This window comes from Bufo gargarizans, chromosome 1 (assembly GCF_014858855.1).
Source record: "Bufo gargarizans isolate SCDJY-AF-19 chromosome 1, ASM1485885v1, whole genome shotgun sequence".
In the NCBI taxonomy this organism is placed as follows: Eukaryota; Metazoa; Chordata; class Amphibia; order Anura; family Bufonidae; genus Bufo; species Bufo gargarizans.
The window spans coordinates 748,663,402-748,806,604 of record NC_058080.1 but is presented as its reverse complement, the minus strand read 5'-3'; the positions used below and the strand labels follow the sequence as shown (position 1 = coordinate 748,806,604).

The 143,203-nt window shown below is 46.0% G+C and overlaps 2 protein-coding genes and 3 long non-coding RNA genes across 7 annotated transcripts; 3 read left to right on the top strand and 2 right to left on the bottom strand.

The window, feature by feature from the left end:
* Positions 1–5,727: 5,727 nt before the first annotated feature.
* LOC122925075 lies at positions 5,728–7,226 on the bottom strand. The gene is made up of 3 exons (XR_006387509.1): positions 7,168–7,226; positions 6,782–6,906; positions 5,728–5,768 (listed from the first exon to the last, which is right to left on the bottom strand). It is a non-coding gene; the product is annotated as an uncharacterized LOC122925075 (long non-coding RNA).
* An 11,892-nt stretch (positions 7,227–19,118) lies between these two features.
* On the top strand, positions 19,119–20,810 carry LOC122925074. The gene is made up of 3 exons (XR_006387508.1): positions 19,119–19,176; positions 20,325–20,451; positions 20,759–20,810. It is a non-coding gene; the product is annotated as an uncharacterized LOC122925074 (long non-coding RNA).
* Positions 20,811–85,097: 64,287 nt separating this feature from the next.
* On the bottom strand, positions 85,098–92,414 carry LOC122925066 (zinc finger protein 34-like). The gene is made up of 3 exons (XM_044276598.1): positions 92,360–92,414; positions 86,192–86,380; positions 85,098–85,834 (listed from the first exon to the last, which is right to left on the bottom strand). The coding sequence occupies exons 1-3, from the start codon at positions 92,391–92,393 to the stop codon at positions 85,416–85,418; spliced, it is 642 nt and encodes a 213-aa protein (XP_044132533.1). The 5' UTR covers positions 92,394–92,414; the 3' UTR covers positions 85,098–85,415.
* Positions 92,415–93,889: 1,475 nt separating this feature from the next.
* On the top strand, positions 93,890–94,858 carry LOC122925069. The gene is made up of 3 exons (XR_006387504.1): positions 93,890–93,947; positions 94,378–94,502; positions 94,818–94,858. It is a non-coding gene; the product is annotated as an uncharacterized LOC122925069 (long non-coding RNA).
* A 290-nt stretch (positions 94,859–95,148) lies between these two features.
* On the top strand, positions 95,149–142,757 carry LOC122925059 (oocyte zinc finger protein XlCOF6.1-like). 3 transcript variants are annotated; one of them, XM_044276590.1, is made up of 4 exons: positions 95,149–95,204; positions 127,596–127,687; positions 127,823–127,943; positions 140,612–142,757. In XM_044276590.1, exons 1-4 carry the CDS (start codon positions 95,171–95,173, stop codon positions 141,724–141,726), a joined length of 1,362 nt encoding a protein of 453 aa, XP_044132525.1. In that variant the 5' UTR covers positions 95,149–95,170; the 3' UTR covers positions 141,727–142,757. The 3 variants fall into 3 exon arrangements, with proteins under 3 accessions (XP_044132525.1, XP_044132526.1, XP_044132527.1); XM_044276591.1 differs by lacking the exon at positions 95,149–95,204 and adding an exon at positions 96,499–96,553; XM_044276592.1 differs by lacking the exons at positions 95,149–95,204; positions 127,596–127,687 and adding an exon at positions 129,891–130,087 and having other exon boundaries at positions 127,710–127,943.
* The last annotated feature ends 446 nt before the right edge of the window (positions 142,758–143,203 follow it).

The following is a 143,203-nucleotide window of genomic DNA, read 5'->3' as shown; positions in this document are numbered from 1 at the left end:
GTTAACAAGACGATTACTGAAATGATCTCAGCAGGTCCTATAATGACAGCAATGAAATGCAGTGGAAAGTGTAGTGCAGGGCAAAGAAGGACTATGCAATTCATCTGATCACTCTTCATAACATTCTGGAGTAGATGCAAATTGCTATTATAAAAACGTAAGCAGCAACTTTTCCAATTTCCAATATTTATGTAATTCCAAAACTTTTGGCCACGACTGTAGGATATAGCTGGGTGCTACTTTGCCCAGGAGAGGCATGTTAGAGTAGGCCCCATCTGATTAGAAGCCACCTTGTCGTCTGGTAGATGGGCCCGACATATTTTTGATCAATTATATGCGCAAAGAGCTTTTAACTGCCCTTGCAGTAAGTATGGCCACCAAGCAGCTATTTTTTATTCAGTGTTTGCTTATATCTTTGTGCAATTGACTAGCAGTGTGCTGTTACTTGTAGTTCTACTAGTCAGATGTCCTCCGACATTTACAAAAACCATAAGAAAATCTCTTTTTTTGAGTGCAGCAGCAGTACAGTATGAAACCTGATGGACAAGGCAGGAGATATGCAGCTGTGTAGGGGTGGTAGTACTGGGAGTAGTAGCGGCAGCAGTAGTACAGTATGGAACCTGATGGACAAGGCAGGAGATGTGCAGCTGTGTAGGTGTAGCAGTACCGGCAGTAGTGGCGGCAGCAGCACAGTGTGGAATTGACAAACAAGGCAGGAGATGTGCAGCTGTGTAAGGGTAAAAGTACTGGCAGTAGTAGCGGCAGCAGCAGTACAGTATGGAACCTGATGGACAAGGCAGGAGATGTGCGGCTGTGTAACCCTGGGTTCACACCTGAGCGTTTTACAGCGCGTTCAAACGCGCTGTAAAACGCTTAAGACATGAAAACCAATGCTTCCCTATGGGAAGGGTTCATACCTGGGCGTTTTACAGCGCGTACGAACGCGCTGTAAAACGCCCGACGCTCAAACAAGTACTTGAGCTTCTTTGGGGCGTTTTGACGCGCGTTTGTGGCCATAGGACACTGCAGTCAATGACACAAACGCGCGTCAAACGCGCGTTTACTATTACAAAAAACGCGCATAAAAACGCGCGACAAAAACGCGCGTTTGAGGAACGCTCAGGTGTGAACCCAGGGTAAGGGTAGTAGTACTGGCAGTAACAGCGGCAGCAGCACAGTATGGAATTGATAGACAAGGCAGGAGAAGTGCGGCTGTGTAGGGGTAGCAGTACTGGCAGTAGTAGCGGCAGCAGCAGCACAGTGTGGAAGGTGATAGACCAGACAAGTGCTGCTATGGAACTAGTAGCTATAACGACAGCAGTACAGTATGGAACTTAATGGTCAAGGCAGGAAATGCATGGCTGTATAGGGGGAGTAGCACTGGAAACAATAGTTTAGCAGCGGCAGCAGAAGCACAATATGGAACATGATGGACAGGCAGACAGCAGGAGCGGAAACATTGGGCCGGTGATATATAGCCACTGTCAGCAACATCAGATTTATTTATTGGCATCAGTCAGCGGCATATGAAAGCCCTCAAGGATCAATGCCTGATTTGGAATTACCAGGCTGCTACCTCTTGGAGTAGTCTGGCTTCAAATGTCTGCTGAACCACTGGGGTCAAGAGACACCGGTGTGGTTCACCAAGGATCAGGCAAAACCATAGCCCAGGACAGGGCAAGCAGAGCCCCTGCGATCAAAAAACAGTCCAAGGGAAAGGCAGCAGCTTCAGGTCAGTATGGAGATCAGGCAGGGGTCAAGTCAGCCAGGCCAGCAAAGGTTTGAATGCAAAAGTCAGGTATAAGTTGGTAGATGGAAAAGGTAAACTAGCTAATGGCACATCAGTGCAGGAAGATAGAATACTAGAACCTAATGTTCAGGCACCTTCCTTAAGAGAATGTACCTTAAAGGGAACCTGTCACCGGGATTTTGTGTATAGAGCTGAGGACATGGGTTGCTAGATGGCCGCCAGCACATCCGCAATACCCAGTCCCCATAGCTCTGTGTGCTTTTATTGTGTAATAAAAACGATTTGATACATATGCAAATTAACCTGAGATGTGTCAGGTACGTGAGAGGAGTCAGGGACAGGACTCATCTCAGGTTAATTTGCATATGTATCAAATCGTTTTTTTCCCACAATAAAAGCACACAGAGCTATGGGGACTGGGTATTGCGGATGTGCTAGCGGGCATCTTGCAACCCATGTCCTCAGCTCTATGCACAAAATCCCGGTGACCGGTTCCCTTTAAGTACACAAAGGTTGACAGTTATTGGCTGGAGAAGATTAAAGGGGTTCTCTGGGAATTTAGAAAATGAAAATACTTAAAAGGGAACCTGTCACTGGGATTTTGTGCATAGAGCTGAGGACATGGGCTGCTAGATAGCCGCTAGCACATCCGCAATACCCAGTCCCCATAGCTCTGTGTGCTTTTATGGTGGAAAAAAAACGATTTGATACATATGCAAATTAACCCGAGATGAGTCCTGTCCCTGACTCATGTCATGTACAGGACTCATCTCGGGTTAATTTGCATATGTATCAAATCGTTTTTTTTCCACAATAAAAGCACACAGAGCTATGGGGACTGGGTATTGCGGATGTGCTAGCGGTGATCTAGCAGCCCATGTCCTCAGCTCTATACCCAAAATCCTGGTGACAGGTTCCCTTTAAATATCACTTTATTATAAACATATTCCCAAATACCCTTCATTAGTTATAATGGCTTGTTTTGTCTGGGGAGCAGTCATCAGTAGAAATAAAATGGCCGCTGTCCGATTAATACACACAGAACCTGTCCTAATCACAAAGCAGCGCAAGTTACTTCAGAACTCTGAGCTAAAGAGCTGCCTCATCCTTCTCTCTGCTCTGCCTGTCAGGGATTATGATCTTGAATACAGATGATAAGATCTTCAGCTGAATCTCTGTAGGAATGGGGTTCATGAGGAGACATGAAGTACAGAGAGCACGGACAGGACAAACTGTGATAAAAGAGACTGCATACAAGAGCTGCTGCTCATTACTACATCCCCACCTCCTCTCTGTACTTCATGTCCCCTCATGAACTCCATTCCGACAGGGATTCAGCTGAAGATCATATTAACCTGTATTTAGGATCATAATCCCTGACAAGCAGAGCAGATAGAAGCTTTAGCTCAGTGTTGTGAAGTAACTTGTCCTCCTGTGTGATTCGGACAGGTTCTGTGTGTACTAATAGGACATCGGCCATTTTATTTCTCCTAATCATTGCTCCCAAGACAAAATGAGCCATTATAAATAATGAAAGGTATTTGAGAATATATTTATAATAAAGTAAGAATTAAGTGTTTTCATTTTCTTAATTCCTGGAGAACCCTTTAAGGTGCACGTGCTGGCCCCAAGCCAGAGGGAGCATGCCCTATAGGATCAACAGAAACAGGCCTCAGATTGCGTGGACATGGAGAAAGCTTTGCTATTCTAGCAGCCGGGCCCACCGGGGAACCCAGAAGCAACAGAGCGGGTGAGCAGATTGGTGGCAGACAGAAGCGGTGACTGTTACACTGGAAAATATATGTCTGGTCAGGTTATGCACTTATTATTTTTTACTATGTTAATTGGGCTGTTAGCCGAGTACTGTAGCTTTAAATATTGATGTGTACTGCAACCAGATCCTAATGGATCAAAATGGCTACAGGCTCGTAACTCACAACAGTGCCCTACACTGACACTATCCTGTCCCTAACTAAAACCTCTCTCACTATGTTCCCTAACACTGACTGTTTGATGTTAAACTACCTGTACAGTGAGCTCAGAATTTGATTCAATATCATCAAGGCATTATGGGCAAGCCCTCTGCTCAGGGCCCATTCCGGATCATATGATCTTTCTTCCTCATCTTCTACGCTTCTGATCTGTAAAATGGTGGACACCAACTTGAACGACTTGACAGAATCAAATCTCAGAAGCTTTGGATTCTCTGGCACCCATTTAACATCCGTCACATGAATGAAGCCCTATCGATATGTTTCAGTTTATATAGCAAATGAAGGGCCCTAACGTGATGTTAAAAGAACCTTACTTGAGAAGCTCCTCCACTGCATGTCACTGCACACAGGTGTATACACTGCACATGACGGCTCTTACCTTGTGATATAAGAGGCTGTTCCTCCATTACATGTCACTGCACACACGTGTATACACTGCACATGACGGCTCTTACCTTGTGATATAAGAGGCTGGTCCTCCATTACATGTCACTGCACACACGTGTATACACTGCACATGACGGGTCTTACCTTGTGATATAAGAGGCTGGTGCTCCTCCATTACATGTCACTGCACACACGTGTATACACTGCACATGACGGCTCTTACCTTGTGATATAAGAGGCTGGTGCTCCTCCATTACATGTCACTGCACACACGTGTATACACTGCACATGACGGCTCTTACCTTGTGATATAAGAGGCTTGTGCTCCTCCATTACATTTCACTGCACACACGTGTATACACTGCACATGACGGCTCTTACCCTGTGATATAAGAGGCTGGTGCTCCTCCATTACATGTCACTGCACACACGTGTACACACTGCACATGACGGCTCTTACCTTGTGATATAAGAGGCTGGTGCTCCTCCATTACATGTCACCGCACACACGTGTATACACTGCACATGACGGCTCTTACCTTGTGATATAAGAGGCTGGTGCTCCTCCATTACATGTCACTGCACACACGTGTATACACTGCACATGACGGCTCTTACCTTGTGATATAAGAGGCTGGTGCTCCTCCATTACATGTCACTGCACACACGTGTATACACTGCACATGACGGCTCTTACCTTGTGATATAAGAGGCTGGTGCTCCTCCATTACATGTCACTGCACACACGTGTATACACTGCACATGACGGCTCTTACCCTGTGATATAAGAGGCTGGTGCTCGTCCACTACATGTCACTGCACACACGTGTACACACTGCACATGACGGCTCTTACCTTGTGATATAAGAGGCTGGTGCTCCTCCATTACATTTCACTGCACACACGTGTATACACTGCACATGACGGCTCTTACCTTGTGATATAAGAGGCTGCTGCTCCTCCATTACATGTCACTGCACACACGTGTATACACTGCACATGACGCCTCTTACCTTGTGATATAAGAGGCTGGTGCTCCTCCATTACATGTCACTGCACACACGTGTATACACTGCACATGACGGCTCTTACCTTGTGATATAAGAGGCTGGAGCTCCTCCATTACATGTCACTGCACACACGTGTATACACTGCACATGACGGCTCTTACCTTGTGATATAAGAGGCTGGTGCTCCTCCATTACATGTCACTGCACACACGTGTATACACTGCACATGACGGCTCTTACCTTGTGATATAAGAGGCTGGTGCTCCTCCATCATGGCCTCCTTGTACACATCCTTGTGTCCTTCTATATACTCCCACTCCTCCATGGAGAAATAGACAGTGACATCCTGACACCTTATAGGAACCTGACAACACAATGACACCGTCATCACCCAGACCCCTCCAGTGCTGTTACTGGAAAATTTCCCAGCATTCCCAGCAGTGTCACCTCTCCAGTCAGCAGCTCCATCATCTTGTGGGTGAGCTCTAGGATCTTCTGCTCATGTATCAGGAGGTGAGGGGGAGGCTCTGTGATGGGGTGAGGGGTCCTGCTCCGCCCTCCTGACTCCTGGAGATGGATGATGGGAGTCACACAGTCCCCCGATGTCTTCTTCACTATTGTGTACTCCTGTGGATGGAGAGAGACACTTAGGTGAAAAAAAATCCTTAAATGGTCCCAAACTTTTCACACAACTTAGTACAAATGACCATGAGAAACATTATAATATGTCTTATCAGAGAGAAATGTCTGGTTCTCATGCTATCAGCTATTTACCTCTGTCCCCACTTGCTAATTACTTTTTTTGTTTGAAATATGGTTTGACTTTGAATCCTTAGGATTAGCTCCACTGTAGGTTCCTATTACAAATGTTAATACAATTCTATAGAGAGGGGAGGAGTGAGCAGGAGCAGAGTGAGACAGCACTCCAGGATTGACACCAAAGAGACTGATGAAGTTAAATAAGAAGTTTATATCTCAGCACAAGTGCTTTATTCACAACCATATGGTTCAGCACCTCTGTACTCTCCTCCATTATCCTGGGTCTGCTTCTGAGAGATTAGAAGAAGGTTAGGAAGCATATTCTCTACTATCTGTGGGCTGTGGATGGCAGCTAGTCTTCACCCACCATCTCTGGGAGAATTGCAAACTAGACATTCAGTGTGCACAGCGGAAAACTGCAAAAAAATGCCAAATACAAGTCACACAATGGCCAGTCATGTACACACAATGTACTACTGATTAATGCAAAGTTTATTGAAAGGTTAGATACGCCTTAAGTGGACCCTGGTCTCTCCTCCTACAGTCATCTTCTCTGTGACTATACAGATGTCAGACCAGTGGAAGAAATCCTCCCTCCAGGCCGCACTCCGCCATCTGGTCATCTTGCTCCCAGCCCTTTCCTCCTGGGTACAACGTGCCTACTTACCTCCTCATGGCTCCTACAACATGAATACTGGTCACATGATACATCACTCACCATACTGGGGGCTGATCTTCAGGTTCTCCGTCACTTGGAAGGTCTGGAGGCCGTTCTCCAGGACCCTGGACTCTTCCTATCACTTCCTATGATGGAATCTCCTTCCCAATGTCTGACTTGTTACAGAATACAATAAAGAGGAGAGAAATCTAGAAAAGTTTACCTCTCCGCTCAGCAGGTAGATGATCTCCAAGGTGAGGTCTAATATTCTTCTGCTGATCTCCTTCCTGTCCATCCTTGGTGGCTCATTCAGGACAAGGCTCGTATTGCTGGTTTTCTTCATGATGCCTCCAAAAAGAAGGGAATAAAGGTTAATCAGTGAGTCCCAGTGCAGGGTGTATCTAAGCTCCTGGCAGTGAAAACCTCAATCACACAGAGCAGATTCTCTCATCCAGCACTGAATGATGATAACCCCCACTATTCCCACTACTACTCCCCCCATCATACTAAGCTAAGGAGCGGAGGAGTCCTTGTGTGTAATGGAGGAGAATCTCCAGAGGTGACATGTCTGAGCTCTCCACCACACTGTCTCCTCACAGCTCATCTTACCTGCAGGCTGGAGGAATGGCTGATACCAGAGAGAACAAGAGCCCTGACTACCGACCAGGACCTGCCCAGTATCTGCTGCACTGCCAGAGCTGAAGGACCTGGGATGACGTCACCGTCATGTGATCAGTGCAGGGGGCGGGGCTCAGCTGTGTAGGGTAAAAGAGGTGGTGAAGGACCTGTGATGATGTCAGTGTCATGTGATCAGTGAAGGGGGTGGAGCGCAGCACTGAAGAGGATAAATAAATGTACTTCTCTTGCATAATGTGTGGTGGAAAGTGAGGGACCTGCAGGGTATAACAGGGGTCACACAGTACACCTTGATATGGGCACCCTATGGCCACTGCAACTGTGCTGTCTGCAGGGTAGGGATTAGGGATGAAGGGGTCTTACTTCTTACTAGTGTCCATCCGCTTCTTGATAATACTGAGCAGCTTCAGACAGATTCTGGTTTGCCGACTTCTGATTTCTTTCTGCAGCTGCACCATGCCCTCGTCAGGGTCATCTTCCTCCTTTATCAGGCTATACTGGATCTAGTATTGAAGGACTATCCGGTACGCAGTAGGGAGCGGTGGGAAGCAGTGGTGGGGCCCTTAGAGGAGAACCAATGGCTGGAGATTAGTGGTGATCGAGCATGTTCGGGCGAATACCGCGTGTGCTCGAGTCTCCTCCCCGCATGTGCAGGTAAGTACTGCCACTCACTGTAATGCCGTAGCCATATTGGTTACTGGCATTACAGGGATTGGCCGGAACACTATAAAGCACCCGATGACACGTGTTCGGCTCAGTCTTAGTCAGGGAGAGCGGTGCTGAAGAAGGGACAGTGTGTAGGGAATTTAATTAGATTTTTTTGTTAGGCAGGGTTGGTGTTAGAGACCTAAAAGTCCTTTTAAGGACTATTGTTGTATCTGGCGGCAATATATATTATTAGCACACCCTGCGCTAAATAGCTTGCAATTGTTTGGCCGCTGCAGACAGCGACATTATCTGCGGTACATCTCCTGTGTAACGTGTGCGCAGCCTAAAAATATCTGTGACATCCAGTGTACTTTTTATGTTGACGCTGCGGACAGCGACATTATCTGCGGTACATCTCCTGTCTAAAGTGTTCGCATACTAAAAATATCTGTGACATCCAGTGTACTTTTTATGTTGACGCTGCGGACAGCGACATTATCTGCGGTACATCTCCTGTCTAAAGTGTTCGCATACTAAAAATATCTGTGACATCCAGTGTACTTTTTATGTTGACGCTGCGGACAGCGACATTATCTGCGGTACATCTCCTGTCTAAAGTGTTCGCATACTAAAAATATCTGTGACATCCAGTGGACTTTTTTCGTAGACGTTGTCCGCAGCGGACAGTTACATTACTTGCGCTACAGCTCCTGTATAACGTTTGCGCATCCTAAATATCAGTGACATTCAGTTTAATTTATTTGCGCATACACTTACAAAACCTGCACTACTGTACGTGTGACATACTTGCAAGCATATATACCATTTAATATGCAGAAGGCGAGCAGTTAGGGACGGGGAAGTAGCCGTGATGCTGATGGTGCAAGCAGAGGCCGTGGCCCTGGGCGCGGTGAAACTGTGCCTGCTGCCAGAATACAAGAAACACACTCATCCACGATACCTAGCTTTATGTCACAGTTTGCAGGGCGGCGCAGGACATCGCTCTCAAAGTCAGAGCAGTGCGACCAGGTGGTCGGTTGGATTGCAGCAGATAATGCTTCCAGTCGGTTAAGCACCACCCTGTCTTCCACAAAGTCCAGTCTCAGTAGCCAAGAGTCTGGTCAACAGAATCCTCACCCTGATCCTCCTTCCTCCCACCATGGAGAGTCTTGCCAAACAAGTGATCCCATACTTGGATATTCTGAAGAGCTGTTTTCATCGTCATTCCTTTTTTTGGGCCTCTTCCCAATCCCGCTTGACGAGGGACATGCGGAGATCGTGTGCACCGATGCCCAAACTCTTGAGCTTCCACAGTCACAAGAAGATGACAGTGGGAAGCGGCAATTAGTGTTTCATGAGGTGGATTATAATGATGAGACAAAGTTTCCAATAAGTCAATTAGTGTCTCAAGAGGTTCATGATGAGGATGAGACACAGTTGTCAATAAGTGAGGTTGTTGTTAGGTCAACAAGTCAGGAGGATGACCAGAATGAGGAAGTGGAAGAAGGGGTGGTGAACGATGAAATCACTGACCCAACCTGGGAAGGTGGCAAGCCAAGCGAGGACAGCAGTACAGAGGGGGAGGGATCCACAGCACCGCAACAGGCTGGAAGAAGCAGTGGGGTGGCAAAAGGGAGAAGGCGGGCCCACCACATGGCATCAAAGCACCCTAATAGGTGGGCCAAATGCCTGAGTCCACAATCAGTATCTGCGGGTCACACCACTGCCTCCTCTTCCCCTGTGTTACGTGCTGGCCAATCCCCTGTCCAAGACGCAGGCCCGGATGCCTCCCACCATGCATCTGGACCTTCGTAAGCACCATCAGCTAGCACATCCACTTTTGTGTCCCAGCGCAGCGTACAGATGTCCATTCCCCAGGCTTTAGAACGAAAGCGCAAAAACCCACCCTAAGGCCATAGCACTAAATGCGCACATTTCCAAATTGCTGGCTATGGAAATGTTGCCATTTAGGGTTGTGGACACTGAGGCTATCCGCAGCCTGATGGCGGTGGTGGTCCCTCGTTACTCAGTCCCCAGCCGCCACTATGTTTCCCGGTGTGCCGTCCCTGTCTTACATCAGCATGTGTCCCATAACATCACCCGTGCCCTGACCAACGCAGCTATTGGGAAGGTCCAGTTAACGACTGACACATGGACAAGTGCTTGTGGCCAGGGATGCTACATTTCCCTGACGGCACACTGAGTGAACGTTGTGGAGGCTGGGAGCGAGTCCTACCTACTCCAAGGATTGCAAGCCCTACTTCCATCAGGATTTCCTCCACAACCAACATTAGTGGCTGCAAACCCCCCTTCTCCTCCTCCACTTCCACCTCTGAATTCTCATCTTGCAGCACCAGTCAGCCATCAGTCAGTAGCTGGAAGCAGTGTAGCACTGCAGTGGGGAAACAGCAACAGGCCATGCTTAAACTGATCTGCTTAGGTGACAAACAGCACACCGCCGCAGAACTGTGGCAGGGTATAAGGGACCAGACTGAGCTGTGGCTGTAACTTCGTGGCGGCTTTGGAGCTCGGCAAGCTCACACACATACCATGACTAGCCCATGTGTTCAACTTAGTTGTTCAGCGGTTTCTCAAAACCTACCCCAATTTGCCAGAGTTACTGGTGAAGGTGTGCCCATTTCCGAAAGTCATCTATAGCTGCCGCTGGTCTGGCAACGCTGCAGCAGTGCTTGCAATTGCCAGCTCACCGACTGTTGTGCAACGTGAGGACGCGCTGGAACTCCACGTTCCACATGTTGGCCAGGCTTTGTGAGCAGCAGAGGGCAGTAATGAAATACCAGCTGCAACATGGTCGTCGTCTTTCCAGTCAGCTTCCGCTCTTCACAAGCGACGAGTGGGCATGGATGTCTGACCTCTGTGAGGTTTTACGCAAACTTTGAGGAATCAACACAGATGGTGAGCGGCGATGCTGCTATTATCAGCGTAACCATCCCACTTCTGTGTCTACTGAAACACTCACTGCTCACAATGAATGCGGACGCTTTGCATGTGGAAGAGGTGGAAATGGGGGAAGGCAGTACACAGGGTGATAGCCAGACCACCCTCAGTTAGTCTTCTCAGCGTGAATTAGATGATGAGGAGAAGGAGCAGGAGACGGTTGCCTCTGCTACAGAGGGTAGTACCCATAACAAGTTTATTCCATCTGTTCAGCATTGATGGGCTGAAGAGGAGGAAGAGGATGAGGAGATTGAGAGTCATCCTCCTGATGAGGACAGCGAACTCTTGTCTGTTGGCACTCTGGCACACATGGCTGACTTTATGTTAGGCTGCCTTTTCCGTGACCCTCGCGTTATATGCATTTTGGCCAACACCGATTACTGGTTGTTCACCCTTCTCGACCCCCGCTACAAAGAGAACTTTTCATCTCTCATTCCTGTGATGGAGAGGATGAGCAAAATGGTGCAATACCAGAAGGTCCTTGTGGAAAAATTGCTCCAAAAATTTCCAGCTGACAACACTGGCTGCAGAGTACGTAGTTCCTTGGGCAACCAAGGAGGAGAGACGAGGGGAACACACAGCAGTTCCAACAGAGGCAGGGCAACACTCTCCAAAGCCTGGGACAGTTTCATGACACCCCGCCAGCAACCTCACCCTGATGCGCGGCCTAGTGTCACAAGGAGGGAAATGTTTTGGAAGATGGTGAAGGACTACGTAGCAGACCATGTCAGCGTCCTCAGTGATCCCTCTGTGCCTTACAACTATTGGGTGTCCAAGCTGGACACGTGGAACAAACTGGCGCTCTACGCCTTGTAGGTGCTGGCCTGCCCTGCCGCCAGTGTTTTGTCAGAGTGGGTATTTAGTGCTGCTGGGGGCATAATATCTGATAAGCGCATCTGCCTGTCAACTGAAAACGCTGACCGGTTGACTCTTATCAAAATGAACAAGGCCTGGATTGCCCCTGAATTCTCTACTCCACCAGAGAAATACGGCTGAACATAAAGGCACTTTAAATGTGGCTTTTATGGTATATTGAATACTCTGTATTCCCATGCACCCCTTCCACCATCATATCAACATGCTTATTAGGCTGCCCTCGCTCCTAATGTTTTAAAGGGTCAGTTCAGCAGCAGGCCCTTAACCATAATTTTTTCGATGGTCAGCTCAGCAGAAGGCCCTCACCCCTAATGTTTTAGATGTCAGATTAGCAGCAGGCCCTCGCTCCTAATGTTTTTGAGGGTCACCTGTGTGATTGTGAAACAGCTATTTCGGCATAATGTCTGTATTTAAACTGTCATTTGGAATTCTGGGCACTAGAGGCCACAGTTTTTTTCAGCTACAGCCAGCACACTCTGAGATTTAAATATGTTAAACAGATGATGACTCATGCTGCTGCCTGTGAGTGAACCAGGAGGTTGTTGTTGATTTGGCATGGTGGTGGAAGGATTGTGTTGTGAGAGACTGAATCCGATTCCATCCTGGCTTGCAGATATCTTGCAGTTAATGGACACTCAGAAGAAGGAGAGTAGATGTTATACCCTGACTGAATCCAGCTCTTCTGAAAGAGAGGTTGTCCCAGGAAGACCAGTTCAGTGTGTGGACAGAAGGCCTCATCATCAAGCAAGGCCACACGGTTGCTAAGAGGTTGGTGGCCATCCCTGGTAGGCTGCATCCTCGGGCCCAGAACGGACGCAGGTCAGTACACCTGGTTCCTGATTGTTATATTGTGTGGCGCCTGAAGTAACAGAGACTAGCCTAGGCCTCGCATTAGTTAGTTAGTTAGGATGATATAGTTTTGCTAGGCTTTTCTGTACTGGACTGCAGCGCAGTTACTGACTTAAAGGCTCTGCTGCGTCTGCCATCGGCTAGGGGTCCAGGATATAGCGTTTTTCTATGTACGTATGTTTGCATTGTTTTGGTTATGTTTGTGATATTACTTTTTTGCATAAGTAAAGTTTATGTTCTTGCATATTAAGCTGGTGTCAGTGTTCGCTGTATTCTGGGGAGCCCGGTATACGGCTTACAACTTGGCGTAGTCGGCAGGATACAGCAACCGTTATGGACGAGAACGCGGCGGGAGATCGTCCCCCGGGGCCAGTGGTGCCGGATCAGGACCCAGCCCAGGGTGCACAGGCGACAGTCCAGCTTGCCCCCAACAATATGGCTACCCCAGTAGGATACATCCCTGTAGGGGCATTGCTGCGTCATCTGCCAAAGTATGACGGTAACACCATGACATTGCAGGACTGGACTGAAAGGGTGCAAAGTGCGGTTAAAATGTGTAATCTGACCCCCGAACTGCGGGCCGAGGTTGCATTGGGAGCCCTAGAGGGCGACGTCAGACGGACTGTGATGGTAAGGCCTGACTCTGAGAGAGATACCCTAGAGAAGATATTCTCCCTGCTAGAGAGAGCCCAAGGGGGAAGGGCCAAACTGGTACAGTTACGGAGTCACTTCTTTAACCTACCTCAGCGAGAGGACCCTGATGTAATATTCCAATGCTCTACAGGAGACGCTGAATGAGATACAACGACGAGACCCTGAGGCTATGGGCGCCTTCCGGGAGGTGGATCGGCTTCTACGAGATCAGTTTTTAGTGGGGCTCTCCAATAAATTCCTACAAGATAAATTACAAGAGATGACCCGAACAATGGCCGATATGACATTCTACAGTGTTTATTTAGCCGCCGTAGAGAAGGAGGAAGAGCCCATACCTGTGGCAGCGAGAGAGGTGAATAGCACACATGTTACAAGGGACCGGCCGGGATCGGAAGAATCGGAGTCCTTAAAGGACGTGGTCGGAATTGAAAGAGCTTCGGCTGGAAGTGTCCCAGATGAAGGTAGAACCGTCCTGACCTCCGGAAACTGTCCCCGCACCTTGTGTCACTCCACCCGGAACAACCCCAGCGAGGGGGCTGGGCAGCAGAGGGCCCCTCTGTTGGGTTTGTCGAAAATACGGCCATATGGCCAGAGAGTGCCCAGAACAGGTAGCGTCAGAGCCTGCAAAATAGTAACCTGTCCAGACGGGCCATTGGAGATGTGAGGGTGCTACGGAGGACTCCGTTGAAGATCCCACCTCGACAGGAGCAAATATTGATGCTGCCAGTGGGAGCTGGATGACGATTGAATGGACTGGAGGTCCTGATCGAGCCCGCTTATCAAGAAGAAACGCAGATTCGCCCACTGGTAGCCCGGGCCCTTGCCGTTGTGAAAGACGGATGTGTGCGTAAACGCTGCTGTAATATTGAGGACTGTGAGTTAACCGTCCCTGCAAACAACCTGCTGGCCAAAGTTTATGTGTCCGAAGGGGGTATCGCTTGACGAAGGAGCTTTACGCTGCAGCCGGATAGGAGATCAGCCTGGACCTATGCTGTGGAGGTCCATTCAAGGGAAACCCTGACAGCGGAGTGGAACGGTCGAGTGATCATGGCCCGTATGGGGGTGGACTGCAGAACCCAAGTTGCTGGAAGACACTCTCTGGGAATTTCAGGAGGCCTTCTCAAGACATGATGAGGACTTTGGGTGTGCTACTGCGATCGAACATGAAATCTCAACCGGCGATGCTGTGCCGATCAGGGAACGCTACTGGCAGATCCCACCTAAGATGTATCAGGATGTGAAAGATATGGTGGCCAGCATGTTGGAGAACCGGATGATCCAGGAAAGTCAATGTCCGTGGCCTGCTCTGGTAGTCTTGGTGCGGAAGAAAGACGGGAGTCTCCGGTTCTGCGTGGATTATCGGAAGCTGAATACTCAGACCGTCCGGGATGCCTACCCCCTTCCGCGGACTGAAGAGTCATTATCAGCCCTAAGCCAAGCTAAGTTCTTCTCAACTCTTGACTTGGCAAGTGGGTACTGGCAGGTGCCAGTGGCCAAGAAGGACAAAGCCAAGGCGGCCTTCATTCTACCTATGGGACTCTACGAGTTCAGCCGGATGCCCTTCGGCCTCTCCAATGCTCCGGGGACATTCCAGTGATTAATGGAACACTGTCTGGGGGACCTCAAATTCAAATCAGTATTGATATACCTGGATGACATAGTAGTGTTCGGGGCCTCCTTTAAAGATCACCTCCAGAAGCTGCGATAAGTCTTGGGACGGCTACGAGACCATGGGCTCAAGATCAAGCCAAAGAAATGCCAGCTGTTCCGACAACAGATAGAGTACTTAGGACATGTGGTCACCCAGGAGTGGGTAAAACCGGCCCTCAGCAAGGTGGAGGCCATTCAGAAGTGGCCCTGGCCAAGTACGCTACGGGAGTGTCACGGACGGTGTACAGGAAACAAGGCAAAGCAACATGTATAAACGACTTGCTGGATCCAAAAACTAAGGAACCAAGGGAGACCCCTGCAGAAGACCTGGCACTTTCCCTGGCTGCTCAGCCTATGCAAAGATCCGAATGGTGGAGGTTTGCATATCCACGAACCTTGACTATAAAGCCCTGAGCACCCTACAATAGTGAGGGGACACGACCAACGGCTCCCTACACAAGATACGGAGGGAGTCAGGGTCACCTGGGATCCAGCAAACAGATAATAACAGATAAAGGTACAACACTTAGCTTTGAAGCAAACAGGAGGACAGAGTCAGCGTGCACACACACTCCAGGAAGTAGTTTAAGCCGCCCAGAAAAGCCTTCTGGGGAAGAATTTAAAGGGAAGCAATTAGTCCAACACATGACAGCTGAGAGAGGCTAACGAGAGGAGGAGCTGAATACCACAACACAGAAACTCAAGGAGGAGGTTCTGAAAGGCCTCTGTCAGAGCTTCTCAGCTGTCTGGTTGTGACAGGGAGGTACGGGCGTTCATAGGACTGGCCGGCTACTACAGGAGGTTTATACCGAAATTCGCTCATCTGGTGGGCCCGTTAAACAAGTTGCTAAGAAACTTGGCTGGGGGCCCGAAGAAATGTCCCGTCAACTCGGGGCCCCGGCAACAAGAGGCCTTTGAAGCGGTGAAAGAGGCGCTGACCAATGCCCCGATCGAGGCTTACACACGGTTTGATACCCCATTCCTGCTGTATACTGATGGAAGCCTACATGGTCCGGGGGCCGTCTTGTCCCAAGTCCAGGATGGACGGGAGAGAGTCATCGCCTATGGGAGCCGGTCCCTAAGAGAGTCAGAACGCAACCCTGATAACTATGATAACTACTACTGGCACTGGTGTGGGCCATGACCAAAAGGTTTGCAGAATACCTGACTGGTGCAGAAGTGACCGTGATGATGGACAACAACCCGTTGGCACACCTGGAGAATGCCAAGCTCGGCGCACTCGAGCAAAGATGGTTGGCCAGCCTCTTTAAGTACCAATACCGCATCAAGGTCCGGTCCGGTAGGGAGAACGGCATCTCGAGTTGCAGTAGGACAGTCGACTCAGAGAGCCGATGAGGAGTTAGGATACTAAAACTCCTGACCTTGGTCGTTCCCGGATGTGGCACATTCAAGTGGGGTGGCGTCTGGAATGACGCTGGTGCTGGGGAAAACGTTGACTGATTGGGAAAAAGTCCAGGATAGCTGCTGGGATTTGTGGAAGGTGAAAGAATGGGTTCGGAGCAAGATCTGGCCTCGGCCAGAAGAACGAGCCCTCCTGACCCCAGAGGGTCAGAAGTTGTTAAGGCAGTGGGACAAGCTGACAATTACCCAGGGCCTCCTGTGCCGGATCATATACTTATAGTCAGAGCTGCAGTACCGGCAACAGATTGTCATTCCCATGTCGTTGGGACCGGAGGCTGCCAGAGAAGCTCATGAAAAGGGAGCTAATTTCGGGAGCGACAAAACGTTCAAGTGGCTCCAACGGCTGGTGTACTGTCCAGATCTGGCCGACATGGTGGCCGCGGCATGTCTTGAATGTCGATCCTGTGGGTTGAGTAAGAGTACTGAACAGCGGGCTTCTGTGCAGACCATTCATACCTCAGCGCCCCTAGAACTCCTGATGATCGATTATGTACAGATCGGATATTCTACCCCGGGACACTCGTACTGTCTAGTTATGACAGATCACTTTACCAAGTATGCGGTCGCTGTGCCCACCAGAGACCAAATCGCAGAGTCGGCCGCCGAAGCTGTCTGTAAACACTTTATACAGGTGTTCCACGGAGGATACATTCTGACCAGGGAGCATGCTTTCAGGGTACTCTAATGAATGAACTGTACCAACTGTATGGGATTGAACGCTCCTGAACCACTCCATATCACCCACAAGGAAACGGGGCATGTGAACACTTCAATCGCACCTTGCTTCAGATGCTGTGGACTCTGGAAGACAGTCAAAAAGCCCAGTGGCCCACATACCTTCCTGAGTTGATGTGGGCCTATAATAACAGAGTACACAGTACCACCGGATACTTTCCACATATGCTCATGTTTGTACGAGCCAGAGATTGAAGATCTCCACATGCCTAATCCGATGGAGCCCCCACCCGCCGGCTGAGAGCAGTCCACAAGGTTGTGGGGGAGCGCCTGGGACAGGTGGTATACCCTAACCCAAGACCAGTGCAGAAAGATGGGTATGTCCCTGGTGATCGGGTGATGGTCAAAGCCAAACGGCCGTCAGGGAAGTTTGATGGACGGTGGCAGGCAGTTCCATACACGGTGAAGAGAAGGGTAGACCCCGCTATTCCGGTCTGTGAGGTAGAGCCAGTAGGGACAGGGGGTCCCTCACGGAACTTACATCGTAATATGTTGAGACGTTGCAATTTTGATGAGCCGGAGTGCATAGAGGGGGTGCCTCCTCACGCTCAGGGTATGAAGGAAAGTCCCTCAGATGAGGAAGAGGAGGAATGGTGGGTCGTCCCTGCTCAAGTGTCCACAGAGGTTCCGGCTGTGGCAGGTTTGCCACCCAGATGCAATGCTGAGCAATCCACAGCTCCTCTCTTGTCAACTATGCCTGATGTCCCCAGTATTTCTGAAACCCACAATCTGAGAAGGTCAGCAAGGCCCAATGCTGGTGTGCCTCCACAGCGTTATGCCCAGGATGAGTTTGTATGGGGAGAGTTTCCGAGGGCGACAAATTCTAGTGGGGTGGCATGTGAGATTGTGAAACAGCTATTTCTGCATAATGTTTGTACTGAAACTGTCATTTGGCATTCCGGGCACTAGAGGCCACTGTTTTGCAGCTACAGCCAGCACACTCTGGGATTTGAATATGCAAAACAGATGATGACTCATGCTGATGACTCATGCTGTGTGTGCCAGACAGAGCAGGAAGTGGTGATCTGACATGGTGGAAGGATTGTGCTATGAGGGATTGAATCCGATTCCATCCTGGCTTGCAGATGGCCAGCAGTTAATGGACACTCAAAAGAAGGAGAGTAGTTGTTATACCCTGACTGAATCCAGCTCTATTGAAAGAGAGGTTGTCCAAGGAAGACCAGTTCAGTGTGTGGACAGAAGGCCTCATCATCAAGCAAGGCCGCACGGTTGCTGAGAGGTTGGTGGCCATCCCTGGTAGGCTGCATCCTCGGCCCAGAACGGACGCAGGACAGTGCACCTGGTTACAAATTGTAATATATTGTGTGGCGCCTGAAGTAACAGAGACTAGCCTAGGCCTCGCATTAGTTACTTAGTTAGGATTATATAGTTTTGCTAGGCTTTTCTGTACTGGAATGCAGCGCAGTTACTGACTTGCAGGCTCTGCTGCGTCTGCCATCGGCTAGGGGTCCGGGATATAGCGTTTTTCTATGTACGTATGTTTGCATTGTTTTGGTTATGTTTGTGATATTACTTTTTTGCATAAGTAAAATTTATGTTCTTGCATATTAAGCTGGTGTCAGTGTTGCTTTCCTTGTCTGTGACTTCGCTGTATCCTGTGGAGCACACCCCGGTACACAGCTTACAGATCCACAGGAGATAAATGTCTGATAGATGCAGGTCCCACCTCTGGGCTGTGCTCAGAACTCCTAGAGAAGAGACTGGAGAGAGCTGAGCTCATGCCAGGCCTCCGCTCCATTAATTCTCCTCCTGGATGCAAGGACCTCTCACCAGGACAGTCAGGGGCCACTGAATAATAAAAACCCCCACTATCCGCAATACTTTTCCCCCATCATTCTAAGCTGAGGAGCGGAGAAGGATTCCTTGTGTGTAATGGAGGAGAATCTACAGAGGTGACATGTCTTGGCTCTGAAGGACCTGGGGTGATGTCACCGTCATGTGATCAACTTCTTGAGCCCCACCCCCAATTGATCACATGATGGTGAGGTCACCCCAGGTCCTTCACACCTCCTTTCCTCCTACTGCAGAGCTCCGCCCCCGAACTGATCACAAGATGGTGACGTCACCCCAGGTCCTTCAGCTCTGGCAGTGCAGCAGATACTGGGCAGGTCCTGGTCGGTAGTCAGGGCTCTTGTTCTCTCTGGTATCAGCCATTCCTCCAGCCTGCAGGTAAGATGAGCTGTGAGGAGACAGTGTGGTGGAGAGCTCAGACATGTCACCTCTGGAGATTCTCCTCCATTACACACAAGGAATCCTTCTCTGCTTAGTATGATGGGGGGAGTAGTAGTGGATGAGAGAATCTGCTCTGTGTGAATGAGGTTTTCACTGCCAGGAGTAGGGATGAGCGAATCGACTTCGGATAAAACATTCTGAGTTCGGGAAAAGGTTTTTAACAGTAGAAATACATTTTTGAAGTTATTACCCAAAGTCTCGCGAGACTTTGAGAAGTCATAGCTTTGACTCATCTGAGCAAATACATTCTAATACTGTACAGAGCGCTTGCTCCGTACAGTATTCAAATTAAGTTTTATGAGAATCGAGTTTGGATGTTCCATCCAAAGTCGATTCACTCATCCCTAGCTAGGAGCTTAGATACACACAGAACTCAGAGTCTCCTGCCTCCACACCCTGCACTGCCAGGAGTTAGATACACCCGGAGCTCAGGGTTTTTCTGTCAGTGCAGCTGTCACCGCCAGATCTCTGAGAAGTTCTGACAGACGTTCTTCAGTACCTCCTGCATGATGTTCTTTTGTTTTGATTTCGCTTTGACATCTCTTCTCCCTTTTCCAGCTGTCATCTATTAGCAGTGATTGCCTCCCTTTATATCCCCTCCCATACTGCCTCACTTTGTGGTTTATACTACTTCCTGGATTGTGCCTCACTGCTAGAAGTTTTCTACTGCTGGTTTTCAGATAAGTCTATCACTTTATTTGTGTTTTCCTGTTGGCTTGATTCTAGGTGACCCTGACTCCCTCCGTATTAAGTGCAGGGAGTCGGTGGTCGTGTCCCCTCACTATTATAGGGTTATCAGGTGTCACTCAGTCTAGGTACGTGGACATGCAACTTTCTATCACAGAGATCTTTGCATGGGCTGAGCAGTCAGGGAGAGCTATAGGGCTTTAATAGGGCTCACCCTTTTGTTCCTTAGTTTGGGATCAAGTCAGTCGGATCTTTTTTTGTTACTTCTTGTTTTCTGCAACACCATCCGTGACAGCAGCTTTATGAGGGTCTGAGTTTTGTGAGATGAGTTGTACTTTTTCTCTGCCTCATTATCAGGGACATGGGACTCACTGATTAACCTTTATTCCTGTTTTTAGAGGCATCATGAAGAAAACCAGCAATACGAGCCTTCTCCTGAATGAGCCACCAAGAAAGGACAGGAAGGAGATCAGCAGAAGAATATTAGACCTCACCTTGGAGATCATCTCCCTGCTAAGCGGAGAGGTAAACTTTTCTAGATTTCTCTCCTCTTTATTGTATTCTGTAACAAGTCAGACATCGGGAAGGAGAATCCATCATAGGAAGTGATAGGAAGAGTCCAGGGTCCTGGAGAACTGCCTCCAGACCTTCCTAGTGGCAGAGAACCTGAAGATCAGCCCCCAGTATGGTGAGTGATGTATCATGTGACCAATAGTCATGTTGTAGGAGCCATGAGAAGGTAAGTAGGCACATTGTACCAGGAGGGAAGGGCCGGAGGAGAGCACATGGCCTCTGAAGGGTTTATTCCCTAAGTGTCTCTCTCCATCCACAGGAGTACACAATAGTGAAGAAGATATCGGGGGACTGTGTGACTCCCATCGTCCATCTCCAGGAGTCAGGAGGGCGGAGCAGGACCCCTCACCCCATCACAGAGCCTCCCCCTCACCCCCTGATACACGAGCAGAAGATCCTAGAACTCACCCGCAAGATGATGGAGCTGCTGACTGGAGAGGTGACACTGCTGGGAATGCTGGGAAATTCTCCAGTAACAGCACTGGAGGGGTCTGGGTGATGACGGTGTCATTGTGTTGTCAGGTTCCTATAAGGTGTCAGGATGTCACTGTCTATTTCTCCATGGAGGAGTGGGAGTATGTAGAAGGACACAAGGATCTGTACAAGGAGACCATGATGGAGGAGCACCAGCCTCTTATATCACAAGGTATGACCCGTCATGTGCAGTGTATACACGTGTGTGGAGTGACATGTAATGGAGGAGCACCAGCCTCTTGTATCACAAGGTAAGACCCGTCTTGTGCAGTGTATACACGTGGGTGCAGTGACATGTAATGGAGGAGCACCAGCCTCTTATATCACAAGGTAAGAGTCATTATGGATCCAGTTAAGATTCAGGTGATAAAGGACTAAGCTCCTCGAAAATATCTTGAAGCCTTGCAGACATTTTTGGGCTTTGCCAATTATTATAGAAAATTTAGAAGAAAAATTCTGTTTTTCCCAAACCTCTCACAGATTTAACCAAGAAAGGTGCAGATGTTGCTAATCAGAAGCTGGACGCTATGATTGCTTGTGAGACATGGAAAATGTTTTGTTGAAGCTCCCATTCTTACCCCACCAGATCAGAATAGACATTTCGTAGTGGAGGTCGATGCTTCTGAGGTTGGAGTCGGAGCGGTTCTGTCTCGGGGCACCTCTATCTTCACCTCTATGAAGCAATGTGGATATTTCTCCAGAAAAAGTTCTGCTCCTGCAGCTAACTATGACATTGGCAGTCATGAGCCTTTGGCTATCAGTCGGCTTTTGAGGAATAGGGGCTAGACACCAGGTAGTGGTCCTCACTGACCATAAAAATCTTATGTTACTGGAGTCTACCAAAAGACTAACCCTAGACAGGCATGCTGGGCTTTGTTTTTTACACGTTTTAACTTTGTGGTTACCTACAGGCCAGGTTCCAAAAACTTCAAGGCAGGTGACTTGTCCGGAAGCTTTTGTGCCTCTCATGCTCCAAAATCTGATCCTGTTCCGATTTTACCTCACGTGTGCTCGTTTAGGTCATCGGTTTCTGATAATCTGGAGATGGAAGTTGTATCTAACAAACTGTGCACAGTCTGGACCCAGGCTCATACGAGCCCGCGGCATTCCCAGGGTGTTCAACAAAGAACCGTTAACAGAAGAAGATTGAAAGGGGAAAATTTTTCACTGGGTGACAAAGTGGGGTTAAATACCAAAAAAGGTACCACCCAAAAAATTTGCACCATATTTCATTTGTCCATACCAAATTCTAGAGGTTGTTAATCCTGTACCTTTTCCTCTGAATTTGCTTGATTCTTTCAAAATGCACAATGTTTTTCTCAAGTCTCTGTTAAAGAAACCTCTTGGTCCGTTGGAGGTAGAAGGTGAAATAGAATTTGAGGTAGGAAGAATTCTGGATTCTAGAAGGGTTCGTAATAAGTTGCAGCATTTGATTCACTGGAAAGGTTATGGTCCTGAGGCGAGGTCATGGGTGTTGGCTGAGGAGGTCCATGCGGATCGGTTGATTAAGATAGTTCATGTGTTACATCCTGACAAAGCTACTCCTAAGCAGGGTCTGGTGGCCCCTCCTGAAGGGGGGGGGGGGTACTGTTACAGTTCCCTGTAATAGTTGCTGGGGAACCAGGGCTGTTGGGTGACCCCTTCTCACATTGGAGCCTCGGGCTAATGAGGTGGCACAGGGCGTGCAGGAACATCAGAGCGAGTGCTCCTCACTCACTATAAAAGGCTGGCACCTGCTGTTCCTTTGTGGTATTGAAGACTCTTTTAGCTTCATTATCTCTGGATTGGTATTGCGACTACTTTTTTGGCTTCTGGCAATATGGCATTGTATTGATTTCCTGGTTGGTTTTAGCTCTGGTGTTTTTGTACTTCATTGTCCCACTGGCATTTGACTCCTTACCATATGACTACTCTTTGTGTTTTTCTGTTTATTGTTTCCCTGTTTTTGCATTGCTCTCACAACACATATTCCAGCGAAGGGACTGCTGCCCAGTTGTGGGGTCACTGCCTTGGGTGACCGTGCAAGTAGCTAGGGATAGTGGCTGTTCAATTCTCAGAGATGAAGGTAATCTGAGCTCGGGCCTAGATCTTGGGAGGTTGCACATGTAGCTCTTCACTGAAACACTGGTAAGAACAGACAGACTCTTTCACTATTCAGCATTGACCTGCAGGGGGCAGTCCAGGGGCTTCTATAAGTAGCGGCCAGGTTCTGTCTACATGAGTATGGGGAAGCTTGGGTTATGCTCAGAACGTATTATCACTGAGCTGTAACTCCATGCTGGGATCAGTCCAGTGACATGGCACTAAGATTGAAGACCTGGGGTCTATTGTCAGGTGGTAAGATGTGAGGATTCATCGTCTCCATACTAGGAGGACATCCTATTATTGATTGCAGTTCATATAATTTTATGTTTATACTCATAGGCTTAGGTAATATCTGATTACTGATGAGAGTGATCACCATGTTTTTCCTGTATGATCACACCATGAATGAGAGCATCTCCATCCTGTCCAGGAAACGGAAACCTCTGGGATCTGAATTATGGGGTGGCAGGTCTTCTGTACATTTAAGTTTCTGGATCCTAGGAGGTTTTCTGCTGGAGTAATTATCCTTCTGAAGCTGCTGTAGTAGGGATTCCACAATTGGCCTTCTAGGCCTCCCACCATGGGGCTGTGGTGGGGTGTGAATGGGTTCCTCAATTTGCCCTCCAGAAGGTGCAATGATAAGTGTAATGGCAGAGATGACAGGCAGTGGGTTAAACCCATTCCAAGGAATGATGCAGTACCTGCAATGAAACAGGAACAGCAACTTTACCGTACAGCGGTACAGGATTGGCGGTTCAGGCACAGAGCTTAACGTTCCTCTGATTAAGAGGCTCTAGGAATGGAGGTTGTTCTAAATCTGGTGCAAGACACATGACAGCAGAAAGCTCAAGACACACAACGGTATCTGGTCTGTTTTAGTCATGTTACAGGGATGGTTCATCCCCTTACAGCGGGGGTCAGCCTCTGAGGTAGTGAGTACACTCCTTTATAGCTCTCCCTCTCCGACCTGTCTCAGACCTGCACTCATTTACTGGAGTCCTCCTGTGCTTCCTCTGCAGCAACACCGCCATCTCTCCTCAGGCCCTATCACCTGTCACATTCTCCCATCTTACGATGTTATTGCTCTCACAGGTGAGGAAACGTCTCAGCTCAGCACTGACACCTCACCAGGGTTATTGTATCATGTTTGTACACCAGAATATACCGAGAAGGGCGTACCTGTCCTAATGAATCTTCCTACAGAGGAGGATGGGGGTTTCAGCTGCAGTCTCTCTCGTGGAGCTGTCATGGGCTCAGAGAAAATATCCAGGAAATGTCATCAGATATTTTTCTCTTTCCCAATTCATTATAACAGCTCCTTAGGAGAAAGGAATTGTCTTCCCAGGGAATGCAGACTTGGAGGGGGATATAGATGAAGAGCTTTATGTCAATGTCTCTTAACGTGACAGGTGTCAGAAGATCTAAGAGCTGGCGGCACGTAATGTGATCTGACCGACTCTTTGATTTCACTTGTTTCATTGTTGTTGCTGGTGATGACCACACCTCTTGTCTCAGGTGTAGCTTAGTGGTCATTCCAACTCCCCTATTTAGTCTGGCTTCACCCATCATGCTATGCGGTTGATAGCATAATTTTTGTATTAGAAGAGCTGGTGTGTTGTCCTCTTCTGAGTTCCTGCTCGTCCATTTACTCCAGAAGTTAAGTGTTACTTCCCTTTTATATTTTGTTTCCCCTCTGTGTTTTGTTACTAGGCCTCAGGAAGACACTTGTTCGTTCATATCGTCTCAAGCCCTGACACTATTCCAGGGCAATTCAGGGTTTCCAGGGTCATAGGTTCCAGTGTAGGAACATTCCTACCCTCAAGGTCCGTTCATACGGATAGGAGTCATGGCTAGGATTAGGGTTTCCATAGGTGGTTTCCCTTTCCCTAGCTTTGAGGCCTAGTTCCTTTTCCCTTCCCTCTTGTTATCGATGTGATGTTCCCTCCCACATCACTTCATCACTTACAGTCATGTGAAAAAATTAGGACACCCTTTGAAAGCATGTGGTTTTTTGTAACATTTTTAATAAAAGGTTATTTCATCTCCGTTTCAACAATACAGAGAGATTAAAGTAATCCAACTAAACAAAGAAAACTGAAGAAAAGTCTTTTCAAGATCTTCTGTAAATGTCATTCTACAAAAATGCCTATTCTAACTGAGGAAAAAGATAGGACACCCTCACATGTATTCCCTCTTAAATTGGCTCAGATCTCACACAGGTATATCACACCAGGTGCACATAATTAGTAGATCGTTACTCTGCATGTTGAATGAGGCTTGCCCTATTTAAACCTCAGACATTTAGTTTGGTGTGCTCCTGACTGTTGAAGTGAGAGTAAGCACCATGGTGAGAGCAAAAGAGCTGTCAGAGGACTTCAGAAAAAAGATTGTAGCAGCCTATGAGTCTGGGAAGGGATTTAAAAAGATCTCAAAAGATTTTGAAATCAGCCATTCCACTGTCCGGAAGATAGTCTACAAGTGGAGGGCTTTCAAAACAACTGCCAACATGCCCAGGACTGGTCGCCCCAGCAAGTTCACCCCAAGAGCAGACCGCAAGATGCTAAAAGAGGTCTCCAAAAACCCTAAAGTGTCATCTCGAGAACTACAGCAGGCTCTGGCTACTGTTGATGTAGAAGTACATGCCTCTACAATCAGAAAGAGACTGTACAAGTTTAACTTGCATGGGAGGTGTGCAAGGAGGAAACCTTTGCTTTCCAAGAGAAACATCGAGGCCAGACTGACATTTGCCAGACATAAAGTTGACAAAGACCAGGACTTCTGGAATAATGTTCTTTGGACAGATGAGTCCAAAATTGAATTATTTGGACACAACAGCAGAGGACATGTTTGGCGTAAACCAAACACAGCATTCCAAGAAAAGAACCTCATACCAACTGTGAAGCATGGAGGTGGAAGTGTCATGGTTTGGGGCTGCTTTGCTGCAGCAGGACCTGGTCAGCTCACCATCATAGAATCCACGATGAATTCTACTGTGTATCAGAAGGTGCTTGAAGAACATGTGAGACCATCAGTTAGAAAATTAAAGCTGAAGCGGAACTGGACCATGCAACATGACAATGACCCAAAACATACTAGTAAATCAACCAAAGATTGGCTGAAAAAGAAGAAATGGAGAGTCCTGGAATGGCCAAGTCAAAGTCCAGATTTGAATCCCATTGAGATGCTGTGGGGTGACTTGAAAAGGGCTGTACGTGCAAGAAACCCCTCAAACATCTCACAGCTGAAAAAGTTCTGCATTGAGGAGTGGGGTAAAATTTCCTCAGACCGATGTCGAAGACTGGTAGATGGCTACAAGAACCGTCTCACTGCAGTTATTTCAGCCAAAGGAGGTAACACTCGCTATTAGGGGCAAGGGTGTCCTATCTTTTTCCTCAGTTAGAATAGGCATTTTTGTAGAATGACATTTACAGAAGATCTTGAAAATACTTTTCTTCAGTTTTCTTTGTTTAGTCGGATTACTTTAATCTCTCTGTATTGTTGAAACGGAGATGAAATAACCTTTTATTAAAAATGTTACAAAAAACCACATGCTTTCAAAGGGTGTCCTAATTTTTTCACATGACTGTATGTGACATTATCAACCTCCGAAAACCGCCATTTTGTTTGTGTCAGTGAGGCTATGGATTCTATTGTTGCACTGGCTAGACAATTGCAGGGTCTGTCTGTCACGGTAGGTAAGATAAGGGAAGGAAACAGGGAACTGCAAAGCAAGCAAAACAACTGACTAGGCTAAGAAACAAAGGGGTCACCTCCTAGCAATCCCTAAAAGACTTTCCCTACGCTGCTATGCCCATGTGCATATCTCGATGGTAGAGACCTTCGCGTGTGCACAGGTCTCCCAAGCTGCTACATAACTCTCAACACTTTTACGCAACCCAGGCCACCAGAATCTCCGGGAAATAAGATCTACAGTGGATCTACTTTCAGTATGTCCATCAAGGACAGTATCATGATGTTCCTTGAACACTTTGTATCGCAGTTCAGAAGGAACAAACATCTTCCCTGGAGGACAAGAATCAGGAGCCTCCTCTTGAGCCCCCAACACTTCCATCTCCAGCTCAGGGTAAAGAGCGGAAACCACCAACCCATCAGCCAAAATCAGAGCGGAATCCTCCGAATCTCCCCCTTCCCCCGGAAAAAGCTACGTGACAACGCTATTAAACCCAGGGTGATAGGTGACCACAAAATTGAACCTGGTAAAAAACAATGACCATCTAGCTTGCCTAGGATTTAAACGCTTTGCAGATTGCAGGTAGGCCAGATTCTTATGGTCAGTAAATACCGTAATTGGATAGGTAGCCCCTTCTAGCGAATGGTGCCACTCTTCAAAGGCCAATTTGATGGTCAAAAACTCTTTATTCCCAACATCATAATTTCTCTCGGCGGCCGAGAGTTTCTTGGAGAAAAAAACACACGGGCGCAATTTGCTAGGAGAGGGACTCTGCAACAAGACTGCTCCGACTCCCACTTCTGACGCGTCAACCTCCACAATGAAGGGTTGAGACACATCAGGTTGCATCAGAATGGGCGCAGAAGCAAAACATTTCTTAATAGCAGAAAAAGCCTGTAATGCCTCATCCGACCAGACAGAGAAGTCAACGCCCTTCCTAGTCATATCTGTCAAAGGTTTGACAATGGTGGACTAATTCAGGATGAACTTTCTGTAGTAATTAGTAAATCCTAAAAACCGCATCAGGGCTTTCTGATTCTCCGGCTGATCCCATTCCAGTACCGCACGGACCTTTTCAGGATCCATACGAAAACGGGAGGCAGAAAGCAAGTACCCCAAAGACGGCAGCTCCTGAACAGCAAACACACATTTTTCCAACTTGGCATACAATTTATTCTCCCGAAGGATCAATAACACTTGTCACCTGATGAGTCTTCATATCGGGAGAGTAAATGAGTATGTCATTGAGGTAAATAACCACAAATCTCCCCACCAGATGATGAAAAATGTCATTGATAAAGCGCTGAAATACTGCTGGAGCATTAGTTAAACCAAAGGGCATGACTATATATACAGCATATTGCACACTGAGTTACAGAGGTCATGTTGTCAGTTTCGCATATTGCATAGCACATTATATATAAACTGCTGAACATAAAAATGTTACATACGATGTATAATACATTATTGGCAACGGTGCTTCAAACCTGTTCTCTACTACTGCAATCAGCCGCTGCAGTGTCACCCGCCCCCTATAACTAACTGGGATATCGAAACCCAATATTATCCGGCCTCCCCTCTAAACCGGCTGAGCCATGTTCCCTCGAGTTGATGACAAATCCTGTCTAAGGCTACATGCACACGGCCGTATGTGTTTTGCGGTCCGCAAATTGCGGATCCGCAAAAAAAAGGATGACGTTCCGTATGGCATCCTTTTTTTTTTTTTACGGATCATTTTTTTTTTGTGGATCCATTGTAATAAGGCTCTATTCACACGTCCGTGGTGTTCTGCGGACCCGCAAATTGCAGATCCGCAACACACCCGCCCGGCACCCCTATAGAAATGCCTATTCTTGTCCGCAGCTGCGGACAAGAATAGGACATGTTCTATCTTTTGCGTGAGCTGCGGACCCGAAGATCGGGGCCGCGCTCCGCGAATGCGGACAGCACACTGTGTGCTGTCTGCATCCATTCCGTCCCCTTAGAGAATGAATGGGTCCGCACCAGTTCTGCAAAATTGCGGAATAGATGCGGACCCATTTGCGGACGTGTGAATGGAGCCTAGTGCCTATCCTTGTTCGCAAACTAGAAAAAAATAGGACATGCACTATTTATTTTGCGGAGCAACGGAACGGACATTCTGATGCGGACAGCACACGGTGTGCTGTCTGCGTTTTTTGCGGACCCATTGAAATGAATGGGTCCGCATCCTATCCGCAAAAAAAACGGATCATGTTTGCCGAGTCCTTAAGGACCCAGGGCGTATAGGTACACAACGCCGGGAGAGTCATGTGACCCCCCCGCATCGGCGATCGCCGCAAACCGCAGGTCAATTCAGACCTGCGGTTTGCGGTTTTACCTTATCTAGCAGGCGGCGGTGCTATTGGGTCCCCATGCGGGGGACCCGATGGCATGGAAGGCAGTGTGATGCCTTTCTGAGGCATCTGCGCTGCCTTCCGGTGACAAGCCTGTGAGATCCAGCCCCCTGGATCTCACAGGCCGGAAGCTGTATGAGTAATACACACTGTATTACTCATATAGCCAATGCATTCCAATACAGAAGTATTGGAATGCATTGTAAAGGGGATTAGACCCCCAAAAGTTCAAGTCCCAAAGTGGGACAAAAAATAAAGTGAAAAAAAGTTGAAAAAATAAAGTAAAAAAAAGTTGAAAAAATAAAGTAAAAAAAAGTTGAAAAAATAAAGTGAAAAAAAGTTGAAAAAATAAAGTGAAAAAAAAGTTGAAAAAATAAAGTAAAAAAAAAGTTGAAAAAATAAAGTGAAAAAAAAGTTGAAAAAATAAAGTGAAAAAAAAGTTGAAAAAATAAAGTGAAAAAAAAGTTGAAAAATAAAGTTTTCCCCCCCAAAAATTAAAAGTTTCAAGTAAAAATAAACAAAAACATAATTTACCCCAAATAAAGTAAAAAGAAATTGGTAAAAAATAGGGGGGGGGAGTATACATATTAAGTATCGCTGTGTCCGTATCGACCGCCTCTATAAACATATCACATGACCTAACCCCTCAGATGAACACCATAAAAAATAAAAATAAACCATTTTTTTGTCACCTTACATCACAAAAAGTACAACAGCAAGCGATCAAAAAGGCATTTGCCCACCAAAATAGTACCAATCTAACCATTACCTCATCCCGCAAAAAATGAGCCCCTACCTGAGACAATCGCCCAAAAAATAAAAAACTATGGCTCAGAATATGGAGACACTAAAACATAATTTTTTAAAAAAAAGCTGTTATTGTGTAAAACTTACATGAATAAAAAAAAGTATACATATTAGGTATTGCCGCGTCTGTAGCGACCAGCTCTAAAAAAAAATCACATGACCTAACTCCTGAGATAAACACTGTAAAAAATAAAAACTGCTAAATAAACAATTTTTTGTCACCTTACATCACAAAAATTGTAATAGTAAGCGATCAAAAAGTCATATGCACCCCAAAATAGTGCCAATCAAACCGTCATCTCATCCCGCAAAAATCATACCCTACCCAAGGTAATCGCCCAAAAACTTAAAAAATTATGGCTCTCAGACTATGGAAACACTAAAACATGATTTTTTTTTGCTTCAAAAATGAAATCATTGTGTAAAACTTACATAAATAAAAAAAATAGTATACATATTAGGTATCGCAGCGTCCGTGACAACCTGGTCTATAAAAATATCACATGATCTAACCTGTCAGACGAATGTTGTAAATAACAAAAAATAAAAATAAAAACGGTGCCAAAACAGCTATTTCTTGTTACCTTGCCTCACAAAAAGTGTAATATACAGCAACCAAAAATCATATGTACCCTAAACTAGTACCAACAATACTGCCACCCTATCCCGTAGTTTCTAAAATGGGGTCACTTTTTTGGAGTTTCTACTCTAGGGGTGCATCAGGAGGGCTTTAAATGGGACATGGTGTCAAAAAAACAGTCCAGCAAAATCTGCCTTCCAAAAACCGTATGGCATTCCTTTCCTTCTGCGCCCTGCCGTGTGACCGTACAGCGGTTTACGACCACATATGGGGTGTTTCTGTAAACTACAGAATCAGGGTATAAATATTGAGTTTGGTTTGGCTGTTAACCCTTGCTTTGCAACTGGGAAAAAATTATTAAAATAGAAAATCTGCCAAAAAAGTGAAATTTTATCTCTATTTTCCATTAATTCTTGTGGAACACCTAAAGGGTTAACAAAGTTTGTAAAATCAGTTTTGAATACCTTGAGGGGTGTAGTTTATAGAATGGGGTCATTTTTGGGTGGTTTCTATTATGTAAGCCTCGCAAAGTGACTTCAGACCTGAACTGGTCCCTAAAAATTGGGTTTTTGAAAATTTCTGAAAAATTTCAAGATTTGCTTCTAAACTTCTAAGCCTTGTAACATCCCCAAAGAATAAAATATTGTTCCCAAAATGATCCAAACATGAAGTAGACATATGGGGAATGTAAAGTAATAACTATTTTTGGAGGTATTACAATGTGTTATAGAAGTAGAGAAATTGAAACTTGGACATTTGCAATTTTTTACAAATTTGGTATTTTTTTATAAATAAAAATTATTATTTTTTTACTTCATTTTACCAGTGTGATGAAAAAACTGTCTCAGAACGGCCTGGATAAGTTAAAGCGTTTTAAAGTTATCAGCACTTAAAGTGACACTGGTCAGATTTGCAAAAAATGGCCAAGTCCTTAAAGTAAAATAGGGCTGAGTCCTTAAGGGGTTAAACACCAGCACTATATATGGTAGAGTTTGGTTTATTTGTAATTTCCATATGGCCAGATTCGGTGCATTGGGGCTGTACCATCTCAATGCGATACATTTCCGTGCCATAAATAGTGATTCTCTCTGAAAAATTGTCATGTAGTGATGCCAGTTATCTCCATCCACTATCCCCAGCAGGCAAACCTCAGGATTGTGGGCCACCCGCATCAGCAACATTTTAGAGATGAACTCGGGCACCTCTTTCCAGAATTTAGCAGCACCACTTTCTTAATTCCTGATAGGACCCTCGTTCCCCTTAGAACACCCTGAGTTCTTATTGTAATAGACCCAAAAAGGTGCTGGAAACCTTTATTCCAGATTCTGATTGATGACCTCACTCTGTCTATTCCACTGTATCCTAATGATGTCTATAAACCTGAGATCCGGTGACTGTGCGGCCATTAGACTATACAGACCACATTGTCATGTCCGTGGATTCAGTCTTGTACTTTACATCATGCACATCACCTTGTTAAATGTAGACTGTGCTCATAATTAGATTGTCCATACCAATAGGGTATCTCACTAGACTCCACAATACACACTGCTTGTAGTATTAAATAGATCTCTTGTACCTGATGAGGCCGGTGTACTTACTTTGAAACTCTATGTCAGAATGGCTGTGTAATAGTTTTTGAACAATAAGCATATTCTGACTCCAGCTAGAGAGTGAGAGTCCTCATGAGTCCTGTATTGACAAGCTAAATTCAGTCTCCGTACATCTATAGCTTAGTTGACAAGCTCCTTTCAGTGCCCCTCCTCTAGGGGTCAGCTTGACAATTAAGCTATATGTGGGCATTATGGCATGGATTTTTCTAATGAAACCACCATCTTCATCAGATTAAAAAGATCTATTTGATAATGAATGCAGTTTGTGTTGAGGAATGTAGATTTGTTGTATTAATATGATGCGTACTTGGCATTGAAGGTCAAAATGTGTTGATAGGAGGCAGGATGTCAATGGAAATAAATCACAAATTCAATTTTTTATCTTCACAGAGAATCCCATTAAGAATTCTGAGGATGTCATGTTATCACTAAATTATAATGTAGAAGATAAAGATATCACGCCACACCCTTCAGGAGGAAACCTCATTACTCTTAATTTGTATCCAGGACTTCACAGCAAAGATCTGTCATATAATCCCTCTAATCATGAGGAACCTTCTCCTGACCAATCAAAAATGATCACAAGTGCAGGCCAGAAAGGGAGTAAATGTTTTCAGCATGGTAAAGAGTTCACAAAAAGTTCAGGTCTTTCTACACACAAAACGACTCGCACAGGGAGGAAGCCATACTCCTGTTCAGAATGTGGTAAGTGCTTTACAGATGAATCCCATCTTGCTAGACATGAGAAAAGTCACACAGGGGAGAAACCATATTCATGTCCAGAATGTGGGAAATGTTTTGCAGATAAATACAGTCTTGTTAGACATGAAATAATTCACAAAGGAGAGAAGCCATATTGTTCAGAATGTGGTAAATGTTTTACACAGAAAACATATCTTGTTACACATCAGAGAAGTCACACAGGAGAGAAGCCGTATTCATGTTCAGAATGTGGGAAATGTTTTGCAGATAAATCACATCTTGTTACACATCAGAGAAGTCACACAGGAGTGAAACCGTATTCATGTTCAGAATGTAGGAAATGTTTTGCCCAGAAATCAACTTTAGTTATACATGAGAGAAGTCACACAGGGGAGAAACCATATTCATGTTCAGAATGTGGGAAATGTTTTGCAGATAAAAGACAGCTTGTTACACATGAGAGAATTCACACAGGACAGAAGCCGTATTCATGTTCAGAATGTGGAAAAGGTTTCACACGAAAATCAAATCTTGTTTTACATGAGAGAAGTCACACAGGAGAGAAGCCATATTCATGTTCAGAAAGTGGGAAAGGTTTTACACAGAAATCAAATGTTGTTACACATGAGTGAATTCACACAATAGAGAGAGAACCTGTAATGCTGAATTGCTATCCGGCAGCTGGTTTGCAAGCATTAGTATGGATCTGGCAGGCTGTTCTCCTGCCAGAACAGACTGTTGGACAAACCTAACACTAATGTTAAAGTAGCCTTACAAAGTTGGGTCTATATGGCAACATGATTCGCTCCACAGCAAGTCTCAGAATAGTCAAGCATCTTGTCTGCAACTTGCTGTCGCGCAGCTTTTTTTAGCTGTTTTTTTGGGGGGATGGAATTATCCTGGCTCTATCAAACAATGTAATGCTCAGAAGAATAGAGCCTTGTTTACTTCCAGAGCAGTGAATATGAACTGTCCCTATTAACCTTGCTTCTTATCACTGTATTCACACCTCCACCCACACTGCGGGAGAGTCCAGAGTGACATGGGGAGAAGTAACGATGCTCCATGTAATTGTTTTATAATGTATGTGGACATAGTAATATTTCATCTTCATACAGTATTTAAAGGTGTTCTCCAGCTTTTGGTTCAATTAGTAAACAGTGGTAATCTGTGAGGGGCAGCTCTTTTACATAGGACCTACCATCCCTTGCTCCCACGATACTGCAGCAACAGTGCAGATAGCAGCATTGGGGGAGGGAGGGAGGGTAAGTACTACGTAAAAGACCTTGCCTCCACAGGTTAGGACCATTCACTACTTAGACCAAATGATAAAATAAAATCTTCTATTTGCTCCACAACAGCGTCACCATTGTCACTGACAGACATTGTCTTTTTGGCTCATATATTTTTTCCTAGCGCTGTGACCTTTATTGCTCCTACAGACTAACCCTCCTGTGCGGAGACAGTCATATTGGTGGCATATCTGATAATTTATCTGATAATTAACCCCATATGTACATTCCTGCGGTTTAATGGTAAACCTATCTAGATACTGGAGCACATTAGGGCTCTGCTTGTCGAATAATGAATAACCTTCCTGCATTATTATTTGATTTGTAGCACGCATTTTTATATTTTTTTTTCCAGAATATTTTATTATATTTTCTCTATATAACATTGAACCTTGGGTGTGGGGAATAATAAAACTATAACAAAAATAATATACAGTTGCAAGAAAAATATGTGAACCCTTTGGAATTATATGGATTTCTGCACAAATTGGTAATAAAATGTGATCTGATCTTCATCTAAGTCACAACAATAGACAATCACAGTCTGCTTAACCTAATAACACACAAAGAATGAAATGTTACCATGTTATTATTGAACACACCATGTAAACATTCACAGTGCAGGTGGAAAAAGTATGTGAACCCTTGGATTTAATAACTGGTTGAACCTCCTTTGGCAGCAATAACTTCAACCAAACGTTTCCTGTAGTTGCAGATCAGACGTGCACAACGGTCAGGAGTAATTCTTGACCATTCCTCTTTACAGAACTGTTTCAGATCAGCAATATTCTTGGGATGTCTGGTGTGAATCGCTTTCTTAAGGTCACACCACAGCATCTCAATCGGGTTGAGGTCATGACTCTGACTGGGCCACTCCAGAAGGCATATTTTCTTCTGTTTAAGCCATTCTGTTGTTGATTTACTTCTATGCTTTGGGTCGTTGTCCTGTTGCAACACCCATCTTTTGTTGATCTTCAGCTGGTGGACAGATGGCCTTAAGTTCTCCTGCAAAATGTCTTGATAAACTTGGGAATTCATTTTTCCTTCGATGATAGCAATCCGTCCAGGCCCTGACGCAGCAAAGCAGCCCCAAACCATGATGCCCCCACCACCATACTTCACAGTTGGGATGAGGTTTTGATGTTGGTGTGCTGTGCCTCTTTTTCTCCACACAGTGTTGTGTGTTTCTTCCAAACAACTCAACTTTGGTTTCATCTGTCCACAGGATATTTTGCCAGTACTGCTGTGGAACATCCAGGTGCTCTTGTGCAAACTGTAAACATGCAGCAATATTTTTTTGGACAGCAGTGGCTTCCTCTGTGGTATCCTCCCATGAAATCCATTCTTGTTTAGTGTTTTATGTATCGTAGATTCGCTAACAGGGATGTTAACATATGCCAGAGACATTTGTTAGTCTTTAGCTGACACTGTAGGATTCTTCTTCACCTCATTGAGCAGTCTGCACTGTGCTCTTGCAGTCATCTTTACAGGACGGCCACTCCTAGGGAGAGTAGCAGCAGTGCTGAACTTTCTCCATTTGTAGACAATTTGTCTTACCGTGGACTGAGGAACAGCAAGGCTTTTGGAGATACTTTTTTAACCCTTTACAGCTTTTTGCAAGTCAACAATTCTTAATCGTAGGTATTCTGAGAGGTCTTTTGTGCGAGGCATCATTCACATCAGGCAATGCTTCTTGTGAAAAGCAAACCCAGAACTGGTGTTTGTTTTTTATAGTGCATGGCAGCTGTAACCAACACCTCCAATCTCATCTCATTGATTGGACTCCAGTTGGCTGACACCTCACTCCAATTAGCTCATGGAGATGTCATTAGTATTGGGGTTCACATACTTTTTCCACCTGCACTGTGAATGTTTACATGGTTTGTTCAATAAAAACATGGTAACATAAAAAATAATTCTGTGTTATTAGTTTAAGCAGACTGTGAATGTCTATTGTTGTGACTTAGATGAAGATCAGATCACATTTTATGACCAATTTGTGCAGAAATCCATATAATTCCAAAGGGTTCACATACTTTTTCCTGCAACTGTATAATTGCACAAGAACAACATAATATACAGCTTTATACAGTAAAGCCAAACAATACAGGTCCTTCTCAAAAAATTAGCATATTGTGATAAAGTTCATTATTTTCTGTAATGTACTGATAAACATTAGACTTTCAGATATTTTAGATTCATTACACACCAACTGAAGTAGTTCAAGCCTTTTATTGTTTTAATATTGATGATTTTGGCATACAGCTCATGAAAACCCAAAATTCCTATCTAAAAAAATTAGCATATCATGAAAAGGTTCTCTAAACGAGCGATTAACCTAATCATCTGAATCAACTAATTAACTCTAAACACCTGCAAAAGATTCCTCAGGCTTTTAAAAACTCCCAGCCTGGTTCATTACTCAAAACCGCAATCATGGGTAAGACTGCCGACCTGACTGCTGTCCAGAAGGCCATCATTGACACCCTCAAGCAAGAGGCTAAGACACAGAAAGAAATTTCTGAACGAATAGGCTGTTCCCAGAGTGCTGTATCAAGGCACCTCAGTGGGAAGTCTGTGGGAAGGAAAAAGTGTGGCAGAAAACGCTGCACAACGAGAAGAGGTGACCGGACCCTGAGGAAGATTGTGGAGAAGGACCGATTCCAGACCTTGGGGGACCTGCGGAAGCAGTGGACTGAGTCTGGAGTAGAAACATCCAGAGCCACCGTGTACAGGCGTGTGCAGGAAATGGGCTACAGGTGCCGCATTCCCCAGGTCAAGCCACTTTTGAACCAGAAACAGCGGCAGAAGCGCCTGACCTGGGCTACAGAGAAGCAGCACTGGACTGTTGCAAGTCATTCGGAAATCAAGGTGCCAAAGTCTGGAGGAAGACTGGGGAGAGGGAAATGCCAAAATGCCTGAAGTCCAGTGTCAAGTACCCACAGTCAGTGATGGTCTGGGGTGCCATGTCAGCTGCTGGTGTTGGTCCACTGTGTTTTATCAAGGGCAGGGTCAATGCAGCTAGCTATCAGGAGATTTTGGAGCACTTCATGCTTCCATCTGCTGAAAAGCTTTATGGAGATGAAGATTTCATTTTTCAGCACGACCTGGCACCTGCTCACAGTGCCAAAACCACTGGTAAATGGTTTACTGACCATGGTATTACTGTGCTCAATTGGCCTGCCAACTCTCCTGACCTGAACCCCATAGAGAATCTGTGGGATATTGGGAAGAGAAAGTTGAGAGACTCAAGACCCAACACTCTGGATGAGCTTAAGGCCGCTATCGAAGCATCCTGGGCCTCCATAACACCTCAGCAGTGCCACAGGCTGATTGCCTCCATGCCACGCCGCATTGAAGCCATCATTTCTGCAAAAGGATTCCCGACCAAGTATTGAGTGCATAACTGAACATAATTATTTGAAGGTTGACTTTTTTTGTATTAAAAACACTTTTCTTTTATTGGTCGGATGAAATATGCTAATTTTTTGAGATAGGAAATTTGGGTTTTCATGAGCTGTATGCCAAAATCATCAATATTAAAACAATAAAAGGCTTGAACTACTTCAGTTGGTGTGTAATGAATCTAAAATATATGAAAGTCTAATGTTTATCAGTACATTACAGAAAATAATGAACTTTATCACAATATGCTAATTTTTTTAGAAGGACCTGTATATCTCTGGGTGATTCACAGGTTTATTTCAGGTTGTATATTTGGATATAAAAGCTCTGTTGATGCCACATGACGACTTTTAGGAAACATCTGATAAATCCTAGGAAGATACATAGGGGGACATTTATCATTTGCGGCACCTTTTGTGTAATTTTTAAATCTGTCTCCGGAGAACAGTCTTCTGGGACTAATCAGTGATCTGATCCAGACCAAACATTTTAGGATGTTGTACCGGCTCCTAATGTTCTATGACAGAAAAACCGTCCTATTTAACTGTAAACCCCCTAAAATCCCTTCTGTCCAGCACTGGATGCAGGTCATTGATGCCGCTTTGCCGATGGACAGATTAACCTTCTTAGCGAGGGGCAAGCCGGAGAAATTTGAGAAAATCTGGGGACCTTGGTTGGGAAATGAATGCCCTAGATCTGGTGTGAGCCCGCGGCGCTGTGTTTGGATGTGTGTGTGAAGAAGTGGTGATGAAATACAGCGGGGACGTGGCTGAATGTCCACATTACTGACATGTACTGGGAGAGAGGTGTTTCTATTGCTGTACAAAATTGCCATGACTGTGTGTTATCAGTGAGAAGGAGCAGTTTTTGAGACTTGTACTGTAAGTCTGTTATATCTCTGAAAAACGAAAATAAAGACTTTAAAAAAAATATATACTTTAATCTTGCGCTGTTTTTTTGTCTTGATCCATGGACGACATGCTTCTGTGTCGGTATAATGTTACATGCTACGTGGGCTGGTTTCTGGCCCGATAAAATCCCGTTAACGGACCGGACGACTTATATCTAACGAGGAACTGGTGGCAGTCTACTGGGCGGGAGTCTGGTCACATGGGCCTGACATCATCAGAGGTCCTTTAGCTGGCTAGGAAATAGCATCTACCATCTACCCAGCAGATACTGGGCAGGTCCTTATCAGTAGTCAGGGCTCTTGTTCTCTCTGGTATCAGCCATTCCTCCAGCCTGCAGGTAAGATGAGCTGTGAGGAGACAGTGTGGTGGAGAGTTTAGACATGTCACCTCTGGAGATTCTCCTCCATTACACACAAGGAATCCTTCACCGCTCCTCAGCTTAGAATGGTGGGGGAAAAGTAGTGCAGATAAAGGGGGCTGTCATTATTCAGTGGCCCCTGACTGTCCTGGTGAGTGGCCCCTGCATCCAGGAGAATGAATGAATGGAGCGGAGGCCCAGCATGAGCTCAGCTGTCTCCAGTCTCTTCTCTAGGAGTTCTGGACACAGCTGAGCACAAACCCAGAGGTGAGACCCATTCAAGGATGTAACTTAGAAGAGATAACTGTATCCTTCCGCCCCATCCTGGACTATTTTCACACATATGACTTTGGTAAGACTATTAAGACAAACAGGGATCTATGATCAAAGCTATTATATCTTAAATGTGAAGAACTTGGAACAAGTCTTTCCTGTGGGAATCTATCACTTAGCTTGGCAAAGAATATTACTATCAATATACACTCGCCTAAAGAATTATTAGGAACACCATACTAATACGGTGTTGGACCCCCTTTTGCCTTCAGAACTGCCTTAATTCTACGTGGCATTGATTCAACAAGGTGCTGATAGCATTTTTTTTAGAAATGTTGGCCCATATTGATAGGATAGCATCTTGCAGTTGATGGAGATTTGAGGGATGCACATTCAGGGCACGAAGCTCCCGTTCCACCACATCCCAAAGATGCTCTATTGGGTTGAGATCTGGTGACTGTGGGGGTCATTTTAGTACAGTGAACTCATTGTCATGTTCAAGAAACCAATTTGAAATGATTCGAGCTTTGTGACATGGTGCATTATCCTGCTGGAAGTAGCCATCAGAGGATGGGTACATGGTGGTCATGAAGGGATGGACATGGTCAGAAACAATGCTCAGGTAGCCCGTGGCCCATGGCCAATTGACACTAAGGGGCCTAAAGTGTGCCCAGAAAACATCCCCCACACCATTACACCACCACCACCACCAGCCTGCACAGTGGTAACAAGGCATGATGGATACATGTTCTCATTCTGTTTACGCCAAATTCGGACTCTACCATTTGAATGTCTCAACAGAAATCGAGACTCATCAGACCAGGCAACATTTTTCCAGTCTTCAACAGTCCAATTTTGGTGAGCTTGTGCAAATTGTAGCCTCTTTTTCCTATTTGTAGTGGAGATGAGTGGTACCCGGTGGGGTCTTCTGCTGTTGTAGCCCATCCGCCTCAAGGTTGTGCGTGTTGTGGCTTCACAAATGCTTTGCTGCATATCACGGTTGTAAAGAGTGGTTATTTCAGTCAACGTTGCTCCTCTATCAGCTTGAATCAGTCGGCCCATTCTCCTCTGACCTCTAGCATCAACAAGGCATTTTTGCCCACAGGACTGCCGCATACTGGATGTTTTTCCCTTTTCACACCATTCTTTGTAAACCCTAGAAATGGTTGTGCGTGAAATCCCAGTAACTGAGCAGATTGTGAAATACTCAGACCAGCCCGTCTGGCACCAACAACCATGCCACGCTCAAAATTGCTTAAATCACCTTTCTTTCCCATTCTGACATTCAGTTTGGAGTTCAGGAGATTGTCTTAACCAGGACCACAACCCTAAATGCATTGAAGCAACTGCCATGTGATTGGTTGACTAGATAATCGCAATAATGAGAAATAGAACAGGTGTTCCTAATAATTCTTTAGGTGAGTGTATATAAGCAATCATTTAATGCTTTGATAGATATGAGTCTTGATTCTTCTGCAGGTAGAATGAAGCCTCACAATATCCTAAGACTACATCTCAATATGAAGATAATTTATTTATTTGCCAATCTAGATGGTATAATTTCACCCACATTATCCAATTAGTCTTAATAAAATGAAATATCATTCTTTGTGTCTCTTACCAAGTCCTAGTAGAAATCTCACTTCTGCTCCTAGGAAAGCTGGGTGGTCCATCATCACATATCTCACCATGACTTTTATCTTGATAGACCCCTCTAGAGAGCTCAACTTGTTCTTGTGTGTCTAAGCCTGTCTTCTAACCTCTGTAGATGTCTAGCTCCTTGGTTTTCTGATCTCCTGGTTGCTTGGTTCCCTCCTTATCCATGTATCTGGCTTATTACCAAAAACTCATCAGTTAGACACACCTTCCTAACTTGGAGTTTTCCAATCATTGTCAGTTAGGCGTGTACACAGGATAAGGATTATGATGTCATTGTATTAACCAGAATGCATTTCTGCTGTTGGGGTAATGACTGTGCTTATACGCCAGGTGACACTATTGTATAAGCTATTAGCATCGTTACCAGAAAGAGTTAAATGATTATGGAATGTAAGATGAAGTCAAGTATACATATGGAACCTTAAATCAGAACGATAAGGATTAACTTTGACACACATACTAATTAAAATGCAGACTTAGTGGTATCAGTCTAATACTAAAAGATTGTTACTATATTTTAGGGGTGGAAGCATTCTTAGTGAGAATTATATAAGATAATAGATGTATTATATATATTTTGTAACATTTAACAACATACATAACAATACCATATAGCCTATTGATTATCTTTATACTTAAAGAATTAAGGTTCATTACATGTGTGAATATATATACATATATATATAAAGTACAGACCAAAAGTTTGGACACACCTCATTCAAAGAGTTTTCTTTATTTTCATGACTATGAAAATTGTACAAACCGGATTCCAGAAAAAGTTGGGACACTAAACAAATTGTGAATAAAAACTGAATGCAATGATGTGGAGATGGGAAATGTCAATATTTTATTTGTAATAGAACGTAGATGACAGATCAAACATTTAATCCGAGTAAATGTATCATTTTAAAAGAAAAATACGTTGATTCAAATTTTCACGGTGTCAACAAATCCCCAGAAAGTTGGGACAAGTAGCAATAAGAGGCTGGAAAAAGTAAATTTGAGCATAACAAAGAGCTGGAAGACCAATTAACACTAATTAGGTCAATTGGCAACATGATTGGGTATAAAAAGAGCTTCTCAGAGTGGCAGTGTCTCTCAGAAGCCAAGATGGGTAGAAAGATAGTGGAGCAATATCAGAAAGGTGTTACCCAGCGAAAAATTGCAAAGACTTTGCATCTATCATCATCAACTGTGCATAACATCATCCGAAGATTCAGAGAATCTGGAACAATCTCTGTGCGTAAGGGTCAAGGCCGTAAAACCATACTGGATGCCTGTGATCTCCGGGCCCTTAAACGACACTGCACCACAAACAGGAATGCTACTGTAAAGGAAATCAAAGAATGGGCTCAGGAATACTTCCAGAAACCATTGTCAGTGAACACAATCCACCGTGCCATCCGCCGTTGCCAGCTGAAACTCTACAGTGCAAAGAAGAAGCCATTTCTAAGCAAGATCCACAAGCTCAGGCGTTTTCACTGTGCCAGGGATCATTTAAAATGGAGTGTGGCAAAATGGAAGACTGTTCTGTGGTCAGACGAGTCACGATTCGAAGTTCTTTTTGGAAATCTGGGACGCCATGTCATCCGGACCAAAGAGGACAAGGACAACCCAAGTTGTTATCAATGCTCAGTTCAGAAGCCTGCATCTCTGATTGTATGGGGTTGCATGAGTGCGTGTGGCATGGGCAGCTTGCATGTCTGGAAAGGCACCATCAATGCAGAAAAATATATTCAGGTTCTAGAACAACATATGCTCCCACCCAGACATCATCTCTTTCAGGGAAGACCCTGCATTTTTCATCAAGATAATGCCAGACCACATTCTGCATCAATCACAACATCATGGCTGCGTAGGAGAAGGATCCGGGTACTGAAATGGCCAGTCTGCAGTCCAGATCTTTCACCTATAGAGAACATTTGGCGCATTATAAAGAGGAAGGTGCAACAAAGAAGGCCCAAGACGATTGAACAGTTAGAGGCCTGTATTAGACAAGAATGGGAGAGCATTCCTATTTCTAAACTTGAGAAACTGGTCTCCTCGGTCCCCAGACGTCTGTTGAGTGTTGTAAGAAGAAGGGGAGATGCCACACAGTGGTGAAAATGGCCTTGTCCCAACTTTTTTGGGATTTGTTGACCCCATGAAATTCTGATTCAACATATTTTTCCCTTAAAATGGTACATTTACTCAGTTTAAACTTTTGTTCCGTGATTTATGTTCTATTCTGAATAAAATATTAGAAGTTAGCACCTCCACATTATTGCATTCAGTTTTTATTCACGATTTGTATAGTGTCCCAACTTTTTTGGAATCCGGTTTGTAGATTCACACTGAAGGCATCACAACTATGAATTATATACATAACAAAAAAGTGTGAAACAACTGAAAATATGTCATATTCTAGGTTCTTCAAAGTAGCCACCTTTTGCTTTGATTACTGCTTTGCACACTCTTGGCATTCTCTTGATGAGCTTCAAGAGGTAGTCACCTGAAATGGTCTTCACTTCACAGGTGTGCCCTGTCAGGTTTAATAAGTGGGATTTCTTGCCTTATAAATGGGGTTGAGACCATAAGTTGCGTTGTGGAGAAGTCAGGTGGATACACAGCTGATAGTCCTACTGAATAGACTGTTAGTATTTGAATTATGGCAAGAAAAAAGCAGCTAAGTAAAGAAAAACGAGTGGCCATTATTACTTTAAGAAATTAAGGTCAGTCAGTCCAAAAAATTGGGAAAACTTTGAAAGTGTCCCCAAGTGCAGTCACAAAAACCATCAAGTGCTACAAAGAAACTGGCTCACGTGTGGACCGCCCCAGGAAAGGAAGACCAAGAGTCACCTCTGCTGCGGAGGATAAGTTCATCCGAGTCACCAGCCTCAGAAATCGCAGGTTAACAGCAGCTCAGATTAGAGACCAGGTCAATGCCACACAGAGTTCTAGCAGCAGACACATCTCTAGAACAACTGTTAAGAGGAGACTGTGTGAATCAGGCCTTCATGGTAGAATATCTGCTAGGAAACCACTGCTAAGGACAGGCAACAAGCAGAAGAGACTTGTTTGGGCTAAAGAACACAAGGAATGGACATTAGACCAGTGGAAATCTGTGCTTTGGTCTGATGAGTCCAAATTTGAGACCTTTGGTTCCAACCACCGTGTCTTTGTGCGACGCAGAAAAGGTGAACGGATGGACTCTACATGCCTGGTTTCCACCGTGAAGCATGGAGGAGGAGGTGTGATGGTGTGGGGGTGCTTTGCTGGTGACACTGTTGGGGATTTATTCAAAATTTAAGGCATACTGAACCAGCATGGCTACCACAGCATCTTGCAGCGGCATGCTATTCCATCCGGTTTGCGTTTAGTTGGACCATCTTTTATTTTTCAACAGGACAATGACCCCAAACACACCTCCAGGCTGTGTAAGGGTTATTTGACCATGAAGGAGAGTGATGGGGTGCTGCGCCAGATGACCTGGCCTCCACAGTCAGCGGACCTGAACCCAATCGAGATGGTTTGGGGTGAGCTGGACCGCAGAGTGAAGGCAAAAGGGCCAACAAGTGCTAAGCATCTTTGGGAACTCCTTCAAGACTGTTGGAAGACTGTTTCAGGTGACTACCTCTTGAAGCTCATCAAGAGAATGCCAAGAGTGTGCAAAGCAGTAATCTTCAACTACTTAAATTTTCCCTTTAAGTGCAGGGATAAGGTGTGTTGAGCAACATCTACCTACTACTAATGTCCTTTTGGACTTATTATCACCTTTTTTTTCCTTGCATCTACCAATTTCCTAAGACTTAACTTTTAATGGTCATGAATAAAACTTTTGTATTTGTGCTCCGACACATATTTAGTGATTTAAAATTTTCAGTTTCACTGGCCTTGTTTGTCTCTTAGAGCTTATTGTCAGTAATCTTTGCTGACTTATTAAGCCTCCTACTTAAATTTGGCACTCTGTTGCCATGCTGAGCTGCGCGCTTGCCAATATTGTTAATGGCATTGTGTCTAATGTTTTCCTCTATACAGTGGTCACAGTGATGACTGTATTAAAATTCAAGCCTCACGCTGCCCCCCGACATGTTTCGCCGTATCACGGCGTCCTCAGGGGTAAGGGCAGTGTTTGAGCGTGCTTTGCCTCACTTCCGGCTTATAAGACCTTTGCTGATGATGCGTTAGTTGTGCGCCTTATTGGGGGCATAACAGACGTCTTCACTGGACTTCTGATTGGATGAGCAGTGGGGCTCGCTTTCATGACGAGCTAGCCTCGCCCCTTGACGTCAGATGTTTACTCTTTCTCTCGTTTCCATTGGTGCGGATCATCACCCAGCGCTGCGCTTGTTAGTGACGTCGCAGTAATCAAAGCAAAAGGTGGCTACTTTGAAGAACCTAGAATATGACATATTTTCAGTTGTTTCACACTTTTTTGTTATGTATATAATTCCACATGTGTTAATTCATAGTTTTGATGCCTTCAGTGTGAATCTACAATTTTCATAGTCATGAAAATAAAGAAAACTCTTTGAATGAGAAGGTGTGTCCAAACTTTTGGTCTGTACTGTATATTATTTATTTATTTTCACCACAGATTTGTTTCTTATCTCATTCCTCTATTTACTCCATTAACAGACAGCAAGCTGTAGGGGTGATTTGTACCAGATGTTTAGAGAACATACTATCTTCCTCATGTTTTTTCTTTAAATATAAATCTTTTAAAAGAAAAGGAGTACTCGCTCAAACTGGCACAAAAATAGGAGAATACACTTTAGGAACGTGTGGCCTTTCCATAAACTCACACAAAATGGTGGACATATCACAAGATGGCAGATGCCATACTATTAAACATAACAATTCATGTTTGATTCATTTTCGGGCCAATAATTATTACAACACTGTGCAGTGTATATATCCACAGAATAAGAGCGGATACTGAGGATTACACCCAGTATACAGGACAGGAGAAGTGGTACTGTGCAGTGTCCATATATACAGAATAAGAGCAGATACTGAGAATTACACCCGGTATACAGGACAGGAGAAGTGGTACTGTGCAGTGTATATATATATACAGAATAAGAGCGGATACTGAGGATTACACCCAGTATACAGGACAGGAGAAGTGGTGCTGTGCAGTGTATATATACAGAATAAGAGCAGATACTGAGGGTTACACCCAGTATACAGGACAGGAGAAGTGGTACTGTGCAGTGTCCATATATACAGAATAAGAGCAGATACTGAGGATTACACCCAGTATACAGGACAGGAGAAGTGGTACTGTGCAGTGTATATATACAGAATAAGAGCAGATACTGAGAATTACACCCGGTATACAGGACAGGAGAAGTGGTACTGTGCAGTGTCCATATATATACAGAATAAGAGCGGATACTGAGGATTACACCCAGTATACAGGACAGGAGAAGTGGTGCTGTGCAGTGTATATATACAGAATAAGAGCAGATACTGAGGGTTACACCCAGTATACAGGACAGGAGAAGTGGTACTGTGCAGTGTCCATATATACAGAATAAGAGCAGATACTGAGGATTACACCCAGTATACAGGACAGGAGAAGTGGTACTGTGCAGTGTATATATACAGAATAAGGGCAGATACTGAGGGTTACACCCAGTATACAGGACAGGAGAAGTGGTACTGTGCAGTGTCCATATATACAGAGTAAGAGCAGATACTGAGGATTACACCCAGTATACAGGACAGGAGAAGTGGTACTGTGCAGTGTATATATACAGAATAAGGGCAGATACTGAGGGTTACACCCAGTATACAGGACAGGAGAAGTGGTACTGTGCAGTGTCCATATATACAGAGTAAGAGCAGATACTGAGGATTACACCCAGTATACAGGACAGGAGAAGTGGTACTGTGCAGTGTATATATACACAGAATAAGGGCAGATACTGAGGGTTACACCCAGTATACAGGACAGGAGAAGTGGTACTGTGCAGTGTATATATACAGAATAAGGGCAGATACTGAGGGTTACACCCAGTATACAGGACAGGAGAAGTGGTACTGTGCAGTGTCCATATATACAGAGTAAGAGCAGATACTGAGGATTACACCCAGTATACAGGACAGGAGAAGTGGTACTGTGCAGTGTATATATACAGAATAAGAGCGGATACTGAGGGTTACACCCAGTATACAGGACAGGAGAAGTGGTACTGTGCAGTGTCCATATATACAGAATAAGAGCAGATACTGAGGGTTACACCCAGTATACAGGACAGGAGAAGTGGTACTGTGCAGTGTCCATATATACAGAATAAGAGCAGATACTGAGGATTACACCCAGTATACAGGACAGGAGAAGTGGTACTGTGCAGTGTATATATACAGAATAAGGGCAGATACTGAGGGTTACACCCAGTATACAGGACAGGAGAAGTGGTACTGTGCAGTGTCCATATATACAGAGTAAGAGCAGATACTGAGGATTACACCCAGTATACAGGACAGGAGAAGTGGTACTGTGCAGTGTATATATACAGAATAAGGGCAGATACTGAGGGTTACACCCAGTATACAGGACAGGAGAAGTGGTACTGTGCAGTGTCCATATATACAGAGTAAGAGCAGATACTGAGGATTACACCCAGTATACAGGACAGGAGAAGTGGTACTGTGCAGTGTCCATATATACAGAGTAAGAGCAGATACTGAGGATTACACCCAGTATACAGGACAGGAGAAGTGGTACTGTGCAGTGTATATATATACAGAATAAGAGCAGATACTGAGGATTACACCCAGTATACAGGACAGAGAAGTGGTACTGTGCAGTGTCCATACAGGATAAGAGCAGATACTGAGGATTGCACCCAGTATACAGGACAGGAGAAGTGGTACTGTGCAGTGTCCATATATACAGAGTAAGAGCAGATACTGAGGATTGCACCCAGTATACAGGACAGGAGAAGTGGTACTGTGCAGTGTCCATATATACAGAGTAAGAGCAGATACTGAGGATTACACCCAGTATACAGGACAGGAGAAGTGGTACTGTGCAGTGTCCATATATACAGAGTAAGAGCAGATACTGAGGATTACACCCAGTATACAGGACAGGAGAAGTGGTACTGTGCAGTGTGTATATATACAGAATAAGGGCAGATACTGAGGATTACACCCAGTATAAGGGACAGGAGAAGTGGTACTGTGCAGTGTCCATATATACAGAGTAAGAGCAGATACTGAGGATTACACCCAGTATACAGGACAGGAGAAGTGGTACTGTGCAGTGTATATATACAGAATAAGGGCAGATACTGAGGGTTACACCCAGTATACAGGACAGGAGAAGTGGTACTGTGCAGTGTATATATACAGAATAAGGGCAGATACTGAGGATTACACCCAGTATACAGGACAGGAGAAGTGGTACTGTGCAGTGTCCGTATATACAGAATAAGAGGAGATACTGAGGATTACACCCAGTATACAGGACAGGAGAAGTGGTACTGTGCAGTGTATATAAATACAGAAGGAGTACAGGACAAGTGTAGTGGTACCGTGTGGTGCCAAAATACATATATAGATATTATACCCAGTATACAAGACAGGAGAAGCACCACTATTCGCCCTGTATATTGGGTGTAATTCTGTGTCTCCTTATAACACAGACACACATTGATGGAGACATGCGGATAGAGATAGACACACACAGGCAGGGGCGTAGCTATAGGGGGTGCAGAGGTAGCAGTCGCTACCGGGCCCAGGAGCCTGAGGGGGCCCAAATACCCTTGTGCTGCATAAGAAGACACACAAAGCACTGAGGGAAGGGGGGCCCAAGTCTTACTCTTGCACCAGGGCCCATGAACCTTTAGCTACGCCCCTGCACAGGTAGACACTACCTTCCACTAATTTACTTATAGGCTGCTGCTGGTTCTTCATCTTCTTTTTCACTGAGTCTTTTGGAGGCTTAAATGGATTATCCAGTAGTAGAAATGCTCCCCCCCCCCACCCCACAATGCCCATAATACTTTCCTTGTCCCTGGCACCCGTGTCCCTCCAGATTGCTGCACAGCCTCTGCTGGCCACCTGCAATGCTGGTCACCGTCGCGGCCTGCTATTGGCTGCTCCTCCTATCACTGGATGTTTTGATGTGCTTGACAGGGAGATGCAGCGAAGATCCAGAGGGACGCGGGTGCCGTGGAATGGGCAAGTATCTTCTATAAGAGGCATTCAGGCATTGTTGGGGGGGGGGGGGGGGGTATTTCTACTATTGGATAACCCCTTTTAGGTCTTTTGAAATGAGCATGTGACATGCGCACATGATAATTTTCCCCAAAGTCCTTTTTGTTGCATTTTTCCTGAAAATTACAGCAAAAGCTGCAATAAAACTGTGATGAACAATAGTCCCTGAAGACATAGATGTGTACAAGGCTGGAGGCTCAATTTTTATCCCATGCAGTCCTAGCAGAATGTAGTCAGAGGTTCAGTACAATCACATATTGCTTGTGGTATCAAATAGATTTCTTGGACCTGATGAGGCCGGTGTACTTACTTTGGAGCTCCATGTCAGAATGGCTGTATAATCATTTTTAAAAATTTTATTGTCTCATATTAAAATGAGCATATGCCCCCATAGATGCCCCCCAATCATGTGCCAGTTGTAGTACCATATAAAAAAATAAACACTTAGGCCTTTTTCACACGGGCGTCATGGATTTGGGCCGGATAAGATGCGTCGTGCATTTTTCCGCCCGAGTGCAAAAGATTTTAATGCGTTTTGCACACGCGTGAGAAAAATCGGCATGTTTGGTAACCAAACCTGAACTTCTTCACAGAAGTTCGGGTGTGTGTTAGGTGTTGTGTAGATTTTTATTATTTTCCTTTATAACATGGTTATTCTTAATACAGAATGCTTAGTAAAATATGGAGGGGTTAAAATAAATAAATAATTTAACTCACCTTAATCCACTTGTTCACGTAGCCCGGCTTCTCTTCTTTCTTCTTCTTTGAGGAAAAGGACCTGTGGTGACGTCACTGCGCTCATCACATGATCCATCACCATGATGATGGATCATGTGATGAGCGCAGTGACGTCACCACAGGTCCTTTTCCTCGTGGACAGCAAAGAAGAAGACAGAAGAGAAGACAGGCTGCGCGAACAAGTGGATGAGGTGTGTTAAAGTTTTATTTTTATTTTTAACCCCTCCATCCCTATTTTACTAAGCATTATGTATTAAGAATGCTATTATTTTCCCTTCTAACCATGTTATAAGGGAAAATAATAATGATCGGGTCCCCATCCCGATCATCTTCTAGCAACCATGCGTGAAAATCGCACCGCATACGCACTTGCTTGCGGATGCTTGCGATTGCCACGCAGCCCCTTTCACTTCTATGGGGGATGAAAATAGAGCATGCTGCAATTTTCACGCAACGCACAAGTGATGCGTGAAAATCACTGCTCATGTGCACAGCCCCATAGAAGTGAATGGGTCCGGATTCAGTGCTGGTGCAATGCGTTCACCTCACGATGCGATGCAGGCCTCTTCCGGCCTGTGTCCCGCGCTGTACAGCTCAGGCGGCGCGATTACATCATCGCGCCACCTGCACCGGCCTATGATAGGCTGCAGGCCTAGTGCCTTGTGCAGCCTATTAGAGGAACAGGGAAAGGAGACGCCTCTCCATCCCTTCCTGCGGAAGCACTTTCATTTGTATCGCTGTAGTGAGGACGGCGATACAGATGACTATGGAGATAATGGACAATGGAAGCGCTCCTCTCCCTGTGCCCTTTATTTATCTTTATTTATATGGCATCTATGTCATAAAGTGCCAGTGAATTGGTACTATTTTTTTAGGCCGGATTCATGTGTCCCAATTCCAGAGTTCGAATTCCAATCTTTCCTGTCCCAACTGCTGGCTTCATGTCTTCAACTCACAGGACCATAGATTCCTATAATGCTGTGAGTTCATTTCCATAAACCCATGGTCGGGACAAACCTGTCTTGAGTATCGAACTCAGGGCATATGAATTTGGTCTTAAAGGTGTTTTCCAAGTGTTTTTTACCGATGATCTATCCTCTGCAGGGCCATCTTTAATGCAGGACAAAAGGAGAAGCTGCCCTGGGCCCAGTTGCACCTGGGGGGCCTAAGGCAACTGCCTCTGCCCCCCACGTCACTAGTGGCCAGCGGGACTCAAGAGGCAGTTGCCTTGGGCCCCCCAGGTGCAACTGGGCCCAGGGCAGCTTCTCCTTTTGCCCTGCATTAAAGATGGCCCTGCAGAGGATAGGTCATCGGTAAAAAACACTTGGAAAACACCTTTAAGACCAAATTCATATGCCCTGAGTTCGATACTCAAGACAGGTTTGTCCCGACCATGGGTTTATGGAAATGAACTCACAGCATTATAGGAATCTATGGTCCTGTGAGTTGAAGACATGAAGCCAGCAGTTGGGACAGGAAAGATTGGAATTCGAACTCTGGAATTGGGACACATGAATCCGGCCTAAAAAAATAGTACCAATTCACTGGCACTTTATGACATAGATGCCATATAAATAAAGTTTTACTTTTTGATTCAATTCAACTTTGTTATCATTATACCTTGTGGGGATTCGCTCTGGTAGGCAGGTTAGCGGACGCAGTATAGAGGCAAAGGACCAGGTTGTAAATCACTCTTCGGTTTTTATTCACACTTATAACATAACACGACATTCACTTTTCAGGCTTGGTGCTTGTTCACACACAGAAAAACAGAATAAAGTTCACCTTGTTTCCTGGGTGTCAGTTCACACCTGCCTGAATGCTCAGGCTCAGAAAGTCCACTTGCAGGCTTTAAGGCAGCCTGCTCGCCTTACACGCGGTCTTCAGACCTCAGCACAGAGATCTCCAGAGCTCCACTGTCAGAGGGAGGTAACCCACACCACCTGACAGTGCTGGCTGTTTTTTATAAGCCTGCCAAGACCCGGCCTGGAACGTAGGGAATAGTCACCCACCCAGCACTTTGACTACTCCCAGTAAGAGCCGTCCCAGATCAGCTATTTTCAGCCATACTAAATAGTCAAGTGACAATAAGCATTAGCTGCCGCTGACACATGAAAATACCTGCTCTTACTTCACCGAGGCCAGGAACCTCGGTGACACATACCTACCATCAATGACAACCCATTGTACCTTCCTACAACCTGTAAAGAATGAATGTACAGTATAACAAAACACCACCAGGCCACTTCTCCAGTGCAGTTATAGAAAAGATACAAAAGCTAAGAAAACAGCCCTAGCAGCTTTTTTTTCAGGTCTAAATGCCACAGAAACCTTCCCATGGCCGCCTGCTCTGTACCTCTGCACCATATATCCTGGATTGCAGACGCATTCAAGTGAATGGGCACGCATTCATCAAAACGGTGCGCACACGGATGGTGACCGTATATTGCGGACATGCTGTTTGAGGGCCTCGATACGGGCTCGGCTGGCACACATTCGTGTGTATGAACTCTCAGTCTGTGTTTTGTATTCATGTTTCAGTTTACATTGCTGGTGTGACCAGTTCGTGGAAAGTTACTATTCCTGAATCTGGTGGTTCTCGGATATTCTAATAACTCTTTCCAGATGGCAGAAGCTGAAACAAAAAGTGATTAGGTTGTGTACACTCAGAGGAAATATTATGAGCTTTCATCAAACATCTCATTGTAAACGTCTGGTATGGATGGTGGGGCAACTTCAATGATGTCCTGAGCTGAGCCCACCACAAGGGCATTTGTAGCTAGGGACACAGTGAATGCATTTGCTCTGTTCATTCACTTGTGGCCGTCCTCCGTTGTCAGAGACATATTGTGTGTTGCGGGTTACGCCTACTTTTTATTCAACAAAAAAGGCTCCATATGATTTTCCCGGGTGGTCCAGTCTGCTCTTCTTCCTCAATGTCCGCTTCTCCAGTTTTATGCCAGTTAAGGGCACATATGCAGTCTGTTCCTTGATGCAACTGCCCACAGTTGGAATTGTACTGTGTGTGCCTGGTCCCGCCGGTGATATGTGCGGAATTTCAGAAAGCTCAGCCAGTGACGTAGGAAGGACATTGGAATGTCTTACGGAAAGAAAGGGGAGGAACCGTCAACAGCTACCGCAGTGTCCAACTAGACGCTGTTAGTGACTGAGTGTTTAATCATGTTTTACACTGTTTTTTGCTGATGTGATATTGTTGTATTGTAACTTTAAATCCATGTTTGTCTGATTCACATGACTTGGCAATTCCTTCTGAGATGTAGATAGCAGGAGGGTTGTCTACAAGCTAGTCCAGCTCCTCCTCTTCCTCCTAGTGCTGGAGTTTACTACAGACTTCTCAGGAAGCAACACTTGCCTGCAAGTTCGTCCAGCCTTTCTGACCCCACAAAAGCTCCATTGGACTTCTATGGTGCAGGGGTCTGTCTTTGGGAGAAACATAAGTGGTACAGGCCCCATAGCACTTGGCCATGTATATAGTAATGGTCTCGGCCCTTGGTCACACACAAAATTGCTGGTTGCAGTACATTGTAAAGTTCTCACCTCGTGTTTATATCCTTGCTGCTTGAGAGAATGAGTCTGCTGTCGGAAAAGCAGATGGATTATTGGGCTTGTGACACACCCGTCAGCTGAAGTGGAACATATAGAACAGTTTATATGAAAGTATATCTGCAGCAAGCCCCCTGAGGAGCTGTTGTGGAGGATGGGAGTAGCAGTGGCTCTGGCTGCAGATAGTCTATCACAGTGACTTTCCTCATACCCTGGTTCTGGGGATCCTGCCTGATGGCAGCTTTGGTGCTCATCATGTTGAGTGATTGGAAGTTCTGCAAGGCAGGGCATGTAGAGTGCAATGTCCAGCATAAAGCGTAGGAGTCAGTAATCGGGTAGTAGAACAAACGTCTCTCAAGTGCAAAATTATAGCTGTAGTACATGCAATGATAGCAAAAACACAGTTCTAACGGTACACAGTCTAGTTCTTTCCAGATAACAATGTATGGATTCAGGCAAGGATAGGATTTATGCCCCTCTTCCCTCTCTCTGTTTGAAGTCTCTTCCTGCAGAATCTATGGCGGACAGTTGTTGTTGAGGGGAGTGTTGGATTTAAATATATATGTATATATGCCTTTACATATATGCATATATATATTGGCCCTTTTGCATGGGCCCGTCCAGGTAGTAGGTGTATACATAGAGATGTATGTATGCCCCTTTGTCAGCATACATCTCTGTGTATATAATATATGTATGGGTGGGCTTATTGCTGCCCATTGAGACCCCCTGTGTTATATATATATGTATGTATGTATATATATACTTATAGATGTGCCCCAAGCATCTATAAGTGGATATATACAGTTAACTGTCCCCAGAAGCTCCCATGGATACCCCCCCTCTGGAATGTGCCTGCTGGGTGGGGAGAGACCGACAACTGGACAATTATGTCCAGTTTCGGCCTCTTCAAAGGACAGATGATCAATAAAGATCCTCTGCCCTTTGTCCCTTATGCCTAACAGGGACATGGGAACAGAGTTCCCATGCCCCTGTGTGCCGCTCACCTCCGGCGCTGTAATTACAGCGCCAGAGATGTGCGATATCTCCACAGGCGGGAGGATCAAAGGATCCCCCTGCCTGGGAGCGCGGGCTGGCGCAGGGCGGTAAAACGGGCGCGAGTGCTGCAGGGTTTAAATACCCAGCAGCACTGCGCTCGGGCAGTTCGACCCCCCCCCCTGAAGGAGAGCGCATCCTGCGCTCAGGCAGATCGGCACACCCCCCTGAAGATGAGCGGATCCGGTGCTCAGATCGGGACCCCTCCATACAGGAGAGCGCAGGCAGCGATGTGCTGCGCTCTGAAGAAATCACGGCACCCCCCCAGAGAAGAGAGAGAGCGCAGGCAGCACTGAGCCCTGCAGCCGGAACAGGAGCTGAGAAGAGAGTTGGAGAGCCCTGAGTAGTTGAGCCCTGAGCAGCCCAGAGGAGGAGAGCAGAAGGACGGAGCAGGAGTTATACAGACTAAGTATCGCTTTCCCTGTCCTGCCTCCTCCTTAACCCTTGCTGCCCTGAACCCCTAATCCTTTCACCCTGGGATCTCACTGCCCCCTGCCATTAACCCCTTCCCCCAGTGGACCCTGTAATCTCAGCAGCATTGCTGCTGCCCTTAACCCCTGCCCTGCTGCCCCAGTCAGCCTGCTGCCCTGCATCTGCTCTGCAAGGCCCTGAAGAGCATTAACCCCTTCAATGCTCTGTTCACAGTCCCCTGCTCTGCAACTCTGCTCCCCAGCCCCCTGTTAACCCCTTCAGTGCCCTGTTCCCCTAATCTGCCCTGAGACCCCTGATCAACCCCTGGTTTACCCCTGAATCGCCCCTTTCCTGCATCCCTGGTTAACCCATGCTCTGCTGCTCTATTGAGCATGCAGCTGCTCTGCAACTGTATTCCTTGGCCTGCAGGTATTAACCCCTGCAGAGCCACCATTGTGTAATTAACCCTGTTGTAACCCCGTAGGGACAGTGATTAGTCAGGCGGGTGGGTACTGATATTTGTATGTATGAATGTATTATTGCAATGTATAGATAGTATGTGGGGTGGAATTTGGGATTGTACTGTGTAGTGTAGTTAGAACCGTGTTAGTATATTGTATTGTGTTTATTGTAGTGCCGTTTCTATACTGCGGTGTGTACTTCTATATGTATATATATTCATATCCATTAATCTATGAATATATATAGATATAGCGGGTTGTTAGACATGTATAATTGTATTGTGTATTAAATATTCCTTATTGTTCATAATACAGTGTATGGTGTTTTTACTAGTCGCCGCCCTTGTATAGTGATAGTAAGTCGCACATAGTGTCGTTTCAGTGTAGTGTATAGGTAACAGAGGTATCTATATTTGTATATTATGATGAAGGCATAAATAGGCGGAGTCATCACTAGACGATTCGCGCCTATTTATGAATATTAATTATCGATATTTGCATAAATATTGGTGGTTAATATTTCCCCTTTAACATTGGCGAGCCAGGCCCACTGCTAGGAATTTGTTTTCTGTGGTTGTTTTTGGTGACAAAAATCGCTTACGCTGTAGTGAGGCGGGAGGGACGCGTTCAGTGGATTCTGAGCGTCCATTGCCTGATAGTTCGTACAGGTAAAGCGGTTTGTTCAATCAGAACCAAACACAGAGCAATCTCTACAGCAGAGAATTTAAATCTTTCTGATTTGTGTATTAACGATTTTCTGATTGCCTTGCACGCCCACTGAACACTGGAGAGAAGTCGTCGCATACGTGACTGAAGAGAGGACCATCGCCGTTGGAGCTGAACAGAGAAGTCCGACTGAGCGGGAGAAGACGTTCCTGATACTACAGGACCTCCTCCACGCAGCACACAAGGGACAACAAAGGACAGCACCAAGGAAGATGACCTCTCATCAAAACGTGAGTATGGACTTCTCCACACTACACCAGCTAGCTAAACACAGCACATTTAACCCCATCCTCCCCACCACTTACAAGTCAGCAGAAATGCTGTGGTCCGATTTGTTAGCACAGGCTTGTAGTTACGACAAGCTATGTGTTAACAAACGGACGGTGTTGAACTAAGGCCACCAAACGGCTTCGGATGCTAGCCAAACTTGTGCAAACATTTGAGGTTAGCATCTGCAAGCCAAAGGAAGTTGCGCTGGTGTCTCGGTCAACGGAGACAATTCCTCCGAACATTCACTGCCAGTGCTGTGCCAGTAATTCGGACCAGGTTTCGGCATTGCGGGACACAGCTGGCAGAGAATGTGCAGTCTACTGTTGACCGAGATGCGCAGGTGGCTAGGATAGAGTCACAGTTAGGTAGAGCTGCAGAGGCAGAAGGAGGAAATTGAGGCTAAGTTGACTCAGTCTTATACTGAGGTCAAGGCCTTCAAGGAGCGAGCTGCCTCTACTGACGTGACGGTAGCCAAATTGAAGGCTGAGGTTGCTGTAAGGTCCCAGCTAATGTCTGGCATGCAACAGGTTATCACCAATTTGGTGCCGGCCCTTTCTTTTTCTGTAAAGTCAGGGTCGAAATCTCCCAAAAGTTTGCCCTGTGCAGGGCAAAAAGTGGGGAGAGTAGTCTGTGACCGGTCAAATCATCAGACCAAGCCAGTCCAGACTAACAGAGATTTTTCCCTGACGTTGGGAAAAAGAACTGTTGTGAAGAGTGCGTCCCTGAGAATGGAACAATTCGGGAGAAGGGAGCACGGCTGCAGTGTAGATGGACCTGGAACATGCAGAGCAAACATCAGATGTTTTGCATGTGGTGGCCTAGGTCACATAGCAAGACACTGCAAAACAGATAGGAACATAACACACAGGACAGGAAACCAAGTCACATGTTTCAGGTGTGGGGACAAAGGACACATTGCAAGGAATTGCCCTTGTGCAAGTAATTGCAATGTGTCCAACAGTAGTATTAGCCAGGTAACAAATTGTGCAGTGGGGTCTAGTCAGCTTGGCCATAAAGGGGTCACCAGCTGCTGAGGGGTCAGAATGGCCAAGCTAGACCAGGCAACATTTGACACCCCTGTACTATTTGTTACACCGTTTGTTCCCTGTGCATGTCCATGTTGTGTGTTTTTGTTATCTGTTTGTAAGTTTTTCTTGATGTTGATGATGGTGGTCCTTTTCTGCGAGTGTGTTCCACCATGCTGATTTTTGCTGTAAGTCCGGCCACTGCTGTTTTTGTTTCATTCTGTGTCCCCTTAGAGTGGAACAGTGTTATACTGTGGATCGAGAACGTATAGGTTCGCGAGCAGATAATATCACACGGGAAATCCTGCTGGTCGGGAGAAGGCATAAGGACCTTCTTCATGCAGCACACAAAGGATGATGTGATATTATTCTGGGCAACCAGGGTCTCAGATCGATACAGATAACACTGTTGTGCTCAAGGTTTTCGGTAGGGCTGTGTTGCGCTGGGGACTGGGGCGGACAGACAACATTTGTGTAATGTTGTGCTGCGCACTTAATTCTAGTCCGAGCAGGTAGCACAGCTCTGATAGGGATTGGACGCAGAGTGTTTGGCACCAGAGTGCGGACTGTGTTCTTGTGTTGTGGGGTCCTGGGGAGCCGGGGCATGACCTATGCCATTGGTTCTGCGGGCCTCCACAAGATGGGATCACAGGGGGAAATCAGCCTAGATACACATGAGTGGACGGGGATACGGTGCCATCAATAGCAAGATGGTGCTTTGTCCACAGAACTCCAGTTATCCTAACCTAGTAGGGTGGCCATCCTTATCTGTTGGTGCAGAGGGATGTGTAGCAGAGGACGCGATCCTCTGAAGGTAGGGTGTTCAGACACCAGTGTTAGGATAATCGAGGAGTCCTGTGAGATAAAGGGCAGCCCAATGCCTTTCTCTACCCATGGGTCAAAGGTATTGGTGCTGGGATTTTTGACATCTAATTGCACCGTGAGGGGAGAAATCTCCCAGGGAGCGCCTGGTATTTTCTTCTGCCATAGGTGTGTTCAATATGAAGCGGAAGAAAAACCCAGGAGATGCCACAGAAGAGACCAGCTATTCCCCCTGACACTCTTGGGAGGACTCCAGAGGATCCCACTGCCTAGAGGTGTTCTGGAGATGGAAAACTGTGCCACAATCCAGCGGGAGCGTTATTTAAGGCTCTGGAGGAAGATTTGGAGACGTTCGGGTGGAAGAGCATATCACTTGTTTCACCCAGTGAAACTTCTTCTGGTTCTGGTGATCGTCATCAGAGGGTCAAGGGACTTATTGACCAAAATACACCAGAACCAGACAGAACTGTACAGAACTATCCGGAGGAGGAGGCTCAGGACATAACCAAACATTGTTCCTGTAGCCAAATTTTATTGTATGGACACACTTTGTTTCCTATGAGGGTTCGGGACGTATAACTTGTACTACCCTGAAACCCCATAGCACATTATATATATATATATATATATATATATTGATTATGTTTGTTGGTTGATTGTGTACCCATAGACACTCTAGGTACAAATGTGTGACAGCCTAGGTCCAGGGAAACTCGCCCAACGCACTGCGGTGAGTTATAATTTGGCTGTACACATTTGCATCCTATAGTAGTTTCCCATTGACACGGGGGTCTGTGACCTACCTGTGTCTTTGGAGGTGTAGAGAGATAGGCAGGTTGCATGAGTCTCTATGGGTACACACATTTAATGGAATTTGGTGGTGTTGGGAGGGATGTGACCTGTTTTTGTGTGAATGGGGAAGAGTAGATTCCCTAGGGACAGGCCCCCTCCTTTACCAAGTTCATTTGCCAATTTAACCCCAAGAACGGTGACGTTTGTAAGGGTTGGACTGAATGTCAGTGAGTGCGGTGTTCTTTCCCGCAGTTAGAATTTAGGTACCATGACATCACTTCTTACCAGAAATTCTGACCTGCCTTGTAAAGACCTACGTATCCGTCCATGGGAGAACCTCCCCAACAACTGATTCTTCAATCAAGATGGAAGAAGCAGTGTCGGAAGAAAAGTCGTGCCGTTACTAACAGGAAGCCATTCCACGGTTGACCGTACTACCTGGAGATCGTGAGGGTGGAGCTATCCCAGAGTCTGACTAAAGAAAGACTAAGATGGGGACGGCGGCAGGTACCTAAAGATCGACACTGACAGCGGGAACGAAAGGAGGACAGTCCACTGTTGCTACGTGGATCGACCTATAGACTGTGAGGGTGAAGCCATTCCAGAGTCATTGGGAGAGGCTGATACCTGAAGATTGACACTGACAGACCACAGACCAAGAGAGTTCCAGAGAAGAAGACGGTGTATTCTGTGGATGGAGATGCCTGGTTACGTTGAAGGGCAGGTCGGAGGTGTTAGTGCGCGATGGGTGATGACTAGGTACCTAAGGGTCATATTACTTCAGTCCTTCCTGAACTGTTACCAAGAGGGGGGTTGAGGGGGCAAATATATCCCAACACTTCCCCAAAGTTTATTGTCGTATTTCGACAACAGGGGGATTGTTGAGGGGAGTGTTGGATTTAAATATATATGTATATATGCCCTTACATATATGCATATATATATTGGCCCTTTTGCATGGGCCCGTCCAGGTAGTAGGTGTATACATAGAGATGTATGTATGCCCCTTTGTCAGCATACATCTCTGTGTATATAATATATGTATGGGTGGGCTTATTGCTGCCCATTGAGACCCCCTGTGTTATATATATATGTATGTATGTATATATATATACTTATAGATGTGCCCCAAGCATCTATAAGTGGATATATATACAGTTAACTGTCCCCAGAAGCTCCCATGGATACCCCCCCTCTGGAATGTGCCTGCTGGGTGGGGAGAGACCGACAACTGGACAATTATGTCCAGTTTCGGCCTCTTCAAAGGACAGATGATCAATAAAGATCCTCTGCCCTTTGTCCCTTATGCCTAACAGGGACATGGGAACAGAGTTCCCATGCCCCTGTGTGCCGCTCACCTCCGGCGCTGTAATTACAGCGCCAGAGATGTGCGATATCTCCACAGGCGGGAGGATCAAAGGATCCCCCTGCCTGGGAGCGCGGGCTGGCGCAGGGCGGTAAAACGGGCGCGAGTGCTGCAGGGTTTAAATACCCAGCAGCACTGCGCTCGGGCAGTTCGACCCCCCCATCCCCCCCTGAAGGAGAGCGCATCCTGCGCTCAGGCAGATCGGCACCCCCCCCTGAAGATGAGCGGATCCGGTGCTCAGATCGGGACCCCTCCATACAGGAGAGCGCAGGCAGCGATGTGCTGCGCTCTGAAGAAATCACGGCACCCCCCCAGAGAAGAGAGAGAGCGCAGGCAGCACTGAGCCCTGCACCCGGAACAGGAGCTGAGAAGAGAGTTGGAGAGCCCTGAGTAGTTGAGCCCAGAGCAGCCCAGAGGAGGAGAGCAGAAGGACGGAGCAGGAGTTATACAGACTAAGTATCGCTTTCCCTGTCCTGCCTCCTCCTTAACCCTTGCTGCCCTGAACCCCTAATCCTTTCACCCTGGGATCTCACTGCCCCCTGCCATTAACCCCTTCCCCCAGTGGACCCTGTAATCTCAGCAGCATTGCTGCTGCCCTTAACCCCTGCCCTGCTGCCCCAGTCAGCCTGCTGCCCTGCATCTGCTCTGCAAGGTCCTGAAGAGCATTAACCCCTTCAATGCTCTGTTCACAGTCCCCTGCTCTGCAACTCTGCTCCCCAGCCCCCTGTTAACCCCTTCAGTGCCCTGTTCCCCTAATCTGCCCTGAGACCCCTGATCAACCCCTGGTTTACCCCTGAATCGCCCCCTTCCTGCATCCCTGGTTAACCCATGCTCTGCTGCTCTATTGAGCATGCAGCTGCTCTGCAACTGTATTCCTTGGCCTGCAGGTATTAACCCCTGCAGAGCCACCATTGTGTAATTAACCCTGTTGTAACCCCGTAGGGACAGTGATTAGTCAGGCGGGTGGGTACTGATATTTGTATGTATGAATGTATTATTGCAATGTATAGATAGTATGTGGGGTGGAATTTGGGATTGTACTGTGTAGTGTAGTTAGAACCGTGTTAGTATATTGTATTAGTGTGTGTATTTATATTGTAGTGCGCGGTTATAACGATATATATCTATCCCGTTGTTATGGATATATATAGTTATAAACATAATAATACCTTTATTGATGTAAAGTATAGCCGCAATAGAGGTAGTATATTATTGGCATTGTAATACTAGTGTATTATTAATAAATACTGTGTCATTTATACCTATTGTGTAACGTGTGATTACTAGTGGTAGTCAGTAAGGCGCATGCAGTAAGGGTAGTTGGTGATTAGACTAAGGTAATCAGCTGTAAATTGTTGTTCTTAAGGCATAAATAGGCGGAGTCATCACCAGACGATTACGCCTATTTATGAATATTAATTATTGAGATTTGCATAAATATCAATAATTAATACCCCCTTTAACAGTTGTACTGTTGTAATGGTGGTTGTAATGTCCACTGAAAGACACAATGTTTTAGAGACATGTCATGTCCAGGTGTGAAGGGTGTCTTAACAGTGTCCCTCACAGCAGTAAAGTCTTAACAGCTTTAGTAGCAGGTTAGCTTACTGATTCCGATACTCGGCCATACAGATTCTTAGTTCTCCAGTTGTCTCCATCTTTCTCTTTCTCTCCTTCTATAGATCATGCAGAGATTCATGAGTCTCTGTAGCTCGAGGCCTCACAGGAGAGAGCAGAATCCACAGCTTTCGTCCTCAACAAACTTCCCCTGTACATTGACTCACTGAGCTGCGGGTGGATCCATCCATACATGGCTATTCTAGGTGCAATACATAGCATGACATCACATTACATAAAGAAATAAATAATTTGCAGATACCTCCTGCTGTGGTCATGTAAAATATAATTCTGGTCAGAGTTGGGCCCCCCTATTATAATCCGCCACTGGGTCCGGCGGGTGACTCACCCCATCAGAATGGTGTCACCCAGTGCGGCCTGCACCTTCGCAACGCCACAGGGTGGGGGTCCAAGTCCTGGCATCCCTGCCGATCGGCTCCTGTCTCCTCACATTGGGCTCTTTCCCTCCTAAATTCTTATACTCAATTATGTTCATGTTGTTGCTTGTATTGTTTTTTATAATCTTAAGAATCCAATGTTCTAAACTCAAGGCCGAATGTCCGGTCTTCACTTCTGTGAGGAACTCTGTAATAATTCCACTCCTTTCTGGTCTAAAGCCATAATGATATGCTGTTGGTATATACAGTATACACGCACGTTGAAATTAAATTGAAGGTCATTTTATGGAGCACGTATCTCCCTATGTCTTTCTAAGGATTTATTTCCCGAGCCGCTCTACTTAACCCTTCATTTGGCCCCATCATCACATCAGTAAAGATGATTACCCTCACACTAACACTTAAAGGGGTTATCTGGGAATTAATATTGATGACCTATCACCCGGCACCAGGCCGATCAGCTATTAAAAGAGGACATGCACTCCATGACTGCCACAGCCTCTTCCTAGGCCATGTGATGTCACCGTACGTCGGCTACAGGGCCTAGGTGCAGCTCATCACTATTCAAGTTAGCGTGCAGTGCTGTGCTTGGTAAGCGCCTGGAAGGCTGCCTCGTTCACCAGAGCTCCGGTGAGCGCCACAGCTTCCAAAAACAGCTGATTGGAGGGGGTGAGGGACTCGGCCCCGCCAATGTGATAATGATGACCAATCCTGTGGATAGGTGATCAATATTATTTTCTGGATAACCCTTTTAACATTAATACAGTGGAGTAAATTTATGAAAAGTGTCTCAAACAAACACTGTCCATAGCAACCACTCACAGCGGGGATCACATTTCATACATAGACATTTTTTGTTTGAGATAGACTTTTCATAAATCTACCCTAGTGTTAAGCACTGTCCATTCACAGCAGCACTATATAGCACAGGCTTCAAGTGATGACATTATACAGTTTAAACATGTCTCGGCATGACCAGAAATTAAAGATGTCAGCCGTAAGCAGCACCCACTGCCCAGCATCTTGCTTTTAGGCGAGACAGGAACTCACAGAAGAAGGCACTGCGTGACTCATCTGATGATGTCAGCGGACTCTATTGTAAACAATACGCTTACTACACAGGAAATGCCTCATTATGACATCATCTCTGATGTCAGTAAAATGTTGTCTGTCACAGTTGAATGATATCTGATGGAGTTACACGGTCACATTGTCCACAGGTCACAAAATTCTGCAGTGTAAATATGACACTGGCCCATTATAAATTCTGGATGTGAAACCTTGAAGAATCAATGTCTGCAAAACATCAATGCCAGTGAGCTACCAGGAAGTATTCTCCTATGAGGGCATTTTGTCAAAATGTTTTCTTCATATACAGGTCCTTCTCAAAAAATTAGCATATTGTGATAAAGTTGATTATTTTCTGTAATGTACTGATAAACATTAGACTTTCATATATTTTAGATTCATTACACACCAACTGAAGTAGTTCAAGCCTTTTATTGTTTTAATATTGATGATTTTGGCATACAGCTCATGAAAACCCAAAATTCCTATCTCAAAAAATTAGCATATCATGAAAAGGTTCTCTAAACGAGCTATTAACCTAATCATCTGAATCAACTAATTAACTCTAAACACCTGCAAAAGATTCCTGAGGCTTTTAAAAACTCCCAGCCTGGTTCATTACTCAAAACCGCAATCATGGGTAAGACTGCCGACCGGACTGCTGTCCAGAAGGCCATCATTGACACCCTCAAGCAAGAGGGTAAGACACAGAAAGAAATTTCTGAACGAATAGGCTGTTCCCAGAGTGCTGTATCAAGGCACCTCAGTGGGAAGTCTGTGGGAAGGAAAAAGTGTGGCAGAAAACGCTGCACAACGAGAAGAGGTGACCGGACCCTGAGGAAGATTGTGGAGAAGGACAGATTCCAGACCTTGGGGGACCTGCGGAAGCAGTGGACTGAGTCTGGAGTAGAAACATCCAGAGCCACCGTGTACAGGCGTGTGCAGGAAATGGGCTACAGGTGCCGCATTCCCCAGGTCAAGCCACTTTTGAACCAGAAACAGCGGCAGAAGCGCCTGACCTGGACTACAGAGAAGCAGCACTGGACTGTTGCAAGTCATTCGGAAATCAAGGTGCCAGAGTCTGGAGGAAGACTGGGGAGAGGGAAATGCCAAAATGCCTGAAGTCCAGTGTCAAGTACCCACAGTCAGTGATGGTCTGGGGTGCCATGTCAGCTGCTGGTGTTGGTCCACTGTGTTTTATCAAGGGCAGGGTCAATGCAGCTAGCTATCAGGAGATTTTGGAGCACTTCATGCTTCCATCTGCTGAAAAGCTTTATGGAGATGAAGATTTCATTTTTCAGCACGACCTGGCACCTGCTCACAGCGCCAAAACCACTGGTAACTGGTTTACTGACCATGGTATTACTGGGCTCAATTGGCCTGCCAACTCTCCTGACCTGAACCCCATAGAGAATCTGTGGGATATTGGGAAGAGAAAGTTGAGAGACGCAAGACCCAACACTCTGGATGAGCTTAAGGCCGCTATCGAAGCATCCTGGGCCTCCATAACACCTCAGCAGTGCCGCAGGCTGATTGCCTCCATGCCACGCCGCATTGAAGCAGTCATTTCTGCAAAAGGATTCCCGACCAAGTATTGAGTGCAGAACTGAACATAATTATTTGAAGGTTGACTTTTTTTGTATTAAAAACACTTTTCTTTTATTGGTCGGATGAAATATGCTAATTTTTTGAGACAGGAAATTTGGGTTTTCATGAGCTGTATGCCAAAATCATCAATATTAAAACAATAAAAGGCTTGAACTACTTCAGTTGGTGTGTAATGAATCTAAAATATATGAAAGTCTAATGTTTATCAGTACATTACAGAAAATAATGAACTTTATCACAATATGCTAATTTTTTTAGAAGGACCTGTACACAAGCATAACTAGGGGTAAGAAGTTGATATTTACAAAAAAATGGCGCAAAAGGAAAGGCAAGTATGCTCTGATTTTTGCTGCTGGGTGGATAGCGGATAAATATCAGGAGTCTTGTAGGCTGAAGCTGAGTTTGGAAGGAGAAGTGGAAGATTTAAAAGTGGAAATTGTTAAATTGAGAACTCTTGTTAAGCAGGCAGCTGAAGCTAGCGCTAATTATGAATGTACTGTGAGGTGTAATACTGAGCTGCGCATGGAGAATGAATGGTTATCTGAAATCCTTAAGCATGCACAGGGTGCTGTAAGGGAATTGTCTGCTCTCTGCAGGAGGACAGAAGATGAACATTCTCAGTGCTTAGTGAAGCCAGAGGCATTGAAGCAACCGTTAGAGAGTAATGTGTCTGGGATTAGAGGCAATGTATGGGCTGTAGGTATGGAGAAGTCTGAGGACTGTGGGTCACATAGTGGATCTGACTCAGGGATGGAGATGGACAATTTGTCTGACCCTGGAGTTGGAAGTGTTAACACAATGCCAGAAGATTCCTCAGATGAGTCCGTGGTAAGTGGACTTCAATACAGATAGTAGTGTAGGATCTAGTCATGCTGGGATGATTAATATTGTGCAGCAAGTCAGATCACCATGTGCCCATGCCCAGAGAAGGTATTGTGCAGGGAGACAAGCTATTCGTTGTTTTGCATGCCGGAAAATTGGGCACATTGCACGATATTGTGACGTTGCTAATGGCAACAGACACAGGTATGTTAAGTACCCCAGAACCACACCTAGAAATAAAGTGTTTTTTTCAGCAAGGTGGGGTAATGGTCCCAGACATGGTTTTTTGCAAAGGCAGGGAACCCAGGGACAGCCAAGGTCATTGATCAATGAAGCAGATTTTAAATCCCAATATGAACTGTTAAAATGTGAAAATGTGAAGCTCAGAGAGGAAAGAATTCAGCAGAGTTTCTAATTTAGTGTGCCAGAGAAGGGTAAATTAAGGTCTTTGTAAACCATTTTACTGTTTCTATTTACAGAAAATGGAGGAACTTTAAGACCTAATTTAAATAGATTTTTCCCTTCCCCTAAAAAAAAACTAAAAACTGTTTTGGGACCTTGTAATGTTAAATCCTGCTTCTTTGGTAAAATGAATCTGAAGCTGGTTTGGGGCTGGGCAAATTTCAATGACTGGGTGGGTAGAAATTTCTCCTGCTATTTTTCACGGTTTGAGGTGAACCCTCCAAGACATTGATTTGTAAATTCAGTCCTATACAATTGTATGTGTTCCAAAGTTGTTTTTTTTTTTTTTTTGTATTTGAGGTTTGGTTTTAAGCTAACATTTGCTTTTTACTGAATCTCAGTGTATATAGCAAGACTTCCTGTAACTGAAGTTTTCTAAGTTTTCTTTTACTAACCCATTATTATTTTTAGTCTATTATTCTGTTTTTCATATTTTACGCGCTTTTTCTCTCTCTCGCTTTTTCTTTCTTTCTTTCTTTTCTGTAGATTTGGTTGGGAATACTGGGGGTCTCGTGATATTGTGTGATTAGTCACTGTTAGGGGTATACGATACTGTAGCCCCTTGCTGGCGAGGAGAGGAAGGAGTCCAATGGCAGTGACACTGCTAGAAACGAGGTGCAGGGATGGATGCAGTAAGTAACAGTGGATCCGGAGTGCTGGACTGGGAACAGGAGGGAGACCAGCAGGTCCCAAAGTGTGCTTTAAATAGGGAGTGCACGGCTGAGGCTAGTTGAGCTGATTGCACTGGGAACTAGGGTCTGAGGTAGAACACCAAGGTCTACATAAATGGAGCTGTCCAGAATGATGGGTAGCTCATTTAGCAGAGCTCCCACCTGAAATGCTGGAGGTTCCCGGTTCGAGTCCTGACAGTCACTGCTTAAAGGGCAGCGTGTGTTGTTCAGCTTGACTATATAGAATAATATAGGCAAAGGAAAGTGAGTTGATGAACTTTTTTTTAAGGAGACAAGGTGGTATATATCACGCGGGCATACCAATAGCTGTGTGGGTAACCCTTTTCCCCACAGTACTGTGTGTTTCCTGTGCGCCCCTCGTCCCCACAGAGGTACTGTGTGTTCTCTGTGATGACCCCCTTTTCCAACAGCTGGTACTGTGTGTTCTCTGTTGATCCTTCCTTCCCCCACGGGAGTACTGATTGTTTCCTGTGCGCACATTCCACTCCAGGTCAATTGGAAGCCCTATCCTGTGGTCAAGTCACTATTCAGAGCCAAAACCGAGGCTGGTATATCTCATTAGGAGACTCTGAGGGCCGCTGTGTGTCGGCAAGAGCCCTTTTCCTTACGCTGCTACTCCTTTTCCTGAGGTCTAACTAGGGTGAATGGAGTCCGTGTGTCGGTGCCAGAAACCCTAGGGCAACTCAGAGGCGAACAAAGGGGAGTAGCAGCCGTCCAGGCGTGTGTGGCGGGACACTGTATGTGGACGCACCAACTTTTAGAAGGCTCGAGCATCGGTGTAGGGAAATCTAGGGAACAGAAGGGTACCACTTCTGAGTATAGGACAGCCAAGCAGCACATAATATCCATCTATGGAGGAGGAGTTGTTAAGCCCCTCAAAGATTGGCACCAATGGACTGTAGGTTCATAGTGGACCATCCCCAAAGAAGGGACCTTTGAGGTCTGGATTTGGGAAAAAGTTTGTCCATGAATTCCCCACTAGACTCCAAAGCCATGGTTCCCTCCAGAAAGCAGAACTGTGGCTGCACGAATCCATCGATCTCCAGCAACAGGGCATTCAAAAGTCCCAGACAGTGCGAACTAACACTGTCATGTACTCCCGTCCAACTAAAACTACGGAGTCCAATAGAAGCCAGGGACAGACGATGCACCATGTTGAATCCAGTTTCTCTTCGTCCTGGTTTTAAGGACGAGGAGAAGGGGGGAAAGTGGTGCAGAAAACAACAATCTTCAAACTTTTTACTAACCATTCTAACCTCTCAACTGTCAATCAATTTTCTAACCTAGTAGGGAATTAGGTTGAGAACCATCATGACTGCCTTTTCTTTGACTGTACTTGGATCATATTTTTACAAAGAAGGTAAAAATCATGGCCGATCCATGGCCTGAATGTTCCGCTGTAACCCTTTATTCCATCAGGGATCCCCCAGACAGCCCCACTGGTTATCACCCGATGTCCACCACCGGATTCGGGAATCTCTCCCGGACCCAGACTCAATAACCATTGTTTATTCTAGTCAACCAGGTGATTGGGTCGTGCTAAAGAAACATCGGAGGACGGGACTAGAGCCGAGATATCTTGGGCCATTCCAGGTGCTGCTGATGACACCAACCTCCCTCAAGGTCGAGGAACGTGATGGGTTGATCCACGCCAGCCTTGCAAGAAGCTACTGGACCACAAAGCGCATTGATCAGGTACCTCGTATTCCTTTATTCTTTCTGTCTAATGATCTTTTGAAAATGTTATGAGAAGTCACATCCGAATTTGTTATTCAGAATGCATTTGCAGTTAGCAAAGACGGCAAATAGATCCAACTGCTGGGTGTGCTCCAAACCACCTCCAGGTCAGAGCCTCCCGGCCATGGCGGCAGTTCATGCCCTTTTTGACATCAGGGTGGGCATGAGAAAAATCAACCCTTTAGGTAAATCTGTGGAGCGTCACCTATCCATAGAGTTCAACCATACATTCTTAGATGGTAACGTCACTTATGGTTTTGATTTCAGCCCTGAGACTTGTAGTAAGCTTAGTAGACCCGTGTGGGTATCCGGTCAATTAGGGCGACCCCAGATTTGTTTTAATATCAGCTCTGGATTTGGAGCTGTCCATGGGTCGGACCGAATGCCCATCTGGGATCACTGTCCAGATCAACCATAGAATCCCTGACCGTAACAACCTAACCACCAGACACGACTATATCTGATGGGGGGGGGGGGGGAGGGTGTGACATTCAGGACGGTGCAGCAATCCCTTTAGCCATCCAGCTGTTGCTCAACTCCCTTAACCGGAACCCTAATGACCTTTGTTTCTCTCTAACTGAGCCCTATTACTTCTTGTGTGGCCAGGCTGCTTACAGAGTCATTCCCACGAATGCTAGAGGGTCAGGCTCCTTAGTCAGGTTAGTCCCCGCGTCCTACCTTGCTGATGGTCACGAGGATCTGATGGTGCAGAGGAGGGTGAGTATGGGAAGAAGGACGTTTCTGGCATGGACCAGATGGGGTACAGAACTTATGAAGCGGATGAACAAATTTTCTACCATGGTGGATGAGATGTTCAACGAGATAGTCAAAGCCATGAGAGAAGTCTCCTCCGAACAGCGACAGTTAAAAACTCTTCTCCTCGCGGAGAAGATGGCTCTCGACTATCTTTTAGCTGAAAAGGGGGGTTTCTGTGAATTCATCGGGGAGGATTGCTGCACCTGGGTGGAAGATACTGGTGACAAGGTTCAGGCCCATCTAGATAGAGTTAAGGCGTTACAGGTGTGATTGCAGATGAAGGTTGGAACCCCTTTAAAGGTCTGAGGGGCTTTGGTGATATGTTGTTTTCTATATGATCGTGGCTTAAAGAAAATAGGAGTGTGTTGTCCTGTAACTGCTGTGCTTTCTATTTATTTTCTATGTGGTAGTGAGAATGATCTGCTGCTTGATGAATCGAGTCACAAGGAGCCATTCAGAGGACCATCTTATGATCGCAGAGAACCATCGCCTGGAGCAACCGGATTCTTACTCCAGGAGGACCGACCTGAGAAGAACCACCGCATTTTAATGAACCATCATGGAGAATCACCCTTCCTTTTGAAGGTATTTCTTTATTAGAGACACTTTAGAGACTTTTCACTGTCACCACCCTTGCTGGACGTCGCGGTCAAGCAACCGAAGAGGCCCAAGAATGCTAGGCCATCTTCTTCTTGTTAGTTCATCTGTAGTGTAGCATGTTCCCCTTTACATGTTTATTTCCTTTAGAGGTCTGGTTTAAGTGATTGTAGTGTTAGGGAGCCGCTGAAATGACGACATATGGCGAAAAAGGAAAAGTTGTGGAAAAATTATTGTTCGCCGTATGGTCGCCATCTATCCTATGGAAATGCGCAGATTCGTTCGCGCAGAAACTTTCGCACAATGGTCTGGTCGTGATTGTAATACCGCCTTCCAGCCAATCATTTCATACCATAACCTGTCTCCCTATTGGTCATGATTGTAAGACCGCCTCCCATCTTCTGGTATAAATAAACCACGCCTAGCTGTTGGAAGCAGGCACATTATTGCATCCTACTTGAGAACGTCTCTGTGATGTTATTTTGAAGGAATTGCGCACACATTGACGAACACTGCACCAAGGATTTCCCGATTGTACTTCTGGCGGTTGTTTTCGGTTGTGAGAACGAGACAAAGGAGCAAATGGCGATATCAGTGCCCATTTCTGAAAGTCAGCTATAGCTGCCGCCGGTCTGGCAACACTGCAGCAGTGCTTGCAATTGCCAGCTCACTGACTGTTGTGCAACGCGAGCACGCGCTGGAACTTCACGTTCCACATGTTGGCCAGGCTTTGTGAGCAGCAGAGGGCAGTAATGGAATACCAGCTGCAACATGGTCGTCGCCTTTCCAGTCAGCTTCCGCTCTTCACAAGCGATGAGTGGGCATGGATGTCTGACCTCTGTGAGGTTTTTACGCAACTTTGAGGAATCAACACAGATGGTGAGTGGCGATGCCGCTATTATCAGCGTAACCATCCCACTTCTGTGTCTACCGAAATGCTCGCTGCTCACAATGAAGGCGGACGCTTTGCATGTGGAAGTGGTCACAATGGGGGAAGACAGTACATAGGGTGATAGCCAGACCACCCTCAGTTCGTCTTCTCAGCGCGAATTGGATGATGATGAGGAGGAGGAGCAGGAGATAGTTGCCTCGGCTACAGAGGGTAGTACCCATAGCAGGTTCATTCCATCTGTTCAGCGAGGATGGGCCGAAGAGGATGAGGAGATTGCTGTCCTCAGCAGGAGGATGACTCTCAAAGTCTTGTCTGTTGGGACTCTGGCACACATGGCTAACTTTATGTTATGCTGCCTTTCCCGTGACCCTCGCATTATACGCATTTTGGCCCACACCGATTATCACCCTTCTCGTCCCCCGCTACAAAGAGAACTTCTCATCTCTTATTACTGTGGTGGAGAGGACAAGCAAAATGGTGCAATACCAGAAGGTCCTTGTGGAAAAATTGCTCCAGCTGACAGAGTACGTAGTTCCTTGGGCAACTGAGGAGGGGAGACAAGGGAAACACACAGCAGTTCCAACAGAGGCAGGGCAACACTATCCAAAGCCTGGGACAGTTTCATGACACCCCGCCAGCAACCTCACCCTGATGCGCGGCCTAGTGTCACAAGGAGGGAAATGTTTTGGAAGATGGTGAAGGACTACGTAGCAGACCATGTCAGCGTCCTCAGTGATCCCTCTGTGCCTTACAACTATTGGGTGCCCAAGCTGTACACGTGGCTCGAACTGGTGCTCTACGCCTTGGCGGTGCTGGCCTGCCCTGCCGCCAGCGTTTTGTCAGAGCATGTATTTAGTGCTGCTGGGGCATAATAACTGATAAGCACATCCGCCTGTCAACTGAAAATGCTGACAGGTTGACTCTTATCAAAATGAACAAGGCCTGGATTGCCCCTGACTACTCCACCAGAGGAAAGCGACAGAACATAAAGGCACTTTAAATGTGGCTTTTATGGTGTATTGAATACACTGTATTCCCATGCACCCCTTCCACCACAAAAAAAGGTATATGGTTCAATCTTTCGTTACTCGTCCTCCTCCTCCATCATATCAACATGCTTATTAGGCTGCCCTCGCTTCTTATGTTTTAGAGGGTCAGCTCAGCAGCAGGCCCTCGCCCATAATTTTTTTCATTCTCAGATCAGCAGGCCCTCGCCCCTAATGTTTTAGAGAGTCATCTCACCAGCAGACCCTCACCCCTAATGTTTTTGATGTCAGATCAGCAGCAGGCCCTCGCCCCTAATGTTTTTGAGGGTCAACAGCAGGCTAGCAATCATAATTTTTCAAGGGTGTGTAGGATGCCCTCCTTTATGTTTAATAAAGGGTGTATTGGTGTCACGACGGGGAGCGGGGAAAACCCCCCACCGTGCAATGGCAGTGGCTGCAATGCCAGATAGCAGGGCACAGGGAGCTAGTCACCACTTAAAGTAACCCTGAGCTCTCCCTGGACTCCTAACGCATGAACCGCCTCAGATGGTAAGGGGGCTCATGCTCATGAACCTAGGACCCTACTATCCCTGTAATGCCCTAGACCTAATGACAGGGCCAGACTGGGGATAAAAACCAGCCCTGGGAAAAGTTACATACCAGCCCCACAGCATTGCGTCATTATTTACTTTATATATAGTTTATAAAAGGCGAAAGCATTCATTTTAAAACACGTGTGTAAACACGAATATAAATTTTGCCCCACGATAGCTCTTTTGTAGAACCCCCATTGTTTATATTATAACAGTAGACCAGCTTTTCCCAAACAGGATGCGATAACGATATGCAATGCGATATTTTAAGGGAATTGTGCTAGAGGTCTATTTGCAGTGTTATGGAGGGTATCTGTGGATGACACTGTTATGGAGGGTATCTGTGGATGACACTGTTATGGAGGGTATCTGTGGATGACACTGTTATGGAGGGTATCTGTGGATGACACTGTTATGGAGGGTATCTGTGGATGACACTGTTATGGAGGGTATCTGTGGATGACACTGTTATGGAGGGTATCTGTGGATGACACTGTTATGGAGGGTATCTGTGGATGACACTGTTATGGAGGGTATCTGTGGATGACACTGTTATGGAGGGTATCTGTGGATGACACTGTTATGGAGGGTATCTGTGGATGACACTGTTATGGAGGGTATCTGTGGATGACACTGTTATGGAGGGTATCTGTGGATGACACTGTTATGGAGGGTATCTGTGGATGACACTGTTATGGAGGGTATCTGTGGATGACACTGTTATGGAGGGTATCTGTGGATGACACTGTTATGGAGGGTATCTGTGGATGACACTGTTATGGAGGGTATCTGTGGATGACACTGTTATGGAGGGTATCTGTGGATGACACTGTTATGGAGGGTATCTGTGGATGACACTGTTATGGAGGGTATCTGTGGATGACACTGTTATGGAGGGTATCTGTGGATGACACTGTTATGGAGGGTATCTGTGGATGACACTGTTATGGAGGGTATCTGTGGATGACACTGTTATGGAGGGTATCTGTGGATGACACTGTTATGGAGGGTATCTGTGGATGACACTGTTATGGAGGGTATCTGTGGATGACACTGTTATGGAGGGTATCTGTGGATGACACTGTTATGGAGGGTATCTGTGGATGACACTGTTATGGAGGGTATCTGTGGATGACACTGTTATGGAGGGTATCTGTGGATGACACTGTTATGGAGGGTATCTGTGGATGACACTGTTATGGAGGGTATCTGTGGATGACACTGTTATGGAGGGTATCTGTGGATGACACTGTTATGGAGGGTATCTGTGGATGACACTGTTATGGAGGGTATCTGTGGATGACACTGTTATGGAGGGTATCTGTGGATGACACTGTTATGGAGGGTATCTGTGGATGGCACTGTTATGGAGGGTATCTGTGGATGGCACTGTTATGGAGGGTATCTGTGGATGGCACTGTTATGGAGGGTATCTGTGGATGGCACTGTTATGGAGGGTATCTGTGGATGGCACTGTTATGGAGGGTATCTGTGGATGGCACTGTTATGGAGGGTATCTGTGGATGGCACTGTTATGGAGGGTATCTGTGGATGGCACTGTTATGGGGGATCTGTGGATGGCATTGATTTGGGGGATCTGTGGATGGCACTGTTATGGAGGGGATCTGTGGATGACACTTATGGAGAGGATCTGTGGGTGACACTGTTATGGAGGGGATCTGTGGATGGCACTATTATGGAGCGGATCCGTGGATGGCACTGTTATTGGGGATCCGTGGATGGCACTGTTTTTGGGGATCCGTGGATGGCACTGTTTTTGGGGATCCGTGGATGGCACTGTTTTTGGGGATCCGTGGATGGCACTGTTTTTGGGGATCCGTGGATGGCACTGTTTTTGGGGATCCGTGGATGGCACTGTTTTTGGGGATCCGTGGATGGCACTGTTATGAAGGATCTGTGGATGGCACTATTATGGGGGATCTGTGGATGAGACTGTTATGGGGGATCTGTGGATGACACTGTTTTGGAGGAGATCTGTGGATGGCACTGTTATGGGGGATCTGTGGATGGCATTGATTTGGGGGATCTGTGGATGGCACTGTTATGGAGGGGATCTGTGGATGACACTTATGGAGAGGATCTGTGGGTGACACTGTTATGGAGCGGATCTGTGGATGGCACTGTTTTTGGGGATCCGTGGATGGCACTGTTTTTGGGGATCCGTGGATGGCACTGTTATGAAGGATCTGTGGATGGCACTGTTATTGGGGATCCGTGGATGGCACTGTTATGAAGGATCTGTGGATGGCACTATTATGGGGGATCTGTGGATGAGACTGTTATGGGGGATCTGTGGATGGCATTGATTTGGGGGATCTGTGGATGGCACTGTTATGGAGGGTATCTGTGGATGGCACTGTTATGGAGGGTATCTGTGGATGGCACTGTTATGGAGGGTATCTGTGGATGGCACTGTTATGGGGGATCTGTGGATGGCATTGATTTGGGGGATCTGTGGATGGCACTGTTATGGAGGGGATCTGTGGATGACACTTATGGAGAGGATCTGTGGGTGACACTGTTATGGAGGGTATCTGTGGATGACACTGTTATGGAGGGTATCTGTGGATGACACTGTTATGGAGGGTATCTGTGGATGGCACTGTTATGGGGGATCTGTGGATGGCATTGATTTGGGGGATCTGTGGATGGCACTGTTATGGAGGGGATCTGTGGATGACACTTATGGAGAGGATCTGTGGGTGACACTGTTATGGAGGGGATCTGTGGATGGCACTATTATGGAGCGGATCCGTGGATGGCACTGTTATTGGGGATCCGTGGATGGCACTGTTTTTGGGGATCCGTGGATGGCACTGTTTTTGGGGATCCGTGGATGGCACTGTTTTTGGGGATACGTGGATGGCACTGTTTTTGGGGATCCGTGGATGGCACTGTTATGAAGGATCTGTGGATGGCACTATTATGGGGGATCTGTGGATGAGACTGTTATGGGGGATCTGTGGATGACACTGTTTTGGAGGAGATCTGTGGATGGCACTGTTATGGGGGATCTGTGGATGGCATTGATTTGGGGGATCTGTGGATGGCACTGTTATGGAGGGGATCTGTGGATGACACTTATGGAGAGGATCTGTGGGTGACACTGTTATGGAGGGGATCTGTGGATGGCACTATTATGGAGCGGATCCGTGGATGGCACTGTTATTGGGGATCCGTGGATGGCACTGTTTTTGGGGATCCGTGGATGGCACTGTTTTTGGGGATCCGTGGATGGCACTGTTTTTGGGGATCCGTGGATGGCACTGTTATGAAGGATCTGTGGATGGCACTGTTATTGGGGATCCGTGGATGGCACTGTTATGAAGGATCTGTGGATGGCACTATTATGGGGGATCTGTGGATGAGACTGTTATGGGGGATCTGTGGATGACACTGTTTTGGAGGAGATCTGTGGATGGCACTGTTATGGGGGATCTGTGGATGGCATTGATTTGGGGGATCTGTGGATGGCACTGTTATGGAGGGGATCTGTGGATGACACTGTTATGGAGAGGATCTGTGGGTGACACTGTTATGGAGGGGATCTGTGGATGGCACTATTATGGAGCGGATCTGTGGATGGCACTGTTATTGGGGATCCGTGGATGGCACTGTTTTTGGGGATCCGTGGATGGCACTGTTTTTGGGGATCCGTGGATGGCACTGTTATGAAGGATCTGTGGATGGCACTGTTATTGGGGATCCGTGGATGGCACTGTTATGAAGGATCTGTGGATGGCACTATTATGGGGGATCTGTGGATGAGACTGTTATGGGGGATCTGTGGATGGCATTGATTTGGGGGATCTGTGGATGGCACTGTTATGGAGGGGATCTGTGGATGACACTTATGGAGAGGATCTGTGGGTGACACTGTTATGGAGGGTATCTGTGGATGACACTGTTATGGAGGGTATCTGTGGATGACACTGTTATGGAGGGTATCTGTGGATGGCACTGTTATGGGGGATCTGTGGATGGCATTGATTTGGGGGATCTGTGGATGGCACTGTTATGGAGGGGATCTGTGGATGACACTTATGGAGAGGATCTGTGGGTGACACTGTTATGGAGGGGATCTGTGGATGGCACTATTATGGAGCGGATCTGTGGATGGCACTGTTATTGGGGATCCGTGGATGGCACTGTTTTTGGGGATCCGTGGATGGCACTGTTTTTGGGGATCCGTGGATGGCACTGTTTTTGGGGATCCGTGGATGGCACTGTTATGAAGGATCTGTGGATGGCACTGTTATTGGGGATCCGTGGATGGCACTGTTATGAAGGATCTGTGGATGGCACTATTATGGGGGATCTGTGGATGAGACTGTTATGGGGGATCTGTGGATGACACTGTTTTGGAGGAGATCTGTGGATGGCACTGTTATGGGGATCTGTGGATGGCATTGATTTGGCGGATCTGTGGATGGCACTGTTATGGAGGGGATCTGTGGATGACACTTATGGAGAGGATCTGTGGGTGACACTGTTATGGAGGGGATCTGTGGATGGCACTATTATGGAGCGGATCTGTGGATGGCACTGTTATTGGGGATCCGTGGATGGCACTGTTTTTGGGGATCCGTGGATGGCACTGTTTTTGGGGATCCGTGGATGGCACTGTTTTTGGGGATCCGTGGATGGCACTGTTATGAAGGATCTGTGGATGGCACTGTTATTGGGGATCCGTGGATGGCACTGTTATGAAGGATCTGTGGATGGCACTATTATGGGGGATCTGTGGATGAGACTGTTATGGGGGATCTGTGGATGACACTGTTTTGGAGGAGATCTGTGGATGGCACTGTTATGGGGGATCTGTGGATGGCATTGATTTGGGGGATCTGTGGATGGCACTGTTATGGAGGGGATCTGTGGATGACACTTATGGAGAGGATCTGTGGGTGACACTGTTATGGAGGGGATCTGTGGATGGCACTATTATGGAGCGGATCTGTGGATGGCACTGTTATTGGGGATCCGTGGATGGCACTGTTTTTGGGGATCCGTGGATGGCACTGTTATGAAGGATCTGTGGATGGCACTGTTATTGGGGATCCGTGGATGGCACTGTTATGAAGGATCTGTGGATGGCACTGTTATGGGGGATCTGTGGATGAGACTGTTATGGGGGATCTGTGGATGACACTGTTTTGGAGGAGATCTGTGGATGACACTGTTATGGAGGGGATCTGTGGATGACACTGTTATGGGGGATCTGTGGATGACACTGTTATGGAGGGGATCTGTGGATGACACTGTTATGCGGGATCTATGGATGGCACTGTTATGGGGGATCTGTGGATGGCACTGTTATAAAGGATCTGTTGTTGGCACTGTTACGGGGGATCTGTGGTTGGCACTGTTATGGGGATCTGTGGTTGGCACTGTTATGAAGGATCTGTGGATGGCACTGTTATGGGGATCTGTGGATGGCACTGTTATGGGGGATGTGTGCTATGACACATAGGGCCATGAGAGGGGCCAGCATAAGATGCTATATGTGTGAATGACACACATATAGCATATTATGCTGGCCCCTCTCATGGCCCTATGTGTCACAGCATTACTTTATTAATGTCCCCTCATGTATCCTAAACCACGCACATAACTGTCTTTTTATGCAAAGTCTTTCTTTACTGCTGAAACAATCGCTCTCCTATTGAAACTCCTATTGATATTGAAAATCACCAGCCTCTCTGTACTCAGCCTCCTACCTGACACACAGCCCTGAACAGCCGGATGACAGCTCTGCATCCAGTGGCGCTGCTAGGGCTGGTGTCACCCGGTACGGTAGAAAATGGTGTCACCTCCCCCCCTCCTGAAGCATCTGTTAGCTCAGCAGACCCCCCCCCCCCCCTAGCAGTCAGAGACTGGTCTCGGGAGGGGCACTTCCAGATTATTTTCTGTCCGCCGCCACAAAACAATGGTGCTTATAGAACAGACTACACAGTGTAGCGGTATACTGTAATGTTATATGTGTATCAAACATATTTCATATGAAAACTTACAGTTATTTGGCTTGGCCCTTGGGGATCTCGGACGCCACTTCAACACTTGCTGGGGGGGATCGGCGGAGCTGATGTTGTGTTTTATCCTAATGAGAAAGATTTCATAAAAAGGATTTGGAGAAGGGGCAGAGGCTGTGCAGCTACTAGGGGGTTATACCATGGGGGAGTAATAAAGCCCACCATAATGCCCCCCCCCCCTAGTAGAAATAATTCTCCTTATAATGTGACAGTGCAAAAAATACCCCCTTGTAATGCCCCCAGTTGAGCTAATGTCCCCATAGTGCCCCCATAATGTGCCAGTATAAAATACCCCTATATAGTGCCCCCAGTAAATTCCCCCATAGTGCTCCTCTCCCCCCTTCCTGCTAGTGCCCCCCATAATGTACCAGTATAAAATGCCCCATATATAGTGCCCCAGTAGATGCCCTCAGTGTCCGACCTCTGATAGGCTGCCGGCCTAGTGTCCCCCATAATGCCCCCCAATAATGTGCCAGTAAATGTCCCCATAGATGCCCCCCATCATGTGCCAGTATCAAGTGCTTCTCCCCTCCCCCCCACATGTCCTAGTATCATAGTGCCATCTCCCCCCCCAATGTGCCAGTATCAAGTGCCTCTCTCCTTCCCATTCCCCACGTGCCAGTATCATAGTGCCAAACCCCCCCATGTGCCAGTATCAAGTGCCTCTCTCCCCCCATGTGCCAGTATCATAGTGCCATCTCCCCCCCAATGTGCCAGTATTAAGTGCCTCTCTCCCCCCCATGTGCCAGTATCAGGTGCCTCTCTCCTTCCCCCCCCCCCATGTGCCAGTATCATAGTGCCAACCCTCCCCCCCATGTGCCATGTATCAAGTGCCTCCCACTCCCCCCATGGCAGTAACGGTCGGGTTTAAAAAAAAAAAAAAAAAACACTCCATGTCAGCCTCTTCCTGTATGTCCATATATGGAGTCAGTGCTTGTGTAGCCTGCATTTCAGAAAAGTTTGTGCTGGGATTCGAACCCACAACCTTCTGTACCAGAGGCAAAGCATTTACCCACACAGCCATAAGAGCTGTCTAAGTGTACATCTATACACATGACAGCTGTCCCAGCACACTCAGCTCTATCTCTATATATGATGTACACTTAGCCAGCTATAACAGTATGGCTTATGGGTAAGTGCTTTGCCTTTGATACAGAAGGTCGTGGGTTTGAATCCCAGACACATCCTCTTGTAAATGAGAAGTGTGCAATTTGCTTTTCACTCTGTGTAATATACTGCACCAGCCAAGGAGCCTCCTCGCTGTTGGCACGGCTGGCCGTGTGGCAGTCAAGGCTACCGGCCTAGTGGGAATTTTCCCGATAGGCCAGTCTGGCCCTGGGCAGAGACCACACCCATTCATCCTACACCAAGTATGAAAAGGTGTCTCCAGAGGCCCAGTGGCAGACAGGAAGCAAGACCATGGGATAAACAGTACGGCAGGTAAGTTACAGCAACATAACTATGCTATCCTGCCGTAGCCGAGATGGAATACGGCTCCAGGCTGGGAAACCCACAGTCTTATCTTTGCTTAAACCCCTCCGGGACAGCATGCCCCTTTCGGAGCCAAGACACCAATACAACATACACCAGGTGGGGGAGGAAAACAGAGACACACCGGAGGGGGGCACACCTAAATTAACCCTGTGACAACCAAAACGGGGAAAACATCAACTAAAGGAAAGTGTACGTGCAAACAGCAAACTACTTGCACTTTATATACAAGTAAATATCCAGGAAAGAATGTTTCTTAACAATTTTTCCTCTAAAATCAATTTTATCTTCGGTTTTGTGCGTATTGTCAGTCTGTAATATTGGCGTACTACTCGGACAACATCGTTCCTAGCAGCGACCTGGGAGTCCAAGATGCATCCAGACATCCTCCCCATGCTATTCCCGAACCATTTCAGTGGTGTTTTCATCAATTTCTGACCTTTTCATGTGAACCAGACACCCTCCCCTCTTCAGAGCAGGGGGTGCCTGGTTTAATGCTCGGGTTCTCCCATTGACTTCCGTTGTGCTCGGTAGAGCACCCAAGCTTTCCGAGGTGTTCTACTCGAGCACCCGAGCACTTCGGTGCTCAATCAACACTACTGGAGATATTAGGGAGGATCCCACAGCTCTCACTCAGTGAAGCCCATAGGTTGTCACCTCTGTACCTGGTTCACCGGTCCTATAAAACCTCCCAGTTCCTATTTGATATCGGACTCTACGTGTCCCCAGTGTCGGGCGGAGGGGGCGGATATGCTGCACATGCTGTGGTCGTGCTTGGCTCTGGAGGGCTTTTGACACTGTTACACTGGATGTCACCTCCTTTGTACGTGTCCTCAGTTATGTGGAGGACCTGCCAATCACCGAGCCCGGTAAGGTGGTGGTGGCCATAATGCTATATGTGGCACGGAAATGAATTGCTCAGCATTAGCTTGACGAGTGCAATCCCAGTAGTATCGAATACATAGACAAGATCAACTGGCTACTTAACCTAGAGCAGGGGTTTTATCGGAAGAGGGGGGCCCTGGCTAAATTTGAGAAACTTTGGGCACCTTGGATCTATTTCTCTGGATTGGCATCCCGGGAGCTTCAGAGATATTGCCTGGGCCTGGTGTGATTGGTATTGCCGATGGCACTTTGTACTTCTACCAAGGACAAGCTTGTGTGTGGTGGTCCTCTAAGTGCCTCTGTGTCTACATTCCTTTTGCTCAGTGGAGGCGAGCTGAGCCCGGCACCTACTGAAACCATTGCTGTCTAATCCTATGGTTAGTTTCCTGTGTACCAGAGGGGGCGTGCGGGTGGGAAGTGCATATGCTCTCATTATCGCTGTGGTGGCAATCTTACAATACTGCGCTGTGGCGGATGAAGATCATCTTTTGGACATTGTGAGGGAGGAGATACTAGGGTTATGATAATTTTCATAAAAAGACTTAATTTAAGAAAAAAATTAGACAACCAGGGTCACAGGTCCCCCACCACATCTCGGTGTTGCTCCTGCCAGGTTCTCTCTTCAGCCGCTCCAGTCTGGACAGGTCAGCAGTGAGGATGCTGGGATGGAGGTGCTGAGGAAATGACCTGTCAGGAGTGGCTGGTAGAACCTCCACTCTGGTGGACTCTGTACAGAGGAGGCTGGATAAAGGACCCTGGAGTGATAAGACAATGGCCGCCCCCACTTGTTCTGCGTTTATAAATCAACGCTATTCTGTGAAGATTTCTTATAACTTTTTGGGATTCGTCTCAGATGTGGACAATGTACTGCCGGGATCACGTCACTGTCTTCATGTCCGTGGATCTCCGGTCACTGGAGCAGAACAATGAAATATTGGATACGCCGGATCCATTTTATGACCAATCCTCATTGACTACATTGTGATCAGTCAGGTTTCTGTCGTTGTGTCACCATTTTATTAGAGAAAATAACGCAGCCGCTTTACTATTTTTAACGGAATCTGTAATGGTAGCGTCTAATTGCCTCGGACACAGACTTAAACGCGGTTTAACAGGAGATTTTTTTCATTTATTTTATTGCACCATCAGAAGACGTAGATCGTAGCTAACCCTCACTGTCTCTGTGGCTGGTGGAGCTGACAATCTAAGTTCCATGTAGGACAATCAAGGTTATAAGTCACATGTTTTGGTGCAGGCCTATTTCTGCTAAATCCTACAGCTTTTTGTTCTTTTAATGCTTCTGAAAATTGAGTCATATGACGAGGACAGATTTTATATCCTTTACACCAAAACTTTTGAGGTAAATTTTAGCAGTTGATCACCTGCTAGCCAGCTGGGCCGAGATATACAAGATGGCGGGCCAAAACAAGAGTTAGTGGATGCTTTCCCAATTTTAACCCCTTACTGGCATGAGCCATACTTGTACAGCACAGTGGGCAAGGGGTCCCCACATTGCGGCACACTCATCAGGCAGGCACAGGAGCTGTGCTCGATCAATCAGGGCAGCCAAGCCCTTGCTGATAGTTCAAATTCCAGCCATATAACCCCATTCATGTGATGGTCAATGCTGACCGCTGCATCTATGCAGTTGTTACGGAGAGAGGGGCTCACTCACCCCATCTTCTCCTAGTGACGATGGTTGCTATCAGTCTAAAACTGCATTAAAATACAGTAGCAGCCCAAGAGAGGGTGAGCAGAGGATGGGAGTAGTAGTGGCTCTGGTAATTACGGTTGTCCACACAAACCACAGTGACAATCTTAGGCTGGCAACGAGGATCTTCTAAGCTTTTATGTAATTCCCATGCTGTGGGTGCTGAGGGGTACAGAGTTTTCATGGTTCTCTGAGCTCAGGAGAGCAGCCATTATGAACATCTGCAAGGTCCTGACAGCTCTAGATATGGTCCGAAACCATCCTTAGGGTGCATTCACACGACAATGTCTATACTTAGAACGGAGCCCTCAAAGTCCCGAAGGGCGCACTATGCATGTGCAGCCACCCTCTATTCATTCCTAGGGGACAGACAAAAATAGTTGAGCAGCACGCTTGTCTATTTTCAGAAGTCCCATTGAAATTAATGGGAAGTGCACTGCGCAAGCACAGCAACCGCTGCATTTACTTCTATGGGGCTCATGAAAATTCGGTGCTCTCATAGGAATAAATGGAGGGTGTCAGAGCATGTGAGCTCGGTTCCAAAGATAAGTGCGGGTCCCATAGGTGGGACCCGCACTTATCAGGCATTGGGGGCATATCGCTAGGATATGCCTCCAATGTCTGAGATGGGAATAACCCTTTAAAGAAGAGTCCAGTAAATCAATGACATCATACTCATTCTTGAGAACCCCTCCAAGCCAAAAACTATCACACTAATGAATGAAAGCAACAAAAATTGTCCAGCCTAAGAGGACATACGTGGTACAACACAAGGAAACACCAAAAAGCATTTGATGAATAAAAACCCTTTATTGTCAGGCATCTACGCTGGACGAGGGTCTAGTCTGCCTCAGTGCTGTTCCCTGAAGAAAGTCGATTCACGCTGGGCAGAAATGATGACCGCCAACAGTGTTTGAGACATCAAGGAGAGCGCTACGCATCAGCCACTGTTGTCACCAGACGAGCCTTTGGTGGTTTTACAGTGTAGGCAGGTATGTCTAGTCAATGCAGAACTGACCTACACTTTGTGAATGGTCCAGTGACAAGCCCATACTACTTGAAGAACATAATGAATCCAGTCATTGTGCCTCTGCATGAACAACACAGGTTGTTGGATCCCCACCCCATTCGAGTGCGACATTACCTCATATTTAATGAACAACACAGGCCTAATTTCATCTTTATGGAGGACAATGCGCCCTCATCGAGGTCGCATCATTAGGGAACGGCTGCTGGAGACTGGGGGACCTCAAATGGAGTGGCCTGTACTTTCTGCAGACCTGAATCCCATTGAAAACCTATGTGATCAGCTGAGTCGACGTGTAGAGGCTCGTAACTCTGTACCCCAGAACCTCAATGACCTTAGGACCGCCCTTAAATAAAAGTGGGATGCCATGCCTCAGCAGAAAATAAGTCAACTTGTGAAAAGCAGGAGACATCGTTGTCAAGCTGTAATTGATGCTCAAGGCCACATGACAAGTTATTGAGACACTGACATTTTGTGGGGTAAACCCAGCACTGGTGTTGGCTGTTGTTTCAATAAATTGTTTGAGATGAGGAAATCACTATTGCTGCTTTTACTTAAATGCCCGACTTTCATGATATAATATCACTGGCGACAGAACTTTTTACGTTTTCCATAAATTTCCCTTGAAAGCCAAATATCCCTAGTGTATATAACTTTATCAGATTTTTCCCAAAGGTCGTCATGAGGCATCAAGATAAACTCAATACACTTGTACCCTATCCCTCACCGAGGTCGCCTTGAATGTATGGTGGAACTTCAATATCCCAAAGATGGTACCATGGACTTCAGGAAAGATTTCAGAAGTTTTTTTTATTCTACAAAGCATGATGCGTTTCGGGGATAACAGCAAGTCCCCTTCTTCAGGATCATAAAAAAATCAATCAAATAACATACATGTCTGCATATAAATAGGGGTAGAGGATGTTGTACACCCAATGGAATTCATCCACATGCAAAGAGCCTGTGATTGCCGAACCGGAAGTAGTGGTGATGTCACTTCCGGTTCCAGGTGGTGAATAAAAAAAAGCAGACCCAGCTCCAACCACAAGATCTTTAGACTACTGGATGATGACATACGGCCCTGCACTATCCTACATACCCTCTCTCGATACCTCTTCTTGTACCTCTCTAACCATTTCCTATACCTAAATAACCCTATATCCCCGATCCTACCTTATCATCCCTCCATAGACTATCCCTCTGCAGCTGACGTCTCTCATACACTTGATTCCCCTCAGGAAGAAGGATAATTAGAGTGCCTGGTGGGATTGATGTGTGCATTGTACTTGGGTAGGTAAAAAAAAAATTCTGGGTAGAGATTGTTTTGGATGTTTTGTGGTTAAGAGTATCTTGTTAGGGCTCATGCACACAACAACTGTGACATTTTTTGCAGTCCGCAAATTGCAGATCTGCAAAAAACGGATGCCGCCCGTGTGCCTTCCACAATTTGCGGAACAGAACAGTAGGCCCATTATAAAAATGCCTATTCTTGTCCGCAAAACGGACAAGAATAGGACATACCTCATAATTTTTGCGGGGCCACGGAACGGAGCAACAGATGCAGACAGCACACAGAGTGCTGTCCGCATCTTTTGCGGACCAATTTAAATTAATGGTTCCGTGTGCTGCCCGTATACGGAACACAAAAAACGTTTGTGTAAACAAGCCCTTACTGTTTAGCCCCAACAATAATGTTAGTGAATAACTGGGGTTAAAACCTTCTTATTTACAGTTTTATATATTCTATATCATAACACAAATATAATTTCATTACAAAAAAAATTTCCACATATAAAACATAAAAATAGCTTTTCTTATGTGTGACTTCTCTGATGCTCCTTCAGTTTGTCTTTACTAGTAAACTATTTCCCACTTTGTGCACGAAAATGGCTTCTCTCCTGTGTGAATTCTCCTATGTCTAAAAAGATGTGATTTATCTATAAAACATTTCCCACATTCTGAACATAAATATGGCTTCTCTCCTGTGTGAACTCTCCCATGTTTAATGAGATTTGATTTTTGTTTAAAACATTTCCCACATCCTGAACATGAATATGGCCTCTCTCCTGTGTGACTCCTCTCATGTCTAACAAGATTTGATTTATCTGTAAAACATTTCCCACATTCTGAACATGAATATGGTTTCTTTCCTGTGTGAATTCTCTCATGTGTAATAAGATGCGATTTATTTATAAAGTATTTCCCACATTCTGAACATGTATACGGCTTCTCTCCTGTGTGACTTCTTTCATGTGCAACAAGAGTTGAGTTATCTGTAAAACATTTCCCACATTCTAAGCATGAATACGGCTTCTCTCCTGTGTGACTTCTCTCATGTCTAACAAGACTTGATTTCTTTGTGAAACACTTAAAACATTCTGAACAGGAGTATGGCTTCTCCCCTGTGTGAAATCTATGATGTGTAACAAGATGTGATTTATTTGTAAAACGTTTCCCACATTCTGAACATAAATATGGTTTCTCCCCTGTGTGAATTCTCTCATGTTTAACAAGATTTGATTTATCTGTAAAACTTTTCCCACATTCTGAACATGAATATGGCTTCTCTCCTGTGCAAATTCTTCTGTGTGTAAAAAACTTTGATTTACCATCAGTTTTTGCCCCTTTACCTGTACTTGTGGTAACAATGTCAGGAGAAGGTTCCTCATTAATAGGGGGGTTATATGACACATTTGTACTGTGAATTCTTGCATGGCCATCAAGTTCGTCTCCTAAAGAACCTTGAATGACATATTTATCTTCTATTTTATAATTTTGTGATAACATGACATTTTCCTCAGAATTCTTACTGGGATTTTCTGTAAAGATAAAAAAAAAAAAAAATGTATAAAAAAAATTTGTTTTCCCCCCCCCTCAAACAATGGAGCACACAAACTTGAAGTTGATTAAGCAAGAACTAGTGGTATAAGCCATTCATTTTGAATACACTCTTGGCTTTGGTTACAAAAAAACTGCACTTGTGATTCCAGCCTTATAAAGCTTTCTATATGACACTGACAAAGTTCAGGATTCAGATCCGTCACCACATTCATTATTGAATAGACCTCACGAAGCTGGTAGATTCACTAGTAAAGCCAATGTCATAATGTCTTCCTAAAGTTTAAATAAAAAGTACTTTTCAGTGGACCTCCTCCCCTGATGCTGCATTCATTATTGAATAGACCTCTTAGACCTGATGAAGCTGGTGGATTCACTAGTAAAGCCAATGTAATAATGCCCTCCTAGAGTTTAAATGCACTTTTCAGTAGACCTCCACCCATGATGCTGCTAAAAATCAGACTTGCTGTGTCCTTGGCTCTGTAGTGGAAGATCCCCCTTCTTCCAGTAGCAGCTTCAGTGTGGAATTACAGCTTCTTATTTCATCTACTGCTTTATTTAACTATAGCTTGTAAGACAGCAGCAGCAGGCAGGTTCTGGCAGCCCCTTTAATTTATATGATCTGCTTCCTTGCGTGAGCCCTATAATTGGAATGACTTAGTCACCACTGCCACGTCAATATGACATCAGTTTACCCCTTCCTCTACAGTCCACTGGCCAGCACCAGGAAATTCTGTGTGGACAGAGCTAACATTGCAGACTGTTTGCTAGTTAGCTCCACCCGTCTTTTCTTACCTGTACCTGCCACTCCAATACCAATGCTTCATTTTGTGGTGGATGATTGGTGACATGGACTTGCCACCAGATATGACCTCTAGGCTCTGACCACCGCTAAACATGACTAGCAGGACCAAGTCTGGCCTAGGCAGCTAGGTCTGTGAGCTCTGATGACTTTTAAGGCCTGGACAAGACTCCAGCCTAACGGCAGCAGCTTTTAATTAATTGTAGATAGAGACTTTGAAAGGGAGGTTGACCATGTACAACGGCTGACCATCAGTACCTTGGTGGGGGGACAGTGCATGGCTACCTGGGATGTGCAGATATGAACACTGCAGTTAGGTTTTGCTCTTAGGTACCGTTTAAATGTTATATATACTGTTGCCCTGGGGCGGTATACCAGACTCGTTTACTAGAGATCTCTGGAACTAGTATGTGAGGTAACGCTTATGCATCAGCTCTGGCTGTTATACTTTAGACTGTCATAAGCTGCTAATTATATGATACTGTCACAAACTCACCTGTCTGGGCTCCAAAGGCATGATTTCCGGCTTCAGCGCGGATGCGCTGGGAGAGACACACTGCTAAGCCACGCCCCCTGGTGATGTAATCCTTTGCAATAGGATGCAATGCGCTTTCTCCCTGCAGCGGGTGTGTGCTGGGGGAGATCAGCAGTGGGCTGATTGCTCAGCTGCTCTATTCCTGTGTGCTAGTGTTTCTGACTAATAAAGCGCCAAGTCATGACCAATCAGGTTCTTATCCAGGGATTTGGCGCTCTATTTAAACCCTTTGCTGGCCATACACCAGTGCCAGTGATCATCTCTGACTCACTAGCTATGTTCCTGCACTTATTGGAATTCTCTTTCATCTGACCCAGGCCCCATTTCCTCCTGCACCATCCTAATCCTCCTCCAGTCGCAGCTCCTCATCCTCCCCTACTTCCTCCTCCATGTGGGTCCTCAAGAGCCACAGGGTGGTGAGCAATAGGTGGAAGATGTTCTCCTTTCACCAACACTGCAGTGTTGATTCTGCTGTTGTACCTACTCACAATACCGGTGGCCTCTTTGAGGAGCCTGAGAATGCGACATGAGTCCCTGATGAGATGCAACTGCCTTAGCTCAAAATAACACATGCCTCCTGCTGTGGTGGACTAGTGCCTGATGTAAGCATTGATCGCTATACATTGCTTCTGTAGACGGTCCAGCTTATGCAAGGTGGAATTCCAGAAAGTTAGAATGTCGCAGATCAAATGGTACAAAGGCAGACCCAGAGAAGATGATTGTGGTTCTGGAATGGCCTTGTCCCTCAGGCCTGAGAGCCATCCAATGGTTTTTGGGTTTGCTAATTACTACAGGCAACGTATTCCTCATTTCTCCACTCTTACAGCCCTTATCTAGGCACAAATCCACAAAGGGGTGATTCCAGACCCTCAAGCTGGGCTTAACCACAGCCTTTGTGTTGCATTGCCCAAACATCTCAAAGCAGTTCTTCGTAGATGTGGATGCGCCATATGTGGGAACTGGAGTTGTCATCACCTAAAGGGTTGTAACTAACCAGTTGGTGTGTACCCACTGTGCCACTGATTAGCAATACTCTGGAGGGGCGTAACTAAGCAACACCAGGTCTTGACTAGCGCCTCTGGTAGCGAGGATAGACTTGAGCCACGGTAGTCGCCAGGGGCGACTCCAGAGCGTAAACTGAGTCAGTGGCAGCTGGTCCAGCAGACCCATAAGATACCAACAACGGTACAAGCAGAGTCAGACAGCGATACAGATACTACAGACAGGCAAGGCATAGCAAAGACAGAAGCAGTTACCTGCACCGCAAGTGATAGAAGCTAAGCGGCCCCAGGCAGAGCTGCACACGGATGGCGATTCCCCCTCCGGGGAAGCCAGGGACCCTCTTCCGAAGGCAGACATGAACATAACGGACAGGAGACAGGCATAACCGAACAGAGACAGAAACAGATACCTGCTCCACAAGCAATAGCAGCTAGACGGCCCCAGTAAGAGCTGCATAAACAAAACAGGCAAGGACAGACATGAGACAGGATACATCGGAAGCAGTGAAGCACGGCCAGGCTCTCAGACACAGTTACGCACTGCTAGGCGAACAGGGAACAGACCATAATACAGGACAGGTTCAGACAGAACAGGACATGGCATAAACAAGATACATAATACAACAATGTAAACCTAGGCGGAACCAAACAAACAGGCAGAAGGTAAGACCCCTTGGGTCAGCAGCAAGGAGCTAAACCTAGAACGGAACAGGACAAACTGACCCCAAGCCCCACAGCTCACAGAAACTTAAAGCCTGCACAGGATTTCTGTATTATGTATCTGCAGCCAGTACGCAAGGGCGCATGCAGCCAGCCTGCACTGCAACTCAGGTACAGAGAAGCGCACTGTGAGAATGGGTTTCAGTCATTCTCAGGATTGCCGTGCATGCGCACACAAGTCCTCTCCATCATGTTAGAACAGCACAGCAGTCTGCACTGTGTATTTCAGTGCAGCTTTGAGTGCTGACAGCGGGGTAACAGAGGCAGTAGGAAAATAATAAATAGTGATCTGGACTCATCTTCATTACTACTGCTGTATTGTAAATAGTATTCCAAAATCGGGGTGACAGATTCCTTTTAAAGACAATCTGCCGGATACACTGTAGTCGTGGATGCTATAGCCACACGGGAGGCAGCGACGTAAGCAGGATTTCTAGGTCCCTCCAAACAAGTTACACGGCGTGACCTCCCTTCAGAAAAGACAATGGCCTCTGCCCTTCATGGGCACATAACCCTTAGTTGGTCACGCCCGTCCTTCCACCTGGGAGGATCCCCTCACTTGGGCTTGGCAGCTAGAAATCCAAAAACCCATTATGGATCATGGCTCCTCACTGGAAGGTCATAGGGAGATGGTTCCGCCTGGATCGCTGGTGCATTTGGAGACCAAACACTGCGCTGCTATTTGGTCTCTACAAGGTGTTCTCTGTATCTCCCCTTCCCTGCGTCCCACAAGCAAGCAAAGACCGGGAGAATGTCTATCTCGGTCCCAGGGTTTTAAAGGTCTCATATTTATGGGTTGGTTGTACGGTCAGTTCCTAATTTCTTATGAACTCCCAGTACCGTCTTATCTGAGGAGGTCTTTTTGTCCTAGGAAGAGCACCTTAGCCCCCCCAGCAGGTGGTCATCCTGCCAGTGGAGCTTGTTTCCAGGATGGCAGATTGGAGTGTGAAATGTAAACACGTGGTCTGCTTTGAATCATAACTTCACAGATTTCTCACATCAGGTTTAATACACTTTGCAACAGGTTTTTAGAGAAAACAATGTACAACTGAACAGAGTTCAGTGCAATTATAATGCATAAAAATATGTCAGCCAGTGCATTTATGAAACTTTATGATAATTAGACTGGCTCTTACACATTAAAAAAAATGAGTACTGTAGATGTAAATATTGATGTGCAGTGCAACCAGAGCCTCAGTGGTTGTAAAATGCTGCAGCCCAGTGAAACATACACTACACTTCCCTAAAACGGTTCTTTTCTGAATATATATGGCTTCCCTCCTATGACACATGTTAATATCATCCCTTCTGATTGGCTGAGGCTGACTGCCTGGCACTATGGGCAAGCCTGCCGGCCAGATCCCCGGCCTGGGTCATGGTATCCTTCTTCATCTTAACTGCCCTGATCTGTCGTCTTATCTGTAAAAATTCAGTTCTCACCGATTCACCAGAATCGAATCACAAAAGCTTTGGCTTCACACGGAGGCTTAAATTTTGGGATGTTCCAAAACAAATTCATTTGTATAATACTGGGACCAACTGATGCCAATATGACACCCACTTCCTGTCTGTCAGGTGAATGGAGCCCTATGGATATGTTTGAGTTATATGGAAAATGCAGAGCCTTAACTTGATGTTAAAAGAGCCTGTAGATTTTCATAGTTCCTCCATTACATGTCACTGCACACACGTGTATACACTGCACATGACGGGTATTACTTTGTGATATAAGAGGCTGGGGCTCCTCCATTACATGTCACTGCACACACGTGTATACACTGCACATGACGGCTCTTACCTTGTGATATAAGAGGCTGGTGCTCCTCCATTACATGTCACTGCACACACGTGTATACACTGCACATGACGGCTCTTACCCTGTGATATAAGAGGCTGGTGCTCCTCCATTACATGTCACTGCACACACGTGTATACACTGCACATGACGGCTCTTACCCTGTGATATAAGAGGCTGGTGCTCCTCCATTACATGTCACTGCACACACGTGTATACACTGCACATGACGGCTCTTACCCTGTGATATAAGAGGCTGGTGCTCCTCCATTACATGTCACTGCACACACGTGTATACACTGCACATGACGGCTCTTACCTTGTGATATAAGAGGCTGGTGCTCCTCCATTACATGTCACTGCACACACGTGTATACACTGCACATGACGGCTCTTACCCTGTGATATAAGAGGCTGCTGCTCCTCCATTACATGTCACTGCACACACGTGTACACACTGCACATGACGGCTCTTACCCTGTGATATAAGAGGCTGGTGCTCCTCCATTACATGTCACTGCACACACGTGTATACACTGCACATGACGGGTCTTACCTTGTGATATAAGAGGCTGGTGCTCCTCCATTACATGTCACTGCACACCCGTGTATACACTGCACATGACGGCTCTTACCTTGTGATATAAGAGGCTGGTGTCCTCCATTACATGTCACTGCACACACGTGTATACACTGCACATGACGGCTCTTACCTTGTGATATAAGAGGCTGGTGTCCCTCCATTACATGTCACTGCACACACGTGTATACACTGCACATGACGGCTCTTACCCTGTGATATAAGAGGCTGGTGCTCCTCCATTACATGTCACTGCACACACGTGTATACACTGCACATGACGGCTCTTACCTTGTGATATAAGAGGCTGGTGCTCCTCCATTACATGTCACTGCACACACGTGTACACACTGCACATGACGGCTCTTACCTTGTGATATAAGAGGCTGGTGGTCCTCCATTACATGTCACTGCACACACGTGTATACACTGCACATGACGGCTCTTACCTTGTGATATAAGAGGCTGGTGTCCTCCATTACATGTCACTGCACACACGTGTATACACTGCACATGACGGCTCTTACCTTGTGATATAAGAGGCTGGTGCTCCTCCATCATGGCCTCCTTGTACAGGTCCTTGTGGCCTTCTATATACTCCCACTCCTCCATGGAGAAATAGACAGTGACATCCTGACACCTTATAGGAACCTGACAACACAATGACACCGTCATCACCCAGACCCCTCCAGTGCTGTTACTGGAGAATTTCCCAGCATTCCCAGCAGTGTCACCTCTCCAGTCAGCAGCTCCATCATCTTGTGGGTGAGTTCTAGGATCTTCTGCTCATGTATCAGGGGGTGAGGGGGAGGCTCTGTGATGGGGTGAGGGGTCCTGCTCCGCCCTCCTGACTCCTGGAGATGGATGATGGGAGTCACACAGTCCCCCGATGTCTTCTTCACTATTGTGTACTCCTGTGGATGGAGAGAGACACTTAGGGAATAAACCCTTCAGGGGCCATGTGCTCTCCTCTGGTCCTTTCCTCCTGGGTATAACGTGCCTACTTACCTTCTCATGGCTCCTACAACATGACTATTGGTCACTGGTCACATGATACATCACTCACTATACTGGGGGCTGATCTTCAGGTTCTCCGTCACTTGGAAGGTCTGGAGGCCGTTCTACAGGACCCTGGACTCTTCCTATCACTTCCTATGATGGATTCTCCTTCCCGATGTCTGACTTGTTACAGAATACAATAAAGAGGAGAGAAATCTAGAAAAGTTTACCTCTCCGCTCAGCAGGGAGATGATCTCCAAGGTGAGGTCTAATATTCTTCTGCTGATCTCCTTCCTGTCCATCCTTGGTGGTCATTCAGGAGAAGAGGAGAGAACTGGAGGAGCTGGAGGCTTCTAGTACTGCAGGCGCCTTTATGAGAAGAGGAGAGGAAATCATTCAGGGGACAAGATCAGATGTCACCTCCAGAAGCGCACTTCCTGAGCCTGGAGGGGCCCCGCTTCTCAGAGCCCCCACCATATGGATTTCAGGGGCCCCAACATGGAGTTTTCTGTTGGCTCCACAGGAGATAAATGTCTGATAGATGCAGGTCCCACCTCTGGGCTGTGCTCAGCTGTGTCCACAACTCCTAGAGAAGAGACTGGAGAGAGCTGAGCTCAGGCGGGGCCCCCGATCCATTCATTCTCCTCCTGGATGCAGGGGCCCCTCACCAGGACCGTCAGAGGCCACTGAATGATGACAACCCCCACTATCCCCACTACTACTCCCCCCATCATACTAAGCTGAGGAGCAGAGAAGGATTCCTTGTGTGTAATGGAGGAGAATCTCCAGAGGTGACATGTCTGAGCTCTCCACCACACTGTCTCCTCACAGCTCATCTTACCTGCAGGCTGGAGGAATGGCTGATACCAGAGAGAACAAGAGCCCTGACTACCGACCAGGACCTGCCCAGTATCTGCTGCACTGCCAGAGCTGAAGGACCTGAGGTGATGTCACTGTCATGTGATCAGTAGGGGGTGGGGCTCAATCAGTTGATCACATGACGGTGACGTCACCGCAGGTCCTTCAGCTCTGGCAGTGCAGCAGATACTGGGCAGGTCCTGGTCGGTAGTCAGGGCTCTTGTTCTCTCTGGTATCAGCCATTCCTCCAGCCTGCAGGTAAGATGAGCTGTGAGGAGACAGTGTGGTGGAGAGCTCAGACATGTCACCTCTGGAGATTCTCCTCCATCACACACAAGGAATCCTCTTCTCCTCAGCTTAGTATGATGGGGGGAGTAGTAGTGGGGATAGTGGGGGTTGTCATCATTCACTGCTGGAAGAGAGAATCTGCTCTGTGTGATTGAGGTTTTCACTGCCAGGAGCTTAGATACACACAGAGCTCAGAGTCTCCTCCCTCCACACACTGCACTGCCAGGAGCTTAGATACACACTGCACTGCCAGGAGCTTAGATACACCCGGAGCTCAGGGTTTTCTCGTCAGTGCAGCTTTATGAGGGTCTAAATTTTGAGGGATGAGTTGTACATTTTCTCGCCCCCGTTATCGGGGACATGGGACTCACTGATTAACCTTTATTCCTTTTATTTGGAGACATCATGAAGAAAACCAGCAATACGAGACTTCTCCTGAATGAGCCACCAAGGATGGACAGGAAGGAGATCAGCAGAAGAATATTAGACCTCACCTTGGAGATCATCTCCCTGCTGAGCGGAGAGGTAAACTTTTCTAGATTTCTCTCCTCTTTATTGTATTCTGTAACAAGTCAGACATCGGGAAGGAGAATCCATCATAGGAAGTGATAGGAAGAGTCCAGGGTCCTGGAGAACGGCCTCCAGACCTTCCAAGTGATGGAGACCCTGAAGATCAGCCCTCAGTATGGTGAGTGATGTATCATGTGACCAGTGACCAATAGTCATGTTGTAGGAGCCATGAGACGGTAAGTAGGCACGTTGTACCCAGGAGGAAAGGGCCGGAGGAGAGCACATGGCCCCTGAAGGGTTTATTCCCTAAGTGTCTCTCTCCATCCACAGGAGTACACAATAGTGAAGAAGACATCGGGGGACTGTGTGACTCCCATCATCCATCTCCAGGAGTCAGGAGAGCGGAGAAGGACCCCTCACCCCATCACAGAGCCTCCCCCTCACCCCCTGATACATGAGCAGAAGATCCTAGAACTCACCCACAAGATGATGGAGCTGCTGACTGGAGAGGTGACACTGCTGGGAATGCTGGGAAATTCTCCAGTAACAGCACTGGAGGGGTCTGGGTGATGACGGTGTCATTGTGTTGTCAGGTTCCTATAAGGTGTCAGGATGTCACTGTCTATTTCTCCATGGAGGAGTGGGAGTATATAGAAGGCCACAAGGATCTGTACAAGGAGGCCATGATGGAGGAGCACCAGCCTCTTATATCACAAGGTAAGAGCCGTCATGTGCAGTGTATACACGTGTGTGCAGTGACATGTAATGGAGGAGCACCAGCCTCTTATATCACAGGGTAAGAGCCGTCATGTGCAGTGTGTGCAGTGACATGTAATGGAGGAGCACCAGCCTCTTATATCACAAGGTAAGAGCCGTCATGTGCAGTGTGTACACGTGTGTGCAGTGACATGTAATAGAGGAGCACCAGCCTCTTATATCACAAGGTAAGAGCCGTCATGTGCAGTGACATGTAATGGAGGAGCACCAGCCTCTTATATCACAAGGTAAGAGCCGTCATGTGCAGTGTATACACGTGTGTGCAGTGACATGTAATAGAGGAGCACCAGCCTCTTATATCACAAGGTAAGAGCCGTCATGTGCAGTGACATGTAATGGAGGAGCACCAGCCTCTTATATCACAAGGTAAGAGCCGTCATGTGCAGTGTATACACGTGTGTGCAGTGACATGTAATAGAGGAGCACCAGCCTCTTATATCACAAGGTAAGAGCCGTCATGTGCAGTGTATACACGTGTGTGCAGTGACATGTAATGGAGGAGCACCAGCCTCTTATATCACAGGGTAAGAGCCGTCATGTGCAGTGTATACACGTGTGTGCAGTGACATGTAATGGAGGGGCACCGGCCTCTTATATCACAAGGTAAGAGCCGCCATGTGCAGTGTATACACGTGTGTGCAGTGACATGTAATGGAGGAGCACCAGCCTCTTATATCACAAGGTAAGAGCCGTCATGTGCAGTGTATACACGTGTGTGCAGTGACATGTAATGGAGGAGCACCAGCCTCTTATATCACAAGGTAAGAGCCGTCATGTGCAGTGTATACACGTGTGTGCAGTGACATGTAATGGAGGATCACCGGCCTCTTATATCACAAGGTAAGAGCCGTCATGTGCAGTGTATACACGTGTGTGCAGTGTCATGTAATGGAGGAGCACCAGCCTCTTATATCACAAGGTAAGACCCGTCATGTGCAGTGTATACACGTGTGTGCAGTGACATGTAATGGAGGAGCACCAGCCTCTTATATCACAAGGTAAGAGCCGTCATGTGCAGTGTATACACGTGTGTGCAGTGACATGTAATGGAGGAGCACCAGCCTCTTATATAACAAGGTAAGAGCCGTCATGTGCAGTGTATACACGTGTGTGCAGTGATATGTAATGGAGGAGCACCAGCCTCTTATATCACAAGGTAAGAGCTGTCATGTGCAGTGTATACACGTGTGTGCAGTGACATGTAATGGAGGAGTGGGAGTATATAGAAGGACACAAGGATCTGTACAAGGAGGCCATGATGGAGGAGCACCAGCCTCTTATATCACAAGGTAAGAGCCGTCATGTGCAGTGTATACACGTGTGTGCAGTGACATGTAATGGAGGAGCACCAGCCTCTTATATCACAAGGTAAGAGCCGTCATGTGCAGTGTATACACGTGTGTGCAGTGACATGTAATGGACGAGCACCAGCCTCTTATATCACAAGGTAAGAGCCATTATGGATCCAGTTAAGATTCAGGCGATAAAGGACTGGGCTCTTTGAAATATCTTGAAGCCTTGCAGACATTTTGGGCTTTGCCAATTATTATAGAAAATTTTAAAAAATTCTGTTTACAAGCAGCGGCGGGATTTGCAGCACAATACCCCAATGTCAGGATGATATGTATGGGGGATTATAACATGGTGATGAATGATCGGTTAGACAGATTCCATTACCCAAATGGTAGTGTAGAAGCAGCACCGTGCGGTCTCAGGATAATGCGTCTGTATCAATGCAGCAGCCTAGCCGTAGGCCCTTGATCCATCAGGCCTGGAATCTGCATGTAGAAAAGAAGATGGCTTCGGCAGCATAACGCAATATCAAAAAGATTCTTTATTCGTACCTCCAGACACAAATGGCAACGTTTCGACTTTACACCAGTCTTTGTCAAGCCTAATGACAACAATGCTGGCAGGCATATATATACCCCCCACATAAAATACACACCCCAAGTTACATCATCAGTGCAAATCAATACATAATAGAATACATCTGTTCGTGTTTCAACTTACAGCTACTGACATGTCCGCCACGTTCGTATTGTGCGCCTCGGCGTACCATTATCTGTAATGCGCAGCTGCGTCTCAATGCATTTGCATACCGGAAGTATCATCCGTCCTCATGGTGTCCGGCGGCGCACGTGTCTCTAGCCAATGAGCTGCTGGAGGCAACCACTGACGTCACAGCCTGCGCGACCACCCCATGACACTCACCAAAATGCGCACATTCGTGCGTCAATACCATGGGTCACATGGGGAACGCAGCCAATGACAACACAGCGCAAACACCGGTGTCATGACAACGATGACGCCACGGTCAGCGCTACTTACTATAAAGAAAATGTGTACATTCCGTGTCGTAGGCGAACAGATCTATACTGTATAGGGCCACTGGCCACAGTGATGATCACCTAATTGTCAAAAGACATCCATCCGGAATGTACACATTCACACATATATAGAAATGGAGACAATACATGTCATAATAAGTGTGGTACATGGTAACCCCACAAAGCCACCATCTGAACAATGTATCCCACATATATATCGCATGTAGATCCTCATCAAAGCACTTTGACATATAAATTGGAAACTATTTCCCCGGGGATGCGCTACACATATGTTAAAAACATAATGTCCCTATACTTAAGAGGACAACACAGTGACATATATCATTCGATGGATGAGACATTAAACTCTAGATTTAAACCAAAAGGTTGAAGGGACCTAAGGGTATGGATCCATTTAAGTTCCTTTTTCCTCAGAATTCCCTTCCTGTCCCCACCCCTTCTCAGATACCCTACGCTATCGATAACTCGAAATCTTAATTGATTGGTGGAATGTTTGCAGTCGATGAAGTGTTTTGCAACCGGTTTGTCGAGTGCACCTGTTCTTATTGTGCTTTTGTGTTTGTTAATTCTTTCCCTCAGTTCCATCGTGGTCTCTCCCACATAGATCAAGCTACAAGGGCACTGTATCATGTACACCACGTCTGTGGATTTACATGTATAGTGACCTTTGATCTTGAACCGTTTGCCACTGTATGGATGAGTAAAGCCGTCACCTTTCATGATGCCACCGCAGTTGCAACAGGAAAGGCAAGGGAAATTACCATTCCTAAGTGGTGCTAATCTTTTCTGTTTGTCAATATCCTTACCCCCTATATCCGCTTTCACCAATCTATCACATAGGTTGGGGCTCCGTTTGTATGCCATCATTGGGGGAACACAAAATTCAGTGACTGCAGGCAATCCTTTCTGTAGGATCTGCCAATCCTGTCGTAGGATGGTGGCTATATTGCCGCTATCACTCCCAAAGATGGATACAAATGGAATTCGGGGGATCTCCTGTTTTTGTGGTTTCCTTACTAAAGTGGAGCTGCGTTCCATGGATACAATCCTATGTTTGGTACGGTTGATCAATTTGGTGGGATAACCTCTCTTAATGAATTTTTTACACATCTCGTCCACCCTAAAACCAAAGAGAGTGTCATCGGATACGATACGACGTACCCTGAGTAATTGACTCCACGGGAGGGAGCTTACCATAGTCTGAGGGTGACTACTGTCATACATTAGCAGGGTATTCCTGTCTGTAGGTTTTTGGAAGAGATCAGTGCAGATCCTTCCATTGTGCACCTGAATTCGGACGTCAAGGAACTGCAGCTCACGGGCAGAATGCATCACGGTGAACTGCAGGTCCCGGACCCCAGAATTCAGGTGCACATGAAACTCATCTAACTCAGGTATAGTACCTGTCCATATCAGGAAAATGTCGTTGATGTAGCACCACCAACACAGAACTCTCTCAGAAAATATGGAGCGATACACAAGCCGATCCTCGACCTCCGCCATAAAGATGTTTGCGTAGGTGGGGGCCACATTGGACCCCATCGCCACACCCCGCTTTTGTTGGTAGAAGGTGTCCCCGAAGAGAAAATAATTTCTCCTCAGGACCACCTCCAGGAGGGCGAGGATCAGCCGGCGCGCCCCGAGAGAGAGCTCCGTGCTGGTAAGGGCCACATCGACGACATTTAAACCATAAGAGTGGTCAATGGATGTATACAGTGATACAACATCAAAACTCACAAGTAGAAACTCCGCCGGCAAGTCAAGTGAATTCAGCTTAGTCAAGAAATGGCCAGTATCTCTGACATAGGAAGGGGCCGTGGTCGCGTGGATCCGCAACACTTTGTCCAAAAAGATGGACACAGGATTGAAGATGGAACCCCTGCCCGACACTATAGGTCGGCCAGGGGGATCCACAAGACTCTTGTGGATCTTAGGCAATATATATATTACAGGGGTAATCGGATGGCTCACACGCAAAAAGCTATAAAGTTCATCATCGATGATTCCTTGGCTAAGGGCCTCATCCAATAATACCCCTATGATATCTGCTATGTCAGCATGCGCACCTGAATTCTGGGGTCCGGGACCTGCAGTTCACCGTGATGCATTCTGCCCGTGAGCTGCAGTTCCTTGACGTCCGAATTCAGGTGCACAATGGAAGGATCTGCACTGATCTCTTCCAAAAACCTACAGACAGGAATACCCTGCTAATGTATGACAGTAGTCACCCTCAGACTATGGTAAGCTCCCTCCCGTGGAGTCAATTACTCAGGGTACGTCGTATCGTATCCGATGACACTCTCTTTGGTTTTAGGGTGGACGAGATGTGTAAAAAAATTCATTAAGAGAGGTTATCCCACCAAATTGATCAACCGTACCAAACATAGGATTGTATCCATGGAACGCAGCTCCACTTTGGTAAGGAAACCACAAAAACAGGAGATCCCCCGAATTCCATTTGTATCCATCTTTGGGAGTGATAGCGGCAATATAGCCACCATCCTACGACAGGATTGGCAGACCCTACAGAAAGGATTACCGGCAGTCACGGAATTTTCTGTTCCCCCAATGATGGCATACAAACGGAGCCCCAATCTACGTGATAGATTGGTGAAGGCGGATATAGGGGGTAAGGATATTGAAAGACAGAAAAGATTAGCACCACTTAGGAATGGTAATTTCCCTTGCCTTTCCTGTTGCAACTGCGGTGGCATCATGAAAGGTGACGGCTTTACTCATCCATACAGTGGCAAACGGTTCAAGATCAAAGGTCACTATACATGTAAATCCACAGACGTGGTGTACATGATACAGTGCCCTTGTAGCTTGATCTATGTGGGAGAGACCACGATGGAACTGAGGGAAAGAATTAACAAACACAAAAGCACAATAAGAACAGGTGCACTCGACAAACCGGTTGCAAAACATTTCATTGACTGCAAACATTCCATCAATCAATTAAGATTTCGAGTTATCGATAGCGTAGGGTATCTGAGAAGGGGTGGGGACAGGAAGGGAATTCTGAGGAAAAAGGAACTTAAATGGATCCATACCCTTAGGTCCCTTCAACCTTTTGGTTTAAATCTAGAGTTTAATGTCTCATCCATCGAATGATATATGTCACTGTGTTGTCCTCTTAAGTATAGGGACATTATGTTTTTAACATATGTGTAGCGCATCCCCGGGGAAATAGTTTCCAATTTATATGTCAAAGTGCTTTGATGAGGATCTACATGCGATATATATGTGGGATACATTGTTCAGATGGTGGCTTTGTGGGGTTACCATGTACCACACTTATTATGACATGTATTGTCTCCATTTCTATATATGTGTGAATGTGTACATTCCGGATGGATGTCTTTTGACAATTAGGTGATCATCACTGTGGCCAGTGGCCCTATACAGTATAGATCTGTTCGCCTACGACACGGAATGTACACATTTTCTTTATAGTAAGTAGCGCTGACCGTGGCGTCATCGTTGTCATGACACCGGTGTTTGCGCTGTGTTGTCATCGGCTGCGTTCCCCATGTGACCCATGGTATTGACGCACGGATGTGCGCATTTTGGTGAGTGTCACGGGGTGGTCGCGCAGGCTGTGACGTCAGTGGTTGCCTCCAGCAGCTCATTGGCTAGAGACACGTGCGCCGCGGGACACCATGAGGACGGATGATACTTCCGGTATGCAAATGCATTGAGACGCGGCTGCGCATTACAGATAATGGAACGCCGAGGCGCACAATACGAACGTGGCGGACATGTCAGTAGCTGTAAGTTGAAACACGAACAGATGTATTCTATTATGTATTGATTTGCACTGATGATGTAACTTGGGGTGTGTATTTTATGTGGGGGGGTATATATATGCCTGCCAGCATTGTTGTCATTAGGCTTGACAAAGACTGGTGTAAAGTCGAAACGTTGCCATTTGTGTCTGGAGGTACGAATAAAGAATCTTTTTGATATTGCGTTATGCTGCCGAAGCCATCTTCTTTTCTACATGCAGATTCCAGGACCCGTCTTGTCGGTCCAGTCAGCGGTCGTCCAGCACCTTTTTAGCAAGATTTGCTGCTGAAATGGGGTGGAAGATAGACATGTGGAGGGAGAAAAACCTTGAACGAGAAGAGTACTCCTGTTTTACTCTGTCAAGGGGTGCGCTATCCAGGGTAGACTACATATTTGGCACTGAGAACACATATTCAGATTTGTTGGATATTCAGTATGAGCTGCAAGGACTGTCGGACCATGCACCGGTGACAATGAAACTGATGTTACCTGATTCAGTGACATGTAGTAGTAGGACTTGTATACATCCCTTTTTGTGGACTTTAATGACAAACAACGATCATATTCCAGACCAACTTAATGTGTTTCTGGAAATACATACGGACGAGACGAACGACTAAGGCTACTTTCACACCTGCGTTTAGGTGTCCGCTCGTGAGCTCCGTTTGAAGGGGCTCACAAGCGGCCCTGAACGCAGCCGTCTGGCCCTAATGCATTCTCAGTGGAGGCGAATACACGCAAGCAGCGTTCGGGTGTCCGCCTGGCCGCGTGGAGGCGAGCGGATCCGTCCAGACTTATAATGGAAGTCAATGGGGACGGATCCGCTTGAAGATGCTACTTTCACACTCAGAAAATTTTCTAAGTTATAATGCAGACGGATCCGTTCTGAACGGAGCCACCGTCTGCATTAATATGAGCGGATCCGTTCAGAACGCTATTGTGAAAGTAGCCTTACTAATATGGGAGACTTTGAAAGCTTACTTGCGTCTATATCATATATCAAAAAATCTACCCGGCGTAAAGAGGAGGGATTAAGTGACCAATGCAAAGAAGCGGAGAGCCGCTTTACCTCTGATCCGATCCCACGGATGATAATAGGGAGGCAATACTTGATATACCTTAAGGAAAAATGCGAACGTAAAATGTTCTTTCTCAAACAGAAAACAGTTGAGCTAGGCAATAAAGCCGGGAAAGTACTGGCACATGTAGTACAGAGAAATATGGCGCCGCCGTCGGTGTTTTGCGCCTACACACTATTGACGGAGTGCTAGTGGACGATGCTAATGGTATACTTAATAGATTCAAATAATTTTCTCAAGACTTGTATACATCTACGATTCAGTACACTCACTATGAATTAGATAGCTATCCTCAGGAGATAATGTACCCACAGTTCAGGATAGGGAACTCCTAGATGAAGAGATAAGGCTAGAGGAGGTTAAGGTGGCCATTAAAGGACTAAACCTGGGGGAATTTCCTGGCCCAGACGGTATTTCGCTGGAAGTGTACTCCAAGTATGTAGACATTTTGGGACCGCAACTACATAAAATGTACAAAACATCACTACAACAGGGTTGTCTCCCTGAATCATTGTACGATGCGTCAATAGTAGTACTACTAAACCCCGATAAGAACCCCCTGGAATGTGGATCTTATAGGCTCATCTCGCTGTTAACACCTTCAGGAACTTGGACGAGTATACTCGTCCTGGAGCAAGGGTACTTAGCGCTCCAGGACGAGTATACTCGTCCTGTCATTAAACTGTCACCATGTCTGCAGACATGGTGACAGCGCTGAGTGCCGGCTGTTACACACAGCCAGGCACTCAGGCTCAATGCTGAGGGGGGTCCTGTGACCCCCCCCATATCGGCGATCGCTGCAAACCGCAGGTCAATTCAGACCTGCGGTTTGCAGTGCTTTATGTAGTTTCTGATCCCTGCGGTCCCTGACCGCAGGGATCAGAAACCTAAAAATGGCCAAAATCTACATTTTTTAACCACCCCCCCCTGCACCCCTGAATTCATTTATGTGGCAGGGTGCAGGGGGGCGGTTTGTGGGCGGTGCGGTAGTTGCGGGAGGCGGGCGGTGCGGCAGGCGGGATCGCGATCCCCCGCCCGCCTCCCGCTGAATTTTCATTGGTGGGTCAGTGGTATACCAGAGTGTCAGCACATTGCTGACACTCTGGTATAAACGGCTGACATCGCTGCAATGTCAGCCGTTTAGCCGTTTCACCCTTTCCATACCGCGGTATGGAAAGGGTTAAGTCAGGGAGCTCCCCCCCTCTGCCATCGGGGGGCTGCTGTGCCTTTGCAGCCCCCAGATGGATGGGGGGACAGAGGGAGGGAGCTCCCCTCCTTCCCCTTCCCCGTCTGCTCAGTTGTGGCAGACGGGGAAGGTTCCCATGGCAATAGGACGCCTTCTCAGGCGTCCTGCTGTCCATGGTGCTAAACAGATCTATGCTAAAAGCATAGATCTGTTCAGTGTAAGTAAAATACAGTACAGTACAATATATATTGTACTGTACTGTATTATACAGACATCAGACCCACTGGATCTTCAAGAACCAAGTGGGTCTGGGTCCAAAAAATGTAAAAAAAAAAAAAAAAAAAAGTAAAGATAATAAAATCACATTTATCACTGAATAAAAATTAAAAAAATAAAATACACTACACATATTAGGTATCGCCGCGTCCGTAACAACCTGATCTATAAAACGGTCATGTTACTTTCCCCGCACGGTGAACGCCATAAAAATAAAAAAATTAAAACTATCAGGAAATTGAAATTTTGCCCATCTTACTTCCCAAAAAAGGTAATAAAAGTGATCAAAAGAGTCGCATGTACGCCAAAATAGTACCAATCAAACCGTCACCTTATCCTGCAAAAAATGAGCCCCTACATGAGACAATGGCCCAAAAAATAAAAAAACTATGGGGACACTATAACATGATTTTTTTTTTGTTTCAAAAATGATATTATTGTGTAAAACTTACATAAATAAAAAAAAAGTATACATATTAGGTATCGCCGCGTCCGTATCGACCAGCTCTATAATAATATCACCTGAGCTAACCCCTCAGATGAACACCGTAAAAAATAAAAAATAAAAACTGTGCTAAATAAACCATTTTCTGTCACCTTACATCACAAAAAGTGTAATAGCAAAGCGATCAAAAAGTCATATGCACCACAAAATAGCGACAATCAAACCGTCATCTCATCCCACAAAAATCATACCCTACCCAAGATAATCGCCCAAAAACTGAAAAAACTATGGCTCTTAGACTATGGAAACACTAAAACATGATTCTTTTTGTTTCAAAAATGAAATCATTGTGTAAAACTTACATAAATAAAAAAAGTATACATATTAGGTATCGCCACGTCCGTATCGACCAGCTCTATAAAAATATCACATGACCTAACCCCTCAGGTGAACACCGTAAATTTTTTAAAAGAAAAACGGTGTAAAAAAAGCCATTTTATTGTCATCTTATGTCACAAAAAGTGTAATAGCAAGTGATAAAAAAGTAATATGCACCCCAAAATAGTGCCAATAAAACCGTCATATCATCCCACCAAAAATGAGACCCTACTTTAGATATTCGCCCAAAAACTGAAAAAACTATGGCTCTCAGACTATGGAGACACTAAAACATATTTTTTTTGTTTCAAAAATGAAATCATTGTGTAAAACTTACATAAATAAATAAATTGTATACATATTAGGTATCGCCGCGTCCGTGACAACCTGCTCTATAAAAATACCACATGATCTAACCTGTCAGATGAATGTTGGAAATAACAAAAAAAAACGGTGCCAAAAAAGCTATTTCTTGTTACCTTGCCTCACAAAAAGTGTAATATAGAGCAACCAAAAATCATATGTACCCTAAACTAGTACCAACAAAACTTCCACCCTATCCCGTAGTTTCTAAAATGGGGTCACTTTTGCCCAGACAGTACAAACACCCCATTTCGGAAAGTAGACACCCTAAGGTATTCGCTGATGGGCATAGTGTTAGCGGAAAATGATTTATTTAAAAAAAAAAAATTCTTCCCATTTTTTTATACAAAGTTGGCATTTGACCAAGATATTTATCTCACCAAGCATGGGTATATGTAAAATGACACCCCAAAACACATTGCCCAACTTCTCCTGAGTACGGCGATACCAGATGTGTGACACTTTTTTGCAGCCTAGGTGGGCAAAGGGGCCCACATTCCAAAGAGCACCTTTAGGATTTCACCGGCCATTTTTTACAGATTTTGATTTCAAACTACTTTGCACACATTAGGGCCCCTAAAATGCCAGGGCAGTATAACTACCCCACAAGTGACCCCATTTTGGAAAGAAGACACCCCAAGGTATTCCGTGAGGGGCATGGCGAGTTCCTAGAATTTTTTATTTTTTGTCACAAGTTAGTGGAATATGAGACTTTGGTAGAAAAAAAAAAAAATAATCATTTTCCGCTAACTTGTGACAAAAAATAAAACATTCTAGGAACTCGCCATGCCCCTCACAGAATACCTTGGGGTGTCTTCTTTCCAAAATGGGGTCACTTGTGGGATAGTTATACTGCCCTGGCATTCTAGGGGCCCTAATGTGTGGTAAGTAGTTTGAAATCAAAATGTGTAAAAAATGACCTGTGAAATCCTAAAGGTGCTCTTTGGAATGTGTGCCCCTTTGCCCACCTAGGCGGCAAAAAAGTGTCACACATGTGGTATCGCCGTACTCAGGATAAGTTGGGGAATGTGTTTTGGGGTGTCATTTTACATATACCCATGCTGGGTGAGAGAAATCTCTTGGCAAAGACAACTTTTCCCATTTTTTTTATACAAAGTTGGCATTTGAACAAGATATTTATCTCACCCAGCATGGGTATATGTAAAATGACACCCCAAAACACATTCCCCAACTTCTCCTGAGTACGGCGATACCACATGTGTGACACTTTTTTGCAGCTTAGATGCGCAAAGCGGCCCAAATTCCTTCTAGGAGGGCATTTTTAGACATTTGGATCCCAGACTTCCTCTCACGCTTTCGGGCCCCTAAAATGCCAGGGCAGTATAAATACCCCACATGTGACCCCATTTTGGAAAGAAGACACCCCAAGGTATTCAATGAGGGGCATGGCGAGTTCATCAACTTTTTTTTTTTGGGCACAAATTTGCGGAAATTGATTTTTTTTTTGTATTTTCTCACAAAGTCTCCCTTTCTGCTAACTTGGGACAAAAATTACAATCTTTCATGGACTCAATATGCCCCTCACGGAATACCTTGGGGTGTCTTCTTTCCGAAATGGGGTCACATGTGGGGTATTTATACTGCCCTGGCATTTTAGGGACCCTAAAGCGTGAGAAGAAGTCTGGAATATAAATAAATGTCTAAAAAATTTTACGCATTTGGATTCTGTGAGGGGTATGGTGAGTTCATGTGATATTTTATTTTTTGACACAAGTTAGTAGAATATGAGACTTTGTAAGGAAAAAAACAAACAAAAAAAAAAAGCAATTTCCGCTAACTTGGGCCAAAAAAATGTCTGAATGGAGCCTTACAGGGGGGTGATCAATGACAGGGGGGTGATCACCCATATAGACTCCCTGATCACCCCCCTGTCATTGATCACCCCCCTGTAAGGCTCCATTCAGACGTCCGTATGATTTTTTACGGATACATGGATCGGATCCGCAAAACAGATATGGATGTCTGAATGGAGCCTTACAGGGGGTGATCAATGACAGGGGGGTGATCAATGACAGGGGGTGATCAGGGAGTGTATATGAGGTAATCACCCCCCTGTCATTGATCACCCCCCTGTAAGGCTCCATTCAGACGTCCGTATGTGTTTTGCGGATCCGATCCATGTATCCGTGGATCCGTAAAAATCATAAGGACGTCTGAATGGAGCCTTACAGGGGGGTGATCAATGACAGGGGGGTGATCAGGGAGTCTATATGGGGTGATCAGGGGTTCATAAGGGGTTAATAAGTGACGGGGGGGGGGTGTAGATAAATATCTTGTTCAAATGCCAACTTTGTATAAAAAAAATTGGAAAAGTTGTCTTTGCCAAGAGATTTCTCTCACCCAGCATGGGTATATGTAAAATGACACCCCAAAACACATTCCCCAACTTATCCTGAGTACGGCGATACCACATGTGTGACACTTTTGGTGTTTGGTGCTACTTTACACAGCTACCTGTGTCCTCTGGTGGTCGATCCAAACAAAAGGGACCACCAGAGGACCAGGTAGCAGGTATATTAGACGCTGTTATCAAAACAGCGTCTAACATACCTGTTAAGGGTTAAAAAAAATCGTATCTCCAGCCTGCCAGCGAACGATCGCCGCTGGCAGGCTGGAGATCCACTCGCTTACCTTCCGATCCTGTAAACGCGTGCGCCTGTGTGCGCGCGTTCACAGGAAATCTCGCGTCTCGCGAGATGACGCGTATATGCGTGATTGTGCGCAGCGCTGCCGCCTCCGGAACGCAATCCTGCGTTAGGCGGTCCAGAGTCGGTTAAAGGTGCTTGGGAGGCATCAACCTCCTCCTTTAGGCCCAGTATAGCCTCCACTTGCACGGCCCGGTCTCTTATTGTATGGTTAGGTGAACTAGAGTCCCAGTTAAAGAATAGGTGCCCCCGGGAAGATATCTTAGCCTCCCTCCCTACGATCAGGAAGGCAGCAGACTTAATGGCAGACGCCTCGGCTGACTCTGTTAGCTTGGCAGCCAGATCAGCAGCTTTATCCAACTCAGCGCGAAGAACACTTTGGCTAAAAAATTGGACTGGGGACATTGCTTTTAAATCAAAGCTTTGTGGAGTTCCATGTGAGGGGGAATACCTCTTTGGTCCAAGCCTAGACGACTTGCTGGATAAAACGGCAGACAAAAAGAAAAGGTTTCCTGGAACCAGGGATCTTTTTCTCATAAAAAATAGGTTCAGTCGTCCCTTTCGTCCCTTTAGGGGTAGCCAGGAACAGGATAAGAAGGCCAGGGAAGACCGGTTCAGAGGTCAGAGGAAAAACAGAAATTTTTCCTTTAACCAGTCCTCCTCGGATAAGAGAAAGCCAGACCAACAACGACGCCAGAACTCCGGTAGGGGGCAGACTGAAGGACTTCTTAGCAGAGTGGAGAAAAATTTCCCTAAGTCCATGGGTTTTAGATACCATCGGCAAGGGGTTAAGATTAGAATTTCTTCAGTCCCCTCCTGCCAGATTCTTACCAACCGTAGATCCTTCTTCAGCCTTAGGGAAGTCAGTCATACAGGGAGAGGTGTTAAAATTAATAGAAAAATCTGTTTTAACCCCGGTAATAAAAGAAGAAGAAGGCAAAGGGTTCTACTCACCACTTTTTTGGGTCAGAAAACCAGACGGTTCTTTCAGAACCATCATAAATCTGAAAAAATTAAACCGTTTTCTTCAACCCAAAAGATTCAAGATGGAAACTTTACGTTCAGCAATCAATCTTCTATATCCTCTGTGCTTCATGGCCGTTCTCGACCTAAAAGACGCGTACTACCACGTCCCCATTGCAATAGAGCACCAGAGGTTCCTAAGGGTGGCCATCCATTTGAAAGGTCAACTGGAACATTTCCAGTTCCGGGCTCTCCCTTTTGGCCTTTCCATGGCCCCAAGGGTGTTTACGAAGTTGGTGGCGGAAATGGCAGCCCACATAAGGGAAAAGTATATTCTCTTTATCCCTTACCTAGATAGACGACTTCTTAGTAGTGGGTCAGACAGAAGAAGCCTGCAATTCGGCAGTTTCAGAAATCCGGTCCATCTTAAACAGGTTAGGGTGGATAGTAAACGAAGAGAAGTCAAGACCCCGTCCATCAAGAAGGCAGACCTTCCTGAGCTTAATACTGGACTCGTCTCTCCAGAGAACTTTTTTACCTACAGACAAGGTAGATGTCGTTCAAAACTAAATCAGGAATCTGACCCGGAAACCAGTTACTTCAATAAGAGCAGCAATGTGGGTCTTCGGCTCCCTCACATCCTGTATTCCGGGAGTGAGGTGGGCTCAGCTACACTCCAGAGCCTTACAGTGGGAGATCCTGTCCGCTTTGAAGAAAAACTGGTCCTTAGACGCAACATTGAAGATCTCAGTCCAAATTCTACAGCTATCATGGTGGCTGAATACGGAGAATCTTATTCAGGGTACCCTGTGGAAGATGGACGGTTTAGTTTGCCTGACTATGGATTCAAGTCCTTGGGGGTGGGGTGCCCATATTCAGGGAACTTCCTTCCAGGGTCGTTGGGACCCCCTACAAAAAGCAGAGTCTTCCAATCTAAAAGAATTGATGGCGGTCGGCCTTGCAATGGGGGCCTCCCTCCCGGAGATAGAAGGAAAGGACCTAAGGATTCTTTCAGACAACAGGACTGTAGTCTCCTATTTGAACAGGAAGGGAGGGACAAGATGCAGAGCCCTCATGGAAGAAGCTTATTTCACTCTGAGAGAATGTGCACCTCAATATCGGCAGTTCACATCAGAGGGGTGGAAAACAAACAGGCGGATTTCCTGAGCCGCCATGCCCTGTCTCAGGGACCCTATTGTTTTTCAGAAAATAGTAGATCTTTGGGGTATCCCCGAAATCGACTTATTTTCTACCCATTCAAACAAGAAAGGCCAAAATTATATTCCCTGAGCAGAGCAGGATCCCCCTGTGGGATAGACGCCCTGATGCAGGAGTGGAAATTCCGCCTGGCTTATGCCTTTCCCCCCTCTTCCCCTGATACCCCGGGTTTTACGGAAAGTCAGGGAAGAGCAGGCCACAGTAATCCTAATTGCCCCCTTCTGTCCCAGGAGGTCCTGGTTCACGCGGCTCCGGACCATGTCGGTCTCCGATCCCTGGGGGCTTCCGACGGTCCGGGGCCTTCTGAGCCAGGGACCAGTGATACATCCAGCTGTAGACAGCCTACACTTAACGGCCTCGATTTTGAGAGGTGGCTATTAAAAAAGGAAGGGTTCTCAAATGCTTTAAAGGGTTTCTACCACTTTGATTTCACATAATTAGCTTTCAGACACTAGCGATCCGCTAGTGTCTGCTCTGCCAAACAATCCTGCTATAATAGGTTTTGGGGCAGCCGTTTACCTAAAAAAAGAACTTATATTGATATACTAATGACCCTCTAGGTGCTATGGGGGCGTCATTAGCACCTAGAGGATCGGTCTACCTTCACAAGATGCCGCCGCCCAGCGCGTCCCTCCAGCCCACCCATCTCCTCCGGAATGCGATCAAACGGACGACTTCACGCGCATGCGCCGTGCGCGGCTGTATTCGGCGCATGCGCAGTGAATGTCCGACCGCTTCCCTGCTCAGACATCTCTATTGCGCCTGTGCCGATGACGTCATAGTGCTCCATCGGCGCAGGCGCATTGGAGATGTCTGAGCAGGGAAGCGGTCGGACATTCACTGCGCATGCGCCGAATACAGCCGCGCACGGCGCATGCGCGTGAAGTCGTCCGTTTGATTGCATTCCGGAGGAGATGGGCAGGCTAGAGGGACGCGCTGGGCGGCGGCATCTTGTGAAGGTAGACCGATCCTCTAGGTGCTAATGATGCCCCCATAGCACCTAGAGGGTCATTAGCATATCAATATAAGTTCTTTTTTTAGGTAAACGGCTGCCCCAAAACCTATTATAGCAGGATTGTTTGGCAGAGCAGACACTAGCGGATCGCTAGTGTCTGAAAGCTAATTATGTGAAATCAAAGTGGTAGAAACCCTTTAATTTCTACCCTGCTGAAAAGCAAAAAAGAGATTACAGTAAGGATTTATAGCAGAATTTGGCACAAATTCTTACATTTTGCCCAGATCCAGTTGAGGAACATTCCTTCGGTTGCTCCTTTACATTCTATTCTCAAGTTCCTTCAGAAGGGTCTAGAAATAGGTTTATCAGTCAGTACCCTGAAAGTTCAGGTCTCTGCCCTGTCTGTTCTATTTAACCAGAACATAGCCGGGAGCCCTTGGGTTTCCAGGTTTTTTTAGGGCCATGGAGAGGTCTTCCTTAGTGGTGGCTCCGAGAGCTCCCCCTTGGGGTCTAGAAGTGGTGTTAAAAGCCTTATCTGGGCCCCCCTTTGAACCTATTAATTCTGTTTCAATTAAGCATCTAACCCTAAAGCTAGCCATTTTGATAGCTTTAACTTCTGCTCGCAGGACTGGTGAGATCCAAGCCATCTCCATCAACCCTCCGTACACTTTAATCTTAGAGGGCAAAGTCATTATCCGTCCTGACCCGGCTTTTCTTCCAAAAGTCGCCACCAAATTTCACTGCTCTCAGGAGATTATTCTTCCTACTCTCTTTCAAAATCCTTCCTCGGAGGAAGAAGTATCTCTCCATTGTCTGGATGTCAAGAGAGCCCTTTTGGCCTATTTGTCCTCTACCTCTTCTTGGCGGAAGTCTTCTTCACTCTTCCTGCAGTTTCAGGGAAGGAACAAGGGTTCTGCTGCCTCAAAAAGTTCTATATCACGGTGGGTCGTTTCGGCCATTTTCTTATCCTACCTTTCCTCTGGGTTATCTCCCCCGGTTGGTCTGAGGACCCACTCGACCAGGGCGGTAGCTGCTTCCTGGGCTGAGAGGTCCTCGGTTCCAATCGAGAAATCTTGTGGGGCAGCAACCTGGTCTTCTCCTTCCACCTTTTTTAAGCACTACAGGTTGGACTTGAACTTTTCTGGTGATTCTTCCTTGTGTAAAGGTGTTCTTCTCTCTACTTCCCACCCTTAGGGATTACTCTAGTAAATCTCCAGTGGTGCTGTCATGGGTGATAGGAAAAAATGGTATTACTTACCGGTAATTTGATTTTACAGAGCCAATGACCGCACCCTGGGTTTCCCTCCCTGGTGGTCTTTCTATACTGCACGGGTGTCGTAAAAAAATAAAAATATATCTTATATATAAATTGCATGTCTAACATATGTGGGCGGCCTTCCTCCGATACTTGGAAAACTCACTGAAGGGGAGGAGAATGTCCGCCCATTTTATCCTGCAGGTTTCCTGTCTCTGTGGGGCGGATCCTCCTCCCTCCGATGGTGCTGTCATGGACTCTGTAAAATCAAATTACTGGTAAGTAACACCATTTTTTCCGGCCTTCGCATAAATTGGTCAAAGTCTGCCCTTATGGCGCTGTGGTCACCTGGATGGCTCTCAATATACAACAACCTATTGGTGGTGGAGCCATTTAAGTATTTGGGTATAGTGATCACCAGGGATCCACTTTTGTCCTACACTAAAAACATTGCTCCTATAGAATCCTTCTTTGTTGATAAATTTAAAGTCTGGAGAAGTCTCCCTCTATCGGTTATGGGGAGACTAAACCTAATCAAAATATTATTACCAAAGGGTCTATACCTCTTAGAACATGCATGTTCACCTATCCCTCGTAATTTCTTTGACCGATTGCATGCTCTGATGGCGGCCTTTGTATGGGGAAAGGAGAGATGGGAACTAGCATTGTGTACGTTGCAGAGAACATGGCAACAGGAGAGTGCAGCTTTGCCTGACTTTTACTTATACTTTCTAGCTGGACAGAGATTTTTGAAAACCTGGGTGACACAGGCTATGCTACCAAATGCTGAATATTACCTACAACATTACTTAAATCTTACCACCATGTGGCCGATATTGTAGGATATAAGATTGTTCCCAAAACAGGCCCTACAAATACATGGACTTGCACACCAGGTATGGAATGCTACGGAATTCCAACAGTATAAGGACTTGGCAGATGTCATACCACTGTGGGACAATCCGCTGTTTCCGCACCTGCAAACACTGGAGGGGACATCAATTTGGAAAGAATATGGGATACTTACCTTAAAGTATATATACAATAATGGGACATTATGCTCATTTACTCAGCTGCAGGAAAAATATGGGATCATACGTACTCATATCTTTAGGCCTCTTTCACACAGGCGTCATGGTTTTTGCCCGGATAAGATGCGGGTGTATTATTTTCCCTTATAACATGGTTATAAGGGGAAATAATAGCATTCTTAATACAGAATGCATAGTACAATAAGCCCGGCTTCTCTTCTGTCTTCTTCTTTGCTGTGCACAGGAATAGGACCTTTGATGACGTCACTATGCTCATCACATGGTCCAATCACATGGTTCATCACCATGGTGAGGGACCATGTGATTGGATCATGTAATGTGACGTCACCACAGGTCCTTAGCCGGCAGCTCATCATTACAGAAGAAGACAGAGATTCGCAAATACGCGATCAAGTGGACTCGGTGAGTAAATTTATTTTTATTTTTAACCCCTCCATCACTATTTTACTTTGCATTCTGTATTCAGAATGCTATTATTTTCCCTTATTACCATGTTATAAGGGAAAATAATACAGATCGGGTCCCCAGCCCGATCGTCACCTAGCAACCACGCGTGAAAATCGCACCGCAGCCGCCCTTGCTTGCGGATGCTTGCGATTTTCACGCGGCCCCATTCACTTCTATGGGGCCTGCGTTACGTAAAAAACGCAGAATATAGAGCATGCTGCGATTTTCACGCAACGCACAAGTGATGCGTGAAAATCACCGCTCGTGTGCACAGCCCCATAGAAATGAATTAGTCAGGATTCAGTGCGGGTGCAATGTGTTCAACTCGCGCATTGCACCCGCGCGGAATACTCGTCCGTGTGAAAGGGGCCTTAGATATTTGCAGGTACGACATGCTCTCCAAGCACAATTTCAGAGCACCAAGCGAGCTATTTTCACATACCCACTGTAGGAAGGAGCAACGGTCCGTCATTGACGGAAGGTATGTGTCATCGAGATTCCTGGCCTCGGTGAGGTAAGAGACGGTATTTTTAAGTGTCAGTGGCAGTTAGTGCTGACTGACACTGTTATCTAGTATGGCAGTATGGTATGGAAGCGGCCGAAGTGCAGGGTGGGTGGCTCCTCCCCACGTTCCAGGCCGGGTTTTGGCTGGGATATAAAAACCCAGCCAGCAGTCTCAGCTGTGTGGATTATCCTCCATTTCACAGTGAAGCTGTGGAGACGCTGTCGTTTTGGGATCTGCATGAGGTGTGCCGTGCTAAAGGGCTGAGAGCTGCATTGCTGGAAAACAGGCCCCCTAAAGCCTGCTGTGGATGACTGATAAAAACCGCAAACCAGGTGAACGTTTGTGTTCTGTGGACTTTCCATGGTGTGAACATACACCAATACTGCGAACTGTTATTTTGTTTTGCCATTTGTGTGAATAAACACTGAACTATTTAAAGGGGTTGTCCGGGTTCACATATGACATATACTTATTTTCACCCAGACAGCCCCCCTGAGGCTAGCATCGGAGCATCTCATGCTCCGATGCGCTCCCGTGCCCTGCGGTAAATCGCGCAGGGCACGGGCTTTTTTGTTTTCAATAACACACTGCCGGGCGGTAACTTCCGCCTGGCAGTGTGTTCGGTGACGTCACCGGCTCTGAGGGGCGGGCTTTAGCTCTGGAGTCTCACCATCGCTTAACAATAGATTAAAAAAAATATTTATACTATATAAGAGCTAGCTGACCCCTACCAGACTATGCAAAATGGGCAGACTGCCTCATAATAGATGCCATAGATGTGCACAAGCAAACACAGATTTTTGGCACATGATATGGGACTGCAGCTACATTAAATACTATTGGCAAGAAATTATAAATGTTTTGTCCACCATGGTCTCAAATCCATTGTCGGAATGCCCCAAAATATGCATAATAGGGATATTGGAGGACGAGATATGGACGCACTATACTAGTATTTTTCTGAGGGAAGCCTTATTCCTTGCTAGGAAACCTATAGCGCTCAGATGGATGGCAGATAGAACACCTACTGTGAGTCAGTGGAAATCTTTGGTAAACCAGGTCATTCCTTTAGGGAATATAATATTCCAAAATAGGAAATATCCTGGAAAATTCTGGAAAGTATGGGGAAGTTGGTGCTCATCACCACTGACACTATCCAACTTTAACATGTATACAAATAGACCAGACACATAAGACATTTGACGATATGGAGAGGAGAATACTTTATTGAGTAAAAATGTTAACTTTATTGAGTGGAAGTTATGGGGCAAAGTCACACTTATATTTATGCATAATATTTCATATGGAATGTATATTGGATTTTACTTTATGTACATGTTATACTACTAGGTTCGATGATGATCAGTATGTACCTGTGCCATGCCGTACTTGCTTCAATAAAACGAGTAAAAAAAAAAGAAGAAAGACGGGACTATTAGGCCATGTCTGGACTTCCGTAAGCTCAATCGGATTACGGTATGTGATCCATACCCCCTTCCTTTTGATTCCTGACTTGTTTAATCAGATTGTCAGTGCCAAGGTGTTCTCCAAGTTGGACTTAAAGGGGGTATGTAATCTGGTCAGGATCAATGAAGGGGATGAATGGAAGACGGCGTTTAATACCCCAGAGGGTCATTTTGAGAATCTGGTCATGCCGTTTGGGTTAACTAATGTTCCTGTGGTTTTCCAGCATTTTGTTAATGATATTGTTCATCATCTGGTTGGGAGGTTTGTTGTCTATCTGGATGATATACTAATTTATTCTCCAGACATGGAGACTCATCAGGATTATACGAGACAGGTGTTACAGTTCTTAAAAGAGAATAAGTTGTATGCTAAGATGGAGAAGTGTGTATTTGCAGTTCAGGAAGTACAATTCCTGGGTTACCTACTCTCATCTTCAGGTTTTTGTATGGATCCAGAGAAGGTCCGTGCTGTATTGGACTGGGATCGACCTAAAAATCTAAAAGCGCTTATGCGGTTTTTGGGGTTCACCAACTACTACTTTAAAGAGGACCTTTCATGGTTTTGTATTCCTTGAGATAAATACCTTTACTTGCGGGGTACCTCCGCTGATGCTGCCACCCTGCCTGATTTTTTTAAATATCGCTCCTAAGCCCTGCTGTGCCCCCTGTAGTTTTCACGCTCAGTATGCTAATCCTGAGCATTGCTACAGGAAGGAGGAGATGCCAGAGTTTCTCAATGAGCGTCTCCTTCTCCCTGGCTGTGCCACGATCCAATCACAGCGGAGAGCGTCACAGGCAGAAAAAAAAACTCACCTTCTCCCTTGTTGTGACGCTCTCCAATGTGATTGGATCGCGGCACAGCCAGGGAGAAGGAGATGCCCATTGAGAAACCCTGGCATCTCCTCCTTTCTGTACCGATGCTCAGGATTAGCATACTGAGTGCGAAAACTACGGGGGGGGCACAGCGGGGCGCAGGAGCAATATTTAAAAAAATCAGGCATGGTGGCAGCATCAGCGGGGGTTACCCCCCAAGTAAAGATATTTATTGCAACTAATACCAAACCATGAAAGGTCCTTTTTTTTTTTTTTTTAAACTCGTTTTATTGAAAAAGAGTAACAAGGCACATACATGGTATATACATATGCATACCATAAAATCACATGCAGCAGACAATATCAAGTATAATGAGACCATTCCTGAGTGTTATACAATACAGTACAATAAAGTAAGAGTACACCATTATACAGATGACATCAATTACTTCATAAGCGCAGTCTGGACAGTTAACGCAACAAAGCAAATGTAAGAAAACCTAGAGGCACTATACCCCTCTCAAGGGTTACCTGACCTCACAGAGCTGGGCGAGGTAGTCAGAGTAGAGTCACACCACAAACCCCAAACCTTCTGAAATTTGTCAGGGCACTTCCTATTTACGTATAGTACTTTTTTGTACGGGATGATCTGATTCACTAACCTCTTCCAAATTCCCACTGTAGGAAGTTCCTCCGCCATCCATTTGAGAGCTATTACTTTACGGGCCATGAACAGGGATTCACTAAGAAGTATTTTATTGTAATGCGACCACCCGTCATTGTCCAATACACCTAACAGACACACCTTGGGACATAGTGGAACCGGGCCCATACCCAATGATGACAAAACTCTAAGGATATCCTGCCAGTATGATCTGATATGGGAACATTCCCACATCATGTGCCAGAAGTCCGCATTAGTGTGCAAGCATCTAAGGCAAGTAGGTTGAGGCATCCTCCCCATCTTATGCAGCCTGGTAGGAGTCAAGTAACTACGGTGCAGCATGTATAATTGTATAAGTCTATTGTTAACCGAGGGTGACACAGAAGTGACAGCCTCCAACGCATCCGTCCATTCCTCTGCAGTAAGATGGGGAATATTACCTTTCCACTTGGCTTCGGCTAGAATGGGTTGTGAGGACATCCGCAATCCCAATAGGTAAGTGTAAAGGGCCGATATCAAGCCTCTAGGTCCTTGTGATTTTACTACACCAATTAAGGGATAGGAAGAGACGGCCCTACTCCGGTCTTTAAACTGTACCTGCAAAGCGTGTCTAATCTGTAAGTATCTAAAAAATTGGGTACGCTCTAGGCCAACTTTCTCCTGAATTTGAGAAAAGGAACATAGAACACCATTCTGATACAAGTCACGCAACGCATGTATCCCTAAAGATGCCCAGACTTGAGTTCCCTCTATGGTCTGTAAATGGGGAAGCAATGGATTATCCCACAGGGGTATATCATCTGCCCAGTCCTGATAGTGCCTCAATTTGGAGTCTCTCCAGACTTGATGTGCCAGCTTGTGAATCTGCAATAGTTTCCCCGACAACGATCCAGTCCCTTCTAACACTGGCCATAAACTGGACAACCCCAAATACTGTTGCAGATAATATTCCATATTCATAAGAGGCTGCCCATTAACCCAGCCAGCTAGAAATCTCAATTGACCCGCCAGGAAATACAAATGAAAATCCGGCAGAGCCGCACCACCCATCAACCTGGACCGCTGCAACGTATGTAAGGCTAATTTATGTCTGGCCTTGCCCCAGATAAACTGCACCATTAAGGAGTGAAGCCGATCAAAAAAACTCCTAGGTACTGGAGTGCAGGCATGTTCCAACAAATATAACCCCTTGGGTAGTAGGACCATTTTTATCAAGTTAATCCGTCCCATAATAGATATAGGCAGCGTTTTCCAGACTGCAAACTTGCCAGAAAAAACTGATTCCAAAGGGGCAATATTTTTGGCGTACGCCTCTCTCGGCTCCCTGGTAATAAAAATCCCCAAATATTTAAAATGGTCTACAATCCTCAGATTATGATAATCAGTGGGCCAGTCAGCGTTCCATAAAGGCATGAGAGCTGACTTGGTCCAGTTGATATGTAACCCTGAGTACCGACTAAACATCTCTATAATACTGATCGCTCGTGGCAAAGATACATCCAACCTACTGATGAACAATATGAGATCATCTGCGTACAGGCCCACCCTGTCCTCCCTCCCCCCGAGCTCGACACCCGCATATATTTGATCACGTCGAATGCGAAGAGCCAGATGTTCAATGGCAATTGCAAACAAGAGAGGGGAGAGAGGGCAGCCCTGCCTCGTGCCCCTTTTGTAAATCAAAATAAGCTGAGGTGGTACCATTCACTAAGACATTGGCCCTGGGACTTTTATACAATATCTGGATCCACTGCAGAAACCTAGGACCAAAGCCAAACTTCCCCATTACTTTCATCAGATAGGACCATTCCAACGAATCGAATGCCTTCACGGTATCAAGTGAAGCCAAGGCCCACTGCCTGTCATCTTGAGTACCAATTTGGGCTATGACTTGAGTCCTACGAATATTACTAGAGGTCGAGCGTCCAGGTATAAACCCAGTCTGATCACTATGTATTATGCTGGCTATCATCCTGTTCAACCTATTGGCGAAGATCTTTGTCAGAATCTTATAATCTAGGTTCAACAAAGATATCGGCCGATAGGAGGCACAATCCGCTGGATCCTTATCCGGCTTCAAAAGCACCACTATAGTCGCTTCATACAGAGAATCAGGTAACCTACCCAACCTCCAAGCCTCCTGGAACATTACCTTAAGTTGAGGCCCAAGGATATCTACATATTTAGAGTATATCTCTAATGGCAGGCCATCAGGACCAGGGTCTTTCCCATTTGCCAGGTCTTCTATAGCTTCCTGTATCTCCTCAATGGTTATGTCCTCCTCTAACACACTACTGTCCTACATAGATAAGGTCGGATGATCTATTTCAGCTAAATAATTCTCAAGGTACAACTCCGAGTGCTCCGCTCGCGATCGGTACAAATCACAGTAAAAGTCGGCAAAACTCGATGGATGTCTGGTACAGAATCCCTCACCTCGCCATTCGGGGTCTGTATGCGCAGAACCGGCGGGGCTGCCGAGTTCCTATGTACAATCTGAGCCAATACTCTCCCAGCCCTATCCCCCACCTCAAAGGCCTGTTGTTTGTAAAAGAACATCTTCCTGTTACTCTTTTTTATGCAAGTGGACCAAATACATCCTGCCCTTCTGCAACCAGTCCTGCCTGTTCGCCTCAGAGGGATCCGCTGCAAATCTCGCTTCAGCCTCCCTAACACATATATTAAGAGAGTCCTCTTTCTCCCTGGTTTCCCTCTTGACATAGGATATAGAGGACTTAAGACATCCCCTAAGGTAAGCTTTAAGGGTGTCCCACAATAGCAGGGGATTCGTATCCACATCCTGTACCTCTAGAAATACACGCAGCTGATCAGGAATCCTGTCCTGCTCTTTCAGGAGGGTGAGCCAGAAAGGGTGAATTCTCAGCTTTATCCCAGACTTCCTCTCCTGTGTATCATTCAGCCTTACTAATAATGGTGCATGATCGGAAACACTCCTGGGGCCATATGAGATATCTGACATTTCTAGGAATACCTCAGGGGAGCCAAACACGTAGTCGATCCTAGACATTGCACCAGAGGAGGGAGTGAAACAGGAATACTCTATGGAGTCCGGATGTTTCTCCCTCCACAGGTCCAACCATCCCATCTCCGCAATCCAGGACGCCAATAAACTCGGCATACCAGACGGCAGGGAAACCGGATTAGCATGGAATCGGTCTGTCCGCGGGTCCATAACCATGTTCAAATCCCCCATACACAGCAACCCCGCATGCGGATATTGAGCTGCAAAAGTGGCCGCGGTCTGCAGAAGTGACATATTAGCAGGAGGGGGGCAATAAATGGTTAAAATCACAAACGGCATATTATTCACATGCGCATAAACAAAAATATACCTGCCCTCTGTATCAGACTCAACCGCGTGCGGCTCCCATCTAATAGAGCGGTTAACAAGAAGGGACACTCCTCTTGAATGGGAAGTACCAAATGAGTGACTGGACCATTGAACCCAGGGTTTCTGTAATCTAGTTGCCGTGAGGTGGGTCTCTTGTAAGCAAAGCAAATGTGGGTTATATCTACGGACATGTGCAAACACTGATATTCTCTTACCCGGATCTCCCAGGCCCCTCACATTCCACGACATTAACAAGATGGCAGCCATGTCTTCCGTGTCATCAAGCTACAAACAAGGCTATCTACCCTCCAGGAACCCCTGTGCATACTTCTCCCCATCATGTCAAATACATACATATTGCCGCCTACTAGCAGTGTCATACCATATAGTGCCCACACATAATAAAACAACACAAATATAAACCAACTATGCCATAAACTAGCATTGAAAAACATAGTATGATGCCAAAAGTCAGGTAATATCTCCCTTGTGGCTGCATATTCAGGGACCAGCATGTCACGAGATGTAAAACAGAACATGCCGGTATCTGACCATCTCCCCTAGCACGATATAAGTCGTGCATGCAGCTATTATCATATGCATATGAACAGTGAAACAGCATAACTCACGCTGAAAGCAAAGTGCCAGCCCGGTGTCCCGTGCGGGCAGCTAAGCAACACCCATATGTGCCACAAAACGTCCCGGCCGACCATTAAGGTCCCTTGGGTATACCAAAGGTGGGTTGCTGACGTACTGCCATACTTCATGGCGGTGGCGGCAATCTTCGCATCTTCCTTGCGACCCATTCATCCGCCTCTTTGGGATCCGTGAAAAAGAGTGATCTTTCGCCATCCACCACTCGCAACCTGGCGGGGTATGCCATAGAATACGGTAAGTTCATGTCCCGAAGTCTCTTTTTCACAGCAACGAAGGTCGCCCTCCTCTTCTGCAGGTCAGCGGAGAAATCAGGGAACAAAGACACCTTGGCATTGTCGTGCATGATGGTCTGCATCTTCCTAGCGTGAGTAAGGATCAAGTCGCGGTCTTTCCAATTCAGCATGCGGGCCAGGAGCGGTCTGGGTGGGGCTCCCGGAGGTGGCGGACGCGCCGGTACCCTGTGGGCCCTCTCCACTGCATACGCCATAGAGAATGCCGCCTCAGGGAAGGTTGATTTAAACCAGGCCTCCAGAAATGCCGCAGGATCCTGCCCTTCCGTTCTCTTAGGTAGGCCCAGTATGCGCACGTTGTTCCTCCTGGCCCTGTTCTCCAGGTCGTCGCATTGTTGCTGCCATAAGGAGACTGAACCCTCCAAAGCTTGTATCTTAGCGGGTAGTGGGCGTGTAAGGTCCTCCAGCTCGGAGATTCTCTCCTCTGTCCCTGAGTTGCTGGACATCATGCCTGAGGAGGCCCACATCCACGCGTACCTCTATCTTTGTCGTGAGGGAGGTCTGGCACACCAATATCGCAGCCATCAGCTGATCATGCGCCTCTTTCGGAGTAAGTTCCACCGCCTCTGGCTCGTCCCCAGCCGCCTGCAATGCCGCCTGACCGCGGGTGTGCTGAGAACGGGGCGTCCCACTCGCTGCGGCGCCATGCTGGTTCTCCTGGCGCGCAAATTCCTTCAGCCGGTCTGCCGCGGCTTGAGCTTTGCTGGGGCCCATCACCGGCTGTACTAAGGATCCAAGCTGTTATTCACCGTGTAGATGATCCAAAAAGCTGCTTTAGCACTCAGGATGGCTCAGGATTATGAACGGGAGCCGGAGCTCAGATCAGGTGCGACCGCTCATGTCGGCCGTTAGCCACACCCCCCCGAAAGGTCCTTTTTTAAATTGGTTTTGGACTAGTCGACTGTGGTTAAACCTTTAATGGACATGACTAGGAAAGGTTCGGATGTCTCTGATGAGGCATTACAAGCCTTTTAAGCGGTGAAGGAATGTTTTGCTTCTGCTACTATACTGGTGCAACTGGATGTGACAGCGATTCATTGTGGAAGTTGATGCATCCGAGGTAGGGGTAGGAGCAATCTTGTCGCAGGGTCCTTCACCTAGTAAATGGCGGCAATGTGCTTTCCTCTCTAAGAAACTCTCGGCTGCAGATAGGAATTATGATGTGGGTAATAGAGAGTTGCTGGCCATTAAGTTGGCTTTTGAGGAGGGGAGTCATTGGTTGGAAGGAGCAATCCATCCTATTACTGTGCTTACTGATCGCATAAATCTGGCTTACCTGTAGTCGGCTAAGCGACTGAGCCCGAGGCAGGCCAGATGGTCGTTGTTTTTTACCAGATTTAATTTTGTTGTCACCTTTCGCTCTGGAGTTAAGAACATCAAGGCTGATTCTTTGTCGCGTAGCTTTCCTAGGGGAGGGTGATTCGGAAGATCCTGGTCCGTTATTGTCTGCAGGGGTAGTAATATCCGCCCTATATATCAACCTTGAGGCATAGGTGTTAGAGACCCAGGGCGATGTACCGGATTCTTGTCCTCCAGGGAAGTTGATTGTTCCTTCTGAATTACGTCACAAGGTGTTCGAGGAACATCACTGTACGGTTCTCACAGGACATCCTGGGAGCAGATCCACAGTCAATCTCATCTCTCGTAGATTCTGGTGGCCGGGGTTGCATAAGTGTGTTGAGGACTATGTGTCAGCTTGTAGTACTTGTGCACATGCTAAGGTGACACATACTCTGCCTTCTGGATCTTTACTCCCGTTGCCCATCCCGTCTTGACCTTGGACTCATTCATGGATTTTATTATAGATTTACCGAATTCTTCAGGAAAAACTGTTATTCAGGTGGTTGTTGATCGCTTTAGTAAAATGGCGCACTTTATAGTATTGCCAAGTCTACCTAATGCTAAAACTCTTGCACAAGTGTTTGGTCGATAACATCGTGAAGCTACATGGTATTCCCTCTGATGTGGTGTCTGATAGGGGGATTCAGTTTGTTTCCAGATTCTGGAAGGCGTTATGTACTCGTCGGGGGGTACCATTGTCCTTCTCTTCGGCCTTTCACCCTCAGTCGAACAGACAGACTGAACGCACAAATCAGAATCTGGAGACTTACTTGAGATGTTTTGTCTCGGAAAATCAGGAGGAGTGGTCTTCATTTGTCCTTAGCCGAGTTTGGCATAAATAACTGTAGACAGGAGTCCACTGATTTTGGGGCATATGAGTTCCACCCCCAATTTGGCATTTTTTCTGTTACGGAGACTTCTGGTGTACCTGAAGAGGAACAATTTTTCTCTTCTTTGTCATCCATTTGGCGGAAAATTCAAAATAATCTGAAAAAGATGGGCAACAAGTATAAACGTATGGCTGACAAGAGAAGTATGAATGGTCCGGACCTGAGAGTGGGTGATTCTGTGTGGCTGTCCACAAGAAACATTATGTTAAAAGTACCTTCTTGGAAGTTGGGCCCAAGGTTTATTGGTCCATATAAGATCACGGCCATTATTAACCCGGTAGCCTTTTGTCTTGAACTTCCTCAGGCTTTGAAGATTCATAATGTGTTCCATAAGTTGTTGTTAAAGAGATATGTCGAACCTGTTGAACCGTCCTCCTTGCTTCCCGCTCCTGTCATTGTTGACGGTGATCTGAAATTTAAGATCGCCAGGATAGTGGACTCCTGAATTTACCATAGATCCCTTCAGTACCTCGTTCACTGGAAGGGTTACAGACCAGAGGAGAGTATGTGGGTTCCAGCGGTCAACTTTAATGCTAGTCGGCTGGTGAAAGCCTTTCACAGAGCTCATCCAGATAAGGTCGGTCCTGGGTGTCCGGAGGCCACCCGTAGAAGGTGGGGTACTGTCACGGTCTCTAACGTGACAGGTGTCAGAAGATCTAAGAGTCTGGCGGCACGTGATGTGATCTGACAAACTCTTTGATTTCACTTGTTTCAGTGTTGTTGCTGGTAATGACCACACCTCTTGTCTCAGGTGTAGCTTAGTGGTCATTCCAACTCAGCTTTTTAGTCTGGCTTCACCCATCATGCTATGCTGTCAGGAATCTGGATTATCGTTCAATGATAATCATCATGATTTTCATCTGATTCACCTTTGTCAGTGTACATGCAAAATAAGTTCTCACTTCAACCCTCTGCTTGTCAGATAGCGGAGGTAGTGAACTCCACAGGGGTTCTGGCTTCAAGGAGGCCACATGCGGACGAATTCACACCTCATCCAGTCAGCCAGGAATCAAGATGGTGTGACAGGAAGAATCTTTCAGCATAAGGTCTAAGCCATTTTCCAGTTCAATCAAATCTAGCAGACAGCATGGAACCGGCGATTTATAAGGAATTATGAATCGCCCAGCCATAACAGGCGCAAACCGGATACATATTTGTGTCCCAGGTGCCCACAATGAACATGCCCATGGTCAGAGGTTGGAGGTCGGGTGCCAGGGAAGGGAGATATACATATCTCCTCACAGAAACCTAATAACTGTGCCATGCTTGGACTCTAATTGTAGCCGGAAACCAGGTGGGTCTGTTGGTACTAGAACCATCTCCCTGTGACCTCCTGGTCTGGAGCTATGGGCCCTAATGGGTTTTGTAAGCTCTTTGGCTGCCAGCCCAGAAGAGGAGGAAGGGACCCTTCCCAGAGGCGGGGAGGGGAGGGATCGGCTACAGGTCAAAAGCCCATGCAAGCCAGCAGGCGCCGTCTTTCTCTGAAAGGGGGGTCACATCGTCTCATGTGTTTGGAGAGACCTGGAAACTGCTGACATCACTGACCCCATGTGACTGCAGCCAAGGACTATTTCACTATAATAACCCAAAGGAACGTTGTCACAACCAAACAGCTGAGAAGCTCTGACAGAGGCCTTTCAGAACCTCCTCCTTGAGTTCTCTTTGTTGTGCTGTTCAGTTCCTCATCTCGTTAGCCTCTCTCAGCTGTCATGGAGTTGGACTGATTGCATCCCTTTAAATTCCGCCCCATAATGCATTACTGGGCGGCTTATACTACTTCCTGGAGTGTGTGTGCATGCTGATCTTGTTTTCCAGTCTGCTACAAAGTTAAGTGCTGAAAATTTATCTGTTATTTTCTGTTTGCTGTATCCCAGGTGACCCTGACTCCCTCCGTGTCTGGTGTAGGGAGCCGGTGGTCGTGTCCCCTCACTATTGTAGGGTGTTCAGGGGTTATATAGTCGAGGTACGTGGATATGCAACCTTCCACCTTTCGGATCTTTGCATAGGCTGAGCAGCCAGGGAAAGTGCTAGGTCTTGTGCAGGGGTCTCCCTTTTGGTTCCTTAGCTTTGGATCCACTCAGTCATATATGCATGTTGCTTTGTCTTGTTTCCTGTACACCGTCCGTGTCAAACGTTCATATACCCGGTAACTGACTTGTACTCTGTGTAATCCTGTTTTTACCATACTACCTGTATTCGTAACCTCAGACTACTGTATATATTCTTTGTGTATAGTGTGTTATCTAGTGTGCCCTTAAGGCGATTAAATATATGATTTAATGTTGTGCTGTCTTGTATCTCGATCACGAATCCCCACGTCCGTGTTTCGGCCTAGTTATAAGCTACCGCGGGTTGGTTTCTCACCCTATATAATCCCATTAGCGGACCGGGCTTATATCAAACGAGAAGCTGGTGGCAGATTTCCCGGGCTGAGAACACGCTTTTTCACTGGGGCAGTGACCAGGCTCCCTCAGCTTGTTGCCTCTCTGTGCCTGTGTGGACAGGAGTCGGTGTAAACTGTACCAAGCGGACCTTACCCGTTCCTCTGGGAGGGCGTAACGTCACGCCTTGGTAACCAGTGACCATACCGCGTCTCTTGAGCTCGACGTAGTTGACGTCAAGTGGGCATGAGGGGTGGTATCCCTCACAGTGGGGTACTGTCACGGTCTCTAACATGACGGGTGTCAGAAGATCTAAGAGACTGGCGGCACGTGGTGTGATCTGACAGATTCTTTGATTTCACTTGTTTCAGTGTTGTTGGTGATGACCACACCTCTTGTCCTCTTGTCTCAGGTGTAGCTTAGTGGTCATTCCTACTCTTTTTAGTCTGGCTTCACCCATCATGCTATGCGGTTGATAGCTTCAGTTTTGTACTGGAAGAGCTGGTGTGTTGTCCTCTTCTGAGTTCCTGCTCGTCCATTTACTCCAGAAGTTAAGTGTTACTTCCCTTTTCATATTTTGTTGTTTCCCCTGTGTGTTTTGTTACTCCGCCTCAGTGAGACGCTTGTTCATTCATATTGGAAGGAACAGGTTGTCTCAAGCCCTGACTCTATTCCAAGGCAATTCAGGGTTTCCCGGGTCATAGGTTCCAGTATATAAACATTCCTACCCTCAAGGTCCGTTCATAGAGATAGGAGTCAGGGCTAGGATTAGGGTTTCCATAGGTGGTGACCGTTTTCCTTTCCCTAGCTTTGAGGCCTAGTTCCTTTTCTCTACCCTCCTGTTGTTGGTGTGGTGTTCCCTCCCACATCACTTACATGACACTTTAGTTGTATTAGTTGTTTTACTTACTCCCTGTACTGTGTCTGATAATACCCTGACAGTTTTTCTTTTTTAGTTGTTAGGGTGCTGCAGAGCACTCTTAAAGGGCATCTGTCAGAATATTTGTACCTATGACACTGGCTGATCGTTACATGTGCACTTGGCAGCTGAATGGATCTGTGTTGGTCCCATGTTCATATGTGTCCGCATTGCTGAGAAAAATTAGGTTCTAATATATGCAAATGAGCCTCTAGGAGCAACGGGGGCGTTGCCATTACACCTAGAGGCTCTGCTCTGTCTGCAACTCCAGGCAGTGTAAACATCATCACACCTGGTCCTGTCAATTAATGTGCAGAGAAAGCAGAGCCTCTAAGGTACAAATCTACAGCCAGATGCCATTTAAAAGAATCCCCCCAGCCTTCACATGTATAACTGTATCCTTATCCTCAGAATGTGTTATTGTTGGTCCACTGTTCGCCATTTGCTGGTGGTTACTTTGGGCCTGTGGTCTGCTAGGTGCTGAGGCCTCGGCACAGGTGTTGAGGAGCAGAATATTATTTATCCCTGATAACTAAAGCTAGAAGTGAAGGAGCTGAGAGAAATGTCTGATCTATAGACAGCTCTACAGGAGGCCATGTATTCAGTCACTGTGTGCTTGTGTCTCCACAGTTGAATCCCGTAGGAGAAATCCACCAGAGAGATATCCCCGTCTTCTGTATTCCCAGAACTCTCCAGAGGAGAATGTCCTAGAGAATCCTCAGGTAGATGGAGCTGGGTCCTATACACATCTATATAGGAGGTCCTGCAGTCATAGAGGGGTCATAGATTGTGGGGGTCTCTTATGTGGATCTGTTATATTTCCCACCTGTCCGCTGTATTGTACTGAATTGTTGCAGATGAGAAATCAGGGAGAAGATATGACTGATATTAAAGTGGAGAATGAAGAAGAGAAGATGATGGGCGATCCCCCGTGTAAGAGTGAGATGGAGGAGGACATTCCAGGAGATGTCACCACAGGTATGGAATCCTGAATGGAGAAAGTGACTTCAGATTCTGTCCTTGGTGCCTTCAGGGCAGGAGGAGAATCTGATCTTCGGCTGCTGCGCTGCTCTTTGATTGTAGATGTCCCCATCACATCATGAAGTGTTCCCCTTATTCAGCTGACAGTGATCTCTAATCAGATTCTTCTCTGATCCTGGCTGTTCCTGCAGGACATAACAGTCAGTCACATCCACACACCCACTGGGGATTATGGGGGCACAGCGTTTGTGTCTGTGCTGTCATGATGGATACATGTACGCCACTGTGCAGGAATTACGTGCCGCCATTGACTAAGGGGTACATCATTGTGCGGGAAAGGGATTAAACTACAATCCATACAGTTTGGTGATTTCCATTGTAATAGTTAAAGGGGGTTTACCCAAAAAATATAATACAGCTCTAAAACTGTCCTCATAAGAGAAGTCAATTTCATCTGCTGATCATGTGACTTCCCCACTTTGTTGCCCCGCCCCTTACAACATGCCGTTTATTTCTTTAACCACTTAACAGTTTTGCTTGAGCTCGACCTTTGAGAAAAGGATTTAAAAATTCAGCCCCAGCAGAGCTCCTGCTGCACTCTCGCACCTTTTGACCTCTCTCTCTTCATCTCTCTATTTCCTCAAAGGATTGCATCTTTTCTTTTTTCTTTACTCTCAGCGTTTCGATCTTGGCTTCTGATACTTCCTTCAGAAGATATTTTTTTCCAAACAACAGTGTCACAGACGTTCCCGTAGCAGGTACCAGGAGATAGGAGAGACTGGCAACTCGTGGGTTAAATTGACAAGTTCACTGTGGATCTTATTGTGTCTGTGTTTTGGTGAATGCCACACCGCTTGCTTCAGGTGTTGCTTGTTGGTAAACTACCTTTCCCATAAGTAGCAGCTTCTCACTTTTCGAGGTGCGGTTTATAGATTTTCTTCCTGCTTTCTAAATAGCTGGTCGGTTTTACTCTGTGGTGCTTCTGGAGTTGCCATTTTTCTACTTTCAGATAAGTCTTGTCTGTTCTTATTGTTTTGTGTTTGTTATAGTCCCTGTTGTTTGTATCTGGGCTTAAGACAGAGACTTCCATTCATCCTTCCTTCTGGGGAGGAATGGGTTGTCTCTGGTCCTAACCTCATTCCAGTGACTTATAGGGATATAAGGGCCTAGGTATTCAGCATATGAATATTCCCACCTTCAAGGTCTATTCATATTGATAGGTAGTTAGGGCCCGGATTAGGGTTGTTTAGGAGGTGACCTGTTTCTTACCTATTTTCTGGCCCAGTTACTGCTCCCCTTTCCTCCTGTGTTTAGTGTGGAGTTTTCCCCCCCCCCCCACTGATCGTGACAAACATGCTCTCCCATTAACTTCTCTGGCTCTTGCACATACTCGGGCCCTTTCTTGGACTGCTGCATCTCTTGACTGAACTGTTCGCACAGTTGTTTCCAGCCATGGTCGTGTCCAGACTCTTTCTCCTTTTACGGAGCTCCATTAGCAGAGCATGCTTATCCCCACTCGCTTCTTTTAAGTGCCTCTAGTTCACTTCCTTCTTGTCAGTCCACTTCCACTTCGGCAGACTCTCCTTCAGCCTCTTCTTTGAGCTCTGCAGCATCTGAGAATTTCTCCCACTCCAACTCATCGCCCTTAGATTCTTCAGCCTGTGTCTCTTTGGAGTCTCCATTCACTTTTTTAGCCTTCTCATCTTTCTCAGACATGGCATCATATACTTGCACTTTTAATTCCTCCTTTTCTTTCTCATTGGTATTGGAAGCACTGCGGATATTGGGGTTCTTATTAGAGTCTTCATCTTCCTCTTCTGGCCTTCCCTCCAGAGGGTCACCCATGACATTGTTCTCCATTCATGCAAGCTCCAGGAGAGCCATACCAGAGAAGTAGACAGCATCTGCATATTGGTTGTCTATCTTACTGTATTTTCTCCCCAGAAGCCTGTGGACTTCCTGGAAAGCATTGGCGACGGAGCGGATGTCTATTATAAACAAGTCCTGACCACTCACTGCCATGAGTCTCTTGGCTTCTTCATCCATATCAGCCCTTTCAAATTGTTCAGCAGAAACTTCTTCCATCTTCTCTGCCTCGGACGGAACCGCAGCGCCACCATCTTCAGACCCATTCTCAACAGGTGCTGTCACGGACGGTGTACAGGAAACAAGGCAAAGCAACATGTATAAATGACTCGCTGGATCCAAAAGCTAAGGAACCAAGGGAGACCCCTGCAGAAGACCTGGCACTTTCCCTGGCTGCTCAGCCTATGCAAAGATCCTAATGGTGGAGGTTTGCATATCCAGGAACCTTGACTATAAAGCCCTGAGCACCCTACAATAGTGAGGGGACACGACCACCGGCTCCCTACACAAGATACGGAGGGAGTCAGGGTCACCTGGGATCCAGCAAACAGAAAACAACAGATAAAGGTACAACACCTAGCTTTGTAGCAAACAGGAGAACAAAGTCAGCATGCACACACACTCCAGGAAGTAGTATAAGCCGCCCAGAAAAGCATTCTGGGGAGGAATTCAAAGGGAAGCAACCAGTCCAACACATGACAGCTGAGAGAGGCCAACGAGAGGAGGAACTGAATACCACAACACAGAAACTCAAGGAGGAGGTTCTGAAAGGCCTCTGTCAGAGCTTCTCAGCTGTCTGGTTGTGACAGTACCCCTCCCTCTACGAGTGGACTCCGGACACTCAGAACCCACCTTCTCAGGATGGGACCTATGGAAAGCCCTGATGAGACGAGAGGCCTTAATGTCCGTCACTGGGACCCACATCCTCTCCTCAGGACCATACCCCTCCCAATGAACAAGGTACTGAAGAGAACCGCGGACAAGACGAGAATCCACAATCCTAGAGACCTGAAATTCAAGATTCCCATCAACCATAATCGGAGGAGGAGGCAAAGGCGAGGGTACAATGGGTTGAACATAAGGTTTCAATAAGGACTTATGAAAAACATTATGGATCTTCCAAGTCTGAGGAAGATCAAGACAGTATGCAACAGGATTGATGACAGACAGGATTTTGTAAGGCCCAATAAACCTAGGACCCAACTTCCAGGAGGGAACCTTCAATTTGATATTCTTGGTAGACAACCACACCAGATCACCAACATTCAGGTCCGGACCAAGCACACGTCTCTTATCTGCCACACGCTTATATCTCTCACTCATGCTCTTTAGATTATCCTGAATCTTTTGCCAAATAGATGACAAAGAGGAGGAGAATCTGTCCTCATCAGGTAAACCAGAAGACCCCTCTCCCGAGAAAGTCCCAAACTGCGGATGAAACCCATATGCCCCAAAAAATGGTGACTTATCAGAGGACTACTGACGACGGTTATTTAAAGCAAACTCAGCAAGGGACAAAAAAGAACACCAATTCCCTTCATTCTCTGCCACAAAACAGCGCAGATATGTCTCCAGATTCTGATTGACGCGCTCTGTCTGGCCATTCGACTGCGGGTGGAAAGCAGAAGAGAATGACAACCGAACCCCCAAGCGAGAACAGAAAGCCTTCCAGAATCTGGAAACAAACTGCGTGCCCCTATCAGAGACTATGTCTGAAGGAATACCGTGCAATTTGACAATGTGATCAATAAATGCCTGCGCCAGCGTCTTAGCATTGGGCAAACCAGGAAAAGGGATGAAATGCACCATTTTGCTAAAACGGTCCACCACCACCAGAATCATGGTCTTCCCCGAGGAACGAGGCAGGTCCGTTATGAAGTCCATGGACAGATGTGTCCAAGGACGGGAAGGAATGGGTAAGGGAAGGAGAGGACCTGATGGCCGTGAATGAGGGACTTTGGCACGAGCGCAAGTCTCACAGGCTGCCACAAAACCCTCAACCGACTTACGAAGCGCAGGCCACCAGAATCTCCGAGCGATGAGATCCAGTGTGGCTCTTACCCCCGGGTGCCCAGCAAGGACCGTATCGTGGTGTTCTTTAAAAATCTTGTGTCTTAAAGCGAGAGGCACAAACAACCTCCCAGGAGGACAAAGATCAGGAGCCTCTGACTGGGCTGCCTGCACCTCTGCCTCCAATTCAGGAAAAAGAGCAGAGACCACCACACCTTCAGCCAAAATGGGACCCGGGTCTTCAAAATTCCCGCCTCCCGGAAAACAACGTGACAGGGCATCTGCCTTCACATTCTTAACTCCAGGGCGGAACGGAACAAAATTAAACCTAGAAAAGAACAAAGACCATCTGGCCTGTCTCGGGTTCAGACGCTTGGCTGACTCCAAGTAGGCCAGATTTTTATGGTCAGTAAATACGGTAATAGGGTGTCTGGCTCCCTCTAGCCAATGGCGCCATTCCTCAAAAGCCAACTTGATGGCCAACAATTCCCTATCTCCCACATCGTAATTTCTCTCTGCGGAGGAGAGTTTTCTTGAGAAAAAGGCACACGGTCGCCAATTGGCAGGAGAGGAACCCTGAGACAAGACCGCCCCCACACCCACCTCAGAAGCATCAACCTCAACTATGAAGGGTAAAGAAACATCAGGTTGCACCAAGATGGGAGCGGAAGCAAAACTCTCCTTGATATCAGAAAAAGCCTTACGCGCCTCTACTGACCAAGAAGAAAAATCTACCCCCTTTCTGGTCATATCAGTGAGTGGTTTAACAATAGTAGAATAATTCAAAATGAACTTCCTGTTATAATTGTCTAAGCCCAAAAAACGCATCAGCGCCTTCTGATTCTCAGGAAGCTCCCACTCAAGCACAGCGTGGACCTTCTCGGGGTCCATGCGAAAACCAGAAGCCGAGAGAAGAAACCCCAGAAATTGAATTTCTGGAACCGCAAACATACATTTTTCCAGTTTCGCATATAATTTATTCTCCCGCAGGATGAGCAAGACCTGACGTAAATGTTCCTTATGAGTTTTGAAATTGGGAGAAAAAATCAAAATGTCATCCAAATACACCAATACAAATTTTCCCATCAAATGATAAAAAATGCTGTTCACGAAATGCTGAAAAACGGCTGGGGCATTCATCAAACCAAAAGGCATAACCAAATTTTCAAAATGGCCCTCAGGGGTATTGAAGGCCGTCTTCCATTCGTCCCCTTCTCTGACCCTGACCAGGTTGTATGCCCCTCTTAAATCTAATTTGGAAAAGACTTTAGCCCCAACAACCTGGTTAAACAGGTCCGGGATCAGAGGAAGCGGATAAGGGTCACGAATTGTGATATTGTTCAGCTCCCTGAAATCCAGACAAGGTCTTAAAGAACCATCTTTTTTCTTAACAAAGAAAAAAACAGCGGCAACAGGTGACCTTCGAGGGTCGTATGTGTCCTTTTCTCAGACTCTCAGAGATATAAGCACGCATAGCGATCCTCTCAGGTTGGGAAAGATTGTATAAACGAGATTTAGGCAGCTTGGCGTCTGGGATGAGATTAATAGGGCAATCGTACTCCCTGTGCGGGGGCAAATCCTGAACTCCACTCTCAGAGAAGACATCCGAAAATTCTGAGAGAAAAGATGGTACAGTCTTAGTAGCAACCTCAGAAACAGATGTCGTGAGGCAATTCTCTCTGCAAAAGTCACTCCAACCATTTATTTGCCTCGCTTGCCAATCAATGGTGGGGTTATGCTTAGTGAGCCAGGGCAGCCCCAACACCAGAGGGGTAGGTAAACCGCTAAGAACGAAACATGACACATCCTCAACATGAGCATCACTCACAATTAAACGGATATTGTGAACTATGCCCTTTAATGATTTTTGAGAAAGTGGAGCGGAATCGATAGCAAAAACAGGAATATCCTTTCCCAAAGTGCGCACCTGGAAACCATGAGTTATCGCAAATTGATTATCAATGAGATTGACCGCTGCTCCACTATCCACAAAAATCTCACAAAAAATGTTCTTGCTCTCTAGCGCCACCCTAGCCGGCAGGACAAAACGGGAACTACAAGCAAATGGAAAACCTTCAATTTCCGCCTCAACCCTGCCAATAGTAACAGACGGAACATTTTTAAAAGATTTTTTCCTGTTTGTTTCTTTATTACTCCCAGAAAACTGCCTGAATCTCCTAGAGGGACAAATATTTGCCAAATGATTTATACCTCCACAACAAAAACAAACCCTCCCATGCGAGCTGAATCTTCTATTGTAAGAAGCAACCAACCCCAGCTGCATGGGCTCCTGCTCAGAAGGGGCTGACGGCGACTGAGACCCCTGCGCACAGAATGGGACCGCTGCACAGTCCTGGGACTGAGTATGACAGGAAGGAGAGATCTCTCCTCTCTCTCTAAGACGCCTGTCAATACGAACGGCCTGAGACATAGCAGAGTCCAAAGAAATAGGCCTCTCATGAAAGGCAAATGCATCTTTCAATCCCTCTGAAAGACCATGGCAAAATTGACTTCGGAGCGCAGCATCATTCCAACCAGTATCAACTGCCCATCTCCGAAATTCTGAACAGTATATTTCTGCGGATTGTTTACCCTGGCATAATAGACGTAGTTTAGACTCAGCCAGAGCAATACGATCCGGATCATCATATATCTGACCCAGGGCTAAAAAGAATTCATCCACTGAACGGAGAGGCCGTGCCCCCTCCGGCAGTGAAAAGGCCCAGGACTGAGCGTTACCTCTGAGCAGCGATATAATGATCCCCACCCTCCGTTCCTCATCACCAGAGGAGTGGGGAAGAAGGCGAAAATGGAGTTTGCAAGCCTCTCTAAAACGCACAAAATTCTCACTACCCCCGGAGAACGTATCCGGGAGCGAGATCTTAGGCTCAGAACAAACTCCATGAACGCAAGCTGAACCGGTCACTTGAAGCTGAGAAAAAGTCTTACGGAGATCAGCTACCTCCAATGAAAGACCCTGGAAGAGTTCAGCCAAAAGTGAAACCGGATCCATGCTTGAGACGGTTATGGCGGCTTATAATGTCACGGATGGTGTACAGGAAACAAGGCAAAGCAACATGTATAAATGACTCGCTGGATCCAAAAGCTAAGGAACCAAGGGAGACCCCTGCAGAAGACCTGGCACTTTCCCTGGGAGTCGGGGTCACCTGGGATCCAGCAAACAGAAAACAACAGATAAAGGTACAACACCTAGCTTTGTAGCAAACAGGAGAACAAAGTCAGCATGCACACACACTCCAGGAAGTAGTATAAGCCGCCCAGAAAAGCATTCTGGGGAGGAATTCAAAGGGAAGCAACCAGTCCAACACATGACAGCTGAGAGAGGCCAACGAGAGGAGGAACTGAATACCACAACACAGAAACTCAAGGAGGAGGTTCTGAAAGGCCTCTGTCAGAGCTTCTCAGCTGTCTGGTTGTGACAGGTGCTGACTTAGATTTCTTGGCCTCTTCTACTGTTCAGCATTGCGCCTTTCATCTTCCAGTTGCATTTGCACATCCTTCAGCTTATTCTCTGAGCAAGAGACTTGTTTACTTTTAGCCCGTCTTTCTTTTGTTTCAGTATAAAGCTGTTCCTCCAGTTGTCCGATCCTTGCTGCCAAGGCTGTGATGGATGCTTTGAATTTGGTTTCAATAGAGTCTTCCAATTATTGCAATTTTGTTTTTAACTCCTTGTTTTGTCGCTCCAATTGCTGACGGCATTTTCATTCTTCTGAGCATTACTACGTTCGGCCTTCAGATCAGCATTCATCTGGTCAATCTGGAGAGTAGCCTTTCTCGGTCTGTCGTTGGCCAGTTCAGTATAACCCTGTTGGGCCACTCTGCCATAGCAAGCTCCTCCTGCATATTGATCATCTCCGCCTCCAGACTTAAAAATTTCTTTAAATTTTCTTTACTGACTAAGGCTCCATTCACACGTTCGCGATTTCGTTCTGCATTTTGCGGAACGGAATTGCGGACCTATTCATTTCTATGTGCGGCCTGGATCCGGAAATGTGGACCCGCACTTCCAGGTCTGTATTTCCGTTCCCGAAAAAAATAGAACATGTCCTATTCTTGTCCGCAATTGCGGACAAGAATAGGCATATTCTATTAGTGCTGGCGATGTGCGGTCCGCAAAATGTGGAACGCACATTGCCAGTGTCCGTGTTTTGCGGATCCGTGGATCCGCAAAACACACTACAGACATGTGAATGGACCCTTAACCTATCATCTCTGGATGCTTTAGTGACTTCCAACTCTTTTTGGTAATCCTTAATTTACGCCTGCACTTTGCGCAGTTTTTTGATGGCTTCTTCTCTATTTTGGTTTGCAGAGTTAATTTGTCTCTCTAAGTCTTTTAGATCCATCTCAAGCTTATTTCTAGCTGCTATGGCCAATGAACATTCATCTTCCTTTCATCTACAACATGGATGTCAAACTCATGGCCCTCCAGATGTTGCAAAACTACAACTCCCATCATTCCCTGATAGCTTTAGTATGCCCAGGCATGATGGGAGTTGTAGTTTTGCAACAGCTGGAGGGCCACGAGTTTGACATCCCTGATCTACAAGCTCCGCTTCCATTTCTTTTACTTGTCTGACCAGTTGTATCTTCTTGTCTTCACTCTGCTCATATTGTGCCCTCCTAGCTTACAGGTTAACTTCTAAGGCCTCATGCACACGACCGTATTTTGTTTCTGTGTCCATTCCGTTTTTTTTTTGCGGATAGGATGCGGACCCATTCATTTCAATGGGTCCGCAAAAAACGCGGATAGCACACCGTGTGCTGTCCGCATCAGTATGTCCGTTCCGATTGCTCCGCAAAAAAAATTGTGCATGTCCTATTTTTTTCTAGTTTGCGGACAGGGATAGGCATTATTACAATAGATCCGCAAAAAAATACGGATGCGATACGGAACTTCATCCGTTTTTTTTGAGGATCCGCAATTTGCGGACCGCAAAACACATACGGTCGTGTGCATGTAGCCTAAGTGCAACTTGGCATCCTTTGTGGCTTGTAATTCATTTTCATCCACCCTGCCCCCGAGCTCACTAACCATAGAACACTGTGGAGACTGCTTACCCGCACCTGGTACGTGTGGTACACCCTCTAACACTGCCACACTTTCCTGCACATTTACCACAGTGTTTTCCCTCAGCTGTGTGCTACCTTATTAATCAGCATTGTCAAATCACATATATTTTTACCAGCAGGGGGAGCTTCTTCCACGATCGCAGCCTGCAAAGGAAAAGGGGTGTCATCATCATCATCATCACAATTACATATTTCACATAACTTCACATTATCATTAGGCATTTTCTCAGTAACCACATCTGCCTCAGATTTTACAACTGTTTTGTCAACCTCGGGTTTCACTATCCCGCTTCCTCTTACACGGGTTAGCATAGGATCCCTGGGTTTAGCCATCCCAAAGTTACCTCTTGTAACTGACAATTCACTTTGCACCTTATCTGCGCCATTGTTTTCAATGGTCATTTCACTTAGACCATTGCGTTCAATGTGCATCTCCCTCACACCTTCATTTAAAGGGATAGGCACAAGTTTTGCAGAAGTTTCGTCACTTGCTGCAGAAGTGTTTCTATTTCCCCACAATTCCCAGAATAAGGGGAAATCACGGCCCAACATTCCATCATGCATAAACCTCAAGTTCATAAGTCCCAGTTCCCATTGGAGTATCACCCTCAGTGAGAGCCACCGGATAGTCCTTGCTATATGCATGAATGTCCACCAATGCTTGGACCGGACTGCCATCCACCACAATTTCACACATTTTTGTAACAGTCTCCAGTACCGGTATCTTAACACCTACCGGCTCGGCAGGTAACAACTGCCACCGGCTCACATCACAGTTCGTGGCTTCTGAGGTATCAGGGCACTGGTCAGCAGTGTGTCCCCACTCGTGGCACCTCCAGCACTGGAGCGTCCCCGGTCTCCTCGGTGGGAAGACCTCGCTGGGACCAGACTGCCCGTGGGACTCTTTAGTCTTTAGTCCATGCCCAACCTGTAGAGCCTTGCTCAATTTGTCTGCTACACAAGCAATAACAGGAATGCTCTTACCCATTGACGTCACAGGTTCGGCACTCCCGGGAGAGGAGGGTGCTCCAGGAACATATTCCTTCTCCTGGATATTAGGAACCTCCGGCCCTAGGTTCCTGGCGCCACAATCTCATACAGACTCTTTAATGCAGTGGTTGCCATAGGAAGCGCCTTGGCCTTGAATCCCGTCTTTTTCCGGACTGCGAGTCACACACTCTGAAGACTGTTCCTTGGATTCTCCAGCCACATCACCGACACCCTGGACCTTCACAAAGTGTAGGGGACACTTTGTGAAGGTCCAGGGTGTCGGTGATGTGGCTGGAGAATCCAAGGAACAGTCTTCAGAGTGTGTGACTCGCAGTCCGGAAAAAGACGGGATTCAAGGCCAAGGCGCTTCCGTTGAAGACCCCCTACTTCAGGGCCAACTGCATTTGTGCCTCCAAAGCCTCCCGCTCTGCATCAAACCGCTTTAATTCACTTTGGGTGTAACCAGTCAGCGTGGCCATCTCTTCATGCTGTTTTTATCCGCCACAACCGCCTGACATATTCCTCCATGAGACCCATGGTAACAGACAGTCCTGTAGCAACTAGTGACCCCCAATTATTTTTTTTTCCACAGATCAGTCTCTTTTCTGGGGCTTCTGGCCCTTTAAATCACTGCAAGATTTCCTTCCAACAGAGCACGAATTGTCCAGATCTGCAACAACAACAGATTCACTGGAGAAACAGGCTTCTGGCTATTTCGGTCAGGACACTTTTCAGCATGGACACTTTTCGTTGCCGCTAGCAACAACATTGTGTCCTTGTAGCATGGGCACTGCACGCATCCTCCACCAATTGTAAGGGATCACTCTCTCTCAGGGGGTCGCAGTCACAAACTTCTTCATAGACAACAGGATTTAATGTCCAAACTGGTGCTTTATTGTGGCACTTCAGTACCCGCACAAACAGAAGCATCAAAATCAAATAAACACCTGCCCGTCTGGGCTCTAATTAATACACAGTAGTTTTCCCTGACTCACCTCTGAATACAGGTTCTACACAGTATCTCAGGCTCCAAGCCTTAGCATATCCGGTCATCTAACACAAGTACATACGAGAAAGAGATCCGGCTACATGTAGCCTTGTGGCCCCTCAGCTATCCTGGCTGAGATCACCCAGAGCCTCTGTAGGCCTCTTCTTCCAAGGTTTCTCTTCTCCCTGACTGACACACAGAGGGTGGATTTTATTCCTCCTTGATTACAGTAGGCCTCACCTGCGATGACCTCAGGCTAGGGGAAAGCTGCTGTGGAATGGGTGTGGACTGGGAAGGTCCCACTACCAAACCTACCTTCCCAGTCCAAATAAAATGCAGCCCTTGTACTCCAACAAAACAAATAGCTCCAGCAACTCCTGGATTTTACATATCTCACCCAGTTGAGGAACCTGGGTGAGATATACACCCCTTCCAGGACTTTTACTGTACACATCGCCACATAGGCTATATGTACCCCAAAATAATTCCTAAAGAAAACTACAACTCCTACTACAAAATTCAAGGGATCATACAGTTAAATTTAAGAAAAGTAAAAAAGTTATGACCATTGGAACACCAAATGGGAAAATGTTACAGGTCCTTAAAGGGGTTGGCAAGATTGGGAGAGTTTTTTGCAAACCCCCTATTCATCGGGACCTACAAAGGGAAGCTTACATACCTGCTTCCCGGTCCCGGCTTCCTGCTCCTTCTTCTCCCGGCTTGGGATGCTCTTCAGGAGTTCAGCGATGTCAACATCCAGTTTGACATTGCTGAAGCCGTGCCGGTGTCAGGCTCCCCTTGTAACCATGTGACACTCCTGCGGCTAGTAATTGGCTGCAGTGATGTCAAACCGGATGTTGACACCACTGAAGCCCAATGGAGCATCACAGGTCCGAAGAAGAAGGAATGGGAAGCAGGTAAGCAAGCTTCCCTTTACAGATTCTGCAGGGTGGGGGTGGGGTCGGTCTTTCATTCTTGCATAACCCCTTTAAGGATAAAAATAGTTATGTCACTAAGGGGTTAAAAATGCACTAGTTGTGCATATATTTACTTCGACATAAGTCAAAATTAATAAAACAATTAAAAAAGTGATGTTTTGGGGAGTGTTTTTCTAATTTAATTTGACTGTTAAGAGTTTAAACTGCCTTTATGACAGCATTACCAGCCCGCCATCCCCCCCCCCCCAAAAAAAAAGAGTCCTCATGAGTCCTGTATTGACAAGCTAAATTCAGTCTCCGTACATCTATAACTTTAGTTGACAATCTCCTTTCAGTGCATCTTCTCCTCTGCTGCTGTCTCGCACATGCTCAGTACAGGCTGCAGTAAAATAAAGCTGAAGATGGAATTAGAATCTGTAATACCACACTGAAACTGCTTCTGGATGATGGGGGGATCTCTTACTGCAGAGCCAGGGAGACTACAGCTTGTACTGAGAGTGTGGGAGATTTCAGCATTTCAGCAGCAGCAGGGGATCAGCTTGACAATTAAGCTCTAGGTGGACATTATGGCATGGATTTTTCTAATGAAACCACCATCTTCATCAGATTTAAAAGATCTATTTGATAATGAATGCAGTTTGTGTTGAGGAATGTGGGGACAGATTCTCAGTAGATTTGTTGTATTAATATGATGCTTACTTGGCATTGAAGGTCAAAATGTGTTGATAGTAGGCAGGATGTCAATTGAAAAAATCAAATTCAAATTTTTATCTTCACAGAGAATCCCAATAAGAATTCTGAGGATGTCATGTTATCACTAAATTATAATGTAGAAGATAAAGATATCACGCCACGCCCTTCAGGAGGAAATCTTATTACTCTTAATTTATATCCAGGACTTCACAGCAAAGATCTGTCATATAATCCCTCTAATCGTGAGGAACCTTCTCCTGACCAATCAAAAATTATCACAAATGCAGGTCAGAAAGGGGGTAAATGTTTTCAGCGTGGTAAAGAGTTCACAAAAAGTTCAGGTCTTTCTACACACAAAATGACTCGCACAGGGAGGAAGCCATACTCCTGTTCAGAATGTGGTAAGTGCTTTACAGATGAATCCCATCTTGCTACACATGAGAAAAGTCACACAGGGGAGAAACCATATTCATGTCCAGAATGTGGGAAATGTTTTACAGATAAATCAAGTCTTGTTAGACATGAGAAAATTCACAAAGGAGAGAAGCCATATTCATGTTCAGAATGTGGGAAATGTTTTACACAGAAATCATATCTTGTTACACATCAGAGAAGTCACACAGGTGAGAAGCCGTATTCATGTTCAGAATGTGGTAAATGTTTTGCAGATAAATCACATCTTGTTACACATCAGAGGAGTCACACAGGAGTGAAACCGTATTCATGTTCAGAATGTAGGAAATGTTTTGCCCAGAAATCAACTTTAGTTATACATGAGAGAAGTCACACAGGGGAGAAACCATATTCATGTTCAGAATGTGGGAAATGTTTTGCAGATAAAACACATCTTGTTACACATGAGAGAATTCACACAGGACAGAAGCCGTATTCATGTTCAGAATGTGGAAAATGTTTCACACGAAAATCACATCTTGTTTTACACAAGAGAAGTCACACAGGAGAGAAGCCATATTCATGTTCAGAATGTGGGAAATGTTTTACAACAAAATCATATCTTGTTACACACGAGAGAAGTCACAAAGGAGAGAAGCCATATTCATGTTCAGAATGTGGAAAATGTTTCACACGAAAATCACATCTTGTTTTACACGAGAGAAGTCACAAAGGAGAGAAGCCACATTTATGTTCAGAACGTGGGAAAGGTTTTACACAGAAATCAAATGTTGTTACACATGAGTGAATTCACACAAGAGAGAGAACCTGTAATGTTGAATTGCTATCCTGCAGCACATGTGTGCAAGCATTAGTACGGATCCGGCAGACTGTTCTCTTGCCAGAACAGACTGTCGGACAAACCTAACACTAATGTTAAAGTAGCCTTACAAAGTTGGGGCTATATGGCAACATGATTCGCTCTACGGCAAGTCTTAGAATAGTCAAGCAACTTGTCTGCAACTTGCTGTCGCGCAGATTTTTGTAGTTGTTATTTTTTTGGATGGAATTATCCTGGCTCTATCATAAAATGTAAAGCTCAGAAGAAAAGAGCCTTGTTTACCTCCAGAGCAGAGAATATGAACTGTCCCCATGAACCTTGCTTCTTATCAGTGTATTCACACCTCCACCCACGCTGCCGGAGAGTCCAGATTGACATGGAGAGAAGTAACGACGTTCCATGTAATTGTTTTATAACGTATTTGGACATAGTAATATTTCATCTTCATACAGTATTTCAAGGTGTTCTCCAGCTTTTGGTTCAATTAGTGAACAGTGGTAATCTGTGAGGGGCAGCTCTTTTACATAGGGCCTACCATCCCTTGCTCCCCCGATGCTGCAGCAACAGTGCAGTGCAGATGGCAGCATTGGGGGAGCGAGGGAGGGTAAGTCCTATGTGAAAGAGCTTCCCTCCACAGGTTAGGACCATTCACTACTTAGACCAAATGCCAAAAGATAAAATAAAATCTTCTATTTGCTCCACGACATCGTCACCATTGTCACTGACAGACATTGTCTTCTTGGCTCATATATTTTCTCCTAGTCCTGTGACCTTCATTGCTCCTACAGACTAACCGTCCTGTGCGGAGACAGTGATATTGATGGCATGATGACTATATCACTGATTTATCTGACCGGGTGATCTGTGATAATTAACTCCATATGTACATTCCTGCGGTGTAATGGTAAACCTATCTAGGTACTGGAGCGCATTAGGGCTCTGCTTGTCGAATGATGATTATTTCATTTGTAACATGCATTTATATTTTCTCTATATAAATTGGGTGTGGGGAATAAAAAAAACTATAACAAAAAAAATATATACAGTCAGGTCCATAAATATTGGGACATCAACACAATTGTAACATTTTTGGCTCTATACACCACCACAATGGATATGAAATGAAACGAACAAGATGTGCTTTAACTGCAGACTGTCAGCTTTAATTTGAGGGTATTTACATTCAAATCAGGTGAACGGTGTAGGAATTACAACAGTTTGCATATGTGCCTTCCACTTGTTAAGGAACCAAAAGTAATGGGACAATTGGCTTCTCAGCTGTTCCATGGCCAGGTGTGTGTTATTCCCTCATTATCCCAATTACAATGAGCAGATAAAAGGTCCAGAGTTCATTTCAAGTGTGCTATCTTCATTTGGAATCTGTTGCTGTCAACTATCAAGATGAGATCCAAAGAGCTGTCACTATCCGTGAAGCAAGCCATCA

Excerpts from the sequence above, each read along its gene's own strand:
- LOC122925066 (XM_044276598.1), bottom strand. The coding sequence starts at position 92,393 with ATGATGGAGGAGCACCAGCCTCTTATATCACAAG. Across the intron at positions 86,381-92,359 it reads CCAGCCTCTTATATCACAAG|AAAATCCCAGTAAGAATTCT; the intron begins GTAAGAGCCGTC and ends TTATCTTTACAG. Across the intron at positions 85,835-86,191 it reads CATTGTTACCACAAGTACAG|ATAACTCAACTCTTGTTGCA; the intron begins GTAAAGGGGCAA and ends AATGTTTTACAG.
- LOC122925059 (XM_044276590.1), top strand. The coding sequence starts at position 95,171 with ATGATGGAGGAGCACCAGCCTCTTATATCACAAG. Across the intron at positions 95,205-127,595 it reads CCAGCCTCTTATATCACAAG|TTGAATCCCGTAGGAGAAAT; the intron begins GTAAGAGCCGTC and ends GTGTCTCCACAG. Across the intron at positions 127,944-140,611 it reads TCCAGGAGATGTCACCACAG|AGAATCCCAATAAGAATTCT; the intron begins GTATGGAATCCT and ends TTATCTTCACAG.